Source organism: Eschrichtius robustus, chromosome 13 (assembly GCF_028021215.1).
Source record: "Eschrichtius robustus isolate mEscRob2 chromosome 13, mEscRob2.pri, whole genome shotgun sequence".
Classification (NCBI taxonomy): Eukaryota; Metazoa; Chordata; class Mammalia; order Artiodactyla; family Eschrichtiidae; genus Eschrichtius; species Eschrichtius robustus.
Genome location: NC_090836.1, coordinates 7,425,923 through 7,554,665, shown reverse-complemented (window position 1 = coordinate 7,554,665; position 128,743 = coordinate 7,425,923). Strand labels below are relative to the sequence as shown.

Below are 128,743 nucleotides of genomic sequence, written 5' to 3'. Positions count from 1 at the left end.
TCGTTGCACCATTTTATACTTTCACCAGTAATGTATGAAGGATCCAGCTTTTCTGCATGCTCGCCAGAAAATGGTGTTATTATTTTTCATTTTAGCCATTCTGAAAGGCACGTAGTTATACCTTATTGTGGCTTTAATTTGCATTTCCCTAGTGGCTAATGATGTTGAGCATCCTTTCATGTGCTTATTTGTCATCTGTATAATTTCTTCAGTGAAATGTCTGCTCAATGTCTTTTGCCCATTTTATTAACTGTTGATTTTTTTTTAATAACAGCTTTATTGAGATATAACTCACATATTATACAATTCACCATTTAAAGTGTACAATTCAGTGGTTTTTAGTATATTCACAAGGTTGTGCAACCACCGTCATAATTAATTGTAGAACACTTTCATCACCCCCAAAAGAAAATCCTTACCCGTTAGCAGTCACTCTCTGATTTCCCCCAAACCCCCAGGCCCAGGCAACCACTAGTCTACTATTTATCTTTATGGATTTGCCTACTCTAGACATGTCATATAAATGAAATCATATAATATGTGGTCTTTTGTGACTGGCTTCTTCTACTTAGTACAGTATAATGTTTTCAAGATTCATCCATGTTGTAGCATGTATCAGTACTCTATTTCTTTTTATTGTTAAATAATATTCCATTTTAGAGAATTCCCTGCTGGTCCAGTGGTCAGGACTCGGCGCTTCCACTGCCGAGGGCTGGAGTTTGATCCCTGGTTGGTGAACTAAGATCCCACAAGCCATGCGGTACAGCCAAAAAAAAAAAAAAAAAATCCATTTTATTGGACATACCACATTTCATTTATCCGAGCATCAGTGGATAGACATTTGGGTTGTTTCCACTATTATGAATAATGCTGCTATGAGCACTCAAGTCAAGTTTTTGTGTGGACATATGTTTTCATTTCTCTTGGGTACACCTAGGAGTGGAATTTCCGGGTTGTAGGGTAATTCTATGTTTAACTTTTTGAGAAACTGCCAGCTGTACCATTTTACATTCCTACCAGCACTGTATCAGGGTTTCGATTTCTCCACACCCTTGCCAAAACATTCCAGTATCTGTATTTTCAATTATAGACAACCTGGTGAGTGTGAGGTAATATCTCATTGTGATTTCTGATGTGCATTTATTTCTCTAATGGCTAATGATACTGGGCATCATTTCATGTGCTTATTGGCCATTTTTATATCTTCTTCTGAGAAATGTCTACACAGATCCTTTGCCCTTTTTAAAAATTGGGTTATTTGTCTTTTTATTATTGTATTGTAATAGTCTTTATATATTCTAGATACAAGTCCCTTATCATATACATGATTTGCCAAAATTATCTCCCATTCTGTGGGTTGCCTTTTCATTTTTTTTTTAATGAATTAATTTATTTACTTATCTTTGGCTGCGTTGGGTCTTCGTTGCTGCGCGCGGGCTTTCTCTAGTTTCAGAGAGCAGGGGCTACTTTTCGTTGTGGAGCACGGGCTTCTCATTGCGGTGGCTTCTCTTGTTGCGGAGCACGGTCTCTAGAGCGCAGGCCCAGTAGTTGTGGTGCACGGGCTTAGTTGCTCCGCGGCATGTGGGATCTTCCCAGACCAGGGCTCGAACCCATGTCCCCTGCATTGGCAGGCGGATTCTTAACCACTGCGCCACCAGGGAAGCCCCTCTTTTCACTTTCTTGATGGTGTCCTTTGACGTCCAAAAGTTTTTAATCTTGATTATGTCCAACATATCTATTTTTTTCATTTGCTACTCATACTTTTGGTGTCATATCTAAGAAACTGTTGCCTAACCCAAGACCATAAATGTTTATGTGTTCTTCTAAGAGTTCTATGGTTTTAGCTCTTACACTTAGGTCTTTGATCCATTTTGAGTTCCTTTTTGTATATGGTGTGAGGTAAGGGTCTAACTTCACTCTTCTGCATGTGGCTACCCAGCTGACCCTGTGACATTTGTTGAAAACACTATTCTTCCCCATTGAATGGTCTTGCCATCCTTGTTGAAAAATCAGTTGAACACAGATGCATGGGATTTATTTCAGTACTCTCAATTCTGTTCCATTGATCTATATGTCTAACCTTATGCTAATACCACACTGTCTTGATTATAGTTTACTGTTGAGTTTTGTTGAAAGGGCTTTTTATTTTCTAGATGCAAGTCCTTTGTCAATATGTGCTTTGCAAATATTTTTTCTGTGGCCTATCTTTTCACTATCTTTATAGGGTCTTTTGCAGAGCAAAAGCTTTTAATTTTAGTGAGGTCCTATCTATCTATCTATCTATCTATCTATCTATCTATCTATCTATCTAGGCCTGTGCTTTTGATGTCAAGCCTCTGCCTGTTTTTGTAAATAAAGTTTCATTGTAACACACCATGCCTACCTCCTTACATAATGTCTGTGGCTGCTTTAGTAGCCATGTTGAATAGTTGTAACAGAGACCACATGGCCCACAAAGCTTAAAACAGTTACTATCTGGCTCTTTACAGAAGAGGTTCTTGACCCGCTGCTCCAATCTGCTAAACCTTTACACTCCAGCACCCTTACACACTCCCTCTGTCTGAAACACTCTTTCCTTGGATCTCCTTCTCACGGCTGGCTCTCTAGTGTTATTCTGGTTTCTGCTCAAATTTACCTTAGAGAGGCCTTCCATGACCATATTATTTAGAATACGCAACCCTCCCCATCATTCCACCATCTACTCCCTTACTTTATTTTTCTCCATAGAATTTATCACTTCCTTCACTAGAATAAGCTCCATGAGGGCAGTCTCAGGCACCAACAGTGCCTGTCATATAATATCACTCAAGAAATACTTGAATAAATAAGTGAGTCACAGAGAACTATGTGGAAACCATGTCTTTCCAGGAAAAATAATTCTATTGATATCTATTACCCCATAAACTATTTTGTTAGAGGAACAACACTTGAGTGAAAGAACAATAGGTCTGATTCCCTTCATGAACTGTATAATGATGTTTATGTGTCATTTTACCTCCATGGCATTCCCTAACATATCGAGCTAAAGAGTTACATACGGCTGGAGAGCAAGGACGTTTGAAAGTCTTTACATTTGTTTTCTAACTCTGTATTCCTTCCTGATCTCCGCCTGAACTGAAATTCAATGGGTCGATAATAATGTAGGTTATCTTTTTCACACTACAATTGATTTCTCCTGATTGCTCTTGAATTCTGAACCTCTTGATCTGTCTGCAGGGGAACAATGTAGAACAGAGGAAAGGAAAGAGAGCTTTGGCATAAAGATACTGGTCACAGGCCAGCTCTAGCACTAGTTATGTGAACTTAAAAACATATCTCAAGATCTTAAACCTTGTTTTCAGATAGTAACATCTGCTTCACGAATAAATGTATGTAAATAATAATTAATTCCCAACTATTTAACATCTTCTATATGCCAATGTGAGATTATATATATATCTGTCCCCAGTTCCCGGCATAGAGCTCTTAAAACCCTTGTAATTTCCTAAGTCATAAGAACACTGGGAACATCTCTCGTTCTAATAATTGTCTTTGACCAGGTCCCTGACGCAGGGCTCCTAAAACCCTTGTAAATTCCTAAGTGATAAGAGCACTAGGAGCCTCTTTTGTTCTGATGAGGTGACTGTGGGTGGGCTCCTGGATGGCTCAAGGATGGGGGTTGGTCACCAGCAAGACCAAGCCATGATTAGAAGCTTGGAATTATCAGCCCACCCCTCATCCTCCAGAGACGGGAGAGGGGCTGGAAATGGAGTTAATAATTGATCGTGTCTATGTGAGGAAGCCTCCATAAAATCCTAATAGTAGGTTTGGAGAGTTTTCAGGTTGGTAAACACATCACACTGGGAGGGTGACGCACCTCAGCTCCATGGGGACGGAAGCTCCTATGTTCAGGACCCTCCCAGACCCTGCCCTATGTATTTCTTCATCTGGTTGTTCATCTGTATCCTTTATCATATCTTTTAATAAACTGGTAGACGTAAGTGTTTCCCTGGGGTCTGTGACCCATTTTAGCAAATTAATGGAACCCAAGGAAGGGGTCATTGTAACCTCTGATCTATAGCTGGTTGGTCAGAAGCACAGGTGATAACCTGGGCTTGCAACCAGTGTCTGAGGTATGTGTGTATGGGGGCCGGGACAGCAGCAGTCTTGTGGGACTGAGACCTTTACTTGTGGGATCTGGTTAGATAGTGTCAGAATTGAGTTAAATTTTAGGACATCCAGTTGGAGCCACAGAGAATTGCTTCGTGTGCAGAAAAACTGAGATTTTTTTCCTTTACAGCCAAATACTTTGCTAAGTGCTGAGAATATATTATCTAATTTAATTGTCACAATAATCAGCAAAGATCGATGTCATCCGAAGAGTTAATTATAGTGTCTGGCTAATAGGGATGAAATAGGACAAACTTTCACAGCCATTTGCATCTGGCTATGTCAAAATGGCCTTGTCAAAAGTAAAATCACTGTTTTTTTGTTTTTTGTCTTTGTTCGGCTATAGTTGATGTAAATCACTGTTTTTAATGCCAGTAACAACAGCAACAACTATCTTAAACCTTTGCTTATCCTTAATTCCCACTAAAATTCAGGGGACTCTGTCCTTTAATTTCTCTATTATTGAGATGTTTCACAGGCACGTAATTCTTTTTTAATAAAACAACCACCACAACGACAATATATGGATTTCTTAATAATGATAAGGTTGGCATAATTAGGAAGCCCACAAATAACAGAGGTAGACTACCCTATGATTTTTGAAATGGAAAAACACAGTAGTATCCAATCTTAAATAGTCAAATCTAATTATTAAATAATTATGCAGCAGGGGGAGCTTGGTGGGAGCTGGGGTGGGCGGGGGCACAGTGGCTTTGCTCACCATTGGTAAAGGGGTGAACACATTTTAAAAAAGGATCACTCCTTGATTTCTGTGTGTCACACCTTGTCCTCACAGTGTTTCCACCAATGTCTTTCCAAAATAGCCTTAACAACTCTCATGTAAACGTACCATCTTTAAAAATGTATTGACTTTTTAGATTTTCCAAAAGATGTGATGTTTTGGAAAATGTGCTACGGAAGAGCAATTGCCCGCCCTGTTCTTCCCCCAGCTCTGCTTTCCTTAGTTTGACCAATAAAAAATTTGGGAAAGAATCTGGCAGTCTGATAAGACCGCCATTCAAGATTCCAGTGAATTCCCTGAGAACGAGCTTATTTGAAGTCTTTCTGGATATGATCACCTGGGCTAAACCCTTTGCTTCAGGCAATATGTGATTTAGTCACCAGATGAGGCCTACCCAGTCCCCATCCCAGGCCAAAGGGTCATAAATTCTTTAATATCTTTTTGTGACTCTTCATCACAGTGCTTTGCAAGTAATATGACTCAGTAACACTTTAGAGTCTGCTCTATAAGAAGAGTTCTTATCATGGTGCAAATTCAGCTATGATTCTTCACACCTATATAGTCATGGCAGTTTTTAAGGAAATCCCCTCCCGTCCAGTTGTGTATGATTTTACTGAGGCCTGTTTGCAACTACAATGCTGAACATGGATATTTTATCATTTTTATTATTCTTGATGTTAAAGCACAAAATGCCACAAATGGCAAATACTAATTAATTGTGAATAAAAATAATATGGGACTGTACCAAGTCTATTGGCTGCAATAGTCTCTCCCACCACCACTTATGTAGGTCCACATTAATAAGACAACAAAAGTTTAGAGAGATGACAGGTATTGAGATTACGAACATAACCATGACAAAACAAGCTGATACCAATCTGACATAAATTCTTAATACTCACATCCTGTTTGTTGCTCTCCATCTCTCTGCTATACTAAGAATTGACTCGCCCTCCAATTCTTCTTTAAGGTACTGCTTCCTGTAAATTGTAATTGGCTAGTTATTTATTTGCTTTATCTACTTAAGCTCCTTGAGAGATAAGGCTGTGTCAGCCCCCCGACCCACTGGCACACCAATAAGTACTTGTGGAAGTAGGTGAAACCTCATATAAATCTAGTGTCTTAGATTAACTCAATTCTGGGGTCCTCAACAAAGGTCTTTCCACTTGTTCAGTAGCCAGTGGGAAGAATTTTATCAAGTAAAGGGAGAGAAAATGGAAAGAGCTGAATATGGTGCAAAATGGAACCTCTATATTTTGAGTCATTGCTCTGTCACCAACTAGCACAGTTTCCCCATCAGCAAAAGGAGCAGGGATTAGGTGAACTTGCTGTCATAAAATTCTGTGATTTAATGGGGCTTATTTTGCCATGTAAAATTAATAAAATATTTGAAATAAACCACCTCCTCACAGCTTCACCTGAGCCTAAACAGCATCAGTGAGCTGCAGTGGAGTCAGAAATCAGGACTCTGCTTAACCAGTTATCAAGTCGGAGTGTTTCCTCCTTGACCAGCTCTCCTGACTTGGATGCATAGTTGGGGATCAGCTGAGATGTATGGTGAAACACTAGTATTATCTCCTGAGTTGATTAGGAGGAAGGGGAGAATTAGGACAGACCATTCCTTTGACTATTCCACAGCCTCCTTATTACCCTTTCCTTTTCATTTCTCTCTGCAGCCCCTGCCCCCCAGTGTCTCTCCTTTCCTCTGTCTGCTAGCTCTTGGCTTCCAGGTCATCATCATTCGGGGAAAAAATAAAAACCAAAAAACTCTACAACTCTTCTAACTCAAATAAATATACTTTTCTTTAAAAGTAAGGTGCTATACTTGCAGTGAATGAATGAATGAGCCATAATTTTCTAAGGAAATTCCAATTTTCATCTTTCAAAAACCTACAGAGCTATCATTTGCATAGCACTTAAACTCCTGGTAGGTATCTTTCAAGGCCAGCACAGTTCCCTTTGCCTGGATGGTTTTTCTACGGCTCTCACTTTCTTCAGGTCTTTGGTCAAAAGACACTTCCTCAGACCCATTCCTTCCCCCACCCGCAAGTGAATATGCCAGTCCCCTCCCCATTTCTTACTACATATTTTCTTCATAAGATTTATCACTGTCTGGCATTTTATTACACATCCACGCATTTTCTTGTCTAACCCTTCCTTAGAGTATAAACTCCAGGAGGGCAGGGCCATTGCCCACGTCGTTCACCGTGAGGTCTCCAGCACCTGGAGCAGGGCTCGGACACGGTAGGTGCTCAGGAAATAACAAATATTCTCTCCAGTACTCTGAGGCTACTTGCTAGTTTCTCCAGAGCCCCAGGACACCCCTTCTCCCTTAGCGCCGCCCAACCGTGAGTCACCACCCACCTCTACCCGAGCCCAGCTCGGAAGCTCGTCCTCTCGCCTGCCAGCCACAGGCACAGCGCTGCGCACCCACCACCCGGACCGGGCAACTGCGGTTGGGCCCGGCGGCTCCGCTCAACCGCCCATCTCCGGGGTCACCCACGCCGCTCCGCTGGTCCCAGGAGGCCACGCCCGGGGATGACAGCGATGCCGCCACTGCGCTTCCGCCCGCCCGGCTGCGCGGCCGTTAGGACCCCCGCGCAGCTACGAGATGCCCAGGATTCTGTTTTGAACGGTCCGTTGCTGTGGGAGGAAAACGTGACTCGTGGGTCCGGCTGCCTCCGTTAAGCAGGACGCAGGCAGCCACCCGCGGCGTCAGCAGGGGTCGCGCTCTTGAGTCCCCCCAACCGCGGCCCCAGTCCTACTTCTCACCTTCGCGCCAAACTGACCAGCCGGGCCGCAGCCCACCCCGCTCCCACCCGGCGCCCCGGCGTCTTCGAGGAGAGAGCGGGGAACCCTTTACGGGGAAACGACTCTGGGCCCCACCATCCTTAATGCCGCCGTTAAGAGGGTGTTAACATTTCTGCTTTAAGAGATACCGGTTCCCTCTCAGCGCCTCCGCGCCCGGGGGGTGGTGCCCTCAGACAACTCTGCGGGGTGGGCCGGGGTCGAGGCTGAGAAGGCAGAGGGCAATTTCTAGTGGTTCTTTTGGACCCGGTGGCTCTTTTCTAATGAAAAGCCCCAAATGTCTTTCCTTCCGCCTCCTGGGAAGGACTCTTTAAAATTTGGGGTTAGAAGTAATAAAGGTCGTCCCGCGCTGCCTCGTGGGTGCTGTCCGGGGAGGGGTTGGTGGGCAAGAGAGGGACCGGTGCTTTGGAGAGATTGTTCTCCCCCTTGTCCCCTAGCTAACTTGGAATTATTTGGAGCCTCATAGTGATAGCATGGCCTTTAGCAAGGGCTGAAGCAGTAGTGACAAGGTTTTTTAAAAAAATGTCTGCATTACACTTCTCAAAAGGGAATATTCCCAGTGAGCAATAAACTCAGGAAAAAGGTGTGCAACTGAATTGGTCATATCAGGGAACTCCAAATTAAAACCACAGGAGATGCTACCGTACACCCACCAGGATGGTTAAAATGAAGGAGGAGGAAAAGGAAAGAGAGAGAGAATGCCAAATACGGGAGACCAGAACTTTCATACGCGGTTAAGTTGATAAATTGGCGCACTTTGGAAAATATTTAGCAATATTTATTAAAACAGAACATATGTATATAATGGAATGTTACTCAGCCATAAAAAAGAATGAAACAATGCCATTTGCAGCAACATGGATGGACCTGGAGATTATCATGTTAAGTGAGGTAAGTCAGAGAAGGATAAATATTATATGATATCACTTATATGTGGAATCTTAAAAAAATGACAGAAATGAACTTGTTTACGAAACAGAAATAGACTCACAGACATAGAAAACAAACTTATGGTTACCAAAGGGGGAAGTGGGGGGGATAAACTAGGAGTTTAGGATTAACATATACACACTACTATATATAAAATAGATAAACAACAAGGACCTACTGTATAGCACAGGGAACTATACTCAATATCTTGTAATAACCTATAATGGAAAAGAATCTAAAAAAAATATGTATGTATACTGAATCACTTTGCTCTACACCAGAAACACAACATTCTTCAAAAAGAAACACAACTATACTTCAGTAAAAATTATTAAAAAAAACCCAAACAGAACATGTGCCTGCCCTATGACCCAACAATTCCACCCCTAGATACATACTCAATAGAAATGCATACACACGTTCATCAAAAAATAGGTATTAGAATGTTCATCTCAGCAGTATTCATAACAATGCCAGACTGGAAATAATCCACATGTCCTTTAAGAGAAGAATGGATAATTACATTGTGTTATATCCACACAATGGAATATTATACAGCAATGAGAGTGAATGTGCTACAGCAGCCTGCAATTATATGGATGTATCTCACGAAGTTGAGTGCAAGAAACCAGGCGCAAAAGAGGACATGTCGAGTGATTCCATTTATATAAAGGTTCAAAAACAGGCAAAACTAAGCTGTGGTGTCATAAATCTAAATCTGTGGTTACCCTTTGGGGGGTTGTGACTGGGAAGGGACACCAGGACTTCTGGGGTGTGTCCTGTGATTTTGTCGGGGTGCTGTTAACTTTGTAAAAACAATAATCGAACTGAGCATTTTTCCATATGTGGTTTACTTCAAAATGTTTTTAATTAAGAAAAAAAAAGGGACTTCCCTGGTGGCACAGTGGTTAAGAATCCGCCTGCCAATGCAGAGGACACAGGTTCGAGCCCTGGTCCGGGAAGATCCCACATGCTGCGGAGCAACTAAGCCCGTGCGCCACAACTACTGAGCCTGCGTGCTGCAACTACTGAAGCCCACGCGCCTAGAGCCTGTGCTCTGCAACAAGAGAAACTACTGCAATGGGAAGCCTGCGCACCTCAACAAAGAGTAGCCCCCGCTCGCCGCAACTAGAGAAAGCCCGCGCGCAGCAACGAAGACCCAACAGATCCAAAAATAAATAAATAAAATAAATTTATTAAAAAAAGAAAAAAAAAGCCTTAACTATTATTAATTTGTCCAAGTTCTCCTCTATTCAATTCAACATACATTCATTTTATAGTCACTATATTAGTAAATAAGGCACTAGGAGGCACTGTGGAGTCCTGGAAAGATGTCTCTGCCTCCCAGGAGTACATCAGCTAGGAGGTGTTACAAATAAAAGTCATTCTTTGGGCGTAGTCTTTAATACTATACTAACTGTTAGGGAAGTCCAAAATAATTACCTTGAAGAAAGTTGGGGAAAAGAATAGGCATCTATGCAGCGTTTCTGAGTCAGAAGGGATCTTAAGAGGCTCATAATTTCTCGTGGGCAGGGACCAGGGTGATCAACTGTCTCACTTTCCCCAGGACTCAGGGGTTTCTCACAACAGGGCACTTTTAGCACTAAACCCAAGATAGTCTTGGGCAAGCTGGTATGGATGCACACTCTAGCAGAGGCTGAGCCTGATTCATCTTTGAACTTGTTGAAGTTTCCAACATAAAGTCTGGGACATAGAAGTTGATTAATAAGCTCAATGAATATTTGTAGAAATGGGGGAAAATGGTAACAGAAATAAAGGCACCTGTTTAGGTGATGCCAGTTGTTTTTTGGGAGCAGGAATTGTGCAAAATATGGGTTAGGGACAGGTTGAGGAGGGCTTTGAATGCCAAGCTGAATAGTGTGTTTTATATTTTATTGGTAGCCATGGAATGCTTTTGAACAAATACAGTGACATGAAAAAAATCTGTGTTTCTCCTCATTAAATCTGGGTCACTGAACAGGACTAGATGGCCTAAGTAAGGTTGGCATAAGTCTACAAGTTGAGGTCCATGCAGAAGGTTATTAGGAGTACAGAAAAAAAGTTAAATAATAGACTTTCAGACCCTTAAGGGAACTAAGAGCTTCACTAAACTAATGCCTTCCTTATTTTTAAAAAAATTTATTTATTTATTTATTTGGCTGAGTTGGGTCTTAGTTGTTGCATGCGGGATCTTTCATTGTGGCGCATGGGCTCCAGAGCATGTGGGCTCTCTAGTTGTGGAGCACGGGCTCTAGAATGTGGGGGCTCAGTAGTTGTGGCCCATGGGCTTAGTTGCCCCACAGCATATGGGTCTTAGTTCCCAGACCAGGGATCAAACCTGCATCCCCTGCATCAGAAGGTGGATTGTTAACCACTGGACCACTAGGGAAGTCCCCATCCTTATTTTTTAAATATTTTTTTCTTATTACAGTAGTTCCCTCTTATCCACGGGGGATACTTTCCAATACCCTCAACGGATGCCTGAAACCGCAGATTGTACCCAACCCTATATATACTATGTTTTTTCTTATACATACATACATACACATGATAAAGATTAATTTATAAATTAGGCACAGTAAGAGATTAACAGCAGTAACTCACAATAAAATAGAACAGTTGTAACAACATACTGTAATAAAATTTATGTGAATGTGATACCATGACAGTACATCTGATAAAGCAGCCGGCTGCCAAGTGAGTAATCAGCATCAATAAACTGGACCACGGGATGATTCCTGTCCCTGGCAGGACGAAATGGGATGGCTTGAGATTTCATGATGCTACGTAGAGAGGCGCGCAATTTAAAACCTGTGGATTGTTTATTTCTGGAATTTTCCATTTAATATATTTTCAGACAGCAGTTGACCATGGGTAACTGAAACCTCAGAAAGTGAAAGTGCTAAGAGGGTACTACTGTATATGTTCCTTTTACAAACTGTTTCTTCCATACCTTTTCCCCCCTCCTTTCTTAAATGTTAATATTTATCTGTAATACTAATTTTAGTTCGCAATAAATGAAGGCCCAGTGGTAAGGTGACTTGTCCAAGTTCATTCGGCAGGTCCTAAGCAGGTCCTGGTGTTTCTCCTGATTTTCCTGATGCCCAAGAGGCTATCTGACTCAGTGTCTCATGTTCTCACTAATCAAGATGCCAGTGGTTTATCTTTACTCACTGGAGGGCTTGGGCCTGTGATGAGGAACAACAGCAGTTTTTTTACCTTGAGATCTAGGTCTCTTCAGAGACAATTTCTGCTTTTGCTTATTGGGTCTCATCACAGGAAAAGTGACAGTTCTTTAAGTATATGAATTATTAACCTAAAAATAATATTGCATGTTTCCACATATTCATTTAACATTACTAGGAACAAAATGCCCTTTTCTCTCATAAACACAATTTTTTTTAAAGGTTCTAATGTGTTTTTATTGATTAGAATTGTAGTTGTAATCCTTCCATCATACATATAATATGCAGTAATAATCAAATATCTGATACTAAAATAACTTACTGATAAATTCTAATACTGAACACAGAATAGTTCTATCTCTACTAACAATAAGAAACAAAACCACTTAGTTTATCTTGGAAATTTTAAATTCTGGCCATTATTTTACAAGTTAGGAATCTGAGTAATCCAACTTTGAGATGACTTTCTCATTGTAGAAATTTGCTCTGTCGACGTACGTTAGTTTTGGGATTCCCTCTTTTTCAAACCATCCCTGCATATGACGCACTTTGGAGATGGGATCTTGAAATTGCCCTCATACTGTGCCCTGGTCGGTGTTCTGGACCCAGCCTCCAAATTCCAGCTTTTGCCCCTCAGCCTGAGTATATTTGCGGAAAAACACCCCGTGTGCCTTCCCCCCAGTTTCATAACCCACTGATATCAGGGTGTCCCCTTCTCCCATGCTCATGCTCAAACCCTCCTCGTCCTCCTCTCACGCGGCGGGAACTACCTAGGCGACCACCACGCCAACGGTTCCCCCAGCCGAGTAACCGACGCGCCCGGAAGCCTAGACAATTCTTGAAAAAACTTTTAACATCCTCCCCGTCCCTTGCCCCACCCTCAATCCCACTTTGGCATAAGCAAGATATACCTTATTATGCTAGAATTATTTACAGCCTAGTAATAATTTTCCCATGGTACTTTTATTATTGCAGATACAGCTGCCTCTCGTTCCTCCTCTTATTTCTAAACTATGGCCATAACGATACTGCAGGGCTAGTATGATATACTCTCTTGTAAACTATCTGGCCTAGGAGATCCTGGAAAATCATAAAAAGATGGGATCTCTTTGGATGAACAGAAGGTACCTGTTACTGAATCTTGACCCATAGCCCTTGCAGCTCTGCAGTGGGGACAGTTATAATACTAATGGGAAGTCCTTACTCTGGTCCCTCAATTTCAAAGCACAATTTTTAGACAGTGTTAAAGCTTTGCTGAAATGTAGCTATAAGAAAAAGTCTGGACTAGGAGAAAAAAAAAGGTCCATTTGTGCTGGGAAGCAAGGGAATTCCATAATTTACAGTATAGATGGCATCTCTCAACACTCTCAAATAGTTCTTCCTACCCTGGAATTGCAGATTGTAAGTTAAACACCTTATTTTTCATTCACTGGATGTAGAGGATATCTTTTCTCCAATTCCATCTATCTTTTCAATTTTTCTAGGAAGGTAGGTTGAGGGGAAATCTACTTTCAAATTTTAAATGCCTCAGGGTGTTAAGGAGAAAATGGTAGCATTTTCACAGGTAGGTAGCTTCCTAGGTAGATCTGTGGGAGCAGATTTATCTTTCAATTTATGGCTGGAAAAACCCAGGTGGTGAGTGTGAAACATTTTTCCAGAATCATAACATTGGCATAGATACCTTTAAAAACATATTTTAAAGGTCTGGCATACTTTGTAAAAAGTCTTCTCATTTTGGTTCGGTTCATAACCTGCTATGTATCAGACACTGCTAGACACTGGATATGCAAAGATGAATAAAATACACTCCATATCCAAGCAGGTTTCTGTAATGTGATTAATGCCCTTCCTTCAGACAAACTTTTACAGTTTCCTTCACCTCCACGCAGCCTCTCCAATTATTTTGTGAATGGTTTCTTTAGGAACCCAGCTGCTCGGATACTGTGATCCAGGGTCAGTCCTTAACTTTCTGTATAAGAACCTCAGTTTCCCCATCCTTCCCTAAAGGCAAGGCTAAACCCCACGCTTTTCCTTTCTTCTGTCTCTTTCATCCTTTTAGTATAAGTAAATGGGAAGTCTGGGACCAAAGGCTCATACGAATTTAATTATCACGTATATTTTAGAAAACCACGGTAGCCGCTAACTTCGCTGAGTAAACAGGAAACTATCGATCCCACGCAGGAAATGGTCTTGTTTGAGGGCAACGAAGGTTTCGCGGATTTCCCTTTCTCCTTCAGTTCCCTTCTAAACTCATTTCCGGGTTTCAATCCATTTGGTCCTTCACTACAATAGCGGACTCCGTCTCACTCTTCCCAATCCCACCGTAGACAGCGACCCTGAGAAAATGGCCAATTGGCCCTTCCCTTTCGTGGACATCTTTACGCCTTGTTTTACATCACGGCAAATCCCAACCAATCAGTAGTTGGGGTGGGAGGTACTAAAATAATCTTCACTTCCTTCCCAAACATCCGCCTCTCGCTTGCGTCATCCTGATAGATTACTTACGCAGCCAATCAACAAGCAACCTTGGGCCCGGCCTACCTTAAACCCAATCAATTAAAATGAAGACGGGGAATTGGGCGGAGAATGGAAAACTTGCCCCCTCTTTTGGAAATGCTTTGAAGAGGTGCGTCCGGATTTCTTGAACTTAACAATTTTCGACCAACGATCACTGCATACTGCGTGTCTCGAACGCCCCAGTTCTGTCCCCCTTCGACCTCACCCCAAGATGAGCCCCACCACTCACATCCCTCCGCCCGCTCGCCCCCCATTTCAGTAGAACACATTCCCATCCTGAATCATCAGGAAAGGAACCAAACCCCAAAGGCCCGTGCTTTACACGTTCCTCCCCGCGCCGGTAGAGTAGGGGGAAGGGGAGACCCTGCAGACTTCGGCGCCAATCTTTCCATTCAGTGTGTCTCTCCTCCCTTCCCCACGTTCCCGGGTCGGAGCTGACACGGGAGTGGGAGGAGCCGAGGGCCTGCTCGGCTTGGGAAGAGGCTAATGCTTCTTAAGGTGGCGCAGAGCTGTTAGGTGGCTGGGCCTCTAAACAACTGGGATGTGACGTCCTCCTGCCTCCCAGCTTCGCTTCCCACGCAGTTTCTCATCTCTGGTCCCCTAACCTTAGTCCTAGTCTTATTTTTAGAAAGAATAAACAGGTTAGGTAGGTAAACTAATGAAACTTACAATAATAAAGTTATGTAAAAGAAATACAAACCACGGAGAGAACTTTTCCTTTACGATGTAATCTCTTCTTCTGTGTTCTATTCTTTTCCTCCGAGATTACCTTTTAAAGTAGCAGCTAGAATTTTTCTGATGCGCAAATGTGGGCTCAGATTTTGTCTGATAAATATTTTTAAGTGAATCATTTGTATGTTTGTTTATTCTCTCCCCACTAGATCTGACGACAGCCTCTAAAGGAAGCAAGAACCCTTTGCTTAGAGGTTGCGGGTTACCTCCGAGTCCTTTTACCGAGGGTCCCCTGGAAGCTGGAAGAGCGGAGGTGGTATATCGGGCCGCCTTGCAGTCTTGCCTCTAGTTCAGTCTTCTCAGTTGTAAAATGGGGATACCTTCTAGGTTTAGTGTTAGTACTAAAAGACTTCGTGTAAATGAAAACACACTGTGATCTGAAAGGTGTAAACAAACATTAGATAATATTATAAATATAAAGCATGTAATAGTAGTAAACATTTACAGAGTCCTTACTATGTTCCAGTGCTTTTAAACAGTATTTTAAAAAAACTGTTTATTTTGTAAAATTTCAAACATATGCAAAAGTAGAGAGAATAGTATTAAAAAAAGACAAATGAAAAAAACCCATGTTGTAATAAGCAACACTTGGCTAGTCATTTATTACCTATACCTCTCTTCCCCATCACTTGATTATTTTGAAGCAAATTTCAGGCTTTTCATGACTAAATACTTTAGTATGCCTCTTTAAAAGATAAATATCTTTAAAAAATAATAACACAATTCTATTAACATATCTAAAATATAACAGTAATTCTTTTATATCACAGAAGTCAGAATTGAAATTTCACCAATTGCTTGATAATGTTTTTTCCAGTTGCTTTGTTCAAATCAGGATCGCCCCAAATGTCCATATATTGTATTTGACAGATATGTCTCTTGATACCTATAGATTGCATTTGGTTGCCTTGTCTTTTAAGCCTCTTTCAATTTCTAGGTTACTCTTCCTTCATGCACTTATCTAAGTGCATTCCATGCATGAAATCACACAGTCCCTCCCCAACACTATGAAGTAGGTAATATTATTATCCCCATTTTACTGATGAGGAAACTGCCTACCAGATCAGTTAAATGACTTAAGTTCTCAGTTATTGAGTGTCAAAGCTGGGATTTGAATACACAAATTTTATCCACTATACCATGTTTCATATAACACACAGGTCTTTCATAAGTGCTTCCAAAATACGTATTGTGGCATATTGGTCACCAATAGTATGAAGAAGCATTTCGCTCAAGGCAGACTAGCACTCATGAAGAATTATATATAGGGAGGGTGGGAGGGAGGGAGAGGCAAGAGGGAAGAGATATGGGAACATATGTATATGTATAACTGATTCACTTTGTTATAAAGCAGAAACTAACACACCATTGTAAAGCAATTATACTCCAATAAAGATGTTAAAAAAAAAGAATTATATAATATGTTCTATTATTGAGAAGGGTGAATCTTTTACATTTTGATTCCTTGCATGTTTCAGTGACTATATTTTTATTCTGCTCCATATCACCCTCCTTAATAGAAAGTAAATGGAAAATGAATGCAAGTGCTTCTCCCTGTCTCAGGGCAAAAGCAAAACAAAACTAGCTTATCGGTTTCTTTTTTTGATTTAAAAAAATCACATAAGCAAAAGCCATACAAACGCTAATTATAGATATAGTAGAAAATGAGGTAAATTATAATAATCTTTAAGCTTACATCTTTGGTATATATCCATCTATGTGTTTGTGTGTATGTACATACACAAACATATACATACACATACATATATATTTTAAAAAGCAACTATATAATCATATTATACAAATTGTTTTTTCCTTTTTTTTTTTAAGCATGTTAAACACGAGGTTTATTTTAACTGAGTCCACTATGTGCTATACTGACAGTAGATACAGGGCCAGAATAAGGTTGTAAATATTCATACACGTGTAAAAAAACTACAACTTACACATACTTTATTTACTTGATTGAAAGCCTTGTGGTACATAAAATGCTTTCTATAGTTGATCTCAGCTTTGTTCCCACTGAAGTGAGTTGTATCTGGGTTTTCTGTGCTCAAGACTGCTCAATTGCTGCTGCCGCCACTGTTGGTTTGTTTTCTTTCAGGATCAAGGTGGGTACTTTCATATAAAATCTTGTTTTTAATTCCTTCTCTGTCAAGTCTTTCCTGGATTCTTAGCTTTGCATAATTATACCTGCAGTGGAACCAGCATCCTAGTCACCAAGATAAATCCTCACACTCTGGCGTTACATGATCTTCTAATTCTACCTCCCCCTTCCCGGGCTCCCCGTGATCCCGCGCATCCGCCAAAGGGACAGTCGGCGCCTCCCTACAAACTGTTTTTTAACATGATTTTCTCACTGGAATATATTTAGATACATGAAAAAAAAATTCGTTCTTTAAAATAATACGTGACTATTGCAAATATCTAAATGGTAAAGAAGACATAAAAAGAAAAAGAATTCCTCACTAATTCCACTTCCCAGAGTTAAATAAAATTACTCATTTAAAAGCTAAGTAGTATCCTATTATGTAACTGTACCATAGTATACTTAACAGTAACCTTATTATGGATATTTATCTGATTTCCTACAGTTATAAATAATGCTGCAGCAAATGTCTTGTGTATGTCAAATAAGTTCTTGAGCTTTTTATTTTTCTCAATTTCCAGGAAAACAGAGTCTAATCCTTCCCTAGCTTTCCCATTTTTAGTACTTTGACCTCTCTACCCCTGATCCTCAAATTTCACATACATAAAAAATGTCAAAAAAGGGTTGGAAAAAGAAACATAACAAAACATGTAACACATAGCAAGAAACATTTGATGCCAAGTTATCTGTGTATGGGAGAATGAGTTAATGTTTCAAAGAAGAAGGGAAAATACAGTTTTAATCCTGGATATTGCAAGGGTGGAAAGAAAGAAAAGGCTCAATTGGAATTTACTGCCTTTAATTACATTTAAAGGAATGACTTTTAATTCTGACAGCTCAGGAAAATGGAATATAAGTTAAGAGTCATTTGGATTTTGGATATGTTAATTTAAGTCCTAACTTTGCTTCTTACTAATCATCTGTACTCAGAAATAGTCAATGCCTCTAAGTCAGTTCTCTCATCTGTAAAATAGGTTTAAAAATAGTGCCTTATGGGATTGGGAAAAATTAAATGTGATAATGCATGCATAGCTGAATTCCTAGCACATTGTAAATATAATGTAATTTATATATATATAGTATTATATATTTAGCTAGAAGACAAAAAAATACCTTTAATATCTAAATGTGAAATGTAGTGATCAAGCTGTAATCCTGAATATGCATTCTTTTTTTTTAGCAATTAAAATATTTCATGGATAATATTTTTGCTTTCTTATTACTTTATGTGACAGAAAGTAGAGTACTTTGAGAAAAGTTTAATAGGCCAGAGGCTGAAATATATAAGAATTTGCAGAGGAATAATATGATTCCAGGAGGAAAAATGGAGGTGGTCTGCCTGATGGCGTTTTCTGTCTTTGGGTGAGGATTATTCTATAAGGGGCAGAGGATGTGAACATTCTATACTGTGACCTGGATAAGATTTGTTATAGAATTGTCAAGTGAACTGAACAATATTTTTTTTTGAACAATATCTTTTATCCTTTGTATACTGTACAGTTTAAAAAGCATTTTCACATAAGTGAGCTCATTTGATTCCTGCAGCAGCCTTATTGGGTGGGCAGGGCGAGCATCAGAATACCCTCTTCGCTAACCAAGATTCCATAGAACGAGGGCCTTGCACAAATTTATAAAGCTAGATTTTCTGATGTTTAGTCCAGAGTTTTCTCCGTTGCACGCTCGTTTTTCCCTTTCTACACTCAGTCATTCCACAAGTATTTATTGAACTCCGGGATGATATCAAGACTAACAGACTAACTTCGGCCCAACCCCATACCCCTTTAAAAGCTATCCCAGGGGAAAAAGAAGCCCATCAAAGACATTCCTGAGAAAACCGATGTTCATCTGCGTACAGAAGACAATGAAAAAAGGTCAGTGTGGCAGAACTAGCGTTGAACTGAAATTGACAGTTCCTGCGGCGCGAAACAGGGACTCCCCTGACAGACAGCAGGGGGGTGTCATCGCGGGTGGATGGCAAGCTGCACGGGGCCAAGTGGCGGGGTGGCGGCCGGAGGGGAGCGAGCGCGGCGTGCGTCCCCGGGGCCGCGGGAGGCGCGCGGCGTGTCCCCAGGGAGCGCGGGGTCGGTGGCGCGGCTCCTCCAGCGCAGCTCATCCCCGGCGGCGCGGCCCGCGGCTCGGCTCCGCCCGCTCCTCCTTAACCCGCGCGGGGAGGCGGCGGCGGCGGCGGCGGCGGCGGCGGGCGGGGGCGGGGGCGGGGGAGGAGCGCCGAGCGCGGCGCGGAGGCCGGGGAGGAGCCGGGGCCTGCAGCGGAGCAGAGCGGAGCCCGAGCCCCGACCGAGCCTTGACACCGTCCGTCCGCCTCCTGGTTCCCCGGGAGCCCGGACTGGCCGGAGCCCGAGCTGTGGCGGCGCGGGGAGCGCCACGCGTCGGCGGGAGCGGAGCGGACGGGACGGGACCAGAGAGGAGGCGCAGCCGCCGCAGCAGCAGTGACGGGCGTCGGGAGCCGCGGCCTCCCGGCCCCAGCTGCCCAGGCCAGCTCCGGGAGAGCGGGGAGTACGAGAACCCCACCCTCGGGGGCAGCCCCAGGAGCGGAGGCGGGAGCGGGGACGGGAGCCACCTCTCCCCCGGCCGGAGAGATGACCCTTCGCGTTCGGGCGAGGGCAAGAAGAGACCTCTCTAGGGGACGAGTCTCTTCTTCTTAGAGGCGAGGAAGATCCCCGTACCGGCCCGGGGATGGAGCTCCCGAAGTAGAGAGGGGTGATCCTTACCAAAGGCAGCGAGTGAGACCGCCCCGGCGAGCCTCCACTCCTCCAAACCCACTCTCCTCAGTTCTGGACTTTTGAGGCATAAAGGAAGGGGGATATGCCTATGGAGTAGACACCCTCCATCCCGTCCACAGGGGAGAGGACTCCTTACACTCAGCGGCAGAGGACACTCCAGGGAAAGAAGAGGACTCGGCTCTCAGCCTTTCAGGAGAGGGGAAGAACTCCCCCCGACTTCCTTGTACCTAGACAGTGGAACAGGGCAGAGCCCCTCCGCTCAGATCTCCAGCGGACAGAAAGAGGCCTCCACTCCCGACAGATTCAGTTTGGGGGGGAGGGGGACTCCCCCAAGGGGGAGGAGACAACTCCCGGTTGGGAGAGGCTCCTCCCCTCGTCCCCAGGGTCACCGGCCGAGTGTGGGGACTGTGCCACCTTCCCCAGGTGGGACCTCCTTCTCCTCCCCCTCCCCCTCCCCCCGCTCCTCCTCATCAGGGGACCCAGTTCCCCTCCCCAGCTTGGGAGGCTCAGCCAAGTACAGGAAGAGCCACTGAGGATGAGACTCTTCATCTGCCTCTGAAGAGGGGAGTCCCTCCAACCCCAAACTCCAGTACCAAGTGGTCCTCTCCCTCTGCTGGGGGGGACTTGGAGACAGGTCAGTGCTTTCTTTCTTTCATCTTCTCTCTGTCATCTTTAGGCACTAGTGGGTGTAGGGGGCTGAGATGGTGACTCTTGGGTTTCATTACTGGGGAAGGTAGAGTAACAACTCGAGAACCTTCTGGGAAATGTGTTCTGAAGCTACTGGATTCAAGCCCTCATCTTGCTGCAGAGGCTCTGAGAAATGGGTTTCTTAGTGTTGGGGGACTAAAGGGATGGGAGTCATTTGAGGTCCCTAGGGAAGTGTATGTTTTCATGCTGAGGGCAAAAGGGATATCAGAACACACCTGCATCTTTAGCACTCCATCCACACAGTGTAATAATGATGGCAAGCCACATCCCAGCCAGACTCCCATGCCACCCTCCATCCTTGGGCCTTTTCATGCAGAGAGTGGGCTCCCACTAAAGTCGTGGTGGCATTTGGTGGCCTGGCCTTGTCTGGGGCTTCCGTTGGTATTACATTTTCTTACCTGTAACCTTAGGTCACTTAATGTCCACCAGAGCTGTTCTCTGCAGCCCACTGTGATTACTGCTCCCTTGACAAGAAAACCAGTCTGTCTCCACTCACCCTGCCTCCAGCACCAAGAGGCCTCCTCTCATGACATCTGCATTCCTGGCCAGAAGCACAAAGTCCACAGGGAAAATGGGGATCCCATGTCCCGAGGCAAGAAGAAAGGGTGCAGGGGAATGCCAGCTCCTGGGTTGAAGTTCTTCCCTAGTGTTGGCTGGGTACCACTGCCCCAGTGCCCTACACCGCTCCTGTCTTGCTGACAGTTCCCCAGGAAAAAGCAGATCCTGGAGGGGAGGAGAGGAGGGTTGCTGCCCAGCCTCCTTCCAGTCTTCCATCGAAATCAGTTGACTGCCAGGGAGATTTGACCCCCCAAGGAGTTTCCTTTCAGAAAAGCACCTAATAGTCTCACCCTCTGCCTTCCTGTTTCTTGTTCAATTCTGGGTCTCTGGAACCTTGTATGTAAGTTTTCTTTCATAAGATAATAGCAGGAATCATCAAAGCCCAGACTGTTCAGAAAAGGCAAGAAAAAGGTGCCAGGAACTCCTTCTGGCTGAGCCTGGGCTATGGGTTTAGTAGCGCTCTGCCTTTCAACCTGGGATCTGTATCTGGATGCCTGCTTTCCTGCCTCACCTTTAGGAAATACCTCGTCTCCTGTAAGGGGCATTAGGACCCCAGAGAGAGTCTAAGTGGGAGGCTTCATCTTATTTGGGTTTTTATGTTTCCTCCTTTCTCTGTCTGGGCCCTGGGTGGACTGTCTGAGTCTCTAAGTACATCCACCGGGTCCTGGAAGTTACCTGTTAGTCATGGTCAGTGAGACAGGGCTCTAATTCAGGTTTGTATGGCTGTGCTGTAGAATGATGTGCGTCTGTTTCTTACTTCAGGTGGATGTGGCTCTATCCACATCTGTGCAAGGTGTGGGGACAGGTACACGTGTGCTTTTCAGACTTAGCCTCCAGTTACCTAGAACTGTGCGTTTCTGGTAGGCCTCTAAGAGCAGGTGCCCCTGTGCAGGAACGTGGAGAGGGTGCTGGTGAGAATGCCCAGCTGGGAGGAAAGGCTTGGCCTGCGCTGTCCAGTGGGAGCGCTCATGGATGGCTGCCTGAGAGTCATCCCACGCAGCAGGGCAGCCCAGTCTCAGGCTAGGGCCACTTCTTCTAGGACTGATCAGAGAGCTTCATTTCTGATGTTTCTGGTCTAAAAAGCATGAGGATCCTTGGCTCTTAACTCTAGAACTCCCTCCCCCGTGTTTTGAAAAGAGCCAGCTCTGTGGAACAGCAGACTATTTCTCACAAAGTACTTTACCAGATGCTGGAATGCTACTTGTTGAATGGCTCAGAGTGAGCTGGACCACAACACCTGCAGGTGTCTCACTGCCACACAGTGTAACTGGCCCTGCTGGGACTGAGTTTCCCTAGTTCTCCTTGCCTCCGTGGAATCAGTTAGAAACATATGGCTATTGAGTTGGAGTAGCTATGCTTAGAGAGTGCTATTTTCCAGATCATATCTTATGACTAGACCTAGTTCCCCCTGAAAAATAAGGGATGATATTCCTCCATTTCTTCATCCTGGGGAGTTTACTAGTCCTGGCATGGGTCAGTCCTGGGGCCACACTCCCCCCAAAGGAAAAGTTTGAGATTCTGACATCCTGAAAACTATTGAGAACTCAGTGCAGGTGTAAACCACTGCAAGTTTGCTACTTCCAGGCTTACCTGTATGGTCTGTCCATTTTCTAATTTTCAATTTCTAATATTCTCCTTTTTCTCTCATTAAAAAATGGTAATTGCTAAACTTACATAACACTAGTGCTTTAAAAATTTTAACTCAAGGTAATCCTCCCAACAACCCTATGTAGGTACGGTTATCACCTCTGTTTTCCAATGAAGAAACTACAACACAGAGAGGTTAAGTAACTTGCCTGAGGTTGCACAGCCAGTAGGTAGTGAAGCCAGGATTGAAACCCAGGCAGCCTGGCTGGTAATCGGTAATGTGGCAGACTTAGCCACTGCTCTGTTAGTTTCTGCGTTATGTACAGAGCATGAAGTTATCATTCCTTAATGTCTGACCTTGGCACCGTACAGAGAACAATTACTGACCTTTCAGAGAAAATGGGAAGAAAACTGTGCCTATTTTTTTGGGTCTTACATGTCTCACCCAGGATCAGTCCTCCCCCCACCCCACCCATAGAATGTCTTTCTGTTCTTCTCTGCCTTTCTCCCAGTAGTGTAGTGTTCATTAGACGTTCCATGGATGTGATGGAGCCTGCCCTTTGGCTGTCTTTCCCAGTTTCTATGGGTATTTCCTTTCAGTCTTCCAGCTCGCAGAGAAGAATGTAGCCTGACTCAGGTTCTGCCCCAGCGCAGTGGCACGAGGCTCACCTGGAGAGAGAGGTCTGGGTAACTAGGTTGGTTGGACTGAGAAATGGAAGTACCTTTTGTGTGCCTTTCTAATAATAGCCCTGAACATTAGCCTGGTGCCATTATTTTGGGGAGTGTGGAATGTGTGGCAGCCACTGGCTCTTTAAGCTTCCTTCACGTCCCTCCAGGAATGAAGCTTGGACAGTGTTTATGACTGCATCCCTTTTATTGAAAGGGGGAAACTGAGGCAGGAAGACTTCAGGGAGCAAGGGGCGGTTAGGGACATTTAGTGAGTTAATGTCAAGGTTCGGAATAGAATCAAGGAACCTCACTCTCTGAGGTTCCACACACTGGGCTGCCCTTCAAGAATGGGGAAGTGATGGGGGTGAGGAAGTGGGATGGGTTTAGGAAGAACGGTGCTGAAAGATCAGAAGGATCTTGTGCTGCAAGCGTCTATCGGAAGGTATTTTGAGTGCTGGGCCGGTATCTGGAGGGCTGGCTGGGAGGGTGCTGGAGAAAGGTTAAATTTAACCTCAGTGTCCTAACCTGGTACTGGGGAAGTGCTAGGGAAGGGCATAGAACAAGTAGCAAAAGGCCAAGGGTGCTTCGCTTTCCGGGATTCACAGTGATTGGCACTGCCAGATGGGTTCTGTAAACCCCTTTGATTGTACTCTCATGTCCCTCCCTGTCCAATGTCTGGAGAGTTTCAAATGAAATGTCCCCTGAAGCCTTCTGTGTACTTAAGGTGAGACTTCCCAAGGATCTTTAGCAGGAGGCAGTAGGGAATAGGGTAAAACTTCCTTACAGACCCAGGAGAAGCCTGGTCATCGTGAACCCGCTCATTGCCATGTTCCCGTTCGGCTGGGACAACCCAGCTCCAGGACCAGGTGGCTGCGCTTCGCACCCTGCTTTACCCCAGAAGCTGTGCTGCTTTGACGCAGTAAAGTGCTAGGAGGGCTGAGGCTTCCTGGAATGCTTAAATGTTCCTATTAGTTTCCAAGTTTCCATGGTTTTGGGGCAAGATGGTGGTGGTGGGATGGGAAGGAGAGTGGTGGGGAGAGGAGCTAAGGATAAAGGGGAAACCCCATCGTGGTGCTGTTTCTGAACAGGGCCTTTGAAGTTTTTTCTCCAGTCAAGCAGTTCTTGGGTTGCGGTTGGGTCTCATGCTGCCCAAGCCCCCGAGGCGCTAAGGTGTTTCCTTGAGCCTTCGGGAGTGGGCGTGTTGCTGGTGAGGAGCGCAGGGCAGGGGACATGCGCGTGCTTGCAGAGACTGCGTGGGTGGGGAACTTGGGGAATTGGGAGATGAGTGAGAATGCTGACCCTTTGGAGAATGTCTCCAGGGGAGAAGAGTCACTAACTAGAAGAGTGAGCCAATAGCCTGAAAGAAAGATGTGTTGGAGGCGGAGACTGGGGTAGGCAGGCATATCTGCGATTGAGCTTCTAACTACAAAGTGTGTTGGATGTGTGTGTAGTTGTATGTAACGCTGGTGCGTATTATCTGGGTGTGGATTTAGAGGTTATATACGGAATAGGTTTTCTGTCCAGGATTCTGAGGCATGTTAGCCTTGGCTCCTCTAGAGCGACGCCTCGATGGACCCTCAGCAGGGGTCCGAGGAAGAAATCCTAGCTGGAATCTGGCCGGCTGTGCAGGCACGAGCCGGTCAGGCAGCAAGCGCTTGGGGGGTGGCTGGCATCGACCCCAGGGGAGAGCCAAATGGCTACCAAGTGGTTCCTGCCAGCCTTTCCAGATTCTGCGATGCAGATCTCACCCACCGTTCTTCACCTTCCCCCACCGAGACGTCACTCTAGCTGCACCTCTCCGCCTGCAAGAGCGCCCAGGCTGCGTGGGTGGCAGCAGGGTGTGCAGACAGCAGGCGTAGGCGGGTTGGCAACGTCAGGAGTTTGCATGGAGGTGCAGCGAGCGTGCGTGCCAGGCCGGGAAGGAAGGAGAGAGGAGGAGGGCGGGAGAAGGGGAGCTAGCCCTTAGCCCCAGAGTGGTTATTTTTAGCCCGGCGATCTGATTGTTACCGGTGAGCGCGCAGCTGGGTTTCTCCCTGGCTCAGTGCAGCAGGGCAGGCCGAGAGGTGGGAGGGCCTTGCCAGTGACTTCTTCCTGGTGTCGGTGTCTGTGGGCGGGAGCTCACCAGGGGGAGCTTTAAAGGTGCCAGGGCAGCTGTGTTCGGGCTCCGTTCGCTGTGTGTGTGACTTTGTGCCCTATGGGTAACGTTATGCCGTGTATCTCATTGTGATCTCTGGTCGTGAGCCACTGTTGATGTGTCTGTCTTGCATCTGTGCTTGGCTGGTTGTCACATGTAACTTAAGTTGGGAAGTATGTAATATGCCTCATGTGCACGCGTATGTGGGATAAAAAGGAACTAACATGGAACATCTTTAAAAGTGTTGGTGTGTGCTTCATCAGTGTATACTTGTGTTTACTCTGGTTGTTTTTCTTTACACATTCACCCGTGCTATCTATCTGTGGATGTTGAATGTAAATATAACAAACATCACGTAATTGGAGAATAGACTTTGGCTGATTTTACCTGCTATTTATTTTATTTTTAAAATTTATTTCTACATAGTTTAAAAAAATTATGTTATAGGGCTTTAAGTGAGAAGAATTGAGGGAATAGCTCAGTTTGGTGGGTGGTTTGATCTCCTTTTTAGTCCTGTGCGAAGGGAGAGGCCTCTTGGCCATGTTCCACGTGCAGATGTAGAATAAGTACCAGTCTATCACCTGGTAGGTAATTGGTGACATATCCATTTGGGGGTTCTGGTAACACCTGGTCGAGGGCTATCCCAGGAGAGGAGTCTTCTACAGGAATTAGAGTGGGAAGAACCTCTCCTTCCCTTAAAGCCCTAGGATTTGTGTATTACTTGCCACCAGTAACCACAGGTAATATTTGTCTATTCTGTTTTCCTCTTTTTCCTCTTCTCTGCAGAACCCAGAAGTACCATGGCTTCTGACCTAGAGAGTAGCCTCACCTCCATAGACTGGCTCCCCCAGCTGACCCTCCGGGCTACCATTGAGAAGCTTGGGAGTGCCTCCCAGGCTGGGCCTCCAGGCGGCAGCCGCAAATGTCCACCAGGCTCACCCACAGATCCTAACGCCACCCTGAGCAAAGATGAGGCAGCCGTCCACCAGGATGGCAAACCCCGATACAGCTACGCCACCCTCATCACCTATGCCATCAACTCTTCTCCAGCCAAGAAGATGACCCTCAGTGAGATTTACCGCTGGATCTGTGATAACTTCCCCTATTACAAGAATGCTGGCATTGGTTGGAAGGTGGGACGGCTTCTATACCCTGAGATGATTCTTGGCCTTGACAACCTTTTCCTCTACTTTTATTTCTTCCTATAACCTGGTCCAGTTCACTCTGAGCGTCTCAGATGTGTGAACTTAAAAATCTCAAATCTCCCATCCGTTACTTTTTTTTCCAGAGTTGAACAACTTCCATAAGGTGTATTGGGGAAACTCCTGTGATACCGAGCCACTAAGTATAGTTATGGGGGCAACAGGATGCTGACGCTTATCAGACCCTCTTATCCTCTGGTTCATTTCACAGATATTTATTGCCACTCTACTCTGTTGAAGTCACGTGCAAAGTGTGGCATTGCTCCATCCTACCTAGAGGTAGCATCTCATCAGGTTTGCAGAGCTTCATTCCACATAGTCGTCATCTTTTAAAAAATTGTGTACGAAGAAAAAGAATAATATAATTAGGTTCTTCCCCAGCAGCTCATCCACCATGCAAGGAAGGAGAGGATAAGTTGTTTGGCTGGAGATAAAGGAAAAAGGGGCCTCCCCTTCCAAGCAAAGAAGGAAGACTGATGTTCTCAGTCCTTTGGAGCGATCACTCGCTTGCCAATTGTTGAGTAGGAATGGGGATTTAATGTAGGTCTGTCACTCTGTAAATCACCGGCTGACATACAGACCAGATGACGAGCTGGAGACCGTTGAAAGCATTTAGTTTTTCCTTTAGAAATATGTTCCTGCTAGCTGCCACAGCCTCCAGCCACCTCACCCAAGACATGTAGCAACAATATTTCTTTCCTCCAAATGTGACCATTCCATGGGCTGTTGAGAAGACAAAGGCGAACTGTGCCTTGTTTCACTCATAATTTATATTTTGTTATCATCTACATCATCAGTTTCTGCTTTTTTTTTTTTCCTTGGCCACACCACTCGACTTGTGTGATCTTAGTTCCCCGAGTAGGGATCAAACCCACGCCCTTGGCAGTGAAAGCTTGAGTCCTAACCACTGGACCGCCAGGGAATTCCCACATCATCAGTTTTAAAACATTGTTCTTTCAATACTGATAGAATGAGTTAAGGGACTGGGCAGATGTGATTTTTTTTAATTGAAGTATAGTTGCTATACAATATTATGTAAGTTATAGGTGTACAATATAGTGACTCACAATTTTTAAAGGTTATACTCCATTTATAGTTATTATGAAATATTGGCTATATTTCCCATATTGTACAATATATCCTTGCAGCTTATTTTATACACAATAGTTTGTACCTCTTACTCTCCTATTCCTATATTGCCCCTACTCCCCTCTCCTCACTAATAACCACTAGTTTGTTCTCTATATCTGTAACTTTGCTTCTTTATTGTTATATTCCCTAGTTTGTTGTATTTTTCAGATTCCACACGTTAGCGATATCGTACAGTATTTGTCTTTCTCTGTCTGACTTATTCCACTAAGCATAATGCTCTCCAAGTCCATCCATGTTGCTGCAGATGCAAAATTTCATTCTTTATGATGGTTGAGTAGTATTCTGTTGTGTGTGTGTGTGTGTGTGTGTGTGTGTGTGTGTGTGTGTGTATGCACACACTCTACATCTTTATCCATTCATCTATTGATGGACACTTAGGTTTGGGCAGATGTGATTTTGAGGCATTTATATACCTGTTATTAGTTGGGTGGAAAGATTGAAAAACTATATAATCAGCTTTCTAGAAGCACCTGGTAGTCAAATTTACAGCCATTACCTCTCATCAATTTAATTGCTTCCTTTTTCTTATCTCGTTGCTCTTGCTATCTGATAGGTTTTTTCCTCCATAAGTATAGTTAAGAGGTGCTTTGTTTACCCTGATACTTGAACTTTAGTGTGTGTTATATCCCTTTGTGTCCGTCTGTGCACTACTGGAAAATTTTCTGCTTTGCACAATGCTCAAATCTAACTTGCTTCTCTGCTTCCCCAGAATTCAATTCGGCACAACCTTTCTCTCAACAAGTGTTTCCGGAAGGTGCCCAGACCTCGGGATGACCCTGGGAAGGTGAGATTCTGCTGTAAGCGGTGAAGGGAGGAGCAGGAAGGAGCGAGAAGTAGTTGACAGCTTAGAGTCCTATGGCTGTTTTAATTACCCAGAAGAGGAAATCATGTTAATTAGAGAAGCAGCTTTATTTTTTTCCTCAAAGGAAGAGCTTGGTTATCAAGCAAGTGGGTCCCCATGAGAGTGAATGACTAAGGAAGACTGAAATTTTTTTTAAAAGAAATATTTATTTAAAAAATGGACTTTGATGCCCCCTTTTTTGTGCATGGTGCTCTTTCTAGATGTAAAAGGTGGGCTTAATAACCTTTGTAGGAGTTTTTCTATATAAAAATCCCATGATTTTTTACCTTCAAAAGAGAGACGGGATAGATCATCCTCTTTGTTTGACAGCTGTGGATGCTGAAGTCCAAGAGAGTTTTGCCTCAGATCACATGGAAGGGAAGGGTTGGTCTGGACATTTCCAGCTCCTTGAACTAGATGCTGTGTTCTGTCCCTCTAGTATGATCGAGGCCTCAGTGAGCTGTTAGGACAAATTTATTCCTCAAAAATAGCTGGTACCCTCAGGATTCTATGTGAATTTCCAGTCCCTTTTCATTTCTTTTTTTTTTTTTAAGGTTCCAGATAGATGATCTTCTTTAATGTTAATGTTATTTATTTATTTTTTTAAATTGAAGTATAGTTGAATTACAATCCAGTCATTTTTAAAAATATAACTCTTATTTTATGTGAAAATCCCTTCAAATGTCTACTTTTCCAAAGGTGGGAATTTCCGTATATAATGATTTTTTTTTTTCTTTATGGGGATGGGTTCTCCTTCTAGGGCTCTTATTGGACAATCGATACCTGCCCTGACATCTCCCGGAAGAGAAGACACCCTCCAGATGATGATGTAAGTCTCCACCTCAATGAGATGCCATTTATGGGCCAGCTGCTCCTTCCACATCTTTGCCTGCTTCTTCAGTCATTTCCTAAATTTGGGGCCAAGGTCAAATACCAGCAGGTGTGGAACCATCGGTCTTGGGAGGATGTTTAGCATCTACTTATAGATTTCTCTTCTTTCACAACCCTCAGCTATCCCAGGACTCACCAGAACAGGAGGCAAGCAAGAGCCCACGGGGAGGCGTTCCAGGGAGTGGAGAAGCCTCACTGCCTCCCGAGGGGAATCCTCAGATGCCACTCCAGAGCCCCACATCTATCGCCAGCTACAGCCAGGTAGGAGGTGGAGGTGGCAGGGGATATAGGGATGGATGGATGGATGGATGGGTGGATGGGTGGGTGGGTGGGTGGTAGAATAGATTCATATATCTGTTGGTTCAAAATTATGTGTTGAGTATCTGTGCTGTAGTAGGCAGATAAATTGGGAAAGGAGAAAGGGAAAGAGGGAAGCTGAGAGAGAGATGGAGAGAGAGAGAGAGAGAGAGACAACAAAATTTTAAGAAAGATCAGAAAAAAAGTGGTGAGAAGACAAGAAAGAGAGCCAAAAAGGTTATGAGAAAGGAAAGATGACTATGGATGTAGCGCAGGAAAAGGGCAAGAAGCTACATCAAGATAGGAAGGAATGAGAAAAGGAGAAAATGATGCTCATTCATTGAAAAGGTGGGAGAGGATGAAGAGGACAGGCAGGAGAACTTGGTGTCCACTAAAGGGTTGTATTGGTCCCTCACGTAGGACACGGATCGAGTCTTTCTTACCTCTTTCTGCAGGGCACAGGGTCTGTGGATGGCGGAGCCGTGGCAGCAGGGGCTCCAGGCCGAGAGAGCACCGAGGGTCCCCCTCCCCTGTACAACACCACCCATGACTTCAAATTCTCCTACTCAGAGATCAATTTTCAGGATCTAAGCTGGTCCTTCCGCAACCTCTACAAATCCATGCTGGAGAAGTCCTCTTCCTCCTCTCAGCACGGTGAGTCTGGAGTGGGGAGGGGAGCAGAGACGTCCTTGGGTTTTTGAACAGATGGGGACATTCTCTTCTTTCCCTCTTTCTTACTTGTAACACAAGGAGAGGTTGATCACTGGTCAGGGAAAGCATGTCATGAGCCAAAACTGCTTGGAGTCAGAGCTCTTCTGGCTTAGTTCTGAAGGACAGCTGTTTCACGAGGCGGGCTAGGTCATTAGTTTCAGTAAGTGAGTTGGAGGAATCCCCCATCTATTAGAACTAAGGGCCGTGATTTTATGGCTGCCAGCAAGTCATTCTGATGATGGCCACTAGGGGACAGCAGTAGTTTCCTTTTCCTAAGGATCCCTGCGTTTCACTGTGAGAAGAATTTATTTTTTAGCGTATTTATGTTAATTTTTATTAGGAACAATTTCAAACAGATGCAAAAATAGAGAAAATAGTATAATAAACCCTCGTATTTTCATTGCCCAACTTTACCAGTTACCGATATGTTAAGCTTGTTTTGTTTACCACCCAGCTTTTCTTTTAAACGGAGGAATTTAATGCACATCATTCTACCTGCAAATACTGGTTCAGTATGCATCCTTAATGATAAAGACTTTTCTTTTAGTTATGCATTGCCATGATGACTCCTAACACAGTAAATAATGCTTCCTTAATATAAGTTTATATCTCATCCATACTCAAATTTCCCGAATTAACATATGAGAATGATTTGAAGTCGTTATTGGGAGACTTTTTGAGAGATTGTCTGGTTCAGTGCTCTGTGATTCCTGTTTCTTAAGTTTTTATTTTTTATTTTATTTTTACTTTTTTTTTTTTGCCGCACCACACGGCTTGCGGGATCTTAATTCCCCGACCAGGGTTTGAACCCATGCCCCCTGCAGTGGAAGCACGGAGTCCTAACCGTTGGACCACCAGGGAATTCCCCTAAATTTTTAAAAAGAATTTAGAGGTAGGGATGAAGTCAGGACTTTAGGTGAATCATCAGATCTTGTTCTGTCCAGTGGCCTTGGATAGGCGACCGGAGATGAGTGGAATGATAAAAAGTGGTTAGGAGTCACTTTGGGGAAAATTGTATTAATTGTCATTAATTGTCTTTTATATCCCAGGGGATTCCTATCTAGAGTTGTGTTGCTAGATTGCAGCATTTGCTTGAGAAATGAGTCCAACTCAGGTGATTTGGTTGATTGGAAGTAGGGAGCTTGGAGGGCTCCCAGAAACAAAGGGAAAAATTAGAAACAAAGGGAAAAATTAGATGGAGCGAGGACAGCAGAGAGTTCACTCAAGTTTAATCACGGCTGAAAGCCTGGGTCTCCATCTCGAGCTCTTCCCTGCCCCATCTGTTTGAGAAATTCATCCGTCCCCACTCTACTGCGCACCCGGACTCCGTTTTTCGTACTGACTACAAGGAGGCAGAAGCCTGTAGGACAATAAGGGAAAGGAGAGAACAGAGGCCCATGGCTTTGTTTTATTTATAATTTGCTTTTGGAACTTTACCTGATGTCCGATGTCTTTTGAAACTGTGATTCCAGGACTACATCCCAGATCCTTGAAAAATAGCATGAAAAGGTGCATGCTGACCTTTTGGCTAAAATTTCAGCGGTTGTCGGTGCTGTCGAGGGCCTCCGTCTGTCGGTTAACCCTGCCGGGGGGAGGAAGGGGGCCCAGGGGACCCTGCTGTCCCAGAACGTCCCGTCTACACCCAGTGGACGTCCTGAGCGATGCGTTGCCCCACTCACGTACCCGCTTCCCCACCCCCTCCGCCCCTCCCCGCAGGCTTTTCGTCTCTCCTGGGGGACCTGCCGCCCTCTAACAACTACTACATGTACCAGCAGCCGCCGCCGCCGCCGCCGCCCCAGCCGCCGCCTCCGCAGCCGCAGCCGCAGCCGCAGCCGCAGCCGCAGCAGGCACCCGCCCAGGGCCCCTCCGCTGTGGGCGGTGCGCCCCCCCTGCACACCCCAAGCCCAGATGGTTGTGCCCCACCAGGGGGGAAGCAAGCGGGGGCCGAGGGCTACGGGCCGCCCCCTGTGATGGCCATGCACCCACCCCCGCTGCAGCACGGCGGCTACCACCCTCATCAGCACCATCCCCCCACCCACCCTGCCCAGCCGCCGCCGCCGCCGCAGCAGCAACAGGCACAAGGCCAGGCTGCCATCAACAGCACTGGCTTTGGTGAGTAGGGAGGGTGCAGGGACACCCTAGAGGACTGCGGGTTGAGCCCCCTGTTCTGACTCTGGCAGGAGGTGCGACTGGTTAGGAAGTTCACAGTGGGTCTTGTAGCCTCTCTCCCGTGAGAGCTCGTCTGAGCCGCGGAGGTTGCTGCTTAGAGTTATATATTAGAGAATTCTTGGATAAATCGGGATTATTTTCCATATTCTTCTGCCCATGAGCTTGGCTGTCTGTAATTAAAGCATTGATAGCTTTGTTTGTCCTAAATCTCCAGGGAGGGAGAGTCCAAAATTATCTTGGTCATGCAGCTGATAACCTACGTAGACGCAAGAATCTTGCATTCAGTAGTCAATCTGCTGTCAGTTGGTGGCTGTCTTACCCCTCACTCTGTCTCATTACCACGTCCCCCTCCTCTTTACAGCCTTTCCTCCTGACTGGTGCTCCAATATTGACTCCTTAAAGGAAAGCTTCAAGATGGTGAACCGGCTCAACTGGTCCAGCATTGAGCAGTCACAGTTCTCAGGTCAGTGATCAAAGGATGGTGCCTGGAGGGAAGAGGGATATAGGGACGTGGAAAAACCCAGTGGAAGCCGGAACCAGGAGGGGATGGTTAAGTGAAGCTTGAGGATGGAGGATTTCATGTTACACAAGGTGGATAATATTGATGCCCTCTTCAAGTTAGTTTTAATTAATTTTTGCCTTAACTCAAAATATGACGGTGGTTTATTCCACTGAGCTTTATCTTCAGGAGAACGAGGCTGTCAGGAATTCAGCACCCTGGACCACTATTTTGTAGTTTTGTCACCATTTACTGACAGTGTGACCGCAGCTAATTCACTCAGTCACTTGAAACTTCTATTCGTCAGAAAGATGGAAATTATAACAAGAATTTACTAAGGAACCAAATGTAAAATAGATAGCTAGTGGGAAGCAGCCGCATAGCACGGAGCTGTGCTTTGTGACCACCTAGAGGGGTGGGATAGGGAGGGTGGGAGGGAGGGAGACGCAAGAGGGGAGAGATATGGGGACATATGTATATGTATAGCTGATTCACTTTGTTATACAGCAGCAACTAACACACCATTGTAAAGCAATTATACTCCAATAAAGATGTTAAAAAATTTTTTTAGAAAGAAAAGAATTTAGTAAGGAAGAAATAGAATGAGAGTTTGAAAATGTAGGACTCTAACAGATGTCAATTATTGGTAGCGCATATAATCAGCGGTGTTGATTGGCCATGTAGTTGGAGCAGTGAGTTGGGCATAGAACCGCTAGGGGCACTGGGGCCTCTGCAAGGCTAGCCTTTCTTGCTGCTCTGTTTGCAGAGCTGATGGAGAGTCTGCGGCAGGCAGAGCAGAAGAACTGGAGCCTGGACCAGCATCACATTGCCAATCTGTGTGACTCCCTCAACCACTTCCTCACTCAGACTGGTCACGTGCCCCCCCAGGGGGGCTCCCACCGGCCACCCGCCCCCGCCCGCATTGCTGATTCCTGTGCCCTCACTAGTGGCAAACAGGAGCCAGCCATGAACCAAGGTACCGCACAAAGCAAGCTGCCAAGGAGGTGGAGACTGGATGATGAAAAGGAAGGGGGACGAGAAGGGCAGAAGAGAACTGAGAGACATCAGCTTATGAGCAGTGATCCAAATGCCAAAGAAATAGACCATATGATTCCTTTTAGATCTTGATCTGGGAGGTCAGGGTTACTGAAGAAAAGGGAAGAGGAAGTCCCTGTTCCAAATTTGTGTCTCAGTAACCCCTCCCTGGATCGTAATTAGGTGGAGTTGTGATTCTCTACAGTTATATGGTCTTCAAACTGGTGAAGTAAGAGTCGATGATCACGGTTCTATATTTGTCATCCTTCTGATAGCTGTGATATTGAACTCCACTGGTATCGGGTCCCTTTGTGCCCTAAGTGGTGAGGACTGATAGCTTCTGCAGAAAGCCTTGATGCCCACAGGAGCTACAGAACAGAGCAGGGAAGGGAGAAGAGATGAAGGGGAGCAACAGTATTTTTTTCTCCCTCTCTATCTGACTCTTCTTCCTTGAATACGATGGTCCCACTCACTTAACTCTTGTCTTGCTTTGGCAGTGAACTCTTACGTGCACCCTCAAGCCCCCCACCTCTACCCGGGTCCATCACCAATGTACCCACTTGCCACCCAGGACTCAGCAGGATACAATCGCCCAGGTAAGAGCCAGGAAGCTTGTTTCACCACCAACGAGTCGTTTGGCTTTCCTATGGCTCCGAGTCTGCATTCTTGGCTCTTTTGCCTGCACCTGCTGGGAGGGGGTGAGCCTTCCTGATTCTCAAGGCTGGAGGGTGGTCCACCTGCTAGGGAGGTGTATGTCATGGGAGACTAAAGAAGACTAACTTACTTTAAAATGAGCTCGTGCCGGCAGTGATGAAAGGAAGTAGAAGCATGGCTATAAACAAAAGATAGACGTGTAGAACATTTATGCCTAGCTTCGGAATCTAGGTGGGAGATACACTCAGACAAATGACATGAACATGTTGTGCAAATGTACCTGCTTTGAGCCCACGTCTGCTTTCTTGTCTTCCTGACCTCTAGTATCAGGGTTCTGGGATTGAACTACCTCTGATGGTGAGAGTAGGTGGGGAGACCCTAAATTGCCATAAATACTACAAAACGAAAGATCCTTCACCTTTAAATGCACTTGAGAAAAATCACTGTTATCATGCTGCCTAACCACAGTGTTTTCAATTTTGGAGGAGATGTTCAGCTCTTTGTGCATGTATTCCTTCTCCGTGTGATTTATATACAAATTTCTGTATTGCTATTTCATGTAATAGTATATTCTGTATGTTTTTTTGTCATTATTACATAGTCTTCATAAGTATAATTTTTTTGTTGTTTTTTGGCCACCCATCGTGGCTTGCGGGATCTTAGTTCCCCGACCAGGGATCACACCCGGGCCCTTGGCAGTGAAAGCGCAGAGTCCTAACCACTGAACCGCCAGGGAAGTCCCCATGAGTATAATTTTTAATGGCTGCATACTGTGACATTGCCATGTGGCCTAGTTTACTCTGAGTCTTTCCTGAGATCTCACTGAAGTGGTGTCTGGAAACAAAAATAACCCTGGGCTGATCAGGACAATAGTTTCCCCAGACCCTCCCCATGGTGGTGTTTGGGGTTGACCACCGTCCATCAAGATGGATAGAACGGCTTCCCATCCACTCTCCTTTTAATCTCCTTCTCTCTTCCCCACAGCACACCACATGGTCCCTCGGCCGCCAGTTCCACCTCCTGGGGCCAGTGAGGAGATCCCCGATGATTTCGACTGGGACTTGATTACCTAGTGCATCTGAGCGCCTGGCCATCAGCCCAGGGCTGGGTGGTGAAGTCTGGCAGTGGGGAAAGCACAGCCCCAGCCCATCCCTTCCGCCCTTGCCTGTATATAGATATATATCCTCTTTTTTTTTTTTTTTCTTTCTCTGCCAGAGAAGCCACCGCAAGATGCTGCCGAAGATAACCCCCTCTTTTCTGCCTCATTCTTCCTCTTCCTTCTTGTTTTTCTCCTAATTCTTTTATTATTATTCTCATTATATTATTATTATTATTATTGGTTATATGCTGTCTCCGGTCTCCTGTCCCTCCACCATGGACCACGTCCACCTCTTGCTAATTTAAAATCATCTGGCTGGAAGGTGAGGCCATGAGAGCCGCAGAGAAAGGTCTCAAATTTTGATTTCCCTTTCGTGTTGGGAAAGTCAGCGCTAGTCCCACCTTTCAGGCCCACATTGTTTTCTGTGGATATCCGTTCTATCCAGGACTGGAGAAGCCACGTTATCAAGTAGAAGGGATCTAAAACACTGCTTGGCAGCCATGAATTTGCAGGTTTTACTCAATGGTGCTAATTTTGTCCTCTGAGCTCTTCCTTGTCCCTTTATTTCTCCAGTCCTACTTCTGCTGAATCTCATTCCCCATCAAGGACAAGAGTGATGGTGGTGGCAGTAAAACCCTAGTGGAATAAGAGGTCTGGGTTGGGTCGAGTAGAATATCGTAGAGGGGTGATGGAATATAAAACAGTCAGAAATTGCGTCTATGCTACTCTGTCAGATAAACTGTCATTGGCTTATTCCTGGCCTGTTCTCTGTAGGAGATAGAGTCGGGCTTAGCCAGAACTCTGCTTCTCTGGTGGAAATGAGGACAACTCTTCAGCATAGGTTCAGCTTTTTGGAGATGGTTTCAATTGAACCATTTTGACTTTTAAACATCATTTTCTCTGGAAATTAACTGTGGCTTTTATTTGCATTTACCAATTATCCTTTCACCCCCTTATCTCATTCAGCAAATATTATTTTGTCCTCCTTTAGTTGTCTGCTCACCTCTTCCACCCATGGTATTTTCTTCCCTCATTTTCTGGCATTCTCAAGAAAGGAGAGTAACCCATTATTCCTTGTGTCTCACCATGTCCTAGGGCAAGACGGGAATCTCTTTCCCACCCATCATAGCAGAACCAAACCTACAGTACTGGTGGCAGGAGGGTGGCGGGAGGAGAGGGGAGCTGGCATAGACATGGGTGGAGAATATTTCAGTTATTTAACTATGTAGGCAAATGCTTCTCTTGGAATCCAGATCATTGGGGCTGAAGCTTTTGCAATCAGCCTTTTGAGGGGTGAAGGGAAATTGGTAGAGGGGAATAAGTAACCTAAAGCAAAGAGCTCCATGAGGGCCAAGGGAGACCCCCCAGAGATAGGTACAGGGATAACTTACCTCCTTTAACAAGGAGTGGCCATGATTTATTGCTGCAAAGTGCTTAGTGTATATTTGATATTAATCGTTGAATTTTAGTCATGAGGGGGAAGAACAATTTTACTTCCGTTTTTATTTTGCTGAATGTTCACTTTCTCAAAGCTGCAGGACAAAATGTACGGAATGGACAAGGCCACTCTCTCTGTGATTTCTGCTTTGTGTTCATATTCTTTTATTTACCCATGCTTTCTGCTCTCCTGCTTTTCCCCCTCATCCGCCCCTTCCTTTCTTTGTAAGGGATTCTATATGAGAGTTTGTTGAAGACGTCCAGTGAGGCTGAAGTCAGGGGGCAAGAAAGGGCAGTTAACTAAACAGCACTTTATTTCTTTGAAGTTCTTTGTAAGAAGTAGGGGTGTGAGTGGTGTGAATCCCCCATGGTGTTGGAGGGCAGTCAGTGGGGTTGAAGTATGACGTAAGATTTCCTCTTGGGGAAAGGAGAATTTCTCTTGAGGGTGGTGACACGCCTTGGCCCAGTGTCCTTATCTGAGGCGTGTCTTCCTTATCCTTCCAATCAAGGTGCCTCCTACATACAACGTCCCATCTGTTCTCCCTAAGATTCCCCCTTGACAAATCATCACTCTTTTCTAAACCCCTTTTCTACCCAGATCCATACAGGATTTGCAAGGGTAGACTAAATCAGACATGTAAATGTCTCTTGTTTATATTTCATCTGTGTCTTCTGGGTCATTAAGAAGGGTCAAAAACGAGGGTCATTAAGAACTCTGGCAGGCAGCCAGAGTAACTGAAGTCTGGGGCTAGGGCTGGAGATTGGCCGTCAGGCCTTCTGGGATTTTAGCTCCTCTCCACTAAACCCAGCCTTGCTAAATGGCACAGGACAAACCTGACCCTCTTTGGGCCTCGGTTTCCCCTCCCCTCCATGAAATGGAAAGAATCCTACTTTGTCTTGTTGGTCCAGCGTTGCTGGCCGTGAAAGTTTTGTCATTGTTGTTGTCTTGGGTGATGTGTGCAAAACTGCAGGAGCTCACTGCCTAAAAGAGGAAGTAAGGGAGAAAGTGGAGGAGAGGGACGGAAGGAGCAATTCTTTGGTATTGATCCACCCATCCCTGCCTTTCTCTCTTCAACCCCCATGTTTCTGGTTTGGTGAGTCCTTCATACCACCCATAATGCTTTGCATTGGTGCAGGCTGGGGCGGGGGGTGTATGGTCTCACAAGTTGTTGTTGTTTGCATGCTTTCTTAATAAAAAAAAAAAAGAATGTTTATGGTTTTATCTTCCTGGCGCTGGTCTCAAATTTGTTTTTGCCAGGGTAGGAAAAGAGAAACGTGAAAGCATTTGTCTTCTATTGCCCCTCCTCACCACCCCTCACTGGGTTTGATTAGTTGACCCTGACATTTTTTGTAAGATAGATGGGAAAAAAGAATTAAAAGCATGCCTTTAACATTCTTTTTTTCAAATGCTATTAAATATAGCGAAATATTGTTGGGAGAGGCAGTCCCCCCTTGCAGCTTGATGTGTGGACTAAGCCATCTTGCTTGCATTCTGGGATATTTTAAAGATTAAACATACTACAATTTGAGGAGGACTTGGGTCCCCCTCTGGGACTTCCAGGGAACACTTACAGGTACTCGCCAGAGTTTTTCATTGGAAATGAGGGAATTCCATTGTAGGGATTTCTTCAAAATACATTTCCAGGGTAAATAGAACTCTCAAAAGGAGTCCAGAAATGTCAACTATTGAACTATTGAATCTTTATAACTATGCCAGAATCATTCACCCTGGTATCCTATACAGTAACCCTAGAAGTTAGGGACTTATACCCAGGGTCCCGTGAGAAATGTTGGGATTTCCAGAAGCCCAGCTAATCATCATTATAGCAAGCCTACAGCTACCCACTGAGATTTATATTTGCCGTATGTTTAGAGATTATGTTATATTCTGAGGGTCAAACAATTAAAAGGATCCATGAATTTCTCAGCCTTGCAAGGAACCATTCAGAAAGAAAGCATTTATTCACATCAAATATATGATCAGATTAAATTGGAAGGTAGCATGGCAAATCTCACATCATGTCAGATATCATTACTGCACAACTGAAAGCATTCCTAGTGATTTGAAATTTTTCCACATAGTACTTTATAACTTATTTGTAGTCCAGACCCTCCCCTCAACCACTGAACAAAGGATAGTGCCTTGTAAAGTCTAAGACATCTCATTTTCTATTTTTCAGATTAAATCACTGTACGCAGATGAGGCTATGTTGTAATACAAACAAAACCTGAAAATTTAGAGGTTTAACACATAAAACTTTATATACAGAGAAAAATGAGAAGGTGATGGGGGTTTAATAATGTTTTCTGAAACAAGTGAAAGAAAAAGAGAAGGGGGGTTGGAATGGGTCAACAAAGTAGAAGAAAATGTGTGATCATGAACAAATTAAAGGATGATGGGTAATGAATATTGGGATGCTGAATAAACAAAAAATATGAATGTGTTTGGATAAAATTCGTCATCTTTCAAAACAAGAAGTCATTTTATCACGTCTACAGAAACTAGCAGCATAAGGTCATGACTTAGAAATATCATGGTGAATATCAGAGGAAACATCTAAAATCGTTTCAAAGGTTATCCCTGGGAAGTGGGAGTGGGCGGAAGGAGGGGCTGGGCAGAGTGGGGCAGGAAACCTGTTAGATTTCATTATAAGCCTTAGGTTCTCTTTAAGTTATGTGCATGTATTACTTTGGTAAAGATAAAGATTAATTTTAAAAAACCCGAAGATATATCTGGTAATTTTGGCATGAAAGATACACACCTACAGTCATGTTTTCTTTTAAAGTTGGATAACGTGCCCAGAGGGTACTCTGTTATATTGCAGTGAATTCAAGAATAGTTGCCCTATCCTCCACCGTCTTTCTCCTTTCATTTGAAATGAGTTTCTTGGAAAGTACTAATGTGGAGCTAGAGGAGGGGAGTAATTTGCATCTTATGAAACTATTGGTTATTAGAGGCATAAAGTCTGGAAGAAGATTTAGAGGCAGGGGAGGAATAAGGGAATTAAGGAGCTTAAGGAAAGGAATGAAAGATAGATGATTCTATCAATAGGCAGATAGAGCAAACAGAGGGAAGAGAGAACTCCCCAAACTGCGGCTTACATACTGTTTCATGAGAAAGTCTTTAGATCCCTAAGTAGTCTGTCTTTACACAATAGATGCTTACTTAGTTGTAATAATGGAAACTCAGAATTCCTACGTCCTGTATCCAGGAGTATTCCAAGTTGCAGGCATCTGGCATTGTACTCTGCTCCAGACTCAGACTCATAACTCCTTGTTTTTATAGACTTTCTTCTTGCACCTTTTTTTTTTTTCATTTAAAACTATCACCACCACCATCACAACAAAGCCACAGAATAAATGATCACCTTTCACTCAGGTAGGACTAGAAGAAATGGTTTTAACTTGAATCTGGAAGGAAATTAGAAAGAAATTTAATGATGGAAACCTTTTTTTAAAGGAGACTGCCTTCGCATTTATTTCACGTGGCTTTGTTTGCGATAGAAATAGACTAATTTTTACAATGCTTCCCAAATTTAGCATTCATCCGAAACAAGGGAGCTTGTGAAAACACTGTCTGAGCCCCACCCCCAGAGACTGATTCAGCGAATCTCTGGTGGGGCTGGAGAATTTGTATTTCTATCAACCAGGTGATACCGATGCCACTAGTGTGGGACCACACTTTAAGACCCTCTGGATTGATTCTTTGACAGTTTCTGAAACCCCCTGCTCCCCATCTCTGTCGTCTTTTTAGAAATATGATGCACTGGGTGCACGCCTAAGAACCTCTGCTTGGGTCAACTGCTCCATATTTTCACACAACTGTACTGATACTGTTTTTTTCCAAAGAGACTTTGTTTGGGGGGCAGCTGGTAGAGTGTGTCAAGTCCTCACTGAAAGCTGCCTCCAGAATTCCCTGCATGGACTGTCTTGCTTTTTTCCTAAAATCTTTCCCCAGAAGGGCATAGAGGAAGGGATTGAAGCAACTATTGGCAGAGGCTAAAGCAAGAGACACATGGTCCCAGGACAACAGAGCTTCCCCAAAGGGAGTTTCTGGGTCAATAAACAGTAAGAGGGCTCCAACAATGTGGTACGGAGCCCAGCAGACAAGGAAGACAGCCACCACCACCATAGCCACTCTCAAGGTTTTGCTCCGAGACTTGGTGAAGCGTCTCCGACGCATTCGGAAGATAATGAGGCTGTAACAGGCCACCATGAGGATAAAGGGCAACAGGAAACCCAGCACGAGCCTAGTGATGGTTATTGCTACCTGGGGTGTTGGCACTTGATGGCCATATGCAAATTGGCCTGAATCATCATCCTGGAAATCTTCCAATAGCTCCCACGTGTATGAGGAGTTGCCGGAGGCACTAGAGAAAAGCTCTAAATCAGCAGGAAGAAAAGCATCAGAGTTCTCCAGTGGGTTAGTTCTGTGATCTTCAATGGGAAAATCACTGGGGATTGTAGCTGAGACCTCATCAGCTGGTTTAAATACATTATAATATGGATGTTGAACAGACAATCTAGCTGAATCCGTAGGGAGTGAATGTCCAGAAGTTCTTCGAAATATTTGAGAACAGAGGCCAGCGGTGGCTGCCCAGGGACAATCATTTGTTTGCTGAGAGAAAGAATCGAACCTATCATCCATTTCTTCAGGCAGCTCAACAATGGAGTTGTCAAGAGACCCGTTTTCCAGTAGATCAAAGTTGAAGTCTGAATAATCTAATGATCTGTAGAGACCAAAATTGTAGCCACACATACTATGGTTGTCTATAGTGAACGTTTCCCGGTATATGAACACAGGTATGCACATTACAAAAGCCACCACCCAGATACATCCACAGATAGTGAAGGCTGTCCCCACGTTGCGATGATTCTGGCACCAGATTGGCTTGAGTACCAAAAGACAGCGGTCCAGGCTAATGGCGGTCAGCAGGAAGACGCTGGCAAACATGTTGAGGACAATGATGGAGGGGATGAGCTTGCATAGGAACCAGCCGTAGGGCCAGTGTCCTTGGAGAGCCAAGTGAACCAGGGAGAAGGGCAGGGAGAGGCAGCAGAGAAAGTCAGCCAAGGTGAGATGCAGAAACCAAACTGTGCTCACACTTCGTTGCATCTTTAGGCCAGCCACCCACAGCACCAGCCCGTTGCCCGGCAATCCCAGTAGGAAAGTGAAACAGAGAATGACCATGGAGAGAATTACTTGGGGTTCATCCCAGGGCTGTGATGGTAGGTCAGTTGAATTGGTCTCAGCAGAGAAAGACTCCATTGCTAAACTTTTATAAAAATATAAACAAAAATGTTAAAACTATCTTTAAAAAAATGCATATTCTTAGAATTCTAACCTCCCCACATAAAGATGTAGAGTCACAAAGACCCTCACGCTGTTTTAGTTTTATTTTCCGACTTCACATTGGATTACACAAAAACATTCCCTGAAAGACAATTTAAAATCTGCTGTATTGACATAGAGAACAGACTTGTGGTTGCCAAAGGGGGTGGTGGGGGAGGGGAGTATTGGGAGTTTGGGATTAGCAGATGCAAACTAGTATATATAGGATGGATAAACAACAAGGTCCTACTGTAGAGCACAGGGAACTATATTCAATATCTGTGATAAACCATAATGGAAAAGAATATACATATACATATATATATATATATATATATATATATATATATATATATATATATACACATATATATATATATATGTATATATATATATTTATAGCTGAGTCATTTTGCCGTACAGTAGAAATGAACACAACATGGTAAATCAACTATACTTCATTAAAATTAAAAAAAAATTTTTCTTTTTTGGCCGTGCCCTGCACCACCTGTGGGATCCTAGTTCTCCAACTAGGGGTCAAACCCAGGCCCTCGGCAGTGAAAGCTCAGAATCCTAACCCCTGGACCATCAGGGAATTCCCTCCATCATGTCTTTTAGAAACACCCTCATTTTTTCCTTTTGCTGTCAAATTTATCAAGAGTTGTTTTCCCTCTTTGCGTTGATTTCCTTACCACTCATCATTTCTTTCTTATTTGTTTTTTGTGAGTATAACTTGAGAAAAATAGCTTGATTATTGCAGAAACAGAAATCATTCATGGAGATAGGGAATTCCCTGGCAGTCAAGGGGTTATGACTCCACGCTTCCACTGCAAGAGGCACAGGTTCCATCCCTGGTCGGGGAACTAAGATCTTGCAAGCCACCTGGCATGACCAACAAAACAAAACAAAAAAAGAAATCATTCATGAAGAAACTTGGAAAACATAAGCAAGCAAAAATAAGAAAATAAAAATGTCATATACTACTAGTCAGGGATTACTATTTTAGTATCTTAATTTACATCCTTCTGGATCTTTTTTCACATACATACATGTATACTATATGTATGTATATTTTTTGTTAAGCAAAATTTAACAAAATTAGATTACACTGTGCATATTGGTTTAAAATTATTTTAATTGTGGTGAAATACATATAACATAAAACTTACCATCTAAACTATTTTTAAGTGTACAGTTCAGTAGTGTTAGGTATATTTACATTATCGTGCAGCCAATTTTTAGAACTTTCTCATCTTGTAAACCCAAAACTCTATACCTATTAGAAAACAACTCCTCACTTCCCTTTCCCCGCAGCCCCCGGCAATCACCATCCTACTTTCAGTTTCTATGCATTTGACTCCTCTAGATACCTCATCTAAATGTAATCCTACAGCATTTGTCTTTTTGTAACTGGCTTATTTCACTTGGCAAAATGCCCTCAAGTTTCATCCATGTTGTAGTGTGTGTCAGAATTTTCTTCCTTTTTAAGACTGAATAATATTCCACTGTATGGATGTACCACATTTCGTTTATCCATTCATCTGTCGATGGATATTTGAGTTGCTTCCACATTGTAGCTATTGTGGATAATGCTGCTATGAACATGGGTGTAAATGCATATTGTTTTATATAAACTGCTTTCTTTTATCTCTTTTATCAGTTAGCAGTCTCCTCATTATACAGTAACATTGTACCTTAAGGAATACTCAGACTTTATCCATTTTTTCCAACTGTCCCCAAAATAATCCTTTATACCTGATTTGTCAACAATTATATCCAGTCTAGTCTAGGATCACACTGCATCAGGATGTTTCTTAAGTCTCTTAATGTAGCATTGTTTCTCTTTTTCAAGGATACTGGCTTGTTTTGGGGTCTGTTGTTCTCACCACTCACTTCACAACCCTTTGTAATTGGTCTTCTGCCCCATCATGCTGCTAAAACTAACTCTAGATAACAAACCCAAGCATCTTTTTCTCTGTCTTTATCCTCCACAATATCCATGTCATTTGATACACTGGCTTCTTAACACTTTCTTCTCTTGGCCTCTGTGACATTACCGTTCCCTGATTTTCAACATTCCCATAAACATACCCTACTTTATAGCTTTCCTGAACAACTCACTATTCCAAGTCAATACCATTTTCTATTCCTTGGTTAGTGCTGTTTACTTCTGTATGGAATTATATCCTCCACCTTAACCTCCTCTTTCCTCCATTCTTAATCTCTATCTGTTGAAATCCTAGCCATTCTTTAAGATCAAGCTCAAATATATCTTCCTTGAAACTTCTCTTATAATCCCAGTCATAATTTATTTCTTCAGCCTCCTATTTCTGGGTGTGTGTGTGGGGGGTAGAACTTCTTTTCATATTCTCTGTGCAATGATGCATTTCATCTTGTATTATAATTCTTTTTGTGGCTGTCTTATCTATCATTCTGGCCTTAAGTTTCATAATGGTAAAAAAGAATCTTGTTCCTAAATGCTCGTTCCACAGAATTTAGCACAATTAAAGATTACTTGAATGGATAGATGCTCATTTTTGGGGTTAATTTTTTTTCTTTTTCAACTAAATGAAAAATTCTTATTCTTATCCATTTAATCCAGTAAGGATGCTGTCTCTTCTAACTTCCTTTTTTGTTTTCCAGTTCCTAATTCTTACTGGCTATAACAGCATTTTATGTTTCCTTTTGTAGAAGTCCAAAATACTTGTGTGACTTGAAGCTGTTCTGCTGAGTTAACTACAAGCTGCCATAGGGATTAGCAGAAGTTAAAATAACTAAGACAACAAAATACTAAAAAAGAAGAAGTGATTCTCATTCTCCTTTCGGTAACCTTGCTTATTACAATATTCAAGTCCTGTCAGGGTCACTTACTTCGCTGTTGTATGTGGCAGCTACCCTGATCCACTGTCCTACACACATATTCACGCATAGACCCATAAAATATTGAGGACCGATAGAGTCATAGAATTCTAGGACTGAAAGGAAAGTTAGCAATCATCTCTTCTTGTCTCTATTTTTATCTTGTAGTTTTGGACACTGAAACTCAGCAAATTAGGGGACTTTTACATATTCACAACTAGGAGGGTTGTCAAATCCTAGGTCCAATGACTGTCAGGCCAATACCCTTTTTACTACAAATAATCACATAACTGAAAAGCCTTTGGTATTGCTAACAAAGGGAAAGGCACCAAGAGTCACACAATAATAAAGAATAATAAGGAAGTGATAAAGATTGAAAAGAGCAAAATTCCAATACAAAGAAATTGAGTCATCTGGTGTGAGCTATATTTTAAATATTACATAGTATCTGTCATGAAATGAAAGCATATATGAATCAGAATCTTAAAAATCTTTCTGGGCAAGATAACATTTTATATTTTGACAAGTGTTTTGGCTGAAAAGTACCTCTACATTTTTTTTTTTTAAGTTTTCAATACTGAATTGGCCAACCAGTAATTAAAAAGATAAGTAAAATCCTGAAACCAAAATTCAACTATGATAGGGAAAGAAAAATAGATTCCAGAATCAGAACTAATGATACGATGACAGAATCAGTAGCAATAAGGAATGAGCAAAATAAATAAATAAGAGAAATGGAATGAGGAAAAAATATATATATATTAAGAAAAAATAGGCAGGGGCTTCCCTGGTTGTGCAGTGGTTAAGAATCCGCCTGCCAATGCAGGGGACACGGGTTTGAGCCCTGGTCTGGGAAGATCCCATATGCAGTGGAGCAACAAAGCTCGTGCGCCACAACTACTGAGCATGCGCTCTAGAGCCTGCGAGCCACAACTACTGAGCCCACTTGAAGCCCACGTGCCTAGAGCCTGTGCTCTGCAGCAAGAGAAGCCTGCACACTGCAGTGAAGAGTAGCCCCTGCTCGCTGCAACTAGAGAAAGCCCACGCACAGCAACAAAGACCCAATGCAGCCAAAAATAAATAAATAAAAGAAATTTATTAAAAAAAAAAAAAAGAAAAAATAGGCAATCAATGATTTGGAAAACAAAACTATTGGAGAAAGCTGGAATCAAAGGTGAGAAGGAGAAACAGCCAGTTTAAGAGAGGGAAAAATGATGTAAAAATTCAATATTAGTTCCAGAATGAAAATATTAAGAACAAAGATAAATAGAATGTGGAATATTTAGAAAAAGAAAAAGGTGGACATGGAAATAAAGCAAAAGAAATAAAAGTTGGGGAAGGAATAAGCGGAAATAGAAAATAATGACCCTCAAACCATTATCAATAATGAGCAAAACAAGCTGGGCACAAGCCCTCAGGTGGATCTAGGTTTCCTTACCAAAAACCGGAGATAGTAGCTGAAGACTTCAGCATGGATCTGGAGGTCTCCACGAGTCCCGTCTTGACCACAGTCAAGAATGTTTAGGAAATTTCCTGAGCACCTCCTCTTTCCTCTCTCTCTTCGTTTCTGATGATAAATGAAACCCAACACTTTTGACAACTATCTGACTCCACAGGAAGAGTTTCAAAGTGAGTCATTTCTAAATGTTTCATATAAGAAAAGTACGAAAAACAGAAGTGGGAGAGCATGGTTCTCAAAAATTTTCTGCAGGACACAGAGTATGCTTAGAGAGAGAGTACTTTTGTACATCAGCTTCCCACTTTGTAGGCTTTTGGATTTGTTTTGTTTTGGAAATGCACAAAAATGATCCTATGGTATGTGAGAATAGGGGTGGGGAGTAACTGGGGGGAATGACGTGCACAACCCCATGTAATGAATTTCAAGTAACATCTCTTATATGCTTAATATGTGTCAGGGAAGTGTGTCATGCAAAAATCAGATGAATTAAACTATGTTCTAATCTCTAGAGATTCACAGTCTGGTGAGAATATGTACCCATACAACAACAACAAAAAACACCTGTAATACAATTCAGACTATAATGATAGAAATAGCAGTAGAAGTAAAAGAGTAGAAAATAACATGTAGGGGTGTACTTAGCCTGGGGCAATCTAGGACAGTCTTAAGGTAGAAATAAGGTCTGGGCAGGTTCTTCAAGAATTATGGGACTTCTCTAGAAAGAGGTGACAAGCTGTTTACTTTTACTATCTTTATTATTATTATTTTTTGGGCCATTTCAGGGCATGTGGGAATCTTAGTTCCCCGACCAGGGATCGAACCCGTACCCCCTGCAGTGGAAGTGCAGAGTCTTAACCACTGGACCACCAGGGAAGTCCCCACATCATACTTTTTAAATTATTCTATATTATACCATTTAGTCAATTATTCCCCTTTTCATGGATATTCTGTTTTTGTCAAATTTTAAAGCAGTTATAAACAATGTTTCAGTGAGTACTCTTGAATTTTACACATCTATGAAAATTTCTGTAGAATAGTTTCCTAGGACTGTAATTGCTAAATCTATGTATGTGAATTTACATTTTTGAAAGGTATGGCATTTCCCACTAAAGAGATTCCACCAATTTACACTTCCAACAACGGTGGCGAGGGTATCTATTCCATTTGCAAAAGGTAAGGTCTTTATCATTAAGTTCAGTATCATAAACAAGTACTCTGCTCTTAATATAGACACTATGCTTTGCACTGTAGAAGATGCAGAAGCAATGAAAGATGTAAATATATAATTATAATTGAGTAAGGGCTGCTAGCAGGGTAGTCCTGGGAACATGGAAGAGGGAAAGACATTCTCACTGAAACAAACATGAAGATAACGCACTGAAGAGATAACACTTGAGCTGGGCTTTAAGGCTGGGTAGAAATTTGACAGACACTAATAGTGCTATAAAATAATTTATCTGTCTCTCTGCCCTACTAGACCAGGAGTTTGTTCCTATCTCCAGAGCCTGCTACCATGCCTGGAATAATACATGTCTGGGGCACCAATGAATGAATGAATGAAAGTTTGGTTGAAAAGGATGTTGGCTTTTGAATATAATTCAAAGAATTAATTTGAGTCTTTAAAGTTGTTACTGGTGTGGATCCAGTTTTACTGATTCCTTTTTCTCTAAAGATTATACAGCAATTAAAACCAGTTGGAGAACTTCCAGCTGTATTACTTGGATTTTCAGATCAGGAAGGAAATTACTGAAAAAACCTTGTGAATAGGGCTCCTATTTCTAGATGGCTTCTGTCCCTTCTTATAAAGTACTAGTTTTATGGTGTAACGTGGAAAACCTGGGGGGAATTTATGTGATTCTCTTCTGTTTTGTTCCTTTTTAATATCTAATTATAAGTTTCTAAGCAGAGATCAGATGCTTTGGAAGGAGTGAAATTTTGAATATATGTTGCAAACACAGCCATATTAAAACATTTTATGAGTCACTGATTAATTCTACATTTTCAATGATGGAAATCTGTAGTCATTTGGCCAAAATAAAAATTATAGAATTGTATGATCTCTAGCCTGCTCTGAGAGAATTAAAAATAAATATATGACAAAGTTTCTGTCCTTAAGGACTTTGACGAAAAATGATAAGATTCATTATTAGACCAAGTATAATTATACTCTAAATGAAAAAATAACCAAGTGCTAAAAACTATGGATGACATAGACAAATGCTATGGCTAGTTAGCAAAGGACAAATCTGATGAAACCTGGTGGAGGTTAGAATTAGCTGGAAAATTTTCATGGAAGAACATTCTTGAGGTGAAAACTGCTCTAGATTAGGAATTTGAGTTCTAGTTTTAGTAATAACTAAATACTTGACCTTGGGCTGGATGCTTGACCTAGAATTTTTTTCTTAGATGTAAAATTAAAGGGTTGGCTCGAGTGATCTTTAAGGTTTCTTTTACATCTAACGATCTATAATTCTCCCATTTCAAGTAGGGGGAAAACACACATTAAGGTGGAGGTAAGCCCAGCGTGAGTGAATGACACAGGTAAAGTGGTCTGGCTGGAGTAAAAAGCATACAGGGAGCAATAGAAGGTGCGAAGAGAGGCTGAGCTTGAATCCCAGCTCTGCCACTGACTAATTGTGCGGTTGCACAGGAATTTTTCAGATTCTGTGTTTTCATTTCCTCACCTGAAAAACAGGGATTGTGTCAGGTTTTATTTATTGATACTCAGGCCCATTTCCACTCTCCCTTATTATTTCTCTAAGTGAAGCCTGGGTACTGCATTTCCGAGACTGCCTCTCAGGCAGGGTCTGCCTAGGCTCTGCCACAGGGGCATGTTCATGTGCTCTTGGGAAGTGAAGAGAAAAGGGAATCATTGTATTTGATTCTTTTCTTTTGAGATTAATTTTTATTGGAGTATGGTTGATTTACAATGTTGTGTTGGTTTCTGCTGTACAGCAAAGTGAATCAGTTCTACATATACATGTATTCACTCCTTTTTAGATTCTTTTCCTATAGAGGCCATTACAAAGTACTGAGTAGAGTTCATTGTGCTATACAGTAGGTCCTTATTAGTTATCTATTTTATATATAGCAGTGTGTGTATGTCCATCCCAATCTCCCAATTTATCCCTCCCCACCCTTTACCCCTGTTAACCGTAAGTTTGTTTTCTACATCTGTGACTCTATTTCTGTTTTGTAAATAGGTTCATTTGTACCATTTTTTTAGATTCCACATATAAGTGATATCATAGGATATTTGTCTTTCTCTGTTTGACTTACTTCACTCAGTATGACAATCTCGAGGTCCATCCATGTCGCTGCAAATGGCCTTATGTCATTCTTTTTTATGGCTGAGTAATATTCCATTGTATATATGTACCACATCTTCTTTATCCATTCCTCCATTGATGGATATTTAGTTTGTGCAGAGTTTGCAAATATGTTTTAAAAATAAAAGAACAAAACCATAAAATAGCATAAACATTAAAAATATTAAAATAAAAAAGAGAGAGGTTGAAAGGGGGATCATTTATTTTCTGGCTCCTTCAGCAGCAGACAGCTCTGGTGGGTTTCCGTAACAGAGGTGGCAGGTGTGACCTTGGCAGCTGCTGGCAGCTGTGGGCTCTGGCAGGATTACTGGTTTCAGCAGCAGCTGCAGCCCTGTGAGAATTTCTCTTCCAATTTTAGGGAAGTACCTTCCTGAAGTTATATTATCTTCTCCCCCTTTATTCCTCTAGTCCTTCCAACACTTTTGTAACCAAGTCCTTGTATTAAATACCTTGTTTGAAATACCTACAATGGTTTTGTTTTCCTGGCTGGGCAATGACAGTTGGGGAATATTCACTGTACCTACTCTATAGGACTGCTAAGAGTAAATAAATTAATACATGCAAAGCACTTAAGACACTGCTGGCACATAAGCATTCAATAAATGTTAGCAGTTATTATGTCAAAAAACTAATGTGGCTTCCAGTTGCCTATCGTATCAAAACTATTCTCCCATCTTGGACTCTTAGCAAATAATTTACAGAATGTTCCCTTCACATTGTTAAGTTACATCCTTTCTGTCGAATCAAATTCTAACCCATAGCCCTCAAGGATGTAGATTTGACACACTCTCTACTCCCTATAGTATAGCTGCCTAATTATGCACATAGTTATAATAAAACAAAGTAAGAGCACAAACTGAAGAACAAAGTCACCCAGAAATTAAAGTAATTCAGTCAAAAGGTAAATAAAATAAAACAAACAAAAAACTGTTAATCCAACCATAATAACAAATATCTGATGCACTGATGCCTGGATCTTGAAAGAATCCAGCCAAATTTGGCATGATGAATCATTCAAATCTGAGTGGTTTAAAGAAAATTTAGCAAACTTTGTTTCTTCTATTGATTTATTGATTATTGATTTTCTATTACAATATGTATCCAGGGCAGTCAGCCAAGGAAGGGAGATTGAAGGGGAAGTAAACTGAGTGTTTTCATGAACACCCTTTGTGACTTTAGTTCCATGAAACCCAAAATGGACCAGGGACTAGGTTTCAGTTTGTGTTTATCTGATCTAACGAGAAGGCATAAGAAAATTTTGCAGGGGTGACAGAATTCAGGATTATTGAGGGGTAGATGGCTCTCATAAATGTTTTAAGTGTAGATAAATTTTTGAGTAAATTTTGATGGATTTTTTAGGGTAGCTATCCTATTTGTGCATTATTTAGAAAATGTCTTCTCCATTTCATTTATCCTTTGCCTTTTCTTCCCCATTTCATTTCCACTAGAATGTGGGCGAAGAAAGTGGTGATACAAAATGATGTTGGGTTGACAAAATGATGTTGGGTTGAAAACCACCCAGTTTTTCCTTCTGTGCAGGGAAAACCACAGGTCTCCATCTCCCATGTGTCTCCTTTACTTTCACACAGGACACTTCACTTCTGACACTTGTGGTCACCAAATGTGTGTGTTTTTTTCCCCCCACATCAAACAATTCTGCAACATCAGCTGGGTGTCCTACAATTTAACTCAATTCTGACACTGTCTACCTGGAGATAGCATCACATCCCACAGGTTAAGGGCTGAGTTCCACAAGACTGTTCCCCACTTCAGATGCCAATCGCAAGTTGTAGATCCCCAGGTTACCCACAACTTCTCTCTGTCTTGGCTACAAATCAGAGGTTCCCATGACTTTCTTCCCCTTGGATTGGATTATTTGCTAGAGTGGCTCACAGACTCAGGGAAACATTTATTTAGGTTTACCAGTTTATTAAAGGATATGATAAAGGACACAGATGAACAGCCAGATGAAGAGCTACATAAGGCGAAGTCTGGGAGGGTCCTGAGTGCAGGAACTTCTGTCTCCAGTAGGGTTGGGGTGTGTCACCCTTTCGGTACATGGATGTGTTCACCAACCTGGAAGTTCTCTCAACCCCATATTATTGCGATTTTTTGGAGGCTTCATCACACAGGCAAGCTTAATTATTAACTTCATTTCCAGTCCTTCTCCCTTCTCAAGAGCACGGGGGGGTGGAACTGAAAATTCTAAACTTCTAATCATGGCTTGGTCTCTCCAGAGTCCTTATCCAGGAGCCATCCAAGAGCCCACCCAGTCACCTCATTGGATCAAAAGACACTCCTATCACCAGGAAATTACAAGGGTTTCCCTTGTGTCAGAAACTGGGGTCAGTGACCAAATACTAGAACAAAAGATGCTCCTAATGCTCTTATCACCTAGGAATTTACAAGGGCTTTAGGAGCCGGGGGCACAGATCAAGATATATATATTTCCTATTATAAATCACAGTAGCATGCATACTCATTTCAGGTGACATGTTTTTTTCTACAGCTTCTGAAATTCTAAAACTGAATGTGTCTATGTTTATAATTACCTAAACAAACATGATCATTCTTGTTCCAAATATAAATTAATATTAATAATAGTGATAACTTACACGTTGAGGACATCTACCAGACACTGTGCTGAGTGCTTCATTGGCTGCATGTTATTTAACTCTAACGACACCCCAATGATGAGATAGGTACTAATATTAGTACCTCATTGTCAAAAAGGACACTGAGATGCAAAGAGGCTAATGAGTTATCCAAATTCACACCACAATGTAAATGGCAGACTTAGAACCACACAGCTGGCCTCCAGAGCCTATGCTCTTAGCCACCATGCTGCCCTGTGAATGCTGATCCGGTCCTGTCTCCGTGTTCGTGGAAGTTACGTTCTATAATGTCACCAGGAACACTGAATTAGCAGACACTGGACCACTGCTGCTAGGGGATGTATGGGGTTGAGTTCTGCCAGCCTCTGGTCACTGCATTTTGGTCAAATGATCAAATTTTTTTGCCCTCCGCACCCCTGTTGCTGCGCTCTCCTCCGTGGCTCTGAAGCTCCCCCCCCCACCTCCACCCCCCACCCCACCCCGTCTCTGCCAGTTAAGGGGCTTCCTAGTGTGTGGAAACTTTTCTTCCTTCACAACTCCCTCCCAGAGGTCCAGGTCCCATCCCTATTCTTTTTCTCTGTTTTTTCTTTTTTCTTTTGCCCTACCCAGGTACGTGGGGAGTTTCTTGCCTTTTGGGAAGTCTGAGGTCTTCTGCCAGCGTTCAGTAGGTGTTCTGCAGGAACTGTTCCACATGTAGATGTATTTCTGATGTATTTGTGGGGAGGAAGGTGATCTCCACGTCTTACTCCTCCGCCATCTTGAAGGTCGTCCTGAGAAACCTTATTTTATATTGTTGATTCATTAACATTGACCTCTCTGCCAACAGCACTATAATTCATGCCTAAACAAGATGAACTAACACATATATATCTCAGCCTTCTTGTGCTTATGGACACTATATAGCACTCCAGCGCTATGCTTAGGGGTCATTTTAAACAGCAAAATCACCAACAAAAAGTACGAAAATGCAAAAAACTTGGCACTAAATAGGCTGCGTAAAGGATCCTTGTTTACAGTGAGATGAAACAAGAAGGCAGAGCGCCACCTGGATTGACCTCAGCTGATGATGCACTTGTCTAGTGACTCAAATTGTTTTGCCACCCTGTGCATGTTAGGGAGTGACTGTGAATGTTGATTTGGGGGTTACGAATAAATTTAAGCAAATAGGCAAACTCACAGATATTGGAATCCATGAATGAGGAGGATCTACTGTACTTGCTAAAAGTTGTATATTCTGTTCATTCTCTGGATAGAGCTGTTAGGGCAGAATTGCATATTGGTTAAGGACCCGGGCCTGGAGACACTTAGATCTATGTCTGTCACTTGTGACTGTGGACAATAATTACTTAATCTCACAGCAGGATAATAATAGTACATATCTGTTGTTAGGATTAATAATATAATGCACACAAGCATGCAGAACAGTACTCAGTACTTAATAAATGCTACTCTTTACTATAATTCAACCAATAGGCACAGGAATACTAATTATTCATGCAAACATTTAAATATAAGGGATAAGCAGCTGTTATGTTTGTATCAGAAATGTAAGGATTTCTCTCCTGACACTTAAATATTGGATGAGTAAGTCAATGAACTTTCTGTATCTCAGCAATTTTTTTTAATGAAAATGGGGATAATGTTACCTACGGGCAAGACTGTTGTGAAAAATGAATGAGATAGTGTATATGGAAACACTTTGTAATCTTAAAGGTGCTATGTAAATATCAGGTAATATTATCATAATTATTGTTATACAAAATGTTTATTGTTGAAATCAATAACTAAAAACTTAGTTGATTCACATAGCACCTGTTAAATTTTATTGTGAGGTATATAATCCATTTGAAAGTGTCTATAATAAATATGTACATTTTAAATAATAATAAAATGACTACCATGAGCTTACCATCCAGTTTTAGAAGTAGAATGCTACCCGTATCTCTGGAGCACCTCCTGTGCCTGCCCTAATCACCTTCCTGAAACCCGCCTCCCAAGAATCCACAACTGGGAATTTTGTGTTTATCATTTTCTTACATTTTAAATATGGCTTTGCCATTTAACTGGATACCCACAAACAATACAGTTTTAGATTTGTCTGTTTTTTTTTTTTTAAAGGAATTCCTTTATTTTTATTATTTATTTATTTATTTATTTATTTATTTATTTATGGCTGTGTTGGGTCTTCGTTTCTGTGCAAGGGCTCTCTCTAGTTGCGGCAAGCGGGGGCCACTCTTCATCGCGGTGCGCGGGCCTCTCACTATCGTGGCCTCTCTTGTTGCAGAGCACAAGCTCCAGACGCGCAGGCTCAGTAGTTGTGGCTCACGGGCCTAGTTGCTCCGCGGCATGTGGGATCTTCCCAGACCAGGGCTCGAACCCGTGTCCCCTGCATTGGCAGGCAGATTCTCAACCACTGCGCCACCAGGGAAGCCCTGCCTGTTTTTAAACATTGTCCAAATGGACAATTTTGTTTTATCTTTTGTTAAACTTACTTTTTTCTTCTCCTAAAATTAAGTTTTTGTGATCTATCCGTGTTGTCCATAGCAAGTAGTTCATTCATGTTCACTATTTATTTACACTATCCTGTTACATGAATACAGCACAATTGATTTGTCCTAATGATGGACATGTATTTCCAATGTCTCGCTGTTATAAATGATAAACAATGCTGCAGTGAATTCTTAACTACTGCGCCACCAGGGAAGCCCTGTAGATTAGTCTTTTTAAGAATTTCATATAAATGGAGTCATACAGTATGTACTCTTTTGGGCTTGGCTTTTTGTTGTTGTTGTTTTTTGGTATAATGTTTTTGAGATCTATCCATGTCATTGTAGGTGTTAGTAGTTCAATTTTTAAAATTGTTATCCCTGAGTGTTAGTATTTGATCCTCTTTATTGCTATTCTACTTATTTTATTACTATTGTATGTCAATATGACAGTATTATAGGGATACACCACAATTTGTTTACCCATTCACCTGTTGATAGACATTTAGTGTTGTTTCTAGTTTCTAACCACTGTAAAAAAAACTGCTCTGAATATTTGTATATATGTCTTTTTGTGAACATATGTTTTAGTTTCTCTTGGGTAAATATTTCAGAGTAAAATGCTGGGTCATGTGATAAATGATATATTTAAATTTTAAGAAAATACAAAACTATGTTTTCCAAAATGGTTGTGCCATTTTAACTCCCCACTACCAATGTATGAAAGTTGCTCTGTATTTTTGCTCCATATTCTTGCCAGCACTGTTTGCTGTCGTCAAGTTTTCTTTTAAGCCATTATATTAGGTGTGCTGTGTTATCTCGTTGTAGTTCCATATAGATATATATTTCTTCTTGTAACATCTTTTTCTGGTTTTGGTATCAAGGTAATACTGTCTTATAAAAATTAGTTGGAAAGTGTCTTATCTCTTCTTTTTTTTAAGAGCATTTGTATGGGATTTACATGATTTCTTCCTAAAATGTTTGATCAATGATGAAACTTTTTGGGCACGAAGGTTTGTTTTTGTTTTTTTGTGGGAAGGTTTTTAGTTATAAATTCAAATTCTTTAACAGGTACAGGGCTATTCAAATTTTCTGTCTCTTCTTGAATTATTTTTGGTAAATTGTGTACATCAATTACCATTTAAGTTATTAAATTTGTTGGCATAAAGTTGTTAATAATATAGAGATGTGGAAGTTCACGTTTCATTTTATAATTTCATATTCTCTGAATTTTTTGCAAAGTATATGTAGGGTCCTTACATTGGGGGATTTGGGGAAATGGCCAAGTTAATAAGTTAAATGATTGGACTTAAGCAGAAATCTTGTATTATTCAACAATTATTACTGCCTACTATGTGAAAGGCAATGTGCTGGGTGCCAAAAAAGCAAAGGTCTTGCCTTTATAGAGCTGATGGTTTAGTGGGAGATATTTGAAGAATAATAACACGTTAGGTACAACGAAAAGGTATAACAGAAGCAAGTGGAAGCATTAGAGAAAGTTCATCTAAAGGACCTGGCAAAGTCACAGGAGGAGGTACAATTTGAGCTGATATGTGACCATATTAGTTTGCAAAATTAACAAGCTAGGGGAGAGTGTTTAAGACAGAAGGTTTAATGCATGCAAAGGTATGAAGAATATGAAGAACATGGACAACTCAGGAAACCTTAAGTAGCTGAGGATTACTGAAATTTTAAGTGAATGTCTGCTTTTAAAAAAAAATCTTGGATCTCTTTTATGGCCTTAATATCTATATACCTATACTTATTTATTTACTATATATATATTATACACACACCTCAAAACATCCTATAGTAATGGATATGCCATTACCCATTTTCTGTTGATAGACATTCATGTTGTTTCCATTTTTCACTATTACAAACCATCTGTAATAAACATTATTATACATACTTTTTTGCACACATTAAAAACTTCTCTAAAATAGCTATTAGTGGATTTGCTACACTGAAGGTTACCTACAATATTCTGTCAATTCTAAATTTACCTTCAGAAATGCTGTACCAAATTACCTTCCTGCTCACAGTGTACGAGAGTAGCTGATTCCCCACCTCCTCATAAGGGCTAGATATTATGATTCTCTTTGAATTTTAAGATATCACTTTGCTACGCAGGGTAGACAAATTAGAGACAGGTTTCCAACCAGTCAACATAATGAAGTGGTGAAGATCACCGCTGTTGCAGTCAGACAGCCTTGAGTTGGTATCTCGGTTTTCCATTTGCTGTCTGTGCTACTTAAATCAATTAAGTGATGGAGTGGTGGCAAGTTTACCTTTGGAGTGTACGAGGCATGTGTTTATGGAGATAGTAGAATCTATCATTATAATAAGACTGGGAGCAAACAGCGGCTATTAAATAGTTCATGGTGCTTTCCCAATGGGTCAGGAATGAGTTGATCCCATTTACAGTTTAACACGGGCAAAATTTCCAAAAAGATAACCAGAATACACACTGAAAGTGTGGCAGACTATTTCAACGGTGCCGTTCTCGAAACTCTGAGATAAAAAGGTGTTATAAAGCAATGGATCAGGCTGGGTGGCCATTTTTGAAGTTTGGACTCTGGAAGGTTAAAATCCACCACGTCTGTCTACGCCTGGGTCACATACTTTCTGTAGGGACCCAACTGGGGAATACCGACGGGCGGATTCCCCTTTTCTGCTTGGAAACTACGGTTTCTAAGACACTTCTTAAGGTGACTCTTGGAAGAAAGAAACTCGCCCGACTTCACGAAGGTCGGCACCCTCCCAGAGCAATGCGGGCCCTTGCCAGAGCAAGATGGAGATGGAGAGCTCCTTAACGGGAATCACTCACTTGGAGGCCACCCTGGCCCTTACCCAAGATGGTGAGTCGCGCAAACTCACCGTTTCCAGGTTTCAACATGGCTTCCCGGACCCGCAGCACCGAAGGTTAATCTCAGGAACCCAGCGGAACTCTCGCGGAAGTAGCGTAAACGGAAGTTGTTGCGTAACGCGACTCCCCGCCTCCACGTCCCGCCCCCGTGCTGACGCCGCGCCCCCAGCTGGGCGGCGAGCAGAGCCAAGATGGCGGCCGAGTTGGAGTACGAGTCTGTTCTGTGTGTGAAGCCCGACGTCAGCGTCTACCGGATTCCGCCCCGGGCCTCCAACCGCGGTTACAGGTACTAACCCCGAGGTACTGCGGCACGCGCGTACCCGGTCGGGGCTGACACTTTGCTCCTCAGTAGCACGCTGCCCGTGCCTGCCACTGCCACCTCTGGGTTGTCACCTTGCTAGGCTCCCCACCTGGGTTGTTGTCACCCTGTCCTCCTGCTCTTCCCCCACTCTGGACTGCTGTCATCCTTGTTTCCGCCGCTTAAAAAAATGACTATCCTACATCCTCCCACCCCTCCTCCCCCGGACCCCCTCTGGGTTACCCCTTTGCTCTCCATCCGTTTCCAGTCGTGTCTGCTCTATCACCAGTCACCTTTCCTTCGCTCTTCCCTGCGTCCTTTAGCTTGTCACCCTCATCTTCCCCTCGCTGTCTGTCCCCGCCCCCCATTTCCAGTACCTCGTGCGTATTTGTGGGTAATCTTTGTGTCGTTGGCCCCTCTCTGGATGAGCTAATTTGTCTTTTGTGCTGTTCCGTCTTGTCACCAAGTCTCATCATCCACCATATGGTTTTTCCTTTCAGCTCTTTTGCCAGTGGGCAAAGGTTATGATCCTAAGTTTTCCAATGGTTGTCGGGTCTGTCTCTTTTCAATATGTTTTCTTGGTGATACTATAGTATTTTCAATCTTTCTTCCCTACCCCCTTCTCTCCATTTCGCCTATAGCTTTTACTTCCAGAGTTAAGGCAGCATTTTCACTGGAGGGCTGACTAACCACCTTGTAATCCAATGACTGGGAGGGTCTGAGTATGCTGTAGGAAGTCACCAAGTCATGTAGTCCAAAGAGTTCACATGTAACTCACTGGGTTGCATGTTAAAAAATATGAGCGTGAGCCCTCGCAACTTTACAGCTGTATGATTTGAGACAAGTCTCTTAGCCTCTCCAAGCCTCAGTTTTCTCATCTGTAAAACAGAAGAAAAAAAAAAGGTGGTAATAAAACCTGCTCTAGCTAGGTACCTTGTAGAAGTTTTTAGAGGGTTAAATGAAATCATACAATAAATGTGAAAAAGAATTTAAGGTAAATTTCCTAAAAAAGAATTTAGGAAAACAGTAAAGCAGTATATAAATATGAGATACTGGTTTGATTTCTCTCTCTGACTCACATCACCATCAGGATTTTCCTCTTGGCATTTATTATTACCTCGGCTGAAAAGTTATCTTCTCCCTGTGTCCAATGTTTTGCCTCATTATCAGAGGTTCATTCATCGTGAATCAGTATCTTTCTGCTTGCTGACCTGTGCACTAGACCCTGTGGGTTGTACCTTTTGGCAAAGAGGTAGTCCTGATTTCAAGCTTTCAATCATACTCCAGATTGACCATGAATAAGACTCTACATGCTTTTTGATGGTAGTCACAGGCACTAATACGTGTGCGTCAGTTGAGAACTCTCCTTCTTTGGCGAGCCCTCCTTGACCTTCCATTCTGGCTTAGGTGTGCTCTTGGTGCTTCCATAGCACCTGGGCTTGTCTTTATCACAGAGCTCTTCCTTCTGCATTCTCGTTGATTGTTTGGTCTCCCAGTTCTCCAGACTAGACTGTGAACAACTTGAGGTCTTTTTAAACTTTATATTCCTAGGGTCTAGCACAGTTTCTGGCACATGGTGGAGACTCTGTAAATGTTGACTTAAAGAAATTAGTAGATTACATTTAAATTAGCATTGATTGAACTGTGAAATAAGGTAAAATAGCTCATGACCTCCAACTTTACGCGTTGAGACTTCCTAAAGGATATGATACACGTTGAAGTGAGGTTCTGTTCTTTTTCTTCTACTTAAAGCTTTTTAAAAGCTTGAAGCTTCTCTCACCCATCTGCTTTCTCTGTCTTAACTTCTGGTTTATCCTTTATCCTTATGTCAATTAACTGCATTGAGCCATCAAAGCAATTTCTTAATTTTCCTCTTTTACCCTTTTTCTTTTTGTCATTCTGTGTTTTCCATGCTTATTATTGACATCTTATCTTACAAGAGGCTTTTTACATCAACCACTCTTAGTCAGTGAAGAGAGCAGAACTGAGTTTGAATTGTGATTCTCATTTATTTGCTGGGTTACCTTTGGCAAGTCACTTAACTCTTTCGAACTTTAGTTTCCTCGTCTGTAGAAATGGATATAATATTACTTATTTTGTGAGATCCTCTCAATTTTCACAAGAATGGGCATAATGCCTGGAACAGGTGCTTGATAAATATTACTTTTCTCCCTTTTTGTCTGTGTCCATTTTACATTATGAGCATGATTTGTTCTCCAGGCTGCCATTAAAGGAAAAACTGGACTTTGTAGTAAGCAGGAGAAATGCTTTCTTTGAGTGACTAGTAAGATGAGAGGGAATAATTGACTTTGGTTCACTTAGCATAAGCTGTTGCTTCCCAGACTTTCACTGACCAGACTTACGGAATTTAGGTTGATGCAAAACTTATAAATGGTTAGAAAATGGTTTCCCAACCTATAAAATTTTTTTTTATTCATCATTACCCTCCTGCTCAGCTAAATCAGTATTAAACCCTATAGTGTGTTTTAATGTAATGAAAAGAATGCTGGACTTTGAAGTTAGGGATTGTTACTTAGTGTGTTATTGTCTATTTCTTCATTTAGAGAGAGGTGGTAGACTTTTATGCCTATTCCATACAGCTGCTATAAGACTTATTGCCAAGGTAGATGAAAATTTGTGAGGTTGGTTTAGAAGATCAGTAAAACCAAGAGTTCCTCAGGGTAGGTCAGGGGAGTGGGAGAGGAGGTAAGGCTCAGGGCTGAGGGAAACTGCTGCCATGAGTATCCATTCATTTACTGAGGATTTGTTAAATATTGGCCACCAGACACACAAATAAGCCTAGGAAGCTGTCCAAAGAAGCGTGTCTGGTAGGCTTGTTCCTAATATTTTCAGTAGCCCATTTCCACTATGTCTAGCTCATGGCGGTATAGTGGAATAAGTAACGACTCATTAAAAAAATTTCATAGACAGGGACCTCTAGAGCTTGCTCTAATCTGGATCAGATTCAGGTACTTGAGGGTCTTTGAGGCGGGACATCAAGAGAGAAGGGTGTGACAAAGATTTTATCTTGTAAATCCTATTCAGAACTTGTCCTAATTTAAATTTTCATTTCTTCCTTTCCACCATTTGCTTACCATCTTGTGAAACTTATTTTTATTCAGATATACTTTATTGTTACCTTCCTAACCTGCAAGTATTAGTCTTTAGGTTCCCAAGGGATGAGTTGTTTTTTTTTTTGGGGATGAGTTATTACTGACTTTTATTTGCCCTCCCTTTTCCACACTGCTGGCAAAACAAAATCACAAATACAATGTTTTGTAAAATTGTTTCATGTTTAAATAATGTCTTAGATTTCATTCAGATTCATTTATAACACAGATCGTAAGGATTCAGTGTTTGTACTGTTTCCATGGACATTTGTATCTCTAATCCACAAGTCCTTCCTGAAGTCCAGATTCATATGTTCAAACACATACTCTGTATCTCCTCTTGAAAATCTGTAAGACATCTCAGACTCAGCATAGCCAAAACTGAACTCCTGATCTTTCTTCCCAGACTTGCTCTACTTGTAGCCTTCCTCATCTCAATTATTGGCAATTCCTCTGTTCAGGCTAAAAACCTTGGAGTCATCCTTGATTTTACCTTTGATGTCTCTCTTTCTCTTTTACCTCAAATCCATTCCATTAGAAAATCCTGCTGCCTTACATTAAATACATCCACAGTCTAGCCACTTCTGCTCCTTTCTCTTCCTAGTCACCATCGTGACTCTCCTAGATTAGTACAGTAGTCTCTTAACTAATCCCCCTGCTTCAGTGTTCATATTGCTGCATCTCTGCTATGATAGCAAAGTAATCCTCTTAAACTAAAAGGGAGATCATGTCACACCTCTTCTTAAATGGCTCCTTTTTCACTCACAGTAAAAGCCAGAGTTCTTACAATGGCTTATAAAACCCTACATGACCTGTCCCTCAGTTAGCTCTCCCACTTCATCTCTTTATTCTAACCACAGTGGCCTCCTTGCTTGAGGGCAGATAATGGCAGGCATGCTCCTATCTTAGCATCTTTGCACTAGCTGTTTCCTACACCTGGAATGCTTTTCCTCCAGATATCTGCATGGGTAACTCTCACTTCCTTCACATTTTTGCTCACATTTCACCTTGTTAATAAGGCCTGCCTTATTAACCTTGACCACCCTTTTTTTTAACATCTTTATTGGAGTATAATTGCTTTACAATGGTGTGTTAGTTTCTGCTCTATAACAAAGTGAATCAGTTATACATATACATATGTTCCCATATCTCTTCCCTCCCGCATCTCCCTCCCTCCCACCCTCCCTATCCCACCCCTCTAGGTGGTCACAAAGCACCGAGCTGATCTCCCTGTGCTGTGCGGTTGCTTCCCACTAGCTATCTATTTTACATTTGGTAGTGTATATGTGTCCATGCCACTCTCTCACCCTGTCACAGCTTACCCTTCCCCCTCCCCATATCCTCAAGTCCATTCTCTAGTAGGTCTGTGTCTTTATTCCCATCTTGCCACTAGGTTCTTCATGACCTTTTTTTTTTTTTCCCTTAGATTCCATATATATGTGTTAGCATACTGTATTTGTTTTTCTCTTTCTGACTTACTTCACTCTGTATGACAGACTCTAACTCCATCCACCTCACTACAGATACCTCCATTTCGTTTCTTTTTATGGCTGAGTAATATTCCATTGTATATATGTGCCACATCTTTTGAATGCTGCAACATGTTCATTCTCCCACGACCCTCCCGATCTCCCTTTTCTGCCTCTGCATTTTCTTTTTACCGTAGCAGTTATCACCTTCTGAGATGTTAATTATTTTACTTATTTATTGCTTCTTTTTTATTATCTACCTTCTATTAGAATGAAAGCTTCATGACGGCTTTAAATTTGGTTCCGTCTTGTATCCCAAGTACCTAGAACAGTACCTGCAACTTAATACACACTCTGTAAATATTGGTTGAATTCAGTGAAAGATAATATGTTTAGGGATTTGGGAGGCTTCTGTTACCTAATATATTTCATTTAGTAGACTTCGTTGTTCCCTGATCAGCAAAACACTATTATATAAAATACCATCTACAGTATTATATAAAATAGTGTCATTGTGATAAGTTTTTAAATTGCTTTTTTTTGTACTTTTATATACTTTTATTGATGCTTTTTGGACTTCAGTAGTAACCTTCTATTTGCTTTGGACTGTGTGTAACATGAGGCATCTGTATAGAGAGAATCATGAGTTAGTCTTTTGATTATTTAATACGTAGAAAGAGTAAGCAGTTCAGAAGAGGGAAATAGAAATATGGCAAATGATCCTGCGTAGGTTTTTAGTGTATTAAAGACGTTGACCCGAGGCCTGAGGCTTCTCCATTTTCCTATCCTAGGGCATCTGACTGGAAATTAGATCAACCTGATTGGACTGGTCGCCTCCGAATCACTTCAAAAGGGAAGATCGCTTATATCAAACTTGAGGATAAAGTTTCAGGTAATCTGTGCTGGTGACTCTCTAACATATTAAGGATATTGGTTTGGTGTTCTTTTATAAATACCTTCAAACTGGGGACTGGCATGGAAATACTTGTTAATTGAGTTTTAAATGTTTGTTTCCTTTGCTCAAAGAAGTCTTTTCCTTACCTGTCAGGGGAGCTCTTTGCTCAAGCACCAGTAGAACAATATCCTGGTATTGCTGTGGAGACAGTGACAGATTCCAGCCGCTACTTTGTAATCCGGATCCAGGATGGTACTGGTAAGGGATCAGGGATTTTGAATGGGTTGAGATTAGGAAAGTAGTTAATGCAGTTCAACAGAAGTGTGCCCCAATGCATTTATCTTACTTCAGTTTACTAAATTTTTCCTCCCCTTTGTCCAAAGTTAATTCTAGTTGCTAAAGGAGAAGGATTAACATGTTTGTAATAGATATGAACACAAGTTCCAAGATGTGGTTATTAAAAGTAGACGTAAATAAATCAAAATGTTTATCTAACCAAAGAATTGACACATATTGCCTCTTCATTGTTGTGGTGGTTTTTTGTGGGACTATCTTACATCAACTGTGTTTACGGCAGTCATCTTTTCTCCAATCAGAGGTTGGCAAATTTTTTCTGTAAATATACAGATAATAAATATTTTAGGTTTTGTGGGCCAAATGATCTCTTGCAACTACTCAGTTCTGTTGATGTAATGTGAACGCTGCCATGGATGGTATGTAAACAAACTGGTGTGCCTTTGTTCCAGTGAAACTTTATTTACAGGAACAAGCTCTGGCAGCATTTGGCCCATGGGCTGCATGCAGTTTGCCGATCCCTGGTCCGTGAGAAAATATTTCACATTCACAGATGTTATCTAGTTAGGGTAAATATTACATTGATATTTTCATTGGATAGAGTTTGCCCTAAGGGATACTTCCTGTTCTGAAGATTCCTGTCTTTTTCACAGGGCGTAGTGCTTTCATTGGCATTGGCTTCTCAGATCGGGGTGATGCCTTTGACTTTAATGTCTCTTTGCAAGATCACTTCAAGTGAGTGAAGCTTGTCTTTAGTTACCAGGTTAAATGTTTGGGGAATGCTGCTCCTCAGTTGAGTGGGCACTATCTCTGTTACCTCCTGGTTTCTTTACTTGGTAAAGAATATAAATCTTCCCATTCACTCTGTTTTCTTACATTATATTTGTATCTGTTCTATCCTTTCCTTATAGCTAGAATATGTTTTTAATCCCTTGTACAGTGGTTTGAGATGGGGCTTTTGTTTATGCCTCTGGGGAATTTGCCCTTGCTTTTAGGTGGCTGAAGGAGGCATAACAGTAACAGCAGGGCTGTCTGTGAGATATGTGGGGAGTTATGTGCCAGTTTTCTTACTCCATGTAGCTGACATGTTTTGTGCCTGTTGCAGTACTTCTTCAGCCCATTCGATCTTGGCTCAGCTGTGGTGGACAGCACCATGCACGCTGTTGGCTTCCTACCTCAAGTGCAGGCTTTTCTGCCTTAGGACTTCCTGAAACTGTGGAAGGCCAGCCAGTTAGCAAGGGGGGCAACCTGGAAGGACTGAGGAATTAACACCCCCTCAGGGGCCGCCCTCAACCATGGGGGATGGGAATTGGTGGCTAAGTGCCCTCTTTTGGAGGGACAAGTTTAATATGCCTTTTGAATGGTTCCTCAGCGGTATTGAACCCCAGTTGCCCTTTCTTGGCTTTTCTTCCTTTCCTTTCTCACATCTCATGTTCCCTTACTCTACTTTCTGGAATCATGTTTCACATAAATTAGCTACACTCAAATTTGTGTGTCAGACTCCGCTTTCAGGGAATTCCAATTAAAATAACTTACTCTTTTACTGAAGGTGGGTAAAGCAGGAATCTGAGATTTCCAAAGAATCTCAGGAAATGGATAATCGTCCCAAGTTGGATCTGGGTTTCAAGGAAGGGCAGACCATCAAGTTGAGTATTGGGGTGAGTATGGTTCCCCCCACCCCTCCTTGTATTTCCATAAGCCTGTGACTTGCTCTTTTTCTTTCTCTCACTCTGCTTCTTTTTTTTTTTTTTGTAGAACATCACAACCAAGAAAGGAGGTGCTTCTAGGCCCAAGACTACAGCGACTGGGGGCCTAAGCTTACTCCCACCACCGCCTGGAGGCAGAGTCACAATTCCCCCACCGTCCTCCTCAGTTGCCATCAGCAATCATGTCACTCCACCGCCCGTACCAAAATCCAGTCATGGAGGTACTGATGCAGGTAACTCTCTCTAGCACTTTAACCTTGAGAAATCATATCTTAGGGTTTAACTGGGTAACACCTATTTGCCAAGGAGAGTGTCGATGGTTTTGCTGTTAAATGGTGCTTGACACTGACAAGGTGATTCTGGAAGCCTCTAGCAAGGCATTGAAGCTTTTCTAGTGAGCTGAGAGTCATGGTTCTGGGTGGTTCTTTGGCTGAAAATGAGTAGATATTGAGAAGACTGTTTCCTTCACTGTACCTTGGTGACAGAGATGCTAGTGGGCCTGCGAGTCAGATGGACCAAGATTTTGGTCATGGCTCTGCTACTTTTTATCTGAATGTGTTGGGTAACATTATTTAATTTCTTTGAGTCTCAGTATCCTTACCTGTAAAATGGAGATGTAAAACTACCCCAAGACTGTGAGGGTGAAATGATGTGATGGCACCTAGCCCAGTTCTTGGAATATAGTAGCCGTTCAGTGAATGTCATTTCTTAATCCGTTCCATTTCTTCACAAGGGCAATGAGAGGAAATGAGACGACATCTGGGTTTATGAGTACATTTTCGTTTTTCTTTACTGTCTGGTGGGAAAAAAGAATAGATATAGTTATTTCCATTTAAAAGATGAGAAATTAGAACTTGGGAAGGAATTTTCCTAAGTTTAGAGAACCTAGTATTAGAATCTGGGAGTTTTAAGTTATATCATTAATTAGTTAATTATAATTTAATATAATTTAAGTTTTAAATTATATCATTAATCATTTGTAATTGATTGCTAAGAGCAAACTTTCTCTTTCTGGAATTTTTGAGGTAAAAGTGGTTATAGGCTACTTCTTTTGGTAAGTGTTGCCAGAAGGCACTGAGGATAGTATCTAAGGTTTATTTATTTTTATTTTTTAAAACTAAACTTGATAATTGTAGATTCACATGCAGTTGTAAAAAATAATACAAAGAAATCCCACATACCCTTTACCCAGTTACCCTCAACATTTTGCAAAATTGACATTGAGACCATCTCATCATCTTACTTAGATTTCGTCGTTTTTACGTATTCTCATTTGTGTGTGCAGTTGACCCTTGAACAGTGTGCAGGGCTCAGGTGCACTGACCACTTCCTCCCTGCCCGCCCCCCCATGCAGTCAAAAATCTGTGTATAACTTCATAGTTGTCCTTCTGTATCTGCAGTTCCAAATCTGCAGATTCAGCCAACCACAGATCACGTAGTACTGTAGTGAGTGTTTATTGAAAAAAAATCCCTGAGTAAGTGGACCCACGCAGTTCAGACCCATGTCGTTCAAGGGTCGGCTGTCGTTCTGTGCAGTTTTGTCATGTGTAGGTTCCTGGATCCACCACCATGGTCAGGATACTGAACAGTTCCACCACGACAAGGATCCCTTGTGTCGCCCTTTTATAGCCACACCTCTTTGCCTCTCCCCACAATCCCTAACTCTCAGCAATCAGTCACTAATCTGTTCTCCATCTCTAATTTTGTCGCTTCAGGAATGTTACCTAAATGGAACCATATAGTATATAACCTTTGGGATTGACTTTTCCCACTCAGGATGATTCCCTTGAGAGCCATCAAGTTGTATATAGCAACAGTTTGTTCCTATTTATTGCTGAGTAGTATTCCATGGTATGGATGTACCACAGTATGTTTAATCATCACCCATGGAAAAGCATCTGGGTTGTTTCCAGTTTTGGGCTGTTACAAACAAAGTCACTGTGAACATTTACGTATAGGTTTTTGTGTGAACATAAGTTTTTGTTTCTAAAATTTTTATTCTGTTTCCCCTTTTCTTATTTCTTCTCTTACCTTGTATTCAGATATCCTTTTAGATTTGGATTCTCCTGCTCCTGTAACGACACCAGCACCAGCTCCAGTTTCTGCAAGCAATGACTTGTGGGGTGACTTTAGCACTGCATCCAGGTATTAGCATAGGGAAACCAGCATACTCTCAACCAGGGTATTGATGATGTATGTACAGTCAAATGAAGTCTCTGATCTGGGAAAGCAGGGCATTTGTAGGTCATATAGAGTCTTCAGCAGGAATTCTAGGTAAGGAGGTATGGGAGTGCTGGGGATGGTGGGATAAGAAAGCTGTAGCATGAAGCTTGAGTGGAATATCTCAGGCCTTAGTAAGTAGAATTGCTGTGAAGTATAGTTTCAGGAATTCTGGGCAGAAATTTCTTAACTGTTAAGGATGGAGTCCCTATCCTAATATGGCTTTGGCTATCTCTCTGTTCTGTCTCACAGCTCTGTTCCAAACCAGGCACCACAGCCATCCAACTGGGTCCAGTTCTGAGGAGCACTGGCAGGACGTTAAGGACAGACTTGAAGAATCACAATGACCTTGAGGGCACCAATCTGAGGGGAGCTCGGAAACCCTTCCCTCCCCAGAACCAAAATTATTGAACGGTTGTTTTCATAGCTTCTCCATTGCGTTCAGGCTGGTGTGTCACTCCCCGGTGTTCCTTGCTGTACAGCCGAGAAAGTATTTCTTATCTCCTGTTCACTATCAGGGCAGGGGCATAGTGGGTCTTCTGATACTTGTGGCTGACTGTTGCAGGGCTCTAAAGGCCAGGGTCTCTTTGGTGGGGAAATAACCTCCAACATCTGTAAAATTTTCTCCATCTTTAAATTCTTTAACTTTTTTCAGAATCATCTCATGACCCTTGTGTACCTCTTTGTGAAGCTCTGTTTAGCAATTTCAGGGGAGACAAAAACCTCAGAACTTTTCCATTAACTGAAGACTCTAAAAATGGACAGACTGATCACAGTGTTTACAGATTCAGAATTTTGATAGGGGTAGGTGTGAAGAAAGACCTGTTTCCTGGGTCTCTGCTGTATATCCTCCCTCAGGCTTGTCTTATTCAGTGAACATCCAGTGCTGGGTGCAGCCCCCTGACCCTCTAGTGTCTAGTGTGTTTACATGTCTCTTCCTGTGACAAGAGGGTTGTGTTGGTGGCACCCCACTCTTCTTTTGTGGAATAGTGCAGCATCTCTGATCAGTGGGTGTCTCTTGGATGAAGGAGGTTCAAGGGACTATGTTTTCCTACTTATATTCTAGAGAAGCAGTTACTTTCTTGCAGCTCCATCTAGTTGCTGCATTTGAAGCACAGCGTTACTTTGTAATGGCCCCATTATTTGTCCTAAAGTTAAAGGGTTTAGAGTTTTTAACCTAATTTGTAGAGCAGAGAGGTTGAAAGCACTTAACTCTTGTTCAGTACCCACATTACCTTGCTGCCTGGGTATCTGGCTCCTTTTCATACACATTTATTTTTTCAGTCCACCAGCTCTTCAACAGAAAGCTGCTGTTACATGTACCATCATTTATGAAGCAAGCTGGAGAGCCATGGCTTTAGCTGTGCTAGGTTTTGCCCAAATGACGGCTGCAATACCCATCACCAGGAGTATCTCAGAAGCAAGTTGCCCCCCACCACTTTCCCTCCCTCTGCCCACCATTCCTTTTACAATGCTGTGAAGCGGTCCCGCTCTTAGGTGAGCTGGCACCAGCTACTTTGTCTGCTAAGGGGCAATTTTGAGAGTGAAATGGGAGGATCTCACTTCTTCCCTTAGCACCTATTTGGATGTGTACCCTCTGGCTGAAGGGAGTCCTTATATTTAGTTTCAAAATAGATTCTCTCTCTTGGATTTCCTTCTTGACTCTTTTTAACTTTGGGTCCATTTTTTTTTTTCATTACTTCCCGTTCCAGGCAGCTCTATTCTTGCAGAGCCATGGCAGGACATTTAAAAATTCCAATAGAAAACACTAAAAGGAAAGCCTGTAGAATCACTAGTGACTAACTACTGGGAGCCTATTTTCTCAATCTTCCTCTATGTTGTGTTCTTTGTATTCTCAAGATGATAATATATTATGTATTTGAATTGCTGAAAAATTGAAAATGAACTTTCAGATATATGTATATAGAGCATATGTATGCTGTATTGGTGCAATAATGGTAATTAAAAATATGGAAAGAGGTAGTGTCTCTTTTATCTTTCTATTTGCCTGTTTCATTATCTTTTTTATTTAATTGACCCAATATAGGTGGCCAGTAGGTAATAAAAGGACATTTTATATCTATTACTCATTTTCAAGAAATGGAGGTTTTAAGAGGTTAAGGCTAGACCTCTGTCCTCATGTTTCTAAACCCACAGAGGCTCCTTGTTGAGATCATTTGTATTTATTATTTATTTGCTGGTACAGTTAATTTCATTTGCTTGGAATTATCTTTGTGATCTAGGCCACCTTTCATAGCCCAGAACTATGGTCAGCATAAATGAAGGGAATCAATGCATGAGATAGAACTAAAGTGAGAGTCATAGACTTTGGAAGCCAGAAGGATCTTGGAGTTCTCATTCAGTGATTGTCACAGGAGATGAATCAGAATGATATGGGTGCTGCTGCTTTTTTTTTTTTCTTTTTTTGTTTCCAATTTAAAATAACATACTGCTCTCTCCAGAGATTCTGATACACCTCCCCCATTTGCCCTCCCAGGGAAGGGCTTGGATGGCTTCCCCAACCATGGCCTTTCTTATCATTACTGAGGTTGTGAGGCACTATCATGGATAAACATGTATCCTAAACTGCAGGGGGGGTTTTTGGGCAGAAGATGCAGATAATAATTTTTCCAGCTCAACCCCCTTGGTTAGACATTGACATCTGCCTTCACGGTTGTCATGTGAGCTTTTATTACTCCTCACTTCTTCCATTCCGATAACCTTCTAGGTAGTTGGCTTGCTTCTAGCTTTCTCAGCCCTAGTTCAGCTTACACGTTGCCACCAGAATAATCTTCCTGAAACCAAACCCTGCTCGTGCCCTTTCCTCCCCTACGCATTGATTACCTTTAATAATTTTCCTTTGCTTACAGGTTAAAGTCCAAAGTACCATTTCATCCTCAGCTCGCAATTTTCCCTTTCAGTCTGCTCCTGCACACTTGTCATTCTGCAGATGCCATCAGCAACATGGGCATTGAGTGCTTGCAATTCCCTCTGCCTAGAATTCCTTCCCTCTCTACCTGCCTGGTGAAATCCTTCCCATCCTGGAAAGCTCAAGTGCTGCTTCATGAAACGTTACTTATCCCGTCAGTCTGAAAGGTGATCTCCCTTGTTTTTTGGGGTTGCTGTTGAAATTCTCTTCTTACTAGTTTGTAAGCTCTTTGATATAAGGACCATGTCTTCATTTTTATCTACTCAATACTTTCCATATGCCATAAATATATACTTGTTGAATTAACAGTGATTTCAGTGAAGAGGGACTAGACATCAGAAAGTTGGGTTTTTCCTTTTTCACTCATTCTCATTTTGGTTGTTCCTAGCTACAGGACATAAGTATTCCTTATATGCTTTGTTATAGTTGCAGAAGGTCTCATTTATATGCTCCAGAGTCAGTTAATATTAGGGCCCAAGAAAGTAGCATTGAAGACAAATTTTACTTTGATACATAGATGCTATGGCCTGGGAAAAGGAAAACTGGATATCATGTAGCGCAGCTGCTGATAAATCTGGTAGCTTACTTTCTGATCTCAGTTATTACAACTGGCTAAGATTGCACTTGGTTATATTTAGCTTTTTTTTTAGCTGTTTAAAAAAAGTCATTTCTGTTATTGCCTCTTAACTGTACATGAGGAAGATACATATGGTTTTTGACTAGAACTTATACTCAGGAGCTCCCCATCAATCACATATTCTCTTGAGAAAGAAAGGAAAAAGGAAGAGGATTACATTTACTTTCAAGTCCCTTAAGCCTGGGGAATGTATAGGCTTGGTGTGGTTTTCACAGCAACCATGGTTGAAACCATGTTGTATGGCATTTATTTCAGAATAAGAATTGTCATTTTCAGTCCCTTTTTGAAAGTTATTAAGATATGGGGGTGGTATGTTTTTTAAAAAGCTCTAGTATACTAAAGTCTACATCTCAGTCAGGAGTGAAATAATTGTCCTTTGAGACCTCATGTTCTGCCCTATCAATCCAAGACTAGTGTCATCCCCTCAAACACAATAATGCATTAAGACCAACGATGAATGTTTCTGTTTGCTTTTTAATATTTTCTTTTGTCTTATTTGTGATCTGCCACTGCACCTAATAATAGTAAAAAAATGTCTTTGAGGCAATTTCTGTCAATGCTTTAACTGGCTGCATATCAGCATGGGAGCACTAGAGGACAGGCTCCCCCTAGCAACTCTAGCACAGCGGTAGGAATTACTGCTCAGATTTCCTGGTGGCAGGGGAGACACCTGAAGACATAAATGAAGACTGTCAAGGGACATTTCATCTATGGAGTAAGCATGTACCCGATCCAAAGTTTGTTGGGAATGTAGAAAAACAGCTGTTTGGGTAGGTGGAAAATGAAGAACAGAATAATACTTTCTTCAGACTTTAATACTTAAATAAATCTTTGAATGAATGGGGAATATACTTATTGATTTTAATGACCCCCCCCCCACCTTCCCCAGTCCCACCAAAATAGGTGATTAATGGGAAGTAAAGAGGAGTGGTTATGAGCATGAATTTGGGAAGAGACAGACTGCCTTGGCACGAAATTTTACTCTGCCACTTACCGGCTTTTTGACCTTGGGAAAATTAACCCTTGTTTGCCTTGGTTTTCCTCATATGCAAAATGAAGATAATAGTTCCTACTTTATAGAGTTATTGTCAGGATAAAATAAGTTAAAAATTTAAAGTGTTTAGAACAAAGCCTGGCATATGGTAAATTCTCTGTTAGTACTGCTTCTACTACTGCTGCTTGGCTGGCTATCTTAATTCTGGCTATTAAGATTGCAATAACATGGTAAGTATAAGGGCAAAATGATGAGATCCTTTCCTTTTTTAAAAAAATTAATTTTTATGGGGATATAATTGACATATAACATTGTAAATGTTTAGGTGTACAAAATGTGATACATTTATTGCAATAATCGAAGTGTTAGCTAACACTTCTGTCATGTCATGTAATTGTCATTTCTTTTTTGTGGTGAGAGCAACTAAGATCTAATCTCTTAGCAACTTGGAAGTTTGTAATGTCTATACAGGCATACCTCATTTTATTGAACTTTGCTTTATTGCACTTTGCAGATACTATGTTTTTCACAAATTGAAAGTTTGTAGCAACACTTCATCCAGGAAATCTATCAGTGCCATTTTTCAATAGCATTTGCTCACTTTGTGTCTCTGTGTCATGTTCTGGTAATTCTCACAATATTTCAAACTTTTTCATCATAATTATATTTGTTATGGTGATCTGTGATCAGTGATCTTTGACATTACTGTTATGACTTGCTGCAGGCTCAGATGATGGAAGCATTTTTTAGCAATAAAGTATTTAAAAATTAAGGTATGTATATTGTTTTTCAAGGCATAATACTACTGCACACTTAATAGACTACAGTGTAGTGTAGACATAACTTCTGTATGCCCTGGGAAACCAAAAATTCGTGTGACTTGCTTTATTGCAATATTCGCTTCATTCTGGTAGTCTAGAACTGGACCTGTGATTTCTCCAAGGTATGCCTATAATGACTGTACTATGCATTAGATCTCCAGAACTTATCTACTGTTTGAAAGTTTGCATCTTTAAACTGCATCGCCCCAATTCCTCCACCTCCTAGCCTCTGGTAACCACCAGTCTACTCTCTGTTTCTATGAGTTTGACTTTTTTAGATTCCACATATAAGTGGTATCATAAAATATAGTATTTGTCTTTCTCTGACTTTTCTCACCTAGCATAATAACCTCAAGGTCTCTCCACGTTATTGCAAATGGCAAGATCTCCTTCTTTCTTATGGCCGAATAATATTTTCTTACATATGTATACCACATCTTCTTTATCCATTCATTGCAAATGGACCCTATGGTTGTTTCCATACCTTGCTATTGTGAATAATGCTGCAATAAACATGGGAGTGCATATATCTCTTCAATATCCTGTTTTCATTTCCTTTGGATATATACCCAGAAGTGGAATGGCTGGATCATATAGTAGTTCTATTTTTAATCTTTTGAGGAAAGTCCGTACTGTTTTCCATAGTGGCTGTACTAGTTTTCATCCCCTCCAAGAGTGTGCTAGGGTTCCCCGTGATCCACATCCTCACCAACACTTGTTAATCGCTTCTTGTCTTCTTGATGATAACCATTCTAATAGATGTGAGGTGATATTTCATTGTGGTTTTGATTTGCATTTCCCTGATGATTAGTGATGTTGAGTACCTTTTCATGGGAATGGGTCCCAAGCATCATTCTTGCCAGCCTGGGCCCCAACCCTAGGACTCAGAACAGTGTGAATTAGAAATGGTTTCTTTGTGGTCTTGAGTCACACTGAGTCAGTCAACTGCTTGTGACTCTAAAAAAATGATCTTTGGACTATTTGTATGTCTTCTTAAGAAAAATGTCTGTTTAGTTCCTCTGCACATTTTAAAAATTGGATTGTTTTTAGTTTTTGTTTTGTTTTGTTACTGAGTTGTATGAGTTCTTTACCTATTTTGGATATTAACTTCTTATCTTCTTATCAGATATATGGTTTGCAAATATTTTCTCTTATTCCGTAGGTTGTCTTTTCTTTCTTTCTTTCTTTTTTTTTGATTGTGTCTTTTGCTGTGCAGAAGTTTTTTAGTTTGATGTAGTCCCACTTCCTGATTTTTGCTTTTGTTGCTTGTGCTTTTGGTGTGATATCTAAAAAATTGTGGCTAAGACTGATGTCAAGGAGCTTCCTCCATATGTTTTCTTCTAGGAATTTTATGGTATCATGTGTTAGCTTAAGTCTTTAATCTATTTTGAGTTAATTTTGGGGAGTGGTGTAAGATAGTGGTCCAATTTCATTTTTCTGCATGTGGTTATCCAGTTCTTGCAACACATAGTTTTGTTGAAAAGACTGTCCTTTCTCATTGAGTGTTCTTGGCTCCCTTGTCAAATATTAGTTGACTGTAAATGCAGGAGTTTATTTCTGCACTCTCTATTTAGTTGCATTGGTCTATGTGTCTCTTTTTATGCTAGTTTTTTTATGTTTTAATTATGATAGCTTTGTAGTATAATTTGAAATTAGGAAGTGTGATGCCTCTGGCTTTGTTCTTTTTTCTCATGATTGCTTTGGTTATTACTTTTTTGTGGTCTTTTGTAGTTCCACACAAATCTTAGGATTATTTTTTCTATGTCTGTGAAAAATGCCATTGGAATTTTGATAGAGGTTGTGTTGAATTTATACTTGGCTTGAGTAGTATGGACATTTTAGCAATATTAATTCTTCCAATCCATGAACACAGGATATATTTCCATTTTTTTGTGCCTTCAGTTTCTTTAATCTAAGTTATAGTTTTTGGTATATAGAAATTTCACTTCCTTAGTTGAATTTATTCCTAAGTATTTTATTGTTTTTGATGTTATTGTGAATGGGATCATTTTCTTTCTTTTTTGGTTGTTTCACTGTTAGTATATAGAAAGGAGACTGATTTTTATGTGTTTAGTTTGTAACCTGTAACTTTACTAAATTGATTTATTAGTTCTACCAGTTTTTTGGTGGAGTTCTTAGGATTTTCTATATATAGGATCATATCTGCAGAGACAATTTTACTTCTTTCTGATTTGGATGACTTTTATTTCTTTTTCTTACTTGATTCATCTAACTAGGACTTGCAGTACTATGTTGAGTAGGAATGGTGAGAGTGGGCCCCCTTGCCTTGTTCTGAACTTAGAGGAAAAGCTTTCAACCTTTTATCATTGAGTATGATGTTAGTTGTGGTCCTGTCATATATGACCTTTATTGTGTTCAGGTATGTTCCTTCTCTACACAATTTGTTGAGAGTTTTTATCGTGAAAGAATGTTGTAATTAGTCAAATGCTTTTTCTGTATCTATTGAGATGATCCTGTGATTTTTGCCTTTCATTTTATTAATGTGGTGTGTCACAGTTGATAATTTTTGTATGTTGAACCATCCTTGTAACCCAGGGATGAATGCCACTTGATCATGGTGTATGATCCTTTAAATGTGCTGTTGAATTTGGCTTGTTAATTTTGTTGAGAATTTTTGTATCTATATATCAGGAACATTGGCCTTTTCTTGTACCCTTATCTGGCTTTGGTATCAAGGTAATGCTGGCCTTGTAAAATGGGTTTGGTAGTGTTCCCTCCTCTTGAATTTTTGGGAAGAGTTTGGGAAGGATTGCTGTTAATTTTTAAAAATGTTTGGTAGAATTATTTAGTGAAACCATCTCGTCCTGGCCTTTTCTTTGTTGGGAAGTATGTGATTACTGATTCAGTATACTCACTTGTTATTGGTCTGTTCAGATTTTCTATTACTTCCTGCTTCAGTCTTGGTAGGCTATATGTTTCTAGGAATTTTTCTGTTTTTCTAGGTTATCCAGTTTGTTGCTATGTAATTTTTCATAGTAGTCTCTCATGATCCTTTGTATTTCTGTAGTATCAGTTGTAATGTCCCTCATTTCATTTCTGATTTTATTTATTTGAGTCTTTTCTCTTTTTTTCTTAGTCTCGCTAAAGGTTTGTCAATTTTGTTTATCTTTTCAAAACACCAGCTCTTAGTTTTGTTGATCTTTTCTATTGTTTTTCTGGTCTGTGTTTCATTTATTTTCACTCTGACTTTAGTTATTTCATTCCTTCTACTAACTTTGGGCTTAGTTTGTTTTTCTTTTTCCAGTTGCTTGAGGTGTAAAGTGAGGTTGTTTATTTGAGATCTTCCTTTTTTCTTAATGTAGGCATTTATTGCTAAAAACTTCCCTTTTAGAGCTGTTTTTGCAGCCTTGCATAGGTTTTGGTATGTTGTGTTTCCATTTTTGTTTGTTTCAAGATATTTTTTGATTTTCTGCTCGATTTCTTTGACCTATTGGTTGTTCAGGAGTGTGTTAATTTCCATACATTTGTGCATTTTCCAGCTTTCCTTTTGTTATTGATTTCTAGTTTCATACTATTGTGTTTGGAGAAGATACTTGGTATGATTTCAGCGTTCTTAAATTCGCTAAGACTTGTTTTTTGGTCTAACAAATGATCTATTCTGGAGAATGTTCTGCACTTGAGAAGAATGTGTAGTCTGCTTTTGTTGGAAGGAATGTTCTGTATATGTCTGTTATAGGTCCACTTGGTCTAAAGTAGGGTTGAAGTCCAATGTATCCTTTTGATTTTCTATCTGGATAACCTATCCATTGTTGAAATTGGGGTATTGAAGTCTCCTACTATTATTGTATTGTCTGTTTCTCTCTTCAGATCTGTTAGTATTTGCTTAATATATTTAGGTGCTCTGATGTTGAATGCATATACATTTATGATTGTTATATCTTTTTGATCATTATATAATGACCTTCCTTTTTTTTTTTTTTTTTTACCATATTTGGCTTAATGTCTTATTTTGTCTGATATATGTATAGCCACCTCTACTTTCTTTTGGTTTCCACTTGTATGGAATATCTTTTCCATCCCTTCATTTAGCCTATGTGTGTTCTTAAAGTTGAAGTGAGTTTCTTATAGGCTACATATAGCTGAGTCTTGTTTTCTCAGCCACTCTGTGTCTTTTCATTGGAGAATTCAATCCATTTACATTTAGAGTAATTATTGATAGATAAGGACTTATTAATGCCATCTTTCTAATTGGTTTTTGTCTGTTTTGTAGTTCCCTTGTTCCTTTCTTCCTCTCTTGCTGTCTTCCTTTGTGAATTGATGATTTTCTTTAGTGGTATTCTTTGATCCTCTTCTCTTAATTTTTTGTGACTCTACTTTAGGTTTTTGCTTCAGGTTACCCTGAAGCTTGCATAAAACATCATTTCCTTCCTTCCTTCCTTCTTTCTTTCTTTCTATCTATCAATCATCTATCTATCTGTCACAGTGTTGTGAGCTGATAACAATTTAACTTTGATTGCATACAAAAATTTCACCCTTTTATTCCCCCTTTTCATGTTTTTCATGTCACTATTTACCTCTTTTTATATTGTGTGTTCATTAGCAAATTATTGTAGCTATAACTATTTTTAACACTTCTGTGTTTAACCTTTATACTAGAGTTAAGTGGTTAGCATACCACCATATCACAGTATTAGAATATCTGAATCTAACTATATGCTTACCTGTATCAGTGTGTTGAATGTTTTTGTGTTACTAATTAGCATCCCTTCATTGGTGCTTGAAGAACTCCTTTCAGCATTAATTATAAGGGAGTTCTAGTGGCGATGAACTCTCTCAACTTTTGTTTGTTAGGGAAAGTCTTTGTCTCATTTCTGAATGACAACTTTGATAGGTAAAGCATTCTTGATTGGCTGTTTCTTTCTTTCAGCACTTTGAATATATCATTCTATTATCTCCTGGCCTGCAAGGTCTCTGCTGACAAATTTGCTTATAGCCTTATGGGGGTTTCTCTGTATGAAAGAAATATTTTTTCTCTTGTTGCTTTTGAAATTCTCTCTTTGTCTTTGATTTTCGGCAGTTTTACTATAATGTGTCTTGGAGAAGATTGTTTTAGATTGAGATTTTGGGGTGACCTTTTGCCTCATGAATTTGGATGTCTAATCTCTTCCCAGGTTTGGGATATCTTTAGCCATTATTTCTTTAAATAGCTTCCTGTCCCTTTCTCTCTTTCTTCTCCTTCTGGTACTCTAATAATAGGTAGAATGTTTGTCTTAATGGTTTCCCATAAGTACTGCAGGCTTCTTTTCTTCCTTTTCATTCTTTTTTTTTTTTTCTTTTTGCTCCTCTGATTGGATACTTTCAATTGATCTGTTGTCTACATCACTGGTTCTTTATTCTGCTTGGTTAAGTCTGAAGTTGAAGCTCTCCATTGAATTCTCCAGTTCAGTCATTATATTCTTCATCTCCAAAATATCTGTTTGGTTCTTTTTTATGTTCTTGCTCTTTGTTGAACTTCTCATGTTTTTCTTGTTGTTTTTCTGATATCATCAAACTGTTCATCTGTGTTCTCTTATAGCTTTCTGAGCCATTTTATTTTATTTTATTTTATTTTATTTTATTTTATTTTATTTTATTGCTTGCACCATATGGCATGTGGAATCTTAGTTCCCTGACCAGGGATCAAACCCATGCCCCCTGAAGTGGAAGCATGGAGTTTTAACCACTGGACCACCAGGGAAGTCCCTGAGCCTCTCTAGAACAATTATTTTGAATTCTCTGTCAGGTAATTCCTGGAACTCCATTTCTCTGGGGCAAGTTACCAGAGGTTTACTGTGTTCCTTTACATGTTTCCCTGGTTCTTCGTTATCCTTGTAGCCTAGCATAGTTGTCTGAGTATTTGAGGAAGCAGTCACTTCTTCCAGACTTATGGACCAACTTTGGTAAGGGAAGACTTTCACCTGTGGGTGGGGGCATGCTGAAGCATGCTGTAACCCCAGGTCTAGTGATGCAAGGTGCCAAATGCTGGGGTGTGTAGTTGTACTGGGTCAGGGTCAGGGTGGGAGCATGATGTGTTTTCTGTTCAGGCTGTTGTAGTCCACAGCATCAACAACTGTGTGGTCCTTAGTGAGCACTGCAGGGGGTTCATAGAGGCTGTAAAGGATTTTGGGGTCCTCAGTGGTACCCCCAGGTCCAGTGGCTGGGGACCAGGAAAGGCTGTGGTGGAGGGTGGAGCTGGTGGTGTGCACACAATTGGCTGTGGGGACCAGCTGCAGGTGCCTGTGAAGTGGCTGGGGTCAGTTGCAGACACACACGTAGTGGTGGGGGCCAGGGCAGGCAGCAAGGGTCAAAGCCAACTCTGGGCTCACTGGCAGCTCTGGGGGCCCCGGCTGTCAGCATGCTCTCCTCTGGTTGCATAGTCTTTCCCTTGGGGTGTGTGCACTGCTGTGGAAGCTGGTGATGGGCGTCAGGCTGGCAGTGTGCAAGCGCACAGCTGGAGAGGGAGGCTAGGTTCGAGTATGCACAAGGTGTTTGGGGTCAGCTGCTGAGGTCTGTGCTGGCATCTTGTATTTTGCAGCTTCAGAGGCCTGGGCTGGCTGCCAGTGTGATTCAAGGACTCCAGTGAGGGTGGGGTGAGGGCGTTGGAGGGAGTGGGGAGGGACTCAGGTGGCTGGCAAATGTGATTTTGCAAATGTGAGTATGAAATGTGGATATAAAAGCTAATGAAATCTGCAGGGGGTTCACTGCAGCTCTGTTAGTTTCTGCAGTGGTGAAATCTGCTGGGTTTGTCTATAGAGCAAGTCACTGAACTGTGAGCTCTCCAGTTGTGTGGCTGCTATTGGTAGATCCTACTTTTCTTCCTTGTTTCTAACGGTCTCTATGCATCTCAGCTTTGCTGGTCTGGGTAGGGTGAAACTGAAGTGGGACCTTCTTGAATTGTCCTGAAAGGCTAGGGAAGTGGATCTCTCACTCCCCTCTTCCTTTTTTGATAAGGGGAACTCTTTCTATCTGGGAAGTTCCTTCTTAGTACTAAACGATGTTGGTTTGGGGGGTGGGCTGATGTAGGCAGAATGAAACTGTCTTCCATCTCCATAACCTGATTATTCTCAGGTTTTCTGTTCCACTGTGTTGCTGAAATTTCTAAAGCAGACTCCAGAGCTCCCCCAGAGCTGTTTTTGTTAATGGATAGCTGTCTAATTGTTGATCTTTTTTGGGGGGGACAGAGGCTGGGGTCTCCTATGTTTCCATTTTGGTGATGTTGAAAAATAATTGATCCAATTCCTTGATATATGATAGAACAAGATATTCCAGATTCACCTTGTACTTTTGTACTGGTTTTTGTTTTTAAATCTAAAGCCCAGGGAGAGGTGTTACTGATGGGTTGTCTTTTTCTAGTTTCCCTTTCACTTAATTTAAAATTTTGCATTGATTCTGAATTAGGCAGAGGTCTTAGTTCTAAATTCTTGTTTCATCCCCTTCGTGTGCTTTTAAATCCACACCTTTAGCCATTACTGGACCTGATGATCTCCACGCAGACTTGATGACTCTCAGTTCATGAAGGTTAACTCTGGTTACATTTTCACCTCTTGTCCCGTGTTTGTGTGTTCTGAATCTGTGAGGACCCAGTAATAAGCTAAGAGCATTTCTCAAGAATAGAATGGTTACTTGCTGAAAGGGCATGACTTGCTCTAATGAATACTAGAGGCCTCCTCTGAATTGTCCTATTAGGGTTTGCCTGTAGAATCAAACTTAGCCTTTGGTTTTTGGCTTCTTCAGCCTGCAGCTATAAACAATAAAGGATTCTTTTAACATAGTCTTAGAAATTCTGGTTTTCAGGTTTTACAGTAAGCCAAGAATTTAGGGCTTTGAGCTTGTTACTCTCTTCCTTTAGGTTGTCCAGGGCCATAAGAAGCAACTATGCTCTATAGTTCTTACATTCTCTTTCCCTTGCAGTCATTTGGTCTCCTAAAGTCTTGTCTTCCTTGGGTACTCTTTTTTTTTTTTTTTTGAACTTAAAAAAAAATTTTATTGGCGTATGGTTGATTTACAATGTTGTGTTAGTTTCAGGTGTACAGCAAAGTGATTCAGTTATTCGTATAAATATATTCATTCTTTTTAGATTCTTTTCTCATATAGGTTATCACAGAATATTGAGTAGACTTCCCTGACAACACTTTAAAAAAAATTTATTTTATAAAAGTGTAGTTGATTTACAGTGTTGTGTTAATTTCTGCTGTACAGCAAAGTGATTCAGTTATACATATATATTTATATTCTTTTTCATATTCTTTTCCATAATGGTTTATCACAGGATATTGAATATAGTTCCCTGTGCTAGGTGACAACATGTTTTAATTTGTGTTTTAGTCTATTCAGTCTGCTATGAAAACAAATACCAGGAATTAGGTGGCTTATAGCAACAAACATTTATTTCTTATAATTCTGGAGGCTGGAAAGTCCAAGTTCTGGCATCGGCAAGTTCTGTGTCTGGTGAGGGCCCATTTCCTCATGGACGACTGTCTTTTCGCTATAACCTCACCTGGTGGAAAGGGTAAAGGAGCTTTCTTAGGCTTCTTTTATAAGGACAGGAAGTCCATTCACGAGGGCTCTGCCGTTATGACCTAATCACCTCTCAAAGGTCCCACCTCCTAGTACTATCACCTGGGAGGTTAGAATTTCAGCATAAGAATTTTGAGAGGACACAAACATTCAGTCCGTCACAATTTGCTAAGTTATTTTGCCATTATATGACAAGGACTGCCAGGTCCCATTTGTTATTACTAGTTAGGTTTTCTCTTCTCTGAACTTCAACCAGATTAGGTAATAAATCTCCAATTTCCCCCATTTTACTGGGAGTCTATTGCCTTCAAGTATTTGTGGTACTGATTCTGAAAGCAATGTTTGTATTTTCAGCTTCTGTGGTATGTGAAGAGCTCTGTTTCATGAAGTGGGCATGTTCTCCGAACATAGGAAGTTAGATGCTGGACAGCCCATCTGAACGACAGTGCTTGCTACACTTGCCTTACTGTGATACACGTTTCTCTTTATATGCTATTGTATTTTATTTGATATTATTAAGGATTTAAAAAAAAACTATGTTCATATGTGTTATTGGCCTAGAGTTGTGCTTTGTAGTTATCTGATTTGTTTATTGGAGTGATCTTAAACTTAAAGAATGAGAAGGTTTCAATCATTTTTCTGTGTGCTAAAGAGTTCATATAGAAATAGAATTAATCAGTTTTTTTGAGGGTGTAATAGAATTTGCCCATGAAGTTGTTGGCATCTGGTCCCCACCTCCCTGCCTTTAACCGCCACTTTTTTTTTTTTTTTGCCTATAGAGAGTCTGTAAAGCTCTTCATTATATTTTTAACCATTACTTTCTAAAGCTTATCAAAGTAATTTAAAAATCAAATAATCCTGGGACTTCCTTGGCGGTCCAGTGGCTAAGACTCCTCGCTTCCACTGCAGGGGGGATGGGTTCGATCCTTGGTGGGGGAACTAAGATCCCCGCATGCCACGCGGTGTGGCCAAAAATATCAAATAACCCTGGAAGGTTTATAATGGAAAATTATAGGAGTCTTGATTATTATTCTTTGTGTGGGTTTGATCATAAACCAGCAATGGAAAAACATGGAAGAGTTTTATTTTTCCAATATTGATGGCAACTTATCCCTCTTTTTAAAGCTGGGTCAGAAGAAGAAAAACACGGCAGTCCATGTTTTCTTAGTTCTTTTCAATAAACACCAGTCCTTTCCAATAATTGATTATCCAATCTAGCAATTAGAATGTTGATCAGAGGGCCTACCAGTTGCTCAGCATATATGGAGCTGTTGATGCTGTGTCATTTGTTTGTCTGCCATACTTCATGGCTCCGCTTCTTAGGGGAGCTTGGTGTAGGTATTATGTGCTCTCTGCGTGTACTGCCCCTGACCCTGCTCCAAGTTATGATGGCCCTGCAGACAGGGCCTCCTCGTCCCCATTCAGTGATTCTATCTCACTCTTTTGGGGTATGTTTCTTCATGTTTAACTGAGGTGTCTCTCATAGGCTAGGCCACTGACATCTGTTTTGGACCATCTCAGCATCCTTAGTACCATGTATCAAGGAGTATTTCTAAGTCTCTTTTTTTGCTCTCCTGGAACAGGGGATGGTCTAGGTCTCGGGATCTACCACTATTCTCATCTAAGCACAGGGCACTTCTACAAGCATCAAAGCCAGGAGAAATCCCACTGAGAATGGGTACTACACCTTGCATTCCAGATTTACTCAACTCTCAAAGAGTGATTGATTGTAGTAATAACCCTAATTTATCCACACCTTCTTGTAAAATTTGCCTTGTAGCTTCTGCACTGACTCTGGGCTTGACCATGTGGAATGCTTTGGCCAATGAAAGACTACGTAGTGTGATGCAAGAAGAGATTTGAAACGTACGTGTGCATTGGACTTGCCCTCTTGCTGCTCTTGGAATCCTGCTGGTTTCGTCTTCTGGAGAATGAGAGACCACATGAGGCAGACACAAGCTGTCCCACTTGGGGTCATCTTAGGTAAGTCTCTATCAGTCTGGTTTCTGACCAGAGATACATGAACAGGCTGAGCTGAAATCAGCCACACTTGACTCAAACCAGAACTATCCAGCTGAGCACAGCCCAAATTGCCATAATCACAGTTTGAGCTAAATAAATTCTACAAATGGAGCTACCAAGATTTAAGATGGTTGGTTAGCAAAAGGTAGTTGATTCTATAATGTATATTAATTCTATTACGTATATTCTCACAAGTATTTCTATTATATATATTATAATAAAAAGAAATGAAAATAAAAATGATGTGGTAAAGGCAAAGTAAATAATACTCAAAAAAAAATTAATGTTGCTTTGTGTGTGTGGGTGCGCCATGCAGCGTGCAGGATCTTAATTCCCCAACCAGGGACGGAACCTGTGCCCCCTGTGTTGGGGGCATGGAGTCTTAACCACTGGATCACCAGGGAAGTCCCTAATGTTACTTATTAATAGAACAAAATATCTGTCTAGTTATGAGTTTGGTTTATTTCAATCCTTGCTTTTAATAGCTGTCAGTTGTAAAACAAACCTCACAATGTTATATGGCTCAAAATGGGAAGTATATCATTAGCTGTACTTAACAAGATATGATTCTCATTTTTTAATTCTCTCCATAAATCTTTTTGTTGAGACTAGCTAGTAAATATCTTCTTTCATGGTATTAATCAAGTTGTTCTTACAAATTAGTGAGCGGGTGTTACATTTTAAACTCATTAATAAATGAGTCCAAAACTCACTGAAACCCTCCATTTTGAAGATTTCTAAAAGGAAGATATATAAGCCACATCTTTACATAATTTCTGGCGAAAGAAAAAAAATCACAACATGGTGGAACTATTTCTTTTCTAAGCATCAGTTTTGCAAATGCTCTTTCCATATGTTTGTCTTCTCACTTATTGTCTATCTTGAACTAATAGGTTAATTGTGTGTGTATGTATGTGTGTACTCATGTGCTTTATTTTATTTATTTATTTATTTATTTGTTTTTGGCTGCGTTGGGTCTTCGTTGCTGCGCGCAGGCTTTCTCTAGTTGCGGTGAGCAAGGGCTACTCTTCCTTGCGGTGCACGGGCTTCTCAATGTGGTGGCTTCTCTTGTTGTGGAGCACGGGCTCTAGGTGCATGGGCTTCAGTAGTTGCGGCGCGTGGGCTCAGTAGTTCGCGGCATGTGGGATCTTCCCGGACCAGGGATCTAACCCGTGTCCGCAGCATTGGCAGAAGGATTCTTAACCACTGCGCCACCAGGGAAGTCCTGCGCTCATGTGCATTAATATCTGCTAATTGGCATACCATTGGAAGCTATTTCACAACACTGAAAAGGTGAGCAAAATTGGAACACCTGTCCTTTTTTTTTTTTAAGCATAGCAACATTTAGTAAGTTTCCCAATTCTTTTAAGTAATTTGCCAAAGTGAACAAGAAGGTCACATCCCATCTTGTTCAAAAATATCATAAATATTCTAACAAACATCTTGTTTTTATGAAATTAACCATATTGAGATATTATAATGATTTATGACACCAATTGCCTGGAGTTAGGCCAAATTTTGCAGGTTAAAGCCATGGTCATCTACAAGACTGCCCTCATTTCAGACACCAGTCACAAGTTTGAGGGTCTTTAAGTTTACTCTCATTTCTGATCAACTGATGACAAATTGGGGGTTCCAATGACTCTGTCAGGTTTCATAATTCACTAGAACAACTCACTAAACTTAGAAAAATGCCAGCCATATTTTTGATTGCAGTTTTGTTATAGCAAAGGGATACAAATCAGAGACAGCCAATGAGAGAGACGCATGGGGTAAGGTCCGGGAGGGTCCCAAAAGTCACTTTCCTGGCACATCAATGTATAACAATACACAGAGTATTGCCAACCAGGGAGCTCACCTGAGCTTTGGTGCCCAGAATTTTTATTGGGGTTCATTACATAAGCAGGCTTGATTGAGTCATTTGCCATATGGTCAAACGCAATCTCCAGCATCCCTCCTCTGTCTAGGCTGATATCTCATGACTCAAAGCCCCACACCTTTAATCCCATGGTTGGTGTCTCTGGTGTGGCCAGTCCCCATCTTGAATTGTCTTGTTAGCACAGTAATTCATAGGCCCACTATGAGCACTTCATTAGCAGAAAGTATCTGGGCGCACCGCAAATAACAGACACTCCTATAACTCAGGAAATTCCAAGGATTTAGAGGCTACGTCCCAGGAACTGGGTGCAAATCCCAGTCAAATTCTTGATTACACAGATATTTAAATGACAATATGATGCAACACGAAGAGAAAGAATGAACCATCAGCTTCTCAGAGTTGAGGAACCTCCGCTCTTTCCTCAGGATAGATCCCATACCACTCATGACATGCAACCAACACTGAATCCTTGTCATATTAGTGAAGTTTGTTTTCAAAGCATTTGAAATACATACAAACAGAAGTTCTAGTATTTTATTTCTGTGCCCCGGAGAACCCTCTTTTATACCACCTGGGGTACTTGTGCCCCAATTTGGAGATCACTGCCCTAGAGATTCCTTGGCTAAATGATTTGAAGAGTGCTATGGACTGAATATTTGCACCCCCTGAAAATTCATATGTTGAAATCCTAACCCCCAGTGTGATGGTATTAGGAGGTGGGGCCTTTGGGAATTGATTAGGTCATGAATGTGGTTAGTCTTCTTAGAAAAGAGACCCCAGAAAGCTCCTTCACCCCTTCTGCCATGTGAGGATGCAGTGAGAAGACTGCCATCTGTGAACTAGAAAACAGGAATCTCACCAGACATCAAATCTGCTGCCACCTTGATCTTGAACTTCCCAGCCTCCAGAACTGTGAGAAATAAATTGTTGTATAAGCCACCAAGTCTAAGCTATTTTGCTGCCCTTGACATGTCTCCCTGCTGGTAGAGTGAATTTCACTGCCCCTTTCACAGCAAGTCCGGGTGGAATCGGAGAGGATATAATGTACACCTTCTCTGAACAGAGGATTTGAATGTTACTACATGTTTCAGCTTGCAAGAAGCTGCTCTGTGATCCTAGGTTCCAGAATGAGAAAATACTTAGAGAATAGCCAAGCAGAGTTACAGTCTATACAGTGTATCTCATGCAGACCCTAAGCCCTCATGTCATGTGAGTGAGAAATAAATGTTGTAAGCCACACAGATTTGGGGGATGTTTGTGGTACAGTGCAATCCAGGTATAATGTGACTTACCCCAGGGAAAGAGAGGTACCTTTAGGAGTGTATTTTGCTTTCTCCTTACAAGCTTACATTGTTAAGGTCCAGTAGCACTTGTTAGGTCCAGTAGTTATTTGCTGGAAAAATTTCTAAAAATTAGCTCTTTTTCTTCTCTTACTGTTTTGCATACCCCTTTCCCTTTCCTTACTAAACAATTCAGTCTTAAATAAAGCACTAGGTGGGGCAGAGCAAGGTAGGTGTCTGTTGAAGGGTGGGGTGGGAGAGGAGCAGTGGTCTGGTGCAGGCAGTCAGAATTTAGGCAGGGCGAGCTGGGTGACTAGTCAGGGGGCTGGCTTGACAGTGGTGTTGGAGCCCGAGACGAACATCTCTGCAGGGGTGGGAAAGCGTTCTGGCCTCAGAGCCTGTGCACGCTGAGTAGAGTGTCCGCACGTGGCAGTGGCCTGGCGTGGGGTGTCAGTGCCTGAGAGGTGAAGAGAGCACCTATGTGGTGGGGTGGTTGAGTGCAGGGAGCTCATGCAGTGACTGAGGGCATCCTTGCTGGGAGATGTCAGGGCCCCAGCAGGGGGAGGAAAGCATCCATGCAGAGGGGAGACCACGTGTGGGTTTCAGAGGCTGTCCACATGGTGGGGGAGTCCAGGAGGGGTGAGGAGGGCTTCCACACAAGAGGGTGACCTTGTATAGGGTGTTAGAGCCTGAGTTGGGTAAGGATGGATCCCACATGGGGGTCAGGGGACCGGCTTCAGGAATCAGAGTTCAGGCAGAGTGAGGAGGGCTTTGCTATGGAAGGTGGCCTGGCGTAGGGCGGCAGACCTGGACAGGGTGAGGAGAATATCCTTGGGGATCGGCTGCCTCAGTGCAGGAACACCCACGCAGAATGGAGAGGACGTCAACAGCCGTGGGGCCTGGATTGAGAAGCAAGCCCAGTAGGGGTGAGAAGGGCATCTTAGTTAAGGAGGGAGGAGCAGCAAGGGTAGAAGATCAGTTAAATCCAGGGGCTTGATCAAATAAGTAAATAAAGAGAATGGAAGCAGGCTTCTTACTGTCACAGAAGGGAGTTAGAGATGTGGAAGGGGAAAAAACTGGAATGAACTCATTGGTGTAGGATTGAGATTAGAGGTGTTAGTGTGAACTCATGGTTTGCAATATATTTAGACATAGAAATAAATATAGAGGTAAATGTGTGCACACGTGCGTGTGTGTGTGTGTTATGCAGGAGAGTGAGGAGATTAAAAGGAGGATGGGGGAATTCCGTGGTGGTCCAGCGGTTAGGACCGCATGCTTCAACGGTCGGAGTCCGGGTTCAATCCCTCATCAGGGAACTAAGATCCCACAAGCCTGCAGTGTGGCCAAAAAATGAAAAAAAAAAACAAAAACAAAGAAAGAGGATCATTTGGGGAGAGCTGAATCTGGGGTGTGAGCTGGGAGCATGTCTGTAGAAAGATTCCACATGAAGGATTTAATTTTGGGGGTGCTTTCCTCTTGGCTTTTGGATAAATTCACATGTAGCGCTCAATTTCTCTCTTAAACTGTGATTCCATTAAGTTATCCTAATTTGTTAAAGGGTCATATATACCTGTACAGCCTTTTGTTGTGGTGTCATGGAGATGAAAGGGCTAGAGGAGGGCAGCCTCCTCTTCCAGTAGAGAGAGCTTCTCTCAGGAGCGGCTGGAGGGGCTAGAGCAGGATGAATGGGGGGCACAATGGATTTAGTCAAGAACAGGGAAAAGCAGAGAACATGGCGAGCAGCTTCTGAAGGCACATAATCTAAACTTTGACTCCTCACTGCATTAGGGGACGCTGACTCTTGAAGGTGGGGAGTCTGACACATGAGTTATTTTTTCAGTTGGAGTGTGGTCCCCAAAGTTGCCTGATGAGCCACAAATGATGAGGAGAATGCAAATGTGAATGAGTATATACTGAGGTTGGTTGGTCTACAAATGATTATGTTTGCATGTAAATGCTCATGAGTACTTTAATTTCTTTCCTTCTGGTAAGTTCACAGTTCTCAGGGAGAATTTCCCTAATTGGTTTGTTCCTCTTTTCTTTTCCTTCCTGTTTCCCTACATTTTGAACTTCCTGCTTCTATTGCTATTTGCTGGCATAACGTTTAAAGGCTGTGATAGACACTGTGCCGGTCCTGGGGATTGGGCCCCTGAGGTTTTTAGTTTTCATGAGACTCCTCTCAAGGTTATTTGTCTTTCTGGGGCCTCTGTTCTCATCAGGTTGCGTGATAGGATGTATGACAAGTTACAACCATGCTTGGGTTTCATTTCAAGCTGTTTTAAGGAAGAGATGAACAGGATTCTTTGAAGAGAACAGAAGATCTCAATATGACTTCAGAGGTCACTTATGCTGAAGTGAGGTTTAAAAATGAACCCCAGTCCTTAGGCACCAAATCAGAGCCTCCTGCAGGTAAGACACGTTTTCTGGTGGTTAGAGTTAATGATGGAATGAAGGATGAAGAGAGAATACTATAAACGGAGCCTAGGTAATGTTGGTTAATGGTTCTCTGGCCACAGTTGGGAAACACAGCATTCTCAGAAGATTGAGTCTCCTGAAGATAAGCATTAAGGGATTGTACAGTGGTGCCATAACACAACTGAGGTGTGAGAAATCCACTACCGGCCTGAGCTAAAGAGAGTGCTAATGAAGCTGAGAAGTTGTCCTTCTGTGCCTTCTGTGCAGTCTAGAGAATGGGTACAGGTCTGGAAGCCATCAGCCCAGATGCAAGGACTAATGATGAATTAGTGGGTTTTGTTTCTTGATCTTGATAGGGGAAGAGTTTGGGTGGAGAGTGTTTGCGTGTATTGGTTAGTACCAGACTAAAGTGGAATGAAAGACCATTGCAGATGAAAGACTAGAAAGTCGTATAAAGAAAGTCCCTTATGTTTCGAGGGAAATTGCTCTGCAGTCAGAAAATCCAATGCATACTGCGTCTCTGAGATGGATTCAACGAAGTTTGGAAGTAGATAAAAGGTAATTTGGGTAACATGTATGATATCTCAGATATAGAACAAAAGAGAGAGAAAAAAAAACCATGGAGACTATGAGAAGCTGTGAGAGGGTAGTCATGATTGCTCATGTTTTCCAGAATTCTTCTGTGGAAATATGGAGAATGCTCAGGAAACTGTTTCTTTTCCCCTTAAAAAATTTATAGGGACTTTCCTGGTGGTCCAGTGGTTAAGACTCTGTGCTCCCACTGCAGGGGGCACAAGTTCGATCACTGGTCAGGGAACTAAGATCCCACTACCGCCAGGCATGGCCAAAAATAAATAAGTAAGTAAGTAAGTAAGTAAGTAAATAAACACATGGTAACCTTTAAAAATAAATAAAAATTTAAAAATTTATGTAATTTCTTTATTGTATGTTGCAATGTTCATTATAGAAAAAAATAAAAAACTAGAGGTATACACAAATTTAAATTACTGTATTTATTCTTACCATCTAGAGATAACTATAATTTCCATTTTAGTGTATATCCTTCCAGATATAAATATACATAAATGTGTATATGTATTTTTTCTAAACATGAGATCATATTATACATTATTGAAGGTTTTACCACCACTTGGCAATATATTATAACTTTGAGAAAATAATTCTTTGTTTTAAATTGAGGTATGATTGACAGACAAAATTATATTAGTTTCAGGTGTACAACATAATGATTTGATTCTTATGTATATTGTGAAATGATCACCACAATGTCTAGTTAACATCTGTCACCGTACATAGTTTCACAATTTTTTTTCCTGTGATGAGGACTTTTAAGATTTACTCTTAACAACTTTCAAATATGCAGTATTTTGTATAAATATATCTATAATATATTATAACCTATAACATTATTAACTACAGTTGCCATGCTGTACATTATGTCCTATGACATTTATTTTGTAACTGGAAGTTTGTACCTTTGACCCCTTTCACCCATTGCACTCACCCCATCACTCCCCACCTCTGGCAACCACCATTCTGTTCTCTGTATCTATGAGTTATTATTATTATCTTTTAAAGATTCCACAGATAAGTGAGATCATATGGTATTTGTCTTTCTCTTTCTCACTTATTTTTCTTACCATATTGCCCTTAAAGTCCATCCTCAAGGCAAGATTTCGTTATTTTTTATGGCTGAATAATATCCATTGCATATAATTATCACATTTTCTTTATCCATTCACCAATGGACACTTGAGAAGATAATTCTTAACCACGAAATGGTGACTAAAAAGGTCTGATTTTTTAACACAACATTGTAATTCAACTATACTTCAATAGAAAATAAATTTTTTTAAAAAGGTCTGCTATTATTTTAAGGATGTGACGAGGGATGATTATAAAGATTTATCTGCTATGGCATTATTTACATTAAAAAATTTATTTTATTTTTTATTTTATTTTATTTAATTTATTTTTTTATACGGCAGGTTCTTTTTATTTTTATTCAACATTTTTATTAATATTTACTTTCAATATCTATATTCTCCTCAATTTCAATTCCAAACCACAAAATCTAAAAATATGTCTTTTTTTTTTGGTTGTAGTCTTTTTTTTTTTTTAACATCTTTATTGGAGTATAATTGCTTTACAATGGTGTGTTAGTTTCTGCTTTATAACAAAGTGAATCAGTTATACATATACATATGTTCCCATATCTCTTCCCTCTTGCATCTCCCTCCCTCCCACCGTCCCTATCCCACCCCTCTAGGTGGTCACAAAGCACTGAGCTGACCTCCCTGTGCTATGCAGTTGCTACCACTAGCTATCTATTTTACGTTTGGTAGTGTATATATGCCCATGCCACTCTCTCACTTTGTCACAGCTTACCCTTCCCCCTCCCCATATCCTCAAGTCCATTCTCTAGTAGGTCTATGTCTTTATTCTCGTCTTGCCACTAGGTTCTTCATGACCTTTTTTTTTTTTTTCCTTAGATTCCATATATATGTGTTAGCATATGGTATTTGTTTTTCTCTTTCTGACTTACTTCACTCTGTATGACAGACTCTAGGTCCATCCACCTCACTACAAATAACTCAATTTCATTTCTTTTTATGGCTGAGTAATATTCCATTATATATATGTGCCACATCTTTATCCATTCATCCGATGATGGACACTTAGGTTGCTTCCATATCCTGGCTATTGTAAATAGAGCTGCAATGAACATTTTGGTACATGACTCTTTTTGAATTATGGTTTTCTCAGGGTATATGCCCAGTAGTGGGATTGCTGGATCATGTGGTAATTCTATTTTTAGTTTTTTAAGGAACCTCCATACTGTTCTCCATAGTGGCTGTATCAATTTAAATTCCCACCAACAGTGCAAGAGTGTTCCCTTTTCTCCACACGCTCTCCAGCATTTGTTGTTTGTAGATTTTCTGATGATGCCTATTCTAACTGGTGTGAGCTGATACCTCACTGTAGTTTTGATTTGCATTTCTCTAATAAGTAGTGATGTTGAGCAGCTTTTCATGTGCTTCTTGGCCATCTGTATGTCTTCTTTGGAGAAATGTCTATTTAGGTCTTCTGCCCATTTTTGGATTGGGTTGTTTCTTTCTTTAATATTGAGCTGCATGAGCTGTTTATATATTTTGGAGATTAATCCTTTGTCCGTTGATTCGTTTGCAAATATTTTCTCCCATTCTGAGGGTTGTCTTTTCGTCTTGTTTATGGTTTCCTTTGCTGTGCAAAAGCTTTGAAGTTTCATTAGGTCCCATTTGTTTATTTTTGTTTTTATTTCCATTACTCTAGGAGGTGGATCAAAAAAGATCTTGCTGTGATTTATGTCAAAGAGTGTTCTTCCTATGGTTTCCTCTAAGAGTTTTATAGCGTCCGGTCTTACATTTAGGTCTCGAATCCATTTTGAGTTTATTTTTGTGTATGGTGTTAGGGAGTGTTCTAATTTCATTCTTTTACATGTAGCTGTCCAGTTTTCCCAGCACCACTTATTGAAGAGACTGTCTTTTCTCCATTGTATATCTTTGCCTCCTTTGTCATAGATTAGTTGACCATAGGTGTGTGGGTTTATCTCTGGGCTTTCTATCTTGTTCCATTGATCTATGTTTCTGTTTTTGTGCCAGTACCATATTGTCTTGATCACTGTAGCTTTGTAGTATAGTCTGAAGTCAGGGAGTCTGATTCCTCCAGCTCCGTTTTTTTCCTTCAGGACTGCTTTGGCTATTTGGGGTCTTTTGTGTCTCCATACAAATTTTAAGATGATTTGTTCTAGTTCCGTAAAAAATGCCATTGGTAATTTAATAGGGATTGCATTGAATCTGTAGATTGCTTTGGGTAGTATAGTCATTTTCACAATATTGATTCTTCCAATCCAAGAACATGGTATATCTCTCCATCTGTTGGTATCATCTTTAATTTCTTTCATCAGTGTCTTATAGTTTTCTGCATACAGGTCTTTTGTCTCCCTAGGTAGGTTTATTCCTAGGTATTTTATTCTTTTTGTTGCAATGGTAAATGGGAGTGTTTCCATAATTTCTCTTTCAGATTTTTCATCATTAGTGTATAGGAATGCAAGAGATTTCTGTGCATTAACTTTGTATCCTGCAACTTTACTAAATTCATTGATTAGCTCTAATAGTTTTCTGGTGACATTTTTAGGATTCTCTATGTATAGTATCATGTCATCTGCAAACAGTGACAGTTTTACTTCTTTTTTTCCAATTTGTATTCCTTTTATTTCTTTTTCTTCTCTGATTGCCGTGGCTAGGACTTCCAGAACTATGTTGAATAATAGTGGAGAGAGTGGGCATCCTTGTATTGTTCTTGATCTTAGAGGAAATGCTTTCAGTTTTTCACCATTGAGAATGATGTTTGCTGTGGGTTTGTCATATATGGCCTTTATTATGTTGAGGTAGGTTCCCTCTGTGCCCACTTTCTGGGGAGTTTTTATCATAAATGGGTGTTGAATTTTGTCAAAAGCTTTTTCTGCATCTACTGAGATGATCGTATGGTTTTTCTTCTTCAATTTGTTAATATGGTGTATCACATTGATGGATTTGCGTATATTGAAGAATCCTTGCATCCCTGGGATAAATCTCACTTGATCATGGTGTATGATCCTTTTAATGTGTTGTTGGATTCCTTTTGCTAATATTTTGTTGAAGATTTTTGCATCTATATTCATCAGTGATCTTGGTCTGTAATTTTCTTTTTTTGTAGTATCTTTGTCTGGTTTTGGTTTCGGGGTGATGGTGGCCTCATAGAATGAGTTTAGGAGTGTTCCTTCCTCTGCAAATTTTTGGAAGAGTTTGAGAAGGATGGGTGTTAGCCCCTCTCTAAATGTTTGATAGAATCACCTGTGAAGCCATCTGGTCCTGGACTTTTGTTTGTTGGAAGATTTTTAACCACAGTTTCAATTTCATTACTTGTGATTGGTCTGTTCATATTTTCTGTTTCTTCCTGGTTCAGTCTTGGAAGGTTATACCTTTCTAAGAATTTGTCCATTTCTTCCAGGTTGTCCATTTTATTGGCATAGAGTTGCTTGTAGTAGTCTCTTAGGATGCTTTGTATTTCTGCGGTGTCTGTTGTAACTTCTCCTTTTTCAGTTCTAATTTTATTGATTTGAGTCCTCTCCCTCTTTTTCTTGATGAGTCTGGCTAATGGTTTATGAATTTTGTTTATCTTTTCAAAGAACCAGCTTTTAGTTTTATTGATCTTTGATATTGTTTTCTTTGTTTCTATTTCATTTATTTCGGCTCTGGTCTTTATGATTTCTTTCCTTCTGCTAACTTTGGGTTTTGTTTGTTCTTCTTTCTCTAGTTCCTTTAAGTGTAAGGTTAGATTGTTTACTTGAGATGTTTCTTGTTTCTTGAGGTAGGCTTGTATAGCTATAAAGTTCCCTCTTAGAACTGCTTTTGCTGCATCCCATAGGTTTTGGATCATCGTGTTTTCATTGTCATTTGTCTCTAGGTATTTTTTGATTTCCTCTTTGATTTCTTCAGTGATCTCTTGGTTATTTAGTAACGTATTGTTTAGCCTCCATGTGTTTGTGTTTTTTACGTTTTCTTCCCTGTAATTCATTTCTAATCTCATAGCATTGTGGTCAGAAAAGATGTTTGATACGATTTCAATTTTCTTAAATTTACTGAGGCTTGATTTGTGACCCAAGATGTGATCTATCCTGGAGAATGTTCCGTGCGCACTTGAGAAGAAAGTGTAATCTGCTGTTTTTGGATGGAACGTCCTATAAATATCAATTAAATCTATCTGGTCTATTGTGTCATTTATAGCTTCTCTTTCCTTATTTATTTTCATTTTGGATCATCTGTCCATTGGTGTAAGTGAAGTGTTAAAGTCCCCCACTATTATTGTGTTACTGTCGATTTCCTCTTTTATAGCTGTTAGCAGTTGCCTTATGTATTTAGGTGCTCCTATGTTGGGTGCATATATATTTATAATTGTTATATCTTCTTCTTGGGTTGATTCCTTGATCATTATGTAGTGTCCTTCCTTGTCTCTTGTAACATTCTTTATTTTAAAGTCTATTTTATCTGATATGAGTATTGCTACTCCAGCTTTCTTTTGATTTCCATTTGCATGGAATATCTTTTTCCATCCCCTCACTTTCAGTCTGTATGTGTCCCTAGGTCTGAAGTGGGTCTCTTGTAGACAGCATATATATGGGTCTTGTTTTTGTATCCATTCAGCAACCCTGTGTCTTTTGGTTGGAGCATTTAATCCATTCACGTTTAAGGTAATTATCGATATGTATGTTCCTATGACCAATTTCTTATTGTTTTGGGCTTGTTTTTGTAGGTCCTTTTCTTCTCTTGTGTTTCCCACTTAGAGAAGTTCCTTTAGCATTTGTTGTAGAGCTGGTTTCATGGTATTGAATTCTCTTAGCTTTTGCTTGTCTGTAAAGCTTTTGATTTCTCTCCATCAAATCTGAATGAGATCCTTGCTGGGTAGAGTAATCTTGGTTGTAGGTTCTTCCCTTTCATCACTTTAAGTATGTCATGCCACTCCCTTCTGGCTTGTAGAGTTTCTCCTGAGAAATCAGCTGTTAACCTTATGGGAGTTTCCTTGTATGGTATTTGCCATTTTTCCCTTGTTGCTTTCAATAATTTTTCTTTGTCTTTAATTTTGCCAATTTGATTACTATGTATCTCGGCATGTTTCTCCTTGGGTTTATCCTGTATGGGACTTGCTGCGCTTCCTGGACTTGGGTGGCTATTTCCTTTCCCATGTTAGGGAAGTTTTCGACTATAATCGCTTCAAGTATTTTCTCTGGTGCTTTCTCTCTCTCTTCTCCTTCTGGGACCCCTATAATGTGAATGTTGTTGCGTTTAATGTTTTCCCAGAGGTCTCTTAGGCTGTCTTCATTTCTTTTCATTCTTTTTTCTTTATTCTGTTCTGCAGCAGTGAATTCCACCATTCTGTCTTCCAGGTCACTTATCCGTTCTTCTGCCTCAGTTATTCTGCTATTGATTCCTTCTAGTGTATTTTTCATTTCAGTTATTGTATTGTTCATCTCTGTTTATTTGTTCTTTAATTCTTCTAGGTCTTTGTTAAACATTTCTTGCATCTTCTCGATCTTTGCCTCCATTCTTTTTCCGAGGTCCTGGATCATCTTCACTATCATTATTCTGAATTCTTTTTCTGGAAGGTTGCCCATCTCCACTTCATTTAGTTGCTTTTCTGGGGTTTTATCTTGTTCCTTCATCTGGTACATAGCCCTCTGCCTTTTCATCTTGTCTATCTTTCTGTGAATGTGGTTTTTGTTCCAGAGGCTGCAGGATTGTAGTTGTTCTTGCTTCTCTGGCATTATTTAAAATAGTTAAAGTTGGAAATAATCTGAAAGATTATTTAAATATATAATGAAATACTATGTAACCACAATACAGTGTGCTAAAGAAGAAAATATGGTGGCATGAAAAATGTTGATGATACAGCATATAAGAAAATAGTAGGTCAGAAACCAGTATACAGGGGCTTCCCTGGTGGCGCAGTGGTTGGGAATCTGCCTGCCAATGCAGGGGACATGGGTTCAAGCCCTGGTCTGGGAAGATCCCACATGCCGCGGAGCGACTAAGCCCGTGAGCCACAAATACTGAGCCTGCGCGTCTGGAGCCTGTGCTCCGCAACGGGATAGGCCGCGACTGTGAGAGGCCCGCGCACCACGTTGAGGAGTGGCCCCCGCTCACCGCAACTGGAGAAAGCCCTCGCACAGAAACGAAGACCCAACACAGCCAAAAATAAAAATATATATATATATAAATAAATTAATTTTAAAAAAAAAGTTAAAAAAATAAAAAAATAAAAATGATAGATTTGACTTCCTGCAGGAAGGGAAATAAATATTTAAAAAAAAGAAAAAAAGAAACCAGTATACATGGTGTGTCAATCATGTGGCAAAAGGTGCATGTATAGATATATACAGTTAAAAAATTGCTGGAAGGATGTATGCCAAAATATTTACAACAGTTATCCTCAGTGGTAGGAATTTGTGCTCTTATGTATTTTCTAAAGTTTCTACAATGAACATTATTATTTCCTTCATAGTTTCATATTATTTCAAATGTCATGTTGTTAGTAATAGTGTATCATCCAAGAAAAGGGAGATGAGGAAGAGAAGGTGAAAGAGGAAATCAGGGTCAGAATTTATTATTGATGAAGTTAATATGATTTCTCCTTCAGCTCCCAAAGAGAAGACCAACCCTCACAAAAGTCACCCTAGTTTTCCCAAGCTACTTCTTGCCTCATTGCTGATACTTCTGCTACTATTGGCAATCTCATTTTTGATCGCTTTTATCTGTAAGTATCCAGCTGAATCTATAAGGAATGTCTGCCTTACGTGAAGAGATGGCATCCAATAAACCAAAACAATGGTTTTTATCAGAAATCTGGAAAAGAAGTCATCTCTGGGGGAAGACATAATTAGTGGGACTCCACTGGGAATTTTGTTCTTTATTTGAATTTAGTTACTCTTCTATAGAAATAATGGCATTCACTCCCTTTAGAGAAATTGAAGAGTATATATGTATACATGTTTCTGTGTTGTAGAGTGAAATCTATAGGGCACCATTTGTACACTAGACAGTTGTGTAAGTGAGGTCAAATCTATAGTTCCTTAGTAGTGTTTATAAGGCTATTACTTTTTGAGTGCACAGACACGTAGTTTGGGATGAGCAGGTGGACAAGAAGGAAATGGGAAGAAATCTCCCAGAAAAAAAATTTTAATTAAAATTTCACCTTTATTATTTCTGTCCTTCTCAAGACTGCATGAGATCTTAAAGTCAATTTGGCAGATAGGTGGATTTCTGCCTATCTTTGGCTTTAAGAATTTATCAAATTTTTAAAAATCATAAAACTAGTATATATTTGGGTAGATATTTTATTCATTCATTTGGTCATTCAATAAGCTACGATGGCCATCTACTCTATGTCAGGCACTGTGCCAGACAGCATCAACAGAGTCATAGCCCTTGGTCTCAAGAAGTTCGGAGAATGATGGTAACTGGTTGAATGAACCAGTGGTTATAACAGCGTATGGTAAATGTTCTGCAGGTTAGAAGCACAGGAAGCTGAGACAGGCTTCCTGGAGGAGGTGACAGCTACACCTGTGTGGACCAAGAATGACAGAGATGTGAGAGAGCTTGGAAACATTTGGGGAAATGTGTATAAATGACTGTGACATATAGTGCTAAGTGAACTGTGAGAAATGAAGTTGCAGGTGGGAGAAACAAGCAGAGCTCACATCATGAAGAGTGTTGTATATAATGCTAAAGAGTGTGGATTTTTCCCCCTGAAGGTTATTGTATCCATTATCTTCTGCTGCTTAATAAACCAATCTAAAGCTTAGTGGATTAAAACAACAACTATTTTTAGCTCATGATTCTGTGGTTTGGCAATTTGGACTGGGCTCAGCTGGGAGGTTCTGTTGGTCCTGGCTAAAGCCAGTTGTGCATATGCAGTCAAGTACCAGTTACAGGCGACCTGGTTTCTGAGGAAGAGGATGTAAGCTGGAATGACATGGACAAATTGGTCCCACTTCTTTTGTAATTCATCGGGCTAGCCCGAGCTTGTTCAGATGGGAACGTGTAGGCTTGCAGAGTGAGAGCGATAGTGAGCAAAGCCTCCTGAAGCCTTAGCTTGGAAGTAACCAGAGTTGCTTCTGCACATTCTGTTGGCCAAAGGAAGTCTTAAAGCCAGCCCAGATTCAAGTGGTGGAGAAATAGACCCCACTTGTTGATTGGAAAAGTTAATAAGTTATATTGCAAAGGGGTGTGGATACAGGGAGAGTTGAAAATTGTGGCCATTTTTGGAATGTGTCACAGTCAGGGAGAGCCATTGAAAAATTTTAACCAGGGAAGTGATCATAACTAAATTTGATTTATAGAAATATGCTTTTGGTGTAGGTGTGTAAAATGGATATATGAGGACAGAACTGGAAGTAAAGAGAATAGTTGGAAAGCCAATTCATTATGCAATTGAGAAATAGTGAGAACCTGATCTAAGGCTAGGGGTAGTGAAGGAGAAAGGGGGTAGCTTTGAATGATAATGAGGAGGTATAATCAGGGAGGTTGAGGCTTGATGAATATTTAGATCTGGGAAATAAAGGACCAAGAGAAGTAAAGTGTGGCTCCAATATTCCTACTTGGTGAACTCAGAAATCACGAAGTTATTCAAAGAGGTAGACAATAAATGATGAGTAGAAGGTTTGAGATGGAAGATGGTGATTTAAGTTTTGGGCATGTTAAATGTTGTATGACTCTTGGAACCTCAAATGGACATGTCTAGTGGGAAACATATTTGTCCGGATTTTAGGAGACAGGTATGAGCTTTGGAAGTCATTTACATTTAGGTACCAGTTGAAACCATGAGGACACATGATATCAGTCAAGGAGAAGATTTAGTATAGGAAAGAAGGGTAAGGATGGAACTCTAGGGAATGTCACATTTTAAAAGAGATGGATAGGGAATTCCCTGGTGGTCCAGTGGTTAGGACTCTGTGCTTTCACTGCCGAGGGTGCAGGTTCAATCCCTGGTGAGAGAACTAAGATCCCTCAAGCTGAGCAGCCATAAATAAATAAACAAATAAATAAATAAGAAAGATGGATTGAGAAAGAGGATCTTACAAAGGAGTATAAGAAGCAACAGCAAGAAAGCTGTGGCAAACACAGGAAAGAGTAGTGTCCCAACAGTTAAGGGGGAAGAGAACTAGGGTCAAGTATGGCAGGAAGTCAAAGGGGAAGATAATTGAGAAATGGCCCTAGGAAATTACTGATAACCCATTGCAAGGGTGATTTTCATGGAGTGGTGGAAGCAGAATCCAGCATGCAGTGGTTAAAGAACTAAATAGAGGTAAGGAGGAGAGAAAGAGAGAAAATTTACTTTTTAGAGGGAGAGGTAGGTTAGTCTTGAGCTGTGAGAGACTTGAGTGTGTTGGCCTGCTGAGGAATAAGAGCCAGTTGGGATGGATAAAGTAAAGGAAAGAAGATGAAGAGGATAATGTCTTCCTCTCCAGATCATTGTTGGAGTTGTTTTGATTCCCAATTCTACAAGTAACCCAGAACTCGTCAGAATTAGCTAATTTTCCCCCCGAAGACTCATGCTGTGTACATCCTCAGGTAGAAGTGTTTAATCATTTTCTCTCCATTCCTTGTCCTTCAGGGATTAGCCTTTGCATGCATTTAGTGTGGATATTTGAAGGAGAATATGGACAAATCCCTTTAGACCCGTTATAATGGAAGCGTCATGTCCTCTTTCAACTACTGATTTTTTCAGCTATTCCTGCAGAAATCTGTAGTTTCAAAATCAGTGGGATTAGGATTACATTGAATGTGGGGTGATGGGAAATCTTTTCCACAGTCAGGATTCTATTAAAATAATTGGGCAATTGTAGATTTTGTTCCTATAAAGAATGTAAGTAACATTAAGGAGTGACGTTATAACGCTACCAGGAAAATGAATGGTCTTATTCTCTTTTTCAGTTTTTTTCCAAAAATGTTCTTATATTCCTAAAGAAAAAAAGACCACAAAAGAAGTCCCTCACACAGTATTGGAATGTATGAAAGAAAATTCGACCACAGAAGGTAAAAATTAAATGTGCCTATAATTCAGTTGTTGTCTCTACTGTGTGCCAGATCTATATTTCCAATAAGGTTCACAGGCAGGTCATACTAAGAAGTTGAGTCTTATGATCATTTTAAACTTTAAGTATACAAATATTTAGGACCTAAAATTCTTTTATACATATCTTTAGTATATCTGTGTAAGGAAATAGTTTTAATTGTGAAAAAGATTACATTGCTTTTGGGTTTCTTCAGCCTTTGCTTCTTTCTGAGCTTTCTGTGCATACTTGCCCTTTTTGTTACATATCAGGTAAAACTCACTCGTTCAAGAAAAATTTAATTCATTTGTGTTTTAAGAAAACATATGTGCATAAAACATTTCTGGGAGAATGCATAAAATACACTTAAACAGGGTTTTACCTCTTCAGACTAGAGTTGAAGGTTTTGGAAGAGGAAGAAAGTTTTAGTTTTGTTTGATGAAGAGGATGTAAATTTTAATATAGATGTGATTATTTAAATTAAAAATAGACTATTTTTAGAGAACAGTTTTATTTTTACAGCAAAACTGAGCAAATAATAGACTTCCCATATCACTCCCCTCCCCCGTGTACACAATTTTTCCAACATCTTACATTATTAGTATGGTACATTTATTACAACTATTGAGCCAATATTGATATATTATCATTAATTAAAGTTCATAGTTTGTTCAGATTTCCTTAGTTTTTTTTCCTTAATGAACATTTTTTTCTTAATGAGAAACTTTTTCTTAGTTTTTTCTTTCTTTTTTTAATTTTGATTCTTTTTTAAAAATTAATTAATTAATTTATTTTTGGCTGCATTGGGTCTTCATTGCTGCATGCGGGCGTTCTCTAGTTGCGGCGAGCTGGGGCTACTCTTCGTTGCGGTGCGTGGGCTTATTGTGGTGGCTTCTCTTATTGTGGAGCATGGGTTCTAGGCGCATGGGCTTCAGTAGTCGTGGCACGTGGGCTCAGTAGTTGTGGCTCACGGGCTCTAGAGCACAGGCCCAGTAGCTGTGGTGCATGGGCTTAGTTGCTCCATGGCATGTGGGATCTTCCCAGACCAGGGCTCGAACCCATGTCCCCTGCGTTGTCAGGCAGATTCTCAACCACTGCGCCACCAGGGAAGACCCAAACTTGTTTTATAATAGCAATTTCTGGAAATTATTTTTATCTCAACTGACAAGTAACTCAGAAAAAAATCAGTTTATTTATTTGTGTAATTAAAAATTTTAAGTTGTATTTGACATACAACATTGTGTAAGTTCAAGGTGTGCAGATAATTGATTTTATGTTGTAATATAATTGCTATATTAGCATTAGCTAATATCTCTAACATGTCACATACTTACCATTTCTTCTAGTGTTGGGAACACTTAAAATCTACTCTCTTAGCAACTTTAATGTTCACAATATAGCTTTGTTGTCTATAATCACTGTACTGTGTATTAGATCTTCAGGACTTATTTACATACTAGTTGTAAGTATATACCCTTAAACAACATCTCTTCCATTCCCACACCTCCCAGCCCCTGGTAACCACCAATTTATCCTCTGTTTTTAAATTTTCATTTTTTAAAATATAGGAGATATCATGGAGTATATTTGTCTTTCTCTGTCTGACTTATCTCACTTAGCATAATGTCCTCAAGGTCCATCCATGTTGTTTCAAATGGCAGAATTTCCTTTTTTCTCATGGCTGAATAGTATTCCAGTACATATACCACATCTTCTTCACCTGTTCATCTTTTGATGGACACTTGGGTTGCTTCCATATCTTGGCTTTTGTAAATAATGCTTCGATGACCATAGGGGTGCATATATCTTTTCTACTTGGTGTTTTTATTTTCTTCGGATAAATAACCAGAGTGGAATTGCTGGATCTTTTTGTTTTGTATTGATATATGCCCTAACTACTTATTGTGGACATAGATGATTTTATTACTTTTGTGTTTTAACCTTCCTACCAGCTTTAAAGTGGTTGATCTACTACTCATACTGTATATTTGCCTTTACCGATGAGATTTTTCCTTTTATAATTTTTATATTTCCGTCTGTGGTCTTTTCTGTTCACTTAGAGAAGTCTCTTTAATATTTTTTGTAAAGCTGATTTAGTGGCACTAAACTCTTTTAGCTCTTGCTTGTCTGTGAAACTCTTTATCCCTCTTTCAAATCTGAATGAGTGCCTTGCCAGGTAGAGTATTCTTGTAGTTTTTTCCCCTTTCATCACTTTAAATAATTGTGCCGCTCCTTTCTGACCTGCAGAGTTTCCTCTGAAAAGTCAGCTGGTAGTCTTATGGGAGTTCCCTTGTACATTACTAATTGCTTTTCCCTTGCTGATTTTACAATCTCTCTTTAACTCTTGCCATTTTAATTACAATGTGTCTCAGTGTGGACTACTTTGGGTTGATCTTGTTTGGGACTCTGTGCTTGCCTGTTTCCTTTTCCAGGTTAAGGAAATTTTCAGCCATCATGTCTTCAAGTATATTCCCTGTCCCTTTCTCTCTCTCTTCTTCTGGGATCCCAATAATGTGAGTGTTAGTATGTTTGATGTTGTCCCAGGAGTCTCTTAAACTGTCCTCGTTAAAAAAATTCTTTTTTTCTGTTCAGCTTGGGTGATTTTCACTACTCTTCCTGTTGGCTGATCCATTCCTCTGTGTCATCTTATCTAATGTTGACTCCTTGTAGTGTATTTTTAATTTCAGTTATTGTATTCTTCAGCTGTGTTTTGTTATTCTTTATATTTTCCAACTCTTTTCTTAGATGTCCCACTGTGTTCATCTTTTCTTCTCCTGAGCTTGTTGGGCATCTTTATGATCATTACCTTGAACTGTTTAGTGGGGAGATTGCTTATCTTTGCTTAGCTCTTTTTCTGGGGTTTTATTTATTTATTTTGTTTATTTGTTTGTTTTTTGTGTTTGTTTGTTTTGAAAATATTCCTCTGTTGCCTTATTTTGCCTGATTCTCTGTTCTTATTTCTATGTATTAGGTAGGTCAGTTACATTCCCTGATCTTGGAGAAGTGGCCTTATGTAGGAGATGTCCTATGTGGTCCAGGAGCACACTCCCTTTTGTTCACTAGAGCTATATGCTCTAGGGGTGTCCCTTGTGTGGGCTGTGTGGGCCTTTCTATTGTGGCAGGGCCAACTACTGTGGGTGCACTAATAGGTTGGCCTGGCTCCCAGGCTGGTGGCTTCCAGGCCCTGCCTAGTGCAGAGACTGCTGGCCTGGTGGTTGGGAGGGCCATGTCCTGATGTGGCTGGCTGAAGGTCCCAAAGGTCCTGAGGCTAGTGCTGACCCATCATTGGGCAGAGCCAGGTCCCAGATGTCTGGGCCTTGGGGCTGGGGTGTTCTACAGCTGATACTGGCTGCTGGTGGGCAGGGCCATTTCCTATCATGACTGGGTGGGGTCCCTGGGGGTCCTGTGGCTGGTGGTGGCCCCCTGGTGAGTGGAGCTGGTTCCTGGGGTGGCTGTCTGTGGGGCCTGATGGTTTTGGAGCTGGTATTGGCTCACATGTGGGCAAGGCCAGACCTGGCATTCCCAGGGCAGATGTTGGCTTGCTGGTGGGAGGGGCTGGATTTTGACATTGCTGGCTGAGGCCCCAGGGGTCCCAGGGCTAGTTCTGGCCTGCTGGTGGGTGGAGCCAGGTTCTGGGGTGGAGCTGGTGTCAGACTACTGGTGGGTGGAGCCAGGGCTGGGGTCTTGGGGCTGTTGCCCACCCGCTGGTGGTTGAGTCTGGCTCTAGGGGTTAGTGCTGGCCTGCTGGTGAGTGAGTGGGGATAAATCCTTGGCCCTCTGGTGGGCAGGACCAGCATCCGGGGCAACTGGGGGGCTCCACTGGGACTATGGCTGCTGACAATCTGCTGGTGGGTGTCGCTGTTGCCCCACACAACTGGCTACTTGGTCTGGGGCGTGGGGTCCCAGGACTGGTGCCAACCAGCTGGAGGTTGGGACTGGGTCCCAGCTGGTAATAAGCTAGAGGAAGAACTCAAAAAATGGCACTCGTCAGCACCAGTGTCCTTGTGGTAGAACGAGCTCCCCAGACTGGCTGGTGCCATTGTCTGTGTCCCCAGGGTGGGTCTCTGGGAGGCTCTCCCAGATTAGCAAGTGGATCTGACCCAGGCTCCTTTCAAGTTACTGCTTATTCCCTGTGTCTGAGGGCGTGAGGTTTTGTGTGAGCCATTTAAGTGCAGAGTCTCTGTTTCCTTCTGGCTCTCCCAAACACAAGCCCCACTGGCCTTCAGTGCCAGACATTCTGGGGGATCATCTTCCCAGTGCGGGGCCCCTGGACTGGGGAGCCCCATGTGGGGCTCGACCCCTCGCTTCTTGCGGAGAACCTTTGAAGTTGTGATTATCCTCGAGTTTGTGGATCACCTAGCTGGGTGTGGGTCTTGACTATGCTGCGTCTCTGCCCTTCCTACCCATCTTGTTGTGGTTCCTTCTTTATATCTTTACTTGTAGAAGATCTTTTCTGCTTGTCTTCTTGTCATTCTCATTGATGGTTACTCTGTAAATAGCTGTAATTTTGTGCCTGTGAGGGGTGAGCTCAGGGTCTTCCTACTCTGCCATCTTGGCCACACTCCTCTATAATTTTTTTTATACATTGTTGGATTCAATTTTCCAATATTTTTGAGGATTTTTGAATCTATGTTCATGAGGGAAATTGGTCTGTAGGCTTTTTTTCCCTTACAATGTCTTTGTTTGGTTTTGGTATGAGGGTAATGCTGGCCTCAGGAAATGAGTTTGGTATTCCTTCTGCTTCTATATATATGTATTTTTTTTTTTAGTATTTATTTATTTATTTATTTATTTTGGCTGTGCCGGGTCTTAGTTGCAGCATGTGAACTCTTAGTTGTGGCATACATGTGGGATCTAGTTCCCCAACCAGGGATCGAACCCAGGACCCCTGCAATGGGAGCATGGAGTCTTACCCACTGGACCACCAGGGAAGTCCCTGCTTCTATCTTTGAAGGACATGGAGGTAACTGGTATAATTTCTTTCTTAAATGTTTAGTAAAATTTATCAGTGAACACATCTGGGCCTAGTGCTTTCTTTTTTTTTGGATGATTATTAATTATGGATTTAGTTTCTTTAATAAATATAGGCCTATTCGGATTGTATATTTCTTCTAGTGTGAGTTTTTGCAGATAGTGAGCTTCAAGGAACTGGTTCATTTCATCTAGGTTATCAAATTTATGGGCATAGAGGTGTTCATAATAATTCTTTACTATCTTTAATGTCCACTAGATCTATTGTGATGACTTATTTTCATTTCTAATATTAATAATTTGAGTCCTTTCTGTTTTTTTCTTAGCCTGACTAGAGGCTTGTCAATGTAATTGATCTTTTCAAAGAACTAGCTTTTGGCTTTTAGCAATTTTCTCTATTGATTTATTGTTTTCAGTTTCACTGATTTCGGCTCTGACTTTTATTATTTATTTTCTTCTGCTTACTTTGGATTTAATTTGCTCTTTGTTTTCTAGTTTTCTATAATGGAGACATAGATTATTGATTTTAGATATTTCTTTTATCTATTATATGCACTCAATGCTGTAAATTTCCTTCTAAGCCCTACTTTGGCTGTATCACAGAAATTTTGATGTCTGTTTTTATTTTCATTTTGTTAAAAATATTAAAAAATTTTTTCTTGAGATTTCTTCCTTGACTCGTGTTATTTAGAAGTATTTTATTCAGTCTCCAAGTATTTGGGGATTTTTTCAGCTATCTTTCTGTTACTGATTTCTTGTTTAATACCACGTGATCTGAGAGCAGACATTGTATGATTTCTATTCTTTTTAATTTTTTAAGGTGTGTTTTATTGTCCAGTTGTAGTCTATCTTGGTAAATGTTCTATGTGAGTATTGGGGTCCAGGGCAGTTCTCCCCAAAATGAACCTCAATGGCAGATTGATTATTTTGTGTTAAAGTTACTTAAGAAAGAGCTGATATAAGAGGGACTCTTTGACCCTCCTCTCTGTCTCACTGAAAGCAGGAAATAAATGAAAGTTACCACTCCCTGTATCTGGAGGGAGAAGAACACACATCACCAGAGATCAGGAAATCAGGGACAAGAAGCCTGTGTAAACAAATCTTGTTGCTTCCTTAAGTTATTACCCCAAACCTAAACTCTGTTTCTATTCTTCACTAATTAAGCATACATTTCCTCAAAATTTTATTGTTTCTTTGTCTAAAAATTATGAATGCTGCCTGCTTTGACTACTTCTTAGGTCTCATTTCTAGGAGACCTCAGTGCACACAAATTAGAGTTGGTTTCTTTTCCCCCTGTTTCTTTTTTGTCTTGTGTCAATTTTATGGTTAGTCCAGCCATAAGAACTCAAGAGACCTAGAGGGGTGGGATAGGGAGGGTGGGAGGGAGACGCAAGAGGGAAGAGATACGGGGATATATGTATATGTATAGCTGATTCACTTTGTAACACACCATTGTAAAGCAATTACACTCCAATAAAGATGTTAAAAAAAAAAAAAAAGAGGGTTGGGGGGGAAATTTCCCCCTCCCCAACATAAGCTTTAAAAAAATGTGTATTCTGCTGTTTTCAGATGAAATATTCAATAGATGTCTGTTATATATGGTTGATTGATGATGTTTTTGAGTTCAACTATGTCCTTACAGGTTTTCTGCCTTCTGGCCCTGTCCATTTCTTGTCAGAATGTTTAAATCTCTATAATAATGGATATGTCTGTTTCTCCTGGCAGTTCTATCAGTTTTTGCTTCACTTTTTGATGCTCTGTTGTTAGGTACATACACTAAGGATCGTTATGGCTTCTTGGAGAATTGAACAAGAAAAAATTCCCTTTATCATTATGTAATGTCCATCATTATCTCTGACAGCTTTCCTTACTCTGAAGTCTGCTGAAATATATACAGCTACTCCTGCTTTCTTTTGTTTAGTGTTAGCATGGTATACCTTTCTCTATCTACTTTCTTATAAAGATGAAAAACTAGTATGTTTATTGATTATTTTTTCATTTGAGATACCTTTCCACTTATCAAGTTATTTCTGATTGAAAAACAAATTCTACCTGGCGATGGGGAGGGGATGGAGCTAGCTGATGTCCTGATGGACCACAGAGATACAGTGCATCTGGGGTTTGCGTTCATAACAAGCTCCTGGCAGATGCTGCTGCTCTCTGGAAATTATGAATGGAAGCAACAAATCATGATAGTGTGTGTCTCACCAACAGAAATCACAGCCGTTTACAGATTACATTGCAGTCGTTGCAGACATCATGAAATACTGTTTATGTTGATCATTTCTTTGAAATTACCTCATTTATTAGGCCTACTGCTGTATCTTGTTATTTACTGTATAGTAAGTACATATTACTATTTGGTTGAACCATGTGGAATTAGTAATGGTGGATAGACCTTTTTTTTTTTTTTTAACATCTTTATTGGCGTATAATTGCTTTACAATGGTGTGTTAGTTTCTGCTTTATAACAAAAGTGAATCAGTTTTACATATACATATATCCCCATATCTCTTCCCTCTTGTGTCTCCCTCCCTCCCATCCTCCCTATCCCACCCCTCTAGGTGGTCACAAACCACTGAGCTGATCTCCCTGTGTTATGCGGCTGCTTCCCACTAGCTATCGGTTTTACATTTGGTACCGTATATGTGTCCATGCCACTCTCTCACTTTCTCCCACCTTACCCTTCCTCCTCCCCGTATCCTCAAGTCCATTCTCTAGTAGGTCTGCATCTTTATTCCTGTCTTCCCCCTAGGTTCTTCATGACAATTTTTTTGTTGATTTTTAGATTCCATATATATATGTGTTAGCATACGGTATTTGTTTTTCTCTTTCTGACTTACTTCACTCTGTATGACAGACTCTAGGTCCATCCACCTCACTACAAATAACTCAGTTTCGTTTCTTTTTATGGCTGAGTAATATTCCACTGTATATATGTGCCACATCTTCTTTATCCATTCATCTATCAATGGACACTTAGGTTGCTTCCATGTCCTAGCTATTGTAAATAGAGCTGCAATGAACACTGTGGTACATGACTCTTTTTGAATTATGGTTTTCTCAGGGTATATGCCCAGTAGTGGGATTGCTGGGTCATATGGTAGTTCTATTTTTAGTTTTTTAAGGAACCTCCATACTGTTCTCCATAGTGGCTGTATCAGTTTACATTCCCACCAACAGTGCAGAGGGTCCCCTTTTCTCCACACCCTCTCCAGCATTTATTGTTTCTAGATTTTTTGATGATGGCCATTCTGACCAGTGTGAGATGATATCTCATTGTAGTTTTGATTTGCATTTCTCTAATGATTAATGATGTGGAGCATTCTTTCATGTGTTTGTTGGCAATCTGTATATCTTCTTTGGAGAAATGTCTGTTTAGGTCTTCTGCCCATTTTTTGGATTGGGTTGTTTGTTTTTTTCATATTGAGCTGCATGAGCTGCTTGTAAATTTTGGAGATTAATCCTTTGTCAGTTGCTTCATTTGCAAATATTTTCTCCCATTCTGAGGGTTGTCTTTTCGTCTTGTTTATGGTTTCCTTTACAGTGCAAAAGCTTTTAAGTTTCATTAGGTCCCATTTGTTTATTTTTGTTTTTATTTCCATTTCTCTAGGAGGTGGGTCAAAAAGGATCTTGCTGTGATGTATGTCATAGAGTGTTCTGCCTATGTTTTTCTCTAAAAGTTTGATAGTGTCTGGCCTTACATTTAGGACTTTAATGCATTTTGAGTTTATTTTTGTGTATGGTGTGAGTGAGGGAGTATTCTAATTTCATTCTTTTACAGGTAGCTGTCCAGTTTTCCCAGCACCACTTATTGAAGAGGCTGTTTTTCTCCACTGTATATTCTTGCCTTCTTTCTCAAAGATAAGGTGACCATATGTGTGTGGGTTTATCTCTGGGCTTTCTATTCTGTTCCATTGATCTATATTTCTGTTTTTGTGCCAGTACCATACTGTCTTGATTACTGTAGCTTTGTAGTATAGTCTGAAGTCTGGGACCCTGATTCCTCCAGCTCCGATTTTCTTTCTCAAGATTCCTTTGGCTATTCGGGGTCTTTTTTGTTTCCATACAAATTGTGAAATTTTTTGTTCTAGTTCTGTGAAAAATGCCATTGGTAGTTTGATAGGGATTGCATTGAATCTGTAGATTGCTTTGGGTAGTATAGTCATTTTCACAATGTTGATTCTTCCAATCCAAGAACATGGTATATCTCTCCATCTATTTGTATCATCTTTAATTTCTTTCATCAGTGTCTTATAATTTTCTGCATACAGGTCTTTTGTCTCCTTAGGTAGGTTTATTCCTAGATATTTTATTCTTTTTGTTGCAATGGTAAATGGGAGTGTTTTCTTAATTTCACTTTCAGATTTTTCATCTTTAGTGTATAGGAATGCAAGAGATTTCTGTGCATTAATTTTGTATCCTGCAACTTTACCAAATTCATTGATTAGCTCTAGTAGTATTCTGGTAGCATCTTTAGGATTCTCTATGTATAGTATCATGTCATCTGCGAACAGTGGCAGTTTTACTTCTTCTTTTCCGTTTTGGATTCCTTTTATTTCTTTTTCTTCTCTGATTGCTGTGGCTAAAACTTCCAAAACTATGTTGAATAATAGTGGTGAGAGTGGGCAACCTTGTCTTGTTCCTGATCTTAGTGGAAATGGTTTCAGTTTTTCACCATTGAGGACGATGTTGGCTGTGGGTTTGTCATATATGGCCTTTATTATGTTGAGGTAAGTTCCCTCTATGCCTACTTTCTGGAGGGTTTTTATCATAAATCAGTGTTGAATTTTGTCAAAAGCTTTCTCTGCATCTATTGAGGTGATCATTTGGTTTTTCTCCTTCAATTTGGTAATATGGTGTGTCACATTGATTGATTTGCGTATATTGAAGAATCCTTGCATTCCTGGGATAAACCCCATTTGATCATGGTGTATGATCCTTTTAATGTGCTGTTGGATTCTGTTTGCTAGTATTTTGTTGAGGATTTTTGCATCTATGTTCATCAAGGATAATGGCCTGTAGTTTTCTTTCTTTGTGACATCTTTGTCTGAGTTTGGTATCAGGGTGATGGTGGCCTCGTAGAATGAGTTTGGGAGTGTTTCTCCCTCTTCTATATTTTGGAAGAGTTTGAGAAGGATAGGTGTTAGCTCTTCACTGAATGTTTGATAGAATTCGCCTGTGAAGCCATCTGGTCCTGGGCTTTTGTTTGTTGGAAGATTTTTAATCACAGTTTCAATTTCAGTGCTTGTGATTGGTCTGTTTATATTTTCTATTTCTTCCTGGTTCAGTCTCAGAAGGTTGTGCATTTCTAAGAATTTGTCCATTTCTTCCAGGTTGTCCATTTTATTGGCATAGAGTTGCTTGTAGTTATCTCTCATGATCCTTTGTATTTCTGCAGTGTCAGTTGTTACTTGTCCTTTTTCATCTGCAATTCTGTTGATTTGACTCTTCTCCCTTTTTTTCTTGATGAGTCTGGTTAATGGTTTATAAATTTTGTTTATCTTCTCAAGAACCAGCTTTTAGTTTTATTGATCTTTGCTATTGTTTCCTTCATTTCTTTTTCATTTATTTCTGATCTGATCTTTATGATTTCTTTCCTTCTGCTAACTTTTGGGTTTTTTCTTCTTCTTTCTCTAATTGCTTTAGGTGTAAGTTTAGGTTGTTTATTTGAGATGTTTCTTGTTTCTTGAGGTAGGACTGTATTGCTATAAACTTCCCTCTTAGAAGTCCTTTTGCTGCATCCCATAGGTTTTGATCATTGTGTTTCCATTGTCATTTGTTTCTAGGTATTTTTTTGCTTTCCTCTTTGATTTCTTCAGTGATCTCTTGGTTATTTAGTATGTATTGTTTAGCCTCCATGTATTTGTATTTTTTACAGATTTTTTCCTGTAATTGATATCTAGTCTCATAGCGTTGTGGTCGGAAGAGATACTTGATACAATTTCAATTTTCTTAAATTTACCAAGGCTTGATTTGTGACCCAAGGTATGATCTATCCTGGAGAATGTTCCATGAGCTCTTGAGAAGAAAGTATATTCTGTTGTCTTTGGATGGAATGTCCTATAAATATCAGTTAAGTCCATCTTGTTTAATGTATCATTTAAAGCTTTTGTTTCCTTATTTATTTTCATTTTGGATGATCTGTCCATTGGTGAAAGTGGGGTGTTAAAGTCACCTACTGTGATTGTGTTACTGTCGATTTCCCCTTTTATGGCTGTTAGTATTTGCCTTATGTACTGAGGTGCTCCTATGTTGGGTGCATAAATATTTACAATTGTTATATCTTCTTCTTGGATTGATCTCTTGATCATTATGTAGTGTCCTTCTTTGTCTCTTGTAATAGTCTTTGTTTTAAAGTCTATTTTGTCTGATACGAGAATTGCTACTCCAGCTTTCTTTTGATTTCCACTTGCATGGAATGTCTTTTTCCATCCCCTCACTTTCAGTCTGTATGTGTCCCTAGGTCTGAAGTGGGTCTCTTGTAGGCAGCATATATACGGGTCTTATTTTTGTATCCATTCAACCAGTCTATGTCTTTTGGTTGGAGCATTTAATCCATTTACATTTAAGGTGATTATCGACATGTATGTTTCTATTACCATTTTCTTAATTGTTGTGGGTTTGTTATTGTAGGTGTTTTCCTTCTCTTGTGTTTCTTGCCTAGAGAAGTTCCTTTAGAATTTGTTGTAAAGCTGGCTTGGTGGTGCTGAATTCTCTTAGCTTTTGCTTGTCTGTAAAGGTTTTAATTTCTCCATCAAATCTGAGTGAGATCCTTGCTGGCTAGAGTAATCTTGGTTGTAGGTTTTTCCCCTTCATCAGTTTAAATATGTCCTGCCACTCCCTTCTGGCTTGCAGAGTTTCTGCTGAAAGATCAGCTGTTAACCTTATGGGGATTCCCTTGTATGTTATTTGTTGTTTTTCCCTTGCTGCTTTTAATATTTTTTCTTTGTATTTAATTTTTGGTAGTTTGATTAATATGTGTGTTAGACAATTTTTGACATAGAAAAATGGCCCATTGAAATAAAAATTTTTCAATTTTTGATAACCATGCACTTACTTTTAATATATATGTCTTTATAAAATCCTCTTGGAGTTTTAAAGTGGGTTTTTTAGGACAACATATAGTTGAGTCTTGTTTTTTGATTCACTCTGACAATCTCTTCTTTTTAATTGGTGCATTTAGATGACTGACATTGAAAGTGATTATTAATACAGTTGTATTGATATCTACCATTTGTATTATTTTTTTATATCTTGCCCTTTCTTTTATCTTTTTCTACTATTTTCTTCTTTTCCTATTTGTGGTTTTAACTGAGCATTTTACATGATCCCATTTTTGTTCTATTCTTAGCATGTCAGTTATACTTCTTTTTTTTTAGTGGTTGCCCTAAAGTTTGCAATATACATTTACAAGTAATCCAAGTCCACTTTCAAATAACTGTATACAGCTTCATGTGTAGTGAGAGTATTTTAAAACAACAAGATGATCCAAATCCCTTCCTCCTATCCCTTGTATCATTGCTATAATTTATTTCACTTACACATCACATAATTGAATACATAGTTGCTATTATTATTATGAACAAATTATCTAATAGATCAATTAAGACTATGGAAAATACAAGTTTTTATTTTACTTTCACTTATTCCTCCTTTGATTTTCTTCCTTTCTTCATGTAGAACCATGTTTCTGACCTATATTACTTTTCTTTTCTCTAATAAGTGTCTTTTAACATTTCTTGCAAGGCAGGTTTACTGGCAACACATTCCCTCAGTTTTTGTTTGTCTGAAGAAGTTTTTATTTTTAATTCACCTTTGAAAGTTAATTTTGTATGTTACAGAAATAAGATAGTAGCTTTTTTCTTTCAACACTTTAAATATTTCACTCCACTCTCTTCTTGCTTCTGTGGTTTCTGCAAAGTCTGATGTAATTCTTATCTTTGCTCTTCTATAGGAGGTGTTTTTTCCCCCTCTGGCTTCTTTAAGGATTTTTCTTTGTCTTTGATATTCTGCAGCTTGAATATGGTGTCTAGGTGTAGTTTTCTTCAGCATTTATCCTGCTTGGTATCTGTAATTAATTTGGAGAAATTCTCAAACATTATTGTTTCAATATTTCTTCTGTTCTTTTTCTCTCTTTACTCTCCTGATAGTCTCATTACACATATGTTACAAGTTTTTTTTCTGCCTTACATTTCTTGGAGATTCTCTTCTCTTTTTTTTTTTTTTTTCAGTCTTTTTTCTCCTTGCTTTTTAGTTTTGGAGTCTTCTATTGAGATATCTTCATGCACAGAGATTTTTTTTTTTCTCTCAGCTGTGTCCACTCTATTAATCAGCTCACTAAAGGTATTCTTCATTTCTGTTACAGTATTTTCCATCTCTAGCATTTTGTTTTGTTTTTTTCTTAGAATTTCCATCTCTCTGCTTACATTGCTCACCTGTTCTTGCATGCTGTCTACTTTGTCCATTAGAACCTTTAACATGTTTGGTTTTGTAAAATAAATCTATTTATTTATCTATATATTTTTATTTTTGGCTGCGTTGGGTCTTTGTTGCTGTGCACGGGCTTTCTCTAGTTGCGGCGAGCGGGGGCTACTCTTCGTTGCGGTGCGCGGGCTTCTCATTGTGGTGGCTTCTTTTGTTGCGGAACATGGGCTCTAGGTGTGCAGGCTTCTGTAGTTGTGGCGCACAGGCTTAGTTGCTCCACGGCATGTGGGATCTTCCCAGATCTGTGCTCAAACCAGTGTACCCTGTATTGGCAGGCGATTCTTTAACCACTGTGCCACCAGGGAAGTCCCTAGAGCCTTTAACATGTTAATCACAGTTGTTTTAAATTCCTGGTCTGCAAAAGACAACCCTCAGAATGGGAGAAAATAGTTGCAAATGAAGCAACTGACAAAGGATTAATCTCCAAGATTTACAAGCAGCTCATGCAGCTCAATAACAAAAAAACAAACAACCCAATCCAAAAATGGGCAGAAGACCTAAATAGACATTTCTCCAAAGAAGATATACAGATTGCCAACAAACACATGAAAGAATGCTCAACGTCATTAATCATTAGAGAAATGCAAATCAAAACTACAATGAGATATCATCTCACACTGGTCAGAATGGCCATCATCAAAAAATCTAGAAACAATAAATGCTGGAGAGGGTGTGGAGAAAAGGGAACCCTCTTGCACTGTTGGTGGGAATGTAAATTGATACAGCCACTATGGAGAACAGTATGGAGGTTCCTTAAAAAACTAAAAATAGAACTACCATACGACCCAGCAATCTCACTACTGGGCATATACCCTGAGAAAACCATAATTCAAAAAGAGTCATGTACCAAAATGTTCATTGCAGCTCTATTTACAATAGCCAGGACATGGAAGCAACCTAAGTGTCCGTCATCGGATGAATGGATAAAGAAGATGTGGCACATATATACAATGGAATATTACTCAGCCATAAAAAGAAATGAAATGGAGGTATTTGTAGTGAGGTGGATGGAGTTAGAGTCTGTCATACAGAATGAAGTAAGTCAGAAAGAGAAAAACAAATACCGTATGCTAACACATATATATGGAATCTAAGGAAAAAAAAAAAAAGGTCATGAAGAACCTAGTGGTAAGACGGGAAGAAAGACACAGACCTACTAGAGAATGGACTTGAGGATATGGGGAGGGGGAGGAGTAAGATGTGACAGGGTGAGAGAGTGGCATGGACATATATACACTACCAAATGTAAAATAGCTAGTGGGAAGCAGCCGCATAGCACAGGGAGATCAGCTCGGTGCTTTGTGACCACCTAGAGGGGTGGGATAGGGAGGGTGGGAGGGAGGGAGATGCAAGAGGGAAGAGATATGGGAACATATGTATATGTAAAACTGATTCACTTTGTTGTAAAGCAGAAAGTAACACACCATTGTAAAGCAATTATACTCCAATAAAGATGTTAAAAAAAAAAAAATTCCTGGTCTGATCATTCCAATATCTCTGCCCCATCAAGCATCTGCGTCTGATGCTTGCTCTGTCTATTCAAACTGTGTATTTGCTTTAATATGCCTTGTGTTTTTTTCTCATTAGCTGGACATGATGTACTGAGTAAAAGGAACTGCTGTAAAAAGGCCTTAAAAATGTGGTGGTGAGGTGTGGGGGGAGGGGAGACATTTTATAATCCTATGATTTTGTTCATTCTTTTAGTGAGTCTTTGCCTTTGTGCTTTGAGCTTACAAGTTCTTCTTCTCAGTTGTTTTTATTAACCCCTTTAGAGTGGGACAGGTGGCTATAGTGGGCTTTACTTGGGTATTTTCCTTTCCCTAGTCAGTTAGGGTCTGACACATCCCCAGCATCTTAGGCTCTGGTCAGATAATTTCTCCTGTGCGCAGATCTTCTCAAAAAGAAAAGAATCCTCTGGTGTATTTCAAAATGGTACCTTTTGCCCTGCTTTTGCCAGAAGCACAGGAGAATTTTTCTCAGATATTTACTGTGAGCACCTGGTGGAACTCCAGGATGTAAAACTCACAGAAGTGTTGGGGCCTCTACGTTGACTGGGTCACCCTGGACTTTTTATCTCTCAGAGTTGTCTACACTGAGCTTCCAGCAGTTCCACAATTTCAGTTCAGGTTGCCATGCCCTGGGACTGGTTCCCAAAGACGTTTCTGCTCCAGTACAAAATTGTGATTCTCTGTATTTGCTTTTGTGTCTCTACAACTTTGGGTGCAGTGGTTTGCTCTGTGAAGAGTTGCTGATTTTCAGTTTGTTCAGCTTTTTACTTGTTAGAATGGAGTGGTGACTTCCAAGCTTCTTACCAGACTGGAAACTGGAAGTCTATTTATTTGTTGTTGTTGTTTTACTCTATTTTGTCTCTGTTGTTCAGCTGAGTAATTTCTGTTATTCTATCTTTTAGTTCACTGATTTCTCTGTCCTCTTTATTCTGCTGTTGAGCCCATCCACTGAGCTTTTAATTTTGGTTATTACATTTTTCAACTATAAAATTCCATTTGATTCTCCTTTTTATCTTTAACTTTTTGCTGAGATCCTCTATTTCTTTGCTGAGGCTTTCTATTTTTTCATTTGGTTCAAACGTTTGTACTTTCTTGCTGAAGCATCTTTCCATGGCTTCTTTTAAATCTTTGGCACATAATTCTAGTATTTCTCTTATCTTGGTATTGGCATATATATTTTCTTTTTTTTTTTTAAATTGACTTTTGAGAACTTTGTGGTTCTTGGTATGATAAATAATTTTCCGTTGAGACCTGGACATTTTTGTATTATGTTCTGAGAGTTTGGATCTATTTAAACTTCTGTTTTAGCTGGTTTTTCCTGACACCACTCTGGCAAAGGAAAGCATCCCTACCCTGTTACTGCCTGATGTAGGTAGACTTGACCTCCTTGACACCTGATGGGCAGGGGCTCCTTGTTACTCCTCGGTCAAGATGGGAGTTCTGCTTTCCATGCAGTCTCCTCTGGTCCTTAATACACACACTTAAAAAATTACTTTTCATATATTGCACTGTTATGGCCTTCTTCTCAATACAGGGAAAGACTGGAGTTGCTGCCCAAAGAATTGGACGTCATTTAGTTCTAACTGCTATTTTATTTCTACTGAACAAAATATTTGGGATGAGAGTGAGAAGAGTTGCTCAAGAATGGAAGCTCACCTGCTGGTGATCAACACCAAGGATGAGCAGGTACTTTCTAATTGATAATGGAATCAGGAGTGTTGCCTGGCTTTTTAACATCTTTCTTGGCTAAGAAGGAGATTTTTATTGTCTTGGGATATTGGTGCTGTGGCAGAAGGCTTAAGAAAATAGTTAGAAAAGGCTACCTAAGGTTTTACATTCCACGCCTTCTTCCTGCTGCTATAAAACTAACCTCCCCCCAAATAAATTGGGGCATTGAAAATATAATAAGTAGGGGTTGAGTGGAAGGCTGAAAATATTTCAGCCTGAAATATCAGTTTATTATTTCAACACGTAAATGTTTTATAAATTATTAACTAACAGAGAAGGGGTATCAAGTCCAATTGGGAAATGAAGTTCCATCATGAAGAGTCACAATCACCAATCAGAAATGATTGTTAACAATCTGAAGTTGTTAAAAGGAAAATTATTTAATCTGCAAAATATTTCTCATCTACGACTTTGAAGAACACCCTCTCTTAGGGAAGAAGTGAAGGGAAGAGAGTCTGAGATGAGAATTCATTATGATCATGAATAGAATTTGCCTCCATATGTATCAAACATTGGTATGTTCTGAACATTTGTGTCCTGTCACCCCAATTCATATGTTGAAATCCTAACCTCCAATGATGATAATATTAGGAAGTGGGGCTTTTGGGAGCTGCATAGGCCATGAGGATGAAGCCTTCATTGATGGGATTCATGTTTTTAAAAAAGAGATTCTACAGAGCAATGTCGCCCCTTCTACCACGTGAGCACACAGTGAGAAAGCACTGGTTAGGAACCAGGAGGAAGGCCCTCATCCTACCATGTTGGTTCCCTGACCTGGGATTTCTAGCCTCCAGAACTGTGAGAAACAAATTTCTGTTATTTATAAGCAACTCAGTCTGTGGTATTTTGTTACAGCAGCCTGAACAGACTAAGACCAACATCATGCTCACAAGTGATATCTTTGATCCTGCTCTGCTTAGCCAGAAAAAACCTAGGCTCCTCTGCAGGGCCCCCATGTGGCTCTTCCTGGATCCTCTCCTTTTCTTCTCTTCTCCCTAAAGCCAGGAACTCAGTTCAACCTGACTGTTCTAAAGGCTATACCTCCTTCCTTTTCTTCCCTTAGGATATCATCACCCGGAAACTGAAACTAAATTCTGTTTATTATGTGGGGCTGTCAGACCCAGAGGGGAAAAGACATTGGCAATGGGTCGATCAGACACCATACAATGAAAGTGCCACGTGAGTATAGAATTAGATAAAGGAACCCTGGGTCCTGCAGCATACAGGGGTTTTAGGGTGTTCCAATGATCAGTTATTAAAATAAAATAGCTCATGCTGTATACCTGAAACTAACACAACATTGTAAATCAACTATACTTCAATAAAAGAAAAAAGCTCACTCTTCTTTTAACTCTTGGGCACTAGGTTAAATAATTTTCCTTATTATCTCACTCAATCATCATAATAACTCTATGAGGCACACATTATTATTTTTCTACTATAGAGATGAAGAAACTGAGTTTAAAGAGTTTAGATAACTCAGTGGTTATCCAGCAGTGGTAACAGTGGTCCTCAAACCCAGGTCTGTTTGATATCAAAGTTGGGGCTTTCAACCACTACACTATCTCTCTAAATGTAACAACAATTTATGTCAATTAAGATCATAACCAATTATTGAGATTTAATATCTCTCATGCAGCAAATAAGTTAAATTCTGATAGTCTTATGATATCTCATATTTATGAAGTTATTTTAAAACTCTTAAGTACTTTAGTACATTATAGTACATTACCACCTTTGATCCTAATATCACTGTGTGAAATATATAGGGATATTAATCTAGTCTCTGCGAATCTGTGAAATTAAATTACTTGTCCAAGGTAACAGGCATAGTAGCAGATTCGGAGATTTTAACTAGTTCTTCAGACTCCAAAAGCAGTGCATAATAAAAGAAACAAACTATATTGATACTTGAGACCAGTGTGAAGTCTTTTACATCATTTAAGGGAGACTGTGGACTGACAGTTTCCTGGAAACAGGATATAAAATGGACAAACAGAAGGGAGACTGGAACATCTGCTGGGAGAATGTTTAATGCAATAAGATGACACAATACTGGGTGATGTAAGGACAATTTTCAAGGGAAATACCAGAGACACAGATGGAGGGAAAACTCCATGAGAAGTGGGAAGGAATGATTTGGGCATATCTGACTTTGACTTCCACACAGTTCAATCCCAGCCCCGTCTCTTACTGTCTCTTTTCAAAGCACTGTTTAAAGAAACATTCTCATTCTTTTTTTCCCTTTCTGACACTCAGATTCTGGCACAGGGGTGAACCCAATAATCCTTATGAGCGTTGCGTTGTGCTAAATGCTCCTTCAGGAAAATGGGGCTGGAATGATGTTCCTTGTAATGACCATCACAAGTCTATTTGCAAGATGATGAAGATCTACTTATGAATGGAACATTCTCCATGACCGTGAGGTTGAATTGGTATCCACCATCACAGAGATAGCTAATATGTTCTTTTTTTAAAAAATTTAATTTTATTTACTTTTTATACAGCAGGTTCTTATTAGTTATCTATTTTATACATGTTAGTGTATATATGTCAGTCCCAATCTCCCAGTTCATCCCACCCCCCCCAGCACTTCCCCCCTTGGTGTCCATACGTTTGTTCTCTACATCTGTGTCTCTATTTCTGCCCAGCAAACCGGTTCATCTGTACCATTTTTCTAGGTTTCACATATATGTGTTAATATACGATATTTGTTTTTCTCTTAGAGATAGCTAATATGTTCTTGTTATTCATGTGTAAGTCTTTTATAAGGGATTTTCATAGAATTTTTCAGTAGGCTGTCACCTATTCCATTTACGATAGAGCCAGTGCACACATTCATTCATTTGTTCATTCATGAAATTTTAGGGGAGCAAAAGTTGCCACCCCAAAATGTCTTTTTGGGAAGTGCATAGTTTCAAGCTGAAAACAATCAAGGCCCAAAAGACTCAAGAAAAAACTTTCACCTTCCCCCTAGCTGCCTAAAGAATGGAGATATAGGATCAGTTCTAGGAAGTGATCACCATAGATCACTATAGTATGAACTAGGTATATAGACAGGGAGGAGCCTGGCAAAGTCTGTTGGTTAAAATTCCTCTCTATGTCCCATTGTCTCTGCAGGGTCCAGCAAACATTTGTTTATCAAGCTTTTGCTTTTCCATCTCCATGTCAGTTGCCTTCTTCTCCTTTGAGGTCCTAAACCACTACTCCCAACATTCTCTTTTGTCTTTAGCTGCATAAAGTATTTAAGGTGAGGACTTTGGCCATTTGGGTGAGTTACTCAGTTTTCCTGGGTCTCTCCCATGTATACATGTTATTAAACTTTGTTTGATTTTTTTCCTGTTAGTCTGGCTCATGTCAATTTTACTTCTTAGGCCAGCCAGAAGAACCTAGAAAGGGTAGAGGAGAATTTCTTTCTACCAGACAAAATGAACATATATTGACCATTTTCCATGTGCAGAGACTATATTGGACAGCCCCTTTACAGAAAAATGGAGGGGGCATGAGCCTCATCTCCTAATTTTTGTCTGATTGCTAAGGGGTTAGATACGGATATAGTTATATGTTGTGGTTCCTCCATCTGTCTGGATTTTTCTCTGTATGGGTTGGTCAACAGCAAAATAATCCCAACCATTACTTTTTATTTCTCTCAGACAGATTTATTACCTTTAACTAAAAGCATATTTTGTAAAGGTGGAATGTAATACACGTCAGTGAACGATAAATTCCAGCTTTGATCCAGTAGATGCTTTGGGCTTCTTAACATTCTCTGTTTAGTCTTGGGCTGTCATTTAACACCAGGGTACAAGCAAAGGGAAATCAGAGGTTGAGCACTGGAGGTTTAGAATTAGAGAATCAGAACTGGAAGTTGTTACTGGTGAGTTGACATAGACATATTCATCAGGTATTTTGATCATTTTTTCCTTTGGTTAAATTTTACAGTTTCTAGGTATGTATTTCCACTCAAAATGGCCCCTGATATATTTATATTCCTCTCTTTACTATAGTTATGATAGATCATTTTTTTCTACTACAATATATCATATTTACACTAAAGTCTGTTATTCATTGTATTAGTATGGTAATTATAATCGATCATGATAAAGCTGACTCTAGCCATGGCTACCCCAGTGTGACCTCCTGAGATGATGCCTTGATTATCTTGATGCAAATGAGTAATTATATTTGCCACTTATTTCCTGATTATATCTACAGATGAGTTATTTTTATACAGGTCTGATCTTATCCATTGTATGTAGAATATACCAGTTTACCTCCCAATTAATAATGCCCATATCCATTCCAAGTATCAGCTTTATTACCAGTCAACTTGGCTCTCAGAACATGGCTCAGGATGATGTTACCATGCCTTTTCCAGATTCCTGGGCAGCAATACCATAGAAATGAATGTCGCTTCCACAAGACTCTTAGGCAAGCAAAGCTTTTTATTAAAAGAGAGAGCTTAATAAAAAGAAAGCTTTTTATTAAAAGAGAGATGGAAAAAAAAAAAAAGTGCCAGCTCCCCGAGTAGTAGGGGGTGAGTTGCTTTCATAACAAAAGGGAGGGTTTGTCCCATGATCACTGATAATTTACAGAAATTGTCAAACTTCTTTAATCAGCAGCAGGTGGCTCCACGGTGGCTGTCAGGCATAGGGAGAGCTTCTGGAGGGGAAAGGAATGCATGAGAATTTTCTGCAAGAAGGCACAGGTACAGATAAGGTTAAAATTTATAGTTGAAATTCTTGTCTTGTGGCAACTAGGTATACTTGTTAGTGTAACAGAGGTGAAGTCAATCTTTTATTCGTGCAAGCCTGTTTTTGTTTTGTTTTGTTTTGTTTGTTTCTCTGGGACTCAGGCCCTCAGGGTTTTTGTTCTTTAGCTTCCAAGGACTGTTTTGCCCAAGGCTGTTACCCGGTCCTTTTCCAAAATGGCTGTACTGTTGTCTTCCTGTTTCAAGGAGACTGCCCCTACTCTAAAGTATAGTCCTGGTAACTTAGTATGTGGAAAGTTGGGTGAGTTGAATTCAGAATCATGGTCTGACTCACACTATGTCTTGTGAAAAAGGCCCAAGGAAGGCAAAGTGCATGTTTGTAGTGGTCTTTATGGCTTTACTCCTTCCAAGTAAAGAAATCCAAATAGATGTCAGACTCTTGCTATTTCAAGAACTAAATATTTCCTCCTCTGCTTTTATGAAGAAACTTATGAGAGGTAAAAAGAGAGCAGAAGTTTCTTTGTATTTCTATGAGATGTTGGAATTTTCCCTTTTTTGGTATTTGGCAGGAATATGGTGCATGGGGGTGGTGAGGAATAATTTACTCTCCCTGACCTATGGTTTTCTTGTCACATTGGGGTTTTTTTTCTTGTCAAACAGCTGTGGAGCTGGTCCTTCTGGGAGGAAAACATAATTCTATCAGGATTGTCTTCCTCCTGACTTGGAGGCATTCCAACAGCAGCTACTGGAGTTTTAAAGGATACCTTCCTGGAAGCCTTTGCCTTCAGAATGCTCTGAAATGAACAAAACAGATGGATGTTAATTAAATTAACTCCACATCCATCTGGCATAAGAGACTGCAAATTTACTCCCTAAATATATCCAACTTAATATTATGGTACTTGGGTTGTTCAATACAACTAATTTAAATTACAGATAAGCTTACAGGATAAAATTATGTTGTATAATACCATGTCAGCAAATAAAAATGCTCAATTTTTATTTTTTAAATCTTATTTTTATTTTTAAAAATTTTTTATGGGGTAGAGTTGTTTTACAACGTTGTGTTAGTTTCTACTGTACAGCGAGGTGGAGTTCCCTGTGCTATACAGCAGGTTCTCATTAGTTATCTATTTTATACATATATATATATATATATACACAAAAATGCTCAATTTTTAAACGATATCCTTTCAAACTATTATGACAATGAAAATGAAAAATAAAAGTTCAAACACAAAATTCCCTATTTGATTGAAGTTAAAAAATAACTGTATCTTCTCCATTTTTTCCCCACCCAGTCCCAGTGTTGAGCTATTCAGATGCAGGGGTGAAGTCAGAGTTTTCTTCAGTAGGCTTGTGCTCTGCCTAGACCTGTTGTCTTCAAACTGTTTTGCTTGCCAAGCCCCTGAAAGGATTTTGAAATGAGGTTATTACATCTAGAGGGGTAGAAAGGGGTTTGTGATTAAGATGAGGCACATATAAGGCACCTGGGGTAGCTGGCAAAATTCTATATCTTGACCTAAGTGGGAGTTACAAGGATGTTCAACTTTCAATAATTCGTTAATGTATACATGGTTTTTATACAGTTTTCTGTCTGTAATATGTTGGGCATAAAAAGATTTAAAATAAAAAATAAATTTGTAAATGCAAAAAAAAGTTATGTACCCCCTTATACAATTTAATTGGATGTCTATATTTTTGCATCATGTTATAGAAGCAAAGGCTTTAATTTCTGGAACATTGTTAATATTAACATTAAAAAAACCTACTACATCTTTAAAAAATATATATCTACTAGTGTCTAAATGGCATTACACAGTGTTACCCCCACTCCCATCATGCATTAAAAAAAAGAGTAACATATATTATTTTATTTATTTATTTATTTATTTATTTATTTATTTATTAAAAAATTTTTTATTTATTATTTATTTATTATTTTTATTTTTGGCTGTGTTGGGTCTTCGTTTCTGTGTGAGGGCTTTCTCCAGTTGCGGCAAGAGGGAGCCACTCTTCATCGCGGTGCGCGGGCCTCTCACTATCGCGGCCTCTCTTGTTGCGGAGCACAGGCTCCAGACGCGCAGGCTCAGTAGTTGTGGCTCACGGGCCCAGTTGCTCCGCGGCACGTGGGATCTTCCCAGACCAGGGCTCAAACCCATGTCCCCTGCATTGGCAGGCAGATTCTCAACCACTGCGCCACCAGGGAAGCCCCAACATATATTATTTAACAGTCAGATGTTTTACGTCATTCTTTTCCCCCCTTGAACAAATAGTTAATCACACTTCCCCCATCTGCCAAAATATGTAGATAAGTATACATTAATATTTTTATTTTTTACTTTGTTCAGAAGTCTATTCAAAATTATTAATTACTTAGAAAATCACATCACCAATGACAATTGTAGTATGTGGTATCAGTCTGTATTTATAGTTGTCATATTCATGGTGATCCACGTATAGGTCCAAACATTTTGACTGCTTCAAGTAGTCATGCCCCAGTTACATTAATATTTTTATATCCTGTGGAACACTAGGCTTTAAGTGTTATGAATTTCTTCTGTTCAAAAACATCACAAATGTACTATAAATCTTGATAAATTACTACTAATAAAGTAAAATCCCATTGGAAGCCCATCTCTTAGATGAATGGGACTTAAATGTGCAATCAGATGTATCTACTATTGATAACATCATTACTAGAATGAGATAGAATTCAACATCAATTGTATTCCTATTTTTCACTTTAACGACACAGACTGATAAGTCTTACTAATCTAGATAAGTATATAGGCATAGAATGTGCTTTGTTAGAATCTCAATTTTTTGAAAATTTTCAGTTATTTGCCAAAAATCCTACCGTGTTCTAGTATCAAAAAATTATTTATAACGGTCTGCTAACTGACCATTTGATTAGGTTATTTTTCAATGTTGTTGGATGTAAAGAATAATAAATGGAATAATTTGCAAAGCCTTGCTATTTCTCAGTCAGTAGTCATTTGCTTTCTCAGTTTCTGGGTAGTACACCAAAAAGGCTTTAAGAAGTCTTATCAAATGACCATTAATTACACCTGTTTTTCAATACTTACAAAGCATTTTAATCAGCCCATTATTCTCAGAACAATTGGGAAAATAAAATATTATTAAAATCAATATACCTTTTTGACAGTTCTTCCACTCATCACAGCTTTCAATATTTTTGTCAATCTTGGAGCTGGAGATTTAGCATATTCAACATATGAAAAATGTTTGCTGTGTGTAACTTAATTGGCAAAGCCAATCCCTACCATCAAAACAGTCAGTCAAATTAGACTTTTTAAATTAAAAGAATATGTTGGGCTTCCCTGGTGGCGCAGTGGTTGAGAATCTGCCTGTCAATGCAGGGGACACGGGTTCAAGCCCTGGTCTGGGAGGATCCCACATGCCGCGGAGCAGCTGGGCCCGTGAGCTACAATTACTGAGCCTGCGCGTCTGGAGCCTGTGCTCCGCAACAAGAGAGGCCGCGATGGTGAGAGGCCCACGCATCGCGATGAAGAATGGCCCCCGCTTGCCACAACTAGAGAAAGCCCTCGCACAGAAACGAAGACCCAACACAGCCATAAATAAATAAAATAAATAATAAAAAAAAATGAAGAATTTCTTTAAAAAAAAAAAAGAATATGTTAATACACACTGTGAGAAGTATTATGAAAAGCAATTTTTAATAGTGAACAGAATGTATAATTGAGATAGATTTCTAAAAGTAGCCAATATTAAAATGATATAGATATGGTTTATCTTATTCATTTTATAATATTATAAAATGAAGAATAAGTCTGTAAATGTTTTCTCATTACTTAATATGTAATAATCTGACCACAGTAAAAAAAAAAAAAACGAATAAAATAGAGCTACATATAACAACAGGGATGAATCTTAGCATTATGGAATGAAAAATTAAGCCCAATAAGACCACATATAATACCTTTAAGAAAATTCAGAACCCAACAAAGTTATATTATTTAGGTATACATATATATGTGCTAAAATTATATATGTAATCAAAACATGTCAGTGGATTTGTATACAGTTATCTGCAGAATTTTTTAATCCTAGGAGAGTGGCAAACTGGTGCTTCTAAGGGGAAAGGAGAGAGAACTATTTGTTTATACTCAAGTGCTCGATATGGTGTAAAACTTAGTAACAGGTAACATTTATGAGCAATTATTCCACGTTAAGCATCCTTTACAGTGCTTTGTACGTATTATGAGATTGTCTCACTTTGAGTTTGATATTGTTATTTCCATTTTAAGGATTAAATAATGAATTGCAAGGAGGTTATGTAATTTTTCCAAGGACATGTGTAATAAACGACAGAGCCAGAATTCTAATGAGGCATGATTCTAATTCCCACAACCGCCCTGAGAATAATTATCATTGTTAAACATGTTAAAAATTTGAGGCTCTGTGTCATGCCCAAGATTATTAAGCAGAACTGGCATTCCAGATTCACTTAGGTTAATCATTTGGAACTCTGAAAGAATTTGGTGCTTCTAATATATAAAGGGTATGAAGAACAGGAAAAAAAATATTGAGAGTGACTTTTTTTGGAAAAAAAAAATCCAGAAAAATTCTGCAGGCAAGCCTCAGTAAATATTGAGGACTTAATGTTAAAGAATGTTTATTTAAAAGCAATCTATGGCCCCAAATTGTATAACTAAGGGAATAGAAAATACATGAATTAAGAAACCCATGTTTATAAAACAACTGCAGATCCTCAGAATTTTATGTGTATAGAACATACGTCTTTAATCTTATCTATCTCATCTTGGACTCACCCTTTCCTTTCATGCAACACAGAAAAAGTCTGGAGACGTTGCCCAAGTACTTGGAAGTCATTTGGTTCTAGCTGCTACCTCATTTCTACTGAAGAGAATTTTTGGGCTAAGAATGAGCAGAACTGTGTTGTTTTTTTTTTTTTTTTTTTTTTTTGTGGACCAATATACTTTATGGACACATCACCAAAGAAAATAGACACTTTGCATATAAGTATACAGAAGAATAATCCAGATTACATGTTGCCATGAAAAAGCAAATTAAAAATACAATTACATACCACTATATAACACTTAGAATGGCTAAAATGTGAACAATGACAAAAACAAATTCTGTAGGGGATGTGGAACAATAGGAAATCTCATTTGTTATTGGTGGAAATGAAAAATAATACAGCTACTTTGGTAGTCTGATTGACACTTGCTATAATATTGAACATTCCCTTACTGTACAATCCAGCAAGTGTGCAGAACTGTGTTTTGATGGGAGCTCATTTGGTGGTGATCAACACAGAAACAGAGCAGGTACTTTTGTTTTCTTTATTTTTCATTAAATTAAAAAATTGTAGAAGCAAAATAAAATTTACCACCTTAACTCTTTCTAAGTGTACAGTTCAGTAGTGTTAACTATATTCACATTATTGTAAAAAGATCTCTATAACTTTTTTCATCTTGCCGAACTGGAACTCTATACCCTTTGGACAATGACAACCCATTTCGCCCTCCCTCCAGCCCCTGGCAACCACCCTTCTACTTTCTGTTCCTATGAGTTTGACTACTTTAGATATCTCATATAAGTGGAATAATACAGTATTTGTATTTTTATGACTGCCTTATTTCACT

General features: G+C 40.4%; 4 protein-coding genes and 1 pseudogene across 11 annotated transcripts; 3 read left to right on the top strand and 2 right to left on the bottom strand.

Annotated features, from left to right (window-relative positions):
- Positions 1–12,233: 12,233 nt before the first annotated feature.
- On the bottom strand, positions 12,234–12,542 carry LOC137775652 (acylphosphatase-1 pseudogene; annotated as a pseudogene).
- A 6,923-nt stretch (positions 12,543–19,465) lies between these two features.
- Positions 19,466–38,808, top strand: FOXJ2 (forkhead box J2). Its single transcript, XM_068560605.1, has 12 exons — positions 19,466–19,726; positions 20,073–20,587; positions 26,396–26,742; positions 28,673–28,747; positions 29,565–29,633; positions 29,816–29,956; positions 30,448–30,646; positions 32,420–32,815; positions 33,234–33,335; positions 34,138–34,347; positions 34,904–35,002; positions 36,045–38,808. The coding sequence occupies exons 3-12, from the start codon at positions 26,410–26,412 to the stop codon at positions 36,131–36,133; spliced, it is 1,713 nt and encodes a 570-aa protein (XP_068416706.1). The 5' UTR covers positions 19,466–19,726; positions 20,073–20,587; positions 26,396–26,409; the 3' UTR covers positions 36,134–38,808.
- A 731-nt stretch (positions 38,809–39,539) lies between these two features.
- C3AR1 (complement C3a receptor 1) lies at positions 39,540–58,656 on the bottom strand. 6 transcript variants are annotated; one of them, XM_068561215.1, is made up of 5 exons: positions 58,557–58,656; positions 53,820–53,960; positions 50,526–50,645; positions 47,226–47,354; positions 39,540–42,872 (listed from the first exon to the last, which is right to left on the bottom strand). In XM_068561215.1, the coding sequence occupies exons 4-5, from the start codon at positions 47,258–47,260 to the stop codon at positions 41,411–41,413; spliced, it is 1,497 nt and encodes a 498-aa protein (XP_068417316.1). In that variant the 5' UTR covers positions 47,261–47,354; positions 50,526–50,645; positions 53,820–53,960; positions 58,557–58,656; the 3' UTR covers positions 39,540–41,410. The 6 variants fall into 6 exon arrangements, with proteins under 6 accessions (XP_068417316.1, XP_068417315.1, XP_068417314.1 ...); XM_068561214.1 differs by having other exon boundaries at positions 53,796–53,969; positions 58,557–58,649; XM_068561213.1 differs by having other exon boundaries at positions 53,820–53,969; positions 58,557–58,649.
- Positions 58,657–58,715: 59 nt separating this feature from the next.
- Positions 58,716–70,504, top strand: NECAP1 (NECAP endocytosis associated 1). Its single transcript, XM_068561219.1, has 8 exons — positions 58,716–58,831; positions 64,214–64,314; positions 64,471–64,575; positions 65,265–65,346; positions 66,161–66,269; positions 66,367–66,550; positions 68,360–68,462; positions 68,790–70,504. The coding sequence occupies exons 1-8, from the start codon at positions 58,737–58,739 to the stop codon at positions 68,836–68,838; spliced, it is 828 nt and encodes a 275-aa protein (XP_068417320.1). The 5' UTR covers positions 58,716–58,736; the 3' UTR covers positions 68,839–70,504.
- A 235-nt stretch (positions 70,505–70,739) lies between these two features.
- LOC137775033 (C-type lectin domain family 4 member A-like) lies at positions 70,740–121,039 on the top strand. Of its 3 annotated transcripts, none has more exons than XM_068560648.1 (7): positions 70,740–71,633; positions 84,216–84,418; positions 98,267–98,383; positions 101,563–101,664; positions 118,182–118,333; positions 119,439–119,554; positions 120,635–121,039. In XM_068560648.1, the coding sequence occupies exons 2-7, from the start codon at positions 84,367–84,369 to the stop codon at positions 120,774–120,776; spliced, it is 681 nt and encodes a 226-aa protein (XP_068416749.1). In that variant the 5' UTR covers positions 70,740–71,633; positions 84,216–84,366; the 3' UTR covers positions 120,777–121,039. The 3 variants fall into 3 exon arrangements, with proteins under 3 accessions (XP_068416749.1, XP_068416750.1, XP_068416748.1); XM_068560649.1 differs by lacking the exon at positions 70,740–71,633 and adding an exon at positions 84,022–84,113; XM_068560647.1 differs by lacking the exons at positions 70,740–71,633; positions 84,216–84,418 and adding an exon at positions 89,929–90,025.
- Positions 121,040–128,743: the final 7,704 nt, after the last annotated feature.

Bases quoted from the DNA above. Each gene is read 5' to 3' on its own strand.
- LOC137775033 (XM_068560647.1), top strand. From the start codon at position 89,944: ATGACTTCAGAGGTCACTTATGCTGAAGTGAGGTTTAAAAATGAACCC. The intron at 90,026-98,266 runs GTAAGACACGTT...TTTCTCCTTCAG, and splicing joins CAAATCAGAGCCTCCTGCAG to CTCCCAAAGAGAAGACCAAC. The intron at 118,334-119,438 runs GTACTTTCTAAT...TTCTTCCCTTAG, and splicing joins TCAACACCAAGGATGAGCAG to GATATCATCACCCGGAAACT.
- FOXJ2 (XM_068560605.1), top strand. From the start codon at position 26,410: ATGGCTTCTGACCTAGAGAGTAGCCTCACCTCCATAGACTGGCTCCCC. The intron at 29,957-30,447 runs GTAGGAGGTGGA...CTCTTTCTGCAG, and splicing joins CTATCGCCAGCTACAGCCAG to GGCACAGGGTCTGTGGATGG. The intron at 33,336-34,137 runs GTCAGTGATCAA...CTCTGTTTGCAG, and splicing joins TGAGCAGTCACAGTTCTCAG to AGCTGATGGAGAGTCTGCGG.
- NECAP1 (XM_068561219.1), top strand. From the start codon at position 58,737: ATGGCGGCCGAGTTGGAGTACGAGTCTGTTCTGTGTGTGAAGCCCGAC. The intron at 58,832-64,213 runs GTACTAACCCCG...TTCCTATCCTAG, and splicing joins GCCTCCAACCGCGGTTACAG to GGCATCTGACTGGAAATTAG. The intron at 64,576-65,264 runs GTAAGGGATCAG...TCTTTTTCACAG, and splicing joins CCGGATCCAGGATGGTACTG to GGCGTAGTGCTTTCATTGGC.
- C3AR1 (XM_068561215.1), bottom strand. From the start codon at position 47,260: ATGCTGAAGTCTTCAGCTACTATCTCCGGTTTTTG. The intron at 42,873-47,225 runs GTAAGGAAACCT...TTTTTATAAAAG, and splicing joins GCTACTATCTCCGGTTTTTG to TTTAGCAATGGAGTCTTTCT.